General features: G+C 42.7%; 5 protein-coding genes across 8 annotated transcripts in view; 4 read left to right on the forward strand and 1 right to left on the reverse strand.

Annotated features, from left to right (window-relative positions):
• Nucleotides 1-1522: 1522 nt before the first annotated feature.
• LOC129821656 (zona pellucida-like domain-containing protein 1) lies at nucleotides 1523-5690 on the forward strand. Its single transcript, XM_055879256.1, has 10 exons — nucleotides 1523-1622; nucleotides 2012-2265; nucleotides 2720-2910; nucleotides 3126-3198; nucleotides 3466-3563; nucleotides 3786-3869; nucleotides 4003-4174; nucleotides 4434-4533; nucleotides 4716-4742; nucleotides 4864-5690. The coding sequence occupies exons 1-10, from the start codon at nucleotides 1523-1525 to the stop codon at nucleotides 5022-5024; spliced, it is 1260 nt and encodes a 419-aa protein (XP_055735231.1). The 3' UTR covers nucleotides 5025-5690.
• Nucleotides 5691-5761: 71 nt separating this feature from the next.
• zgc:162608 (uncharacterized protein LOC100037332 homolog) lies at nucleotides 5762-7495 on the reverse strand. Its single transcript, XM_055879425.1, has 3 exons — nucleotides 7287-7495; nucleotides 7031-7130; nucleotides 5762-6823 (listed from the first exon to the last, which is right to left on the reverse strand). Exons 1-3 carry the CDS (start codon nucleotides 7333-7335, stop codon nucleotides 6010-6012), a joined length of 963 nt encoding a protein of 320 aa, XP_055735400.1. The 5' UTR covers nucleotides 7336-7495; the 3' UTR covers nucleotides 5762-6009.
• Nucleotides 7496-15342: 7847 nt separating this feature from the next.
• Nucleotides 15343-79225, forward strand: si:dkey-103g5.4 (uncharacterized). Of its 3 annotated transcripts, none has more exons than XM_055879426.1 (33): nucleotides 15343-16157; nucleotides 16353-16576; nucleotides 17174-17335; nucleotides 17646-17825; nucleotides 18591-18711; nucleotides 18823-18912; nucleotides 19266-19443; nucleotides 19728-19890; nucleotides 20094-20282; nucleotides 21618-21792; nucleotides 26914-27056; nucleotides 28154-28264; nucleotides 28547-28752; nucleotides 31973-32130; nucleotides 32652-32879; nucleotides 33110-33445; nucleotides 58870-59268; nucleotides 59981-60151; nucleotides 60275-60432; nucleotides 60645-60785; nucleotides 61069-61216; nucleotides 61469-61620; nucleotides 61903-62028; nucleotides 63724-63913; nucleotides 64011-64085; nucleotides 64311-64472; nucleotides 64580-64639; nucleotides 65075-65191; nucleotides 67634-67785; nucleotides 67975-68061; nucleotides 68284-68430; nucleotides 77653-77814; nucleotides 78064-79225. In XM_055879426.1, exons 1-33 carry the CDS (start codon nucleotides 16010-16012, stop codon nucleotides 78208-78210), a joined length of 5406 nt encoding a protein of 1801 aa, XP_055735401.1. In that variant the 5' UTR covers nucleotides 15343-16009; the 3' UTR covers nucleotides 78211-79225. The 3 variants fall into 3 exon arrangements, with proteins under 3 accessions (XP_055735401.1, XP_055735403.1, XP_055735402.1); XM_055879427.1 differs by having other exon boundaries at nucleotides 15345-16157; nucleotides 78067-79225; XM_055879428.1 differs by lacking the exon at nucleotides 68284-68430 and having other exon boundaries at nucleotides 15344-16157.
• Nucleotides 79226-103617: 24392 nt separating this feature from the next.
• Nucleotides 103618-141178, forward strand: ttc12 (tetratricopeptide repeat domain 12). 2 transcript variants are annotated; one of them, XM_055879429.1, is made up of 21 exons: nucleotides 103618-103820; nucleotides 106091-106260; nucleotides 106523-106553; nucleotides 112796-112873; nucleotides 112993-113114; nucleotides 113217-113276; nucleotides 113720-113791; nucleotides 114183-114243; nucleotides 115435-115623; nucleotides 117129-117198; nucleotides 117661-117749; nucleotides 118508-118676; nucleotides 119096-119188; nucleotides 122059-122122; nucleotides 122328-122462; nucleotides 122720-122812; nucleotides 123156-123224; nucleotides 129754-129855; nucleotides 130057-130156; nucleotides 130400-130628; nucleotides 140692-141178. In XM_055879429.1, exons 1-21 carry the CDS (start codon nucleotides 103766-103768, stop codon nucleotides 140759-140761), a joined length of 2121 nt encoding a protein of 706 aa, XP_055735404.1. In that variant the 5' UTR covers nucleotides 103618-103765; the 3' UTR covers nucleotides 140762-141178. The 2 variants fall into 2 exon arrangements, with proteins under 2 accessions (XP_055735404.1, XP_055735405.1); XM_055879430.1 differs by lacking the exons at nucleotides 103618-103820; nucleotides 106523-106553 and having other exon boundaries at nucleotides 106098-106260.
• Nucleotides 141179-142641: 1463 nt separating this feature from the next.
• LOC129821788 (uncharacterized) overlaps nucleotides 142642-144179 on the forward strand; it is an 8290-nt gene continuing 6752 nt past the window's right edge. The window contains exons 1-2 of the mRNA XM_055879431.1: nucleotides 142642-142977; nucleotides 143501-144179. The exon at nucleotides 143501-144179 is cut by the window's right edge and continues 3126 nt beyond it. Coding sequence (XP_055735406.1) covers nucleotides 142932-142977; nucleotides 143501-144179 — 725 coding nt within the window. The 5' untranslated portion in view covers nucleotides 142642-142931. The remainder of the gene's footprint in view (nucleotides 142978-143500) is intronic.

Raw genomic sequence — 144179 nt, forward strand, 5'->3', positions numbered from 1 at the left:
GAACAGCTCAAATAAGCAAAGAGAAACGACAGTCCATCATTACTTTGAGACATGAAGGTCAGTCAATCCGGACAACTTCAAGAACTTCGCAAAAAAACATCAAGAGCTATGATGAAACTGGTTCTCATGAGGACCGCCACAGGAAAGCAAGACCCAGAGTTACCTCTGCTACAGAGGATAAGTTCATTAGAGTGACCAGCCTCAGAAATTGCAGCCCAAATAAATTATTCACCGAGTTCAAGTAACAGAAACAACATCAACTGTTCAGAGGAGACTGTGTGAATCAGGCCTTCATGATCGAATTGCTCCAAAGAAACCACTACTAAAGGACACCAGTAAGAAGAGATTTGCTTGGGCCAATAAATACGAGCAATGGACATTAGACTAGTGCAAATCTGTCCTTTCGTCTGATGAGTCCACAATCACCCAACCTCAACCCAATTGAGATGGTTTGGGATGAGTTGGACAGCATATGTGGGAACACCTACATATTGAAAAGCATTCAAGGTGAAGCTGGTTGAGAGAATGCCAAGAGTGTGCAAAGCTGTCATCAAGGCAAAGGGTGGCTACTTTGAAAAATCTAAAATCTATTTGGATTTGTTTCATACTTTTTTGGTTACTACATGATTCCATATGTGTTATTTAATAGTTTTGTTGTCTTCACTATTATTATACAGTGTAGAAAATAGTTAAAATAAAGAAAAAGCCTTGAATGAGTAGGTGTGCCCAAACTTTTGACTGGTACTGCATGTTAAAAAGTGACATATAGTTATAACTAATTGTTTCCACAATTAGCAAATCACCGAAGAATATTGCATTCAAGTGGGTTCATTTATAATGTAAAAAAAATCCTGATGCTGAATGGATTGAATCTAATATGATATTTAAAACAGATATGAATACAGTGTACAATATGTCCCTGAAAAGCAACAACGCTCAATCGTTCATAAGATATCCCCTATTTGTTTCCAAGAAATATGAAATATCCTGTGCGAGTTAACCTTTGAGAATTATGTCAAACCCCACTGACACAGTCCTCTTAGTGGTTGTTTGATGGCTTTCCCTTTTTTTAAACCTTGGTGTGTGTGTGTGTGTGTGTTTGTTGATGGGATGGATGTGTGTTTCACTCCCATGTGATATTAGATGTCAGGGAGGTCTAACACCTGCAGTATATGAGACACATCCCACCACCACCTGCTCACACAAACACCTCCTCAGGAACCTCACAGGTAGGATGGGATGACTTGAGACTCAGCTCTCCTGCTTTAGTTTTGAAAGGTCAAACCAAACTTATTTAGAATAGGGAATCCTTTTTTGGGGAAGTTTATAATTTTAGAAATGTAACAGATTTTCTTTAGTGGTACATTTGACATGTTTATTTATTATATGGGACAGCAAATCTCACAACCATCTCTGCATTATCATCGGCTTTGCACTCTGGTCATGGATGCCGACTGTGGTTCTTTCTGTTCTGTGAATGTCCTCTGAGTGTCTCTCTCATCCTCTCTCCACAGTAGTTAAGATGCTCTCCCTGTGCTGTGTCTCTGCTGTGATGGCTATTTTCCTCCAGCCTGCCTTCTCCATTACCTACAACTGTTCTGCTCTGTACAAGAGGGTCCCAGGTAAGTCCTGAGGGTTGAACCTTGTGGTTATTCAGGGGTGGAATTGTGAAAATGTGTGAAAATGTGTGGGAACATTTTGACCTGAACAATAATTGAGACATGGTGATCAGACAGTGGTGAGCTCACTGATTGATTCCCCCCAGTAACTTGCCTGGCTGGACTGAGGAGACCATGGATTGCGCAGTCAAGTGGAACAGAGTAATTAGGCATTTTAATGTCATAGATTTAGCCGGTGGTAACTGGTGGAATAGACACCGGCTGGAATGCACTTTTAACCAATCAGCATTCGGGATTAGACCCACCCATTGAATAAACAGTGGTAAGATCACTGAGTGATTCCCCCAGCAGCTACTGTAGTCTAGTAATTATTCTGTATATGTTTTAACCTCTACTCCCTCTCTTCTGTGGCCCCTCAGACAACAACGACTTGACGGTGGACTGCGGGGCCACTATGATCAACCTGAAGGTGAACCTGTGTACGGCTCAGTGGGCAGGCTTCGACCCCGCCGGTCTGGCTCTGAATGGAGAGCACAACAAGAGCCAGTGCCAGGGCTTGGTTGACACCAGCGTGGATCCGCCTGTCATCCGCTACCAGCTGCCTGTCAATCACAGCCAGGCGAACCCCTGTCGACAGTCAATGCAGGTGAGAGGGTTACTTGACATTCACTGGGACAGAGTGCCTTAGGTAAGGTGTACATTTTAGGAAATCTGCATATTACAGTTTATGCAGAATGAGAGAGTGCCTTAGTTACGGTGTAAATTATGACATCATTAGGATTTGGGCTTTTTTACTGTATGTAATGTGAACTGTGTTCAAGACTAGCTCTCTGCTGGTTATTTGGGAAATAGCTAATGGAAGTAGGAAAATTGTGCGTAGCCTACTGTGAACTGTTCAATTGTGTAAAATGATACTACCTTACCTCATTATAGAATCGTATGTAAAACAAACCTAATACTGATGGGTTGTGTTCGTGTACCAGCTAAATGTCTAATAACAACGTGTCGATCCTATACCAATCCAATCAATCATGACTAGATTAACCCTTTCCCTTTCAATCATCAATTCCTTAATCCACCATTGTGTCGATTGAGCCTAGATCTTGGACGAGGCCCCCGATGCCTTTGGTCCTTTCAACTTTTTCTCCAGCATCCAGTCGGTCATCATCACAGGCTACCTCAATACCCCCAAGTCCTCTGTGGGCATCATCAGTTACGCCACTGACCTCTACTATCACTTCTCCTGTCGCTACCCACTGGAGTATCTTCTGAACAACACACAGATTGTAGCGTGAGTCTCGGTCCTCCAACTGTTTATCAGTGAAAATGTACTTTATTGATCCCCAGAGGGTGACTTGGGTTATATAGCTAGCGAGGCACCTACATAGATGTAGATAGATAGGAAGGGGGGGTTCTTTGGTTTCAAATGAATTCTCGTATCTTAAATTAACTGACACTTTTTCCTTCTTCTCTAACGCCAGCTCTCACCCACTCTTTCTATCTTAGGTCGTCAGTCTCAGTGGCCACCAGTGACAACAATGGCACGTTCATCAACACCTTGAGTATGAGTGTTTTTAATGTGAGTGCAGGATTCAATTCCTTATAAAAAAAAAGCATCCTTGAATGGTCAGGGCTGTCTGAGAAGTATGTAATATCTCAAGTACACCATACCTGCCTACAGAATGTTATTATAATGTACCTATATCTTAGTGAAATATTATGAAGAGTGTTAATTCACTCTTACTCTTATTTTACTCTACTGTTAGTCTTTTGATTAGGATATTTACAGAATCTCCCCCGTGATCTTCCTCACAACTCCTTCTCTTCTCTACTGTTTATTGTGTAGGGCACTGATTATAGTTACCCATTGGTGGTTCCACCGACAGGACTTGAATTGCGTTCCAAGGTTTATGTGGAGGTGAAGGCCACCAACCTCACTGGGAAGTAAGTCAACCTTTTGTCTCTTAACGTATCTACTGGGTCAAATGTCAAGGAGTCCACACTCCTTTCATGTACAGTGTTTTGTATTGTAGTTTGCCATATCCATTATATTCATATTTATTTTGTATATTCTATATTTTCATTAGTGTGAAAATACTATTTTTCTAACAAATTGACATGACGACTCTCTCTCTCGCTCTCTCTCTCTCTCCCTCCCTAAAACAGTTTTAATCTTTTACTTGACCACTGCTTTGCAACCCCATCAGCATACAACATGTCAAACAATGAGCAGCACCACTTCTTCACAGGGTTTGATTAAAAAAACATCCTCTCATCAATTTCAAATATAGAGACATGTGAATGATAAATTACAGGCCAAAATATTGATCATAATAAGTATGTGCAAAATGACAAAGCGTATTCTTATAATCCTTTTTCACAGATGCACTGTTGATTCACGCTCGTCAGTCACACAGAATGGGATTTCCAAGAATTCCCGATTCTCCTTTGAGGCATTTCGCTTTGTGACACACAATAACCTGGAAAAGTCCAGTATCTTCCTGCACTGCATCCTTCGACTGTGTGAGCCCAGCAAGTGTCAGAAACTGGTTGATGTAAGCGAAGTTCACATACCTACACTGTTCTTACAATACTGTATCTTGTTCTCTACAATAAGCACCATCGATAAAACAGTGTTGACCTTGACCCATCACAGTAACCTTGTCAACAGATCAGATCTCTTGGTATAGTGGCTAACTTGTTGGGTTGACAGTCACTGGACCCGGTTTTCAAGTTCCGGTCGGCGCTATCCCATGAATTCTCTGCAATACCATAAATGGTTCATATAAGCACAAGAACGTGTCTTTGTTACAGGCTTGCAATAGCAGGAGAAAGAGATCACTGGAGCCTTTCGGATCCGAGTCAGCGGAATCAGCCACTGTTTCTGTGGGACCCCTCTATACTAGCAGAGATGGTGAGACCTGGAGTCATCCATGAATGATTTTGTTCAACATTATGTCTGAGATTCTGATATTCAGTAATAATGATCACAGGTAGCAAGTAATTCACTGGAGTTTATAGAAATGATTGCTATTAGTACCACTGCTACTCAAATTCCATTTCAATTAATAATATGTTTTCCCTCTTATCCTACAGAGGAAAGACCTGCTGCGTTGGCATATAGTGAGTTCAATGTTTTTGCTAAATTAAAGGGTCAAATAGTGAATATGTCTAGGTGGGAGGATAAATGTGTCATTTAAAGCACGCCCCAAACTATGCTCTACTTTTCTTCTGTGTGATCCAGGCAGCGGAGGGGTACAGTCAGGAGGTGACAGGGTTAACATCCCAGGGCTGGTGGTAGGGATCCTCTTTGGCACTGCAGCCATAGCCCTGGTTGTCCTAGGCAGCTGGTTTTTCCTCAAGAAGTTCTACTGGGCTGGCGGTCTGTCCCACTCCTTTGACTGAAAGGTGTCTTGGACTATGACCATCTACCAACCAACCTGTCCACCTCCGAGCTGCCCAATCTGCTTCGCCTAATAGGGTGTGTTTTAGATTTCTCATGTCATTAATTTTCTAGCCAAAAACTACTAGAAGACCTTGAGTGTGTCCTAAGAAAATAAGTGGACACCAGTGTCTAATTCTCTTTTTGTTTATAGATAAAGTTAATCAATATCAGTTACCGGTTGGTTACGAAGGAAAATGTGTAAACGTCTGAACCATCGCAATACTTCACCTTTTGTACTAATATATAAGAATTTCTGAAAGTATGTTAAACGCGTGAGCAATAGTGTAGTAGATGAGGCAACATAAATACTTTGAACTGAATTTTAATCATTATTCTGGAATGTGGGAACTGATATATTACCTATGGCATTTATCTGACTACTATCAATAGCGTTGCCTACGACTCCATAGATATATGCACGGAATCTTCCGCAATGCTATAATATGATATGGGTTTTGGTGATTTTGTCTTGATATATACTGTACTCAATACAGTTGACTTGTAACCTAAGTGGGCTGGGTTTAGCAACCCAGTTTTCGTGTCAATCACGCTCCAATTTCAGACCTGCTACTACTGCTCTGTACATTATTGGAAAAAATACTAAATAAAGTTTAACATGAATTCAATGTTGTGTAATGGTGTCTTTTTTTATGAGAATACAATACAAGTACTGCATATGAACTAGCCGTTTACACTGTAAACTTCACACAAGCTTTATTTACAGTTGACAATATAAAATGCCTTACAACAATCATCCACATGAAATAAACAACAGCAAAAACATAAATATACATATATACTTACTGTACTGTATATACAATGGTAGAGGAGTTGATATATATAAGCACAAGGAGCAGAAACAACAATATAGTTGAAATGCACCCTATAATGGGACACCATGTTCTTTCTCTCTCATTTTGCTATGAGGAAAGTTCTGTTCTGCTTTTACTGGACAGTGTGCAGAATGTCCTGGAGGAGAGCGCTTAGTTTCGCAGAGAAGTCCTCCTCCAATAAGCCCAGAGGTGGAGAGGGCGGCTCGCTGGGGCTCTGAGCCTGTGACTCCTGCCCCAGAAGGTGCTTCTCTATTCGGGCATGGAACAACTGGTCCTGTAAGGCGGCGCTCTGGCAAAACTGATCCATACTGGTGGACACCTCTGCCCTGAAGGGGTGTGGAGCCAGCAGGAGACGGACCAGCTTTGCTTTCAGCACCCCCACCCTGCCCTGGACCTCCAGACTCAACGCCTGCACCTCCTGTCCCAGCCGTACATTCACCTCCTGCCAGAAGTCCCCCTGGAAGGTACCATTGAGCTCCCTGATCACGCTGGATGTCTTGGTTTTGAAGTCCTGGATGATGGAGGTCATTTTGGCACTGCTGTCGTCCAAGGTCTGGCTGATCCACTGCACGGCCTCTAGGTATAGGGTGGGTCCGGCCGCCGCCTGGCTTTCCGCAGCCTCCAATCTCTGAAAGTAGAGCCTGAGGTGGCTACACAGCTCCTGGCTGTTGCTGTTCACGGCGCTCTGGAGCTGCTTGGTCAGGGGGGCCAGGCGACTTCTCACGCTGGCCAGGGTGGACTCGCTGGACTGGGGGTGGGCAGGGTACGGGGCGAGCCTCTCCCTCAACTTCGTGAGCTCCTGGCGAAGGCGGGCGCGCAGCCTCTCGGACTCCAGGGTAAGCTTGTGCCTGATCTCGCTCACCATGGGGTTGTGGCTGTCCTGGGTGTACAGGTTGCTGCTCTCCACGTGGCTCTTCCACATCCCACTGTTAACATACAGGATCAGTTAAAACATTGTTATAAAGGCTGTTATAATACTGTTATAGTACCATTACAAAGCTGTTATAAGCCTGTTATGGAACTGTTATAAGGCTTTATCGGACTGTTAGAAGGCTGTTAAAAAGGTAATCTGTATACATGCATTTCTGATTCATGATTCAATGATTTATGTTATATATTGCATGAGGACATACTTGACTTCCTTGTTGAGGTCTGTCTTCTCATGAGCCTGATTGGTCATTATGTCCTGTAGGGCCTGTGATGCTTCTCTGCTGGTACGGTGGAGTGGGTATGCTACAGTAGAAGATAGAAGTTAACACCATTGAGACATTGACTCATTTTAAATCCTATTATTCACTTTGATACATCATCGCATCTGCTCTGTATTATAAGCACTGTTCGATAGCAGATGCAATGACGTTTTTAACGGAAAGGAAAGAAAGTACAAACCTGTGGTTGTCAAAAACGACAAGGCGAAGATCACTACTTTGAGATGCATGTTTTTTGTGTTTTTTTTACACTGAGGAGAAATGGGGAAATTAATTAGGATTTTTAACAGGAATCTTCAGACTAAATAGACCAAAAAAACTGAAGTAGCGCAAGATCAATCAGTGAGAGAGTGGCCTGTCCTTACCCATGTACTAGGTTTGGCAGAATGACTCTTCATCAAGACCGTGCTTATAAAGGGATGGGTCATTTTTATCATTGGTTGTCCTTAACTCTGCCTGTGTCAACACACAACACGTGGAGGGTCATGTTGATAACGAATAGCACCCAACACAACGCGCAAAAACACTCACTGTCACAGGCTGCACTTGCGACATCGATTTAAAGAATTTCAAATGATGTCATCCTGTAATAAGGGTAAGATTGTAAAAGCGTTGGGGTCATGAAAGGAGTCATGTGGGGCGACTGGGTCAATATCAGGAAGAGTTTGCAGGTCAATACAGGAAATAAAGTTATCTCAATTCAACTACCACGGAGACAAATGATCAACAGAAAAACAACACTTTGAATTATATTTAAATGCCCTATTAAATTCATCCCCTTAGGTACACTACATGGTCAAAAGTACACTATATATACACACAAAAGTATGTGGACACCCCTTCAAATTAGTGGATTAGGCTATTTCAGCCACACCGTTGCTGACAGGTGTATAAAATCGAGCACACAGCCATGCAATCTCCATAGACACACATTGGCAGGAGAATGGCCTTACTGAAGAGCTCAGTGACATTCAACGTGGCCCCGTTGTAGGATGCTACCTTTCCAACGAGTCAGTTGGTCAAATTTCTGCCCTGCTAGAGCTGTCCTGGTCAACTCTAAGTGCTGTTATTGTGAAGTGGAAATGTCTAGGAGATCACTTCCTGTTCCAATGCATAGTGCCAGCTGTAAAGTTTGCGTAGGAGGACTAATGTTCTGGGGCTGTTTTTCATGGTTCGGGCTAGGCCCCTTAGTTTCAGTGAAGGGAAATCTTAACAGCATACAAATTACATTCTAGACGATGCTTCTGCTTCTTTGTGGCAAATCTTTGAAGAAGGCCCTTTCCTGTTTCAGCATGACAATGCCCCTGTGCACGAAGCGAGGTCCATACAGAATTGGTTTGTCGAGATCGGTGTGGAAGAACTTGACTGGCCTGCACAGAGCCCTGACCCCAACAAACACATTTGGGATGAATTGGAACGCTAACTGCGAGCCAGGCCTAATCGCCCAACATCAGTGCCCGAATCAACTCTATATTAATAGCTATGATTTTGGAATGAGATGTTTGACGAGCAGGTGTTCACATACTTTTAGTGTATGTCAACTTGCAGGTTTCTGAGATCCCAGGCCACCACACAGACAAGGCTATATGGTTTACATTAAAAAAAAAATGTATTTAAAAAGTTTCAGGGGGCTTCACACTATTCACACACACAGTCCCAAAATACTCTCTACGCTGCTGGAGGTCCTCAAGATGGCCTTCGCCATCACCGTCAGTCATCCAGCATTTGTCTGTCGGTCATTGGTTGCCAGTCATTCCTCTTTGTCCGTTGTCAACAAGTGCCTGTGGCACCAAGCCCATGGTACGTTCCATGCTGGCGACAGAGGAAGACATGCATGAGCCCTTCTGAACAAAAGTTTTTGACCACACTCACATGTTTAGGGGTCGACCATCCCTTATCTGCAGGATAGAGCGTTGTCGACTCAGGTCGCCGAGTCATTTCTCCTCCTGTCTTCAGCTCCCTCTGCGTACACTTTATACCATTCTTTAACAACCCATCTCCCTTTTTTCCCACAATTTTTACCCAACTCAAGCTCACCCTATTCTTCCCTCTCTCTCTTAGACCTCCTCTCCCTAAGTATACATCTCGTTACGATAATACTGCACTACTCCTGACAACCATTTTGATCTTGCTTTCTCTAGGGACTCCATTTCCACTTCATCTCCAAACTGGAGCTGCAAGCTCCCTTTTCAGTAGTGTGGTAGCTCGTTATTTCAATCATGCCCAGGTGTGGCAGACCTAGGCCAACTCAGTATCCAAGGAGACCAGCCAAGGGGGAGGAGTCTACTATAAATCAATCAGAAAATAAAAAAAGGAGGGAGAGGCACAGAAAACCATTGAAAATAATGTAACATAGAGTAAAGTACACAAATGATGCTAAAGGTCACTACAAGCTCTAAATAAATATAAAATATTCACAAAAAGAGCTGGTTTCCAATTGGGGGAAAAGCAAGGGAGGGCAACATGTGACAGGCACTTAACGGCTCTATCAGATATAGAATAACGAAGCCAACTAGGCTAAAGCTCAATGGTTGCTTCCCGCCAGTCCCTGTCATGAGGCTCAAATCAACAACTGGGTGAGCCTGGAAAAACTCTATACTGAAGTTCATTCAGTTCATTCTATAAACTATTATATAAGATTCTTGATTTTGGCTTGAATGCCCTCAGTCTGGGGTACACGAAGAGTACACAGACATGGAAAATAGACTTCTCTCAAAGACCTCACACTATCTGCTCCTCCTCTGAAAACAATGGTAGTATATATTATCAGGATCCGGCTGAACTTGGTTGAATGTTTCCATCTGACTAGAGTTCTCTAATCAGTTCTGGATTACTTAATGGAACACTCAGGATCATGGTGGGTGGAGGCAGTAGGCTACATTCACAGACTAGTCTTATTGTCTGTGAATGTAGCCTTATTGAGACATAATCATGCTGTTAAAACTCAAACCACATCCGCACAAGTACATAAAAAATGCCTTTTGAGGCTAAGGCCGGCTCTTCTTGTTCTTGACACCATGTCTTGTTTTGATGTCTCACGTCTGTGCTAATATGGCTAAAATTAGCTAGCTATGTAACCAACAACTGTAACAATGTATTTGAGAGACAACAAGTGCTTATTGGGCATAAGTATATATTTTTTCAATAAACATTTGCAGACTAAATATAGTTTACATGTTGTCAGTATCACTGAATAAAGGTGAAATAAAGGTGAAATAAACAAAAAAAATAAAAAAATCACAGGAGTTTGATGGCACCTTGGGGAGAATGGGCTCGTTGTAATGGGTGGAGCGGAATAGGTGGAATGGTATCAAATACATCAAACATGAGCTGTGTTCGAATACCTATACTAACATACTGTATACTACATACTTAATGAGTATATACTATATACTATTCGTTTATTTTAGTATACTGTAAACGAACGGTATCCTTTCAGTTGAGCGTATTAGAGCTTCGCCTGTCTACCGGAAGTTGATGCTATTGCTATGCAACCTCTTGCTAGCTTGTTAGCCTAACAAATTAGTAGCTAGACATTTTATGACTTTAGGTGTATTATTCAATTCAATCTGGAGTGCCAAAGTGTGCTCAGAGTGCGCTCTGGGCGTTTGTAAATTCAGAGCATTGTCAGATTGTCTGTTTGTAAATTCAGAGCGTTTCATTCTCAGAGTGTTCAGCGCGCACAACGACAGACAAGCACCCAAGCTAACTGGCTAACTTGCTAGCTACTTCCAGACACAAATGAGAGAACACCTCACTCTGGTGATTTTACTTGCCCTAGCAGAGCTGGTTAGGCTGTTTCATGTTGTCCAGAGCATTGGTGATTGTAACTGTGCTGCTGGCAACAATTGAATTACGCTTTGTTGCCGACGTTTACTGACACCGGCCATATTCTGCCAACATAACGTGTAAGTTAACTTATTTGAAAGTCATTACTTTATTACATTGCTCAACATTTTCTGAACATTTGTCATAATTAGTTAAAGCAATTAATTGGTATCCGCCCTCGTTGGATTTCAGGATGCATATTTTTTTGCCATTTTCTCAAATCTTTTTGCCATTCCCAAATCTTAAAACGTTGTGAAGCCCCGCCCCTTTCTTAAAGAATTGCATTATGGGCCCTGAAAGGACTGAAATAGTGTCCACTGCTTGTATACTTTTTATTTTGGCGAATGTAGTACGACATCCGGGAACTTTTGGCATACTAACTATATCCATACTGTGACCAGTAAGCATACTATATACTCAAACTATGTCACAACTACTACGGTTAGTGCGGTTAGTATGAGTATTCAAACACAGCTATGGATTCCACGTGTTTGATGCCATTCCATTTGCTCCGTTCCAGTCATTAATATGAGCCGTCCTCCTCCACAGCAGCCTCCACGGGTCAGTATTCCTTTGATTGTAAGCCAGGCCTGTCTGTTTTGCCTTAACGTTGTGCATATATTGGTTTTAATGGTTAACAACCCACTGATCTATATTACTCTCACCTCGTTTGAGCTCATCTCTTGCAATATCTCTATACGAGTCATACATATATTATATATGAATGAGTATAATCAGCCATAATGTCCATGATCTGCAGCCATCATGTCAACACAGACGGTTTAACCATTGACTGCAGCCAGGCTACATCCTTCACTCATCTCATCCTGCTTGTATGTGTGTAAAAGGTCACCACCAACTCTCTTAGGTAACTAGCTAGTTGTCATTGACAGGGCATTGTCATTGACAGGGCATAGTCCAGAGCTTCTGTGGTGAATTATGTAGGTTATTCCATGTAGCCAAAGTCCATTGTTCTTTAAAAAATAAAGTGGAAAAATATATTATGTGAAATGTCCTCGAGAGTGGATAACAGTGTATTGCAAGGTCTGAGCAAGGGGGGAAACGGCTAACTTCGTCTAATTCTACACATTTCGCCATGGGGCAAAGAGAAAATGCTCCTTTTTTAAAGCAAATGTCCTGCAATTCTACGGCAATATGCCAATATTGACATTTTGCAATGAGGCGGAGAGGATTTAGCATTTTTAAAGCTACTTTCCTGTAATTCAACTTTTTTTTGCCATCACTTCATATGCTATCTAGGGAGGGGGAACCACCAGCGGTGGATTAAGGCCACCTGCTTATGCTTGTGCAGAAGGTTGACTTCTGAACATACTGCAGGTTATTACATGAAGAAAATGAGAAGTAAAAACAGGTTTAGCCCCTGGTTCGACCGTGATCTGGCAGAGTTCCTCAAGAATTGCATTTGGCGAAAGGCTCGGCACACGTATACTCAGGCTGACTGGCTCTCGTTCAGGCAAATGAGAAATGAGTGCATCAGGCTATCCGGAAGGCCAAAGTTACTTACTTTAAGAAGTAGTTCTCTCTCTGTGGGTCTAATGCAACTAGCCCCGATGCTCCTCCCTCTTTTTCCCCTGCCCTGCTACAAAGTTTCTCCCTGCAGGCGGTCACTAAGTCCGAGGTGTTAAAGGAGCTCCTTAAACTTGACCCCCCAAACACATCTGCGTCAGATGGTTTAGACCCTACCTTCTTTAAGGTTGCTGCCTCAAGCCTATCTCTGACCTTTTTATCCAGTCTCTCCTCTCTGGGGAGGTTCCCTTTGCTTGGAAGACAGCCACAGTCCATCCTTTTATTTAAATGGGGAGATCAAGCTGATCCTAACTGTTATAGGCCTAATTCTATTTTGCCCTGTTTATCCAAAGTGTTGGAAAAACTTGTCAATAATCAACTGACTGGCTTTCTTGATGTCTATATTATTCTCTCTGGTATGCAATCTGGTTTCCGCTCGGGTTATGGATGTATCACCGCAACCTTGAAGGTTCTCAATGATGTCACCATTGCCCTTGATTCTAAGCAATGTTGTACTACTATTTTTATTGACTTGGCCAAAGCTTTTGATACAATAGACCATTCCATTCTAAGGAGTATTGGTGTCTGAGGGGTCTTTGGCCTGGTTTCTCAAAGAGTGCAGTGTATGAAGTCTGAACATCTGCTGTCTCAGCCACTGCTTGTCACCAAGGGTGTACCCCAAGGCTCGATCCTAGGTCCCACGCTCTTCTCAATTTACATCAACAACATAGCTCAGGCAGTAGGAAGCTCTCTCGTCTATTTATATGCAGATGATACAGTCTTATACTCAGCTGGCCCCTCCCGGGATTTTGTGTTAAATGCTATACAACAAAGCTTTCTTAGTGTCCAACAAGCTTTCTCTGCCATCAACCTTGTTCTGAACACCTCCAAAACAAAGGTAATGTGGTTTGGTAAGAAGAATGCCTCTCACTCCACAGGTGTGATTACTACCTCTGAGGGTTTAGAGCTTGAGGTAGTCACCTCATAGAAGAACTTGGGAGTATGGCTAGACGGTACACTGTCCTTCTCTCAGCACATATCAAAGCTGCAGGCTAAGGTTAAATCTAGACTTGGTTTCCTCTATCGTAATAGTTCCTCTTTCACCAAAGCTATCTAACTAACCCTGATTCAGATGACCATCCTACCCATGCTAGATTATGGTGATGTAATTTATAGATCGGCAGGTAAGGGTGCTTTCAAGTAGCTAGATGCTAGATCAGATTTTCCACCAATGCTCCTTATATAACGTTTCAGGTAAAGCCCAAGTGCAGACTGTGCTGAAGTAATAATGTTTATTACAGCAACAGGGAAACGACAGGCAGGGGTCGATAATCCAGAGTAGTTGGTCAAAGGTACAGGACGGCATGCTCAGGTCAGGCAGAGGTCGGTAATCCAGAGTAGGGGCAGGGTCAGGCAGAGTGGTCAGGCAGGCGGGCTCAGAGTCCGGACAGGGAAGGGTCAAAACCAGGAGGGCGAGAAAAGGAGAGACTGGGGGGGAAAAGCAGGAGCTGAGAGAACCGCTGGTTGACTTAACAAACAAGACGAACTGGCAACACACAAACAGAGAACACAGGTATAAATATACAGGGCACAATGGGGAAGATGGGCAACACCTGGAGGGGGGTGGAGACAATCACAAGGACAGGTGAAACAGATCAGGGCGTGACACCTTATAGGACACATCACTGCACTCTATAATCTTCTGTAAACTGGTCATCTCTGTATACCAGTTGCAAGACCGACTGGTTGTGCTTATTTATAAAACCCTCTTAGGCTTCACTCCCCCCTATCTGAGATATCTCCTGCAGCCCTCATCCTCCACATACAACACCCGTTCTGCCAGTCACATTTTGTTAAAGGTCCCCAAAGCACACACATTTATGGGTCGCTCCTCTTTTCAGTTTGCTGCAGCTAGCGACTGGAACAAGCTGCAACAAACACTCAAACTGGACAGTTTTACCTCAATCTATTCATTCAAAGACTCAATCATGGACACTCTAACTGACAGTTGTGGCTGCTTTGCGTGATGTATTGTTGTCTCTACCTTCTTGCCCTTTGTGCTGTTGTCTGTGCCCAATAATTGTTGTATCCTGTTTTGTGCTGCTACCATGTTGTGCTGCTGCCATGTTCTGTTGCTACCATGTTGTTGTCATGTTGTGTTGCTACCATGTTCTGTTGCTACCATGTTGTTGTCATGTTGTGTTGCTGCCATGCTATATTGTTGTCTTAGGTCTCTCTTTATTTTTATTTTTAATCCCAGCCCCCATCCCAGTCGGAGGCCTTTTGCCCTTTGGTAGGCCGTCATTGTAAGTAAGAATTTGTTCTTAACTGACTCGCCTAGTTAAATAAAGGTTAAATAAATGAAATAAATATTACACATCCCAGGCACACACTCACGTGTATTCACACTCAAGCATACACACACACACACACACACACACACACACACACACACACACACACACACACACACACACACACACACACACACACACACACACACGCATACACACACACACACACACTCACACGCATACACACACACACACACACACACACACACACACACACACACACACACGCATACACACACACACACACACACACACACACTCACACACACACACACACACACACACACACGCATACACACACACACACACACACACACACACACACACACACACACACACACACACACACACACACACACACACACACACACAAACAAACAGACACATGCACATTCCTAGTGTACACACACACACACATGCGCATGCACATTCCTAGTGTACACACACACACACACACACACACACACACACACACACACACACACACACACACACACACACACACACACACACACACACACACACACACACACACACACACGGAGCTTTGCCTTATACACTTTAGTTTTGTATTGTGGTTTCTAGGCAGTTGACCTATATTCAAACTGCTACTTTTTTTCATTGATATTTATTTGGTAGGTGGTATTGATTTAGTACATGTGTATGCGTATGTGTACCACTTGATAAAACCCAGGAAAGGCCCGTTATCATGAGGAAGCAAAGGGTGAAGATTTTACCTTGGATTTTGAACACAAGCTGGCAGCCTTTCAGTACACAGGACAAAGTTTGACTGGATAAGCAGCAAAACAAAGTATTCATTTCTCACGACCACTCTTTGACCTAGGCAAAACGGCAAACAGACACCATCTGAAAAACAATTTGCTAATTCTAAACATTCAAAAAAATAGTACATTCCTAGAATTCTGGGAGAATTGCAATGAACCGTAAAGCAAAGTTGTGATGATGTGACGAGAGCCAAATCACTATCAATTCAATATCAGTTTCGTGGTAGGATTGATATGAACAAAGCCTGTAATCTGACCTGGATGCATAGGGTTGCCATTTTCAACCCACAAGCCTCCCATGTTACTCTACCTCTCAGGCCCCATCAATTATTCAGTAGGTCAGGGAAAGTGCTGGTCTCCAGTCCCCCACTGAGTCTGGGACAGCAGTAGCAGGATCGTCCAGGACCGGGATGATGCTAAGGAAGTTAGGGCCAGGAGTCTGCAGGTGGCCAACCCTGCTGCTTTGGTGCCTGTATGTCTTCGTGGAGGAGCACACTGTCTATGGCCACAACAGAACTGTGGAAACCAGGGAGATGGAGAGGCCATTTTGTGAACAAGGTAGACACACTGTATGTCTCTGCATGCTTATATAGACCTGAGAATAATTATGATCCTATTGTGAGGCTATTGTGTTTTATCTGTGTGTGGCATGAGAGACAAAACCTGACTTTGCCACCTTGTGACAGCGCATGAAAACCCTTAGTGGTACACTACCACTACCATTTTGTGGTAAAACTCTATTTATTCAAACAGGATTCTATTGTCCAGTGGGAAGTCCCACACCAGTGCCGTGTCCGAAGGGTACGTTTGGGCCGACGGTTGGGGCTAGAACCATGGACAGCTGTCTCAGCTGCCCAACCAACCACTATTGTCCGCGACCTGCTCTGACCTCCGGCATACCCTGTGGAGCCTGGGCACAGCAGCCCCTACCTGGCCAGGACAGATGTGTGTGTCTTGGAGAAGGGCAAACCTTCCAGGTGTGTGTTTGTGTATGTGTGTGTGTGTGTTTACGTATGTTCGTGTGTGTGTGTGTGTGTGTGTGTGTGGGCGTGCGTGTGTGTGTGGGTGCAAAGCTCTTTATGTTTTGTATTGTGTATCAATGACTCTGTTCTGTCAGTCTTCCGTAGTATCAGGCACAGAGGTTGCATGCAAGAACAGTCAACACAATATACAGTATAGCCACTTGGTTCATGGGTTCAATCTGTAGCCCGCGGCTCAGAATGTTTCATATCAAGTTTCAACATAGCCGGAGTCTAATTTCCATCCGTGTCAGTCACCCAGTGACTGTTGAGCCTTCCACTCAGCAGCTTATGTTCAAAGGGGAAATGACTCTAGGTACTCTGAATGACTTCCAGGTATTGGGTGTTGATCTAAGCGTTTGAATGTCAAATCAAATCAAAATCCAATTGTATTTGTCACATGCTTCGTACACAAGTGCGTGGGGAGAGTCCAGTGTGTGTGCTTTGAGTCAGTCGAGTTTTGCAAAAGGTCTAATGTCCATTTGTTTGTGTGTGTGATGTGTGTGTGTTGGTATGTGTGTGTGTGTGTGGGTGTGTGTGCATGTGCCAATTTAGGCCAGTGATGGGCAGTGCCCCTGTGCCCTAGGGTACCGCCTCATGGGCCAAGGGGACACTTGTTTGCACAGTGTGTATGATATTTGTAGAGATGGAAGAGCAAGGACACAACATGGAACCTGTCTGGACAGGCAGCAGTGGGCACAGCACTGTACCCAGCAGGTTAGGAGAAGTTAACTCACCCATGCATGCACACACACACCCTGCACACACACACACACAAACTCTACATTCTGTGTCAATGGTTAATTGAACAACGTACTGTAGTTCATTGAACAAAGTACTGTATGCAGTTTATTCTATTATTCTATCATTGGCCCATATATAGCAACATCAATCCAGGGTTTATATACATAATTGAGTCCAACTTAATGTGTCACTTTTTTCCCTTGACTGGCTACCGCTCAGTCCCAGCCTTTTCCTTTAGTCTGTAGGTCAACAGATCCCAAGTGTTCCTCTCTTCCTCTCCCAGGTGTGTCTCTCTCCAGGGGACTACCAGGGCTTTGATGGAGCTCTGGGCCTGTGTCTGTGCAGGGAACCCCCAGAGAGAGCTGTGTGTGGGGGCTGGTGTAGGAGCAGGCCAAAGCTGGCAATGCATTTAGTGTGTGCTGCTGTAGACTTGCAGCTGGTATTTAGAAACTCTGAAGGCCAGGTAAGCCATGATGTCTTGAGCATGTGTAGGAAAGAGTTACATGGCAGACTCTTTATGCGCACATACTCACACACTCACACACACACACACACACACACACACACACACACACACACACACACACACACACACACACACACACACACACACACACACACACACACACACACACACACACACACACACACACACACACACTGTATGCGACCAATAAAAATGTGGATTTGATACATACACACACACACACACACACACACACACACACACACACACACACACACACACACACACACACTGTATGCGACCAATAAAAATGTGGATTTGATACACACACACACGTACGATTATTTGTCTCTCTGAATTTAAACCATCAAGAATGTCTGTCATTGAACAACCCCATGCCATGATTAGATAGTGAAAAAACACACTGATCTCTTTCATAATTTCTTTAAACAATAAAAGCTAATTTACCAACATTTCTGAACATGGATATATAGCATTTTGGGATGAAACTCTTCAATTACAAACACTTGATCCTGTCCCCTTAACTCCAACCAACATCCATAGGACCATTTCATTGAAAAAGTGATAGGTATACAGTACACTAGCTTGAGTTAAAACGTAGCTTGTACAATCACAGAAGATGCACTGAATAAACTTGGAAATCACATACTTGGATACCATATGCTTGGACATCATAGACAGCCACATAGAGTAACAACCTGACATAGTTATCAGTAAACGGCCCTGTGTTTTCTCTAACAGGTGAGTGTCTCCGGGAGTGTGCTGCTGGAGACCGTGTTCAAACGCTGGGACTCCCAGGGGACCTTGCAGTGTGACGGTCGCCACAATGTCTCCCTTCCTGTGTACACAGTGCAGACAAATGGTGAGCTCCTCGGATACAGCGTGGGCCCAGTTACAATAGGCCCTTAATACATGGTAGGACCAATAATAACAATGACTGTCTTTGTGTGTGTGTCTGCTTTTTTTTTTAAAGATGCAGGGTTCCTTGGTCTCCTCAATGACGTCCCAGCGGCGATTCAGAAGTTATTTCCAGAGAAAAGCGTGGGAACGCACATCTCTACAGGTTACCTATCATCAAAGAATGATTCAAAACCTACAGTGCTGTGAAAAAGTATTTTCCCTACTTTTGCGTATTTTTTATAATGAATGTTGTCAGATCTTCAACCAAAACCTAATATTAGATAAAGGGAACCTGAATGAACACATTCAGTATAAAAAACCTTTTCATAGCACTGTACATGTTATCCTAATTTTACTGTCCCAACACACTTACTGATCAAATATTCTCTCTGTGATTAATTCGTTAATCCCTCCATCCATCTATCCATTCCTCTGTTTGTTTCTTTGTTCTTTTGTTCATTTGTTCGTTCATTAATTCAACCATCCATCCATCCCTCCATGACTATTTTCAACCAGGTGACTCTGGTGTCAGAGAGGAAGGAGGGGCTGGGTCTGATTGGTCCAGCAGATCAACTATCTGGGGAGGAACCATGAACTCCAGCTCTGTGGGGATTCTGAACCCCACTGCATGTCTACACCTCGGGGACACACTGCTCTTCACTGTCACCAGACAACACTACCCTCAGTATGATGTGTAAGTCAATCAAACTGCTCCTGATAGTGGATTTTCTACACTTCGCTCTCAGAAATGTGTTTTTTATTTGCATAGGACTTGAAGATTTTTTTAAATAAAATGTCAAACCTCTTCATCTGAGACAGGGTGCTGTTGCAAATCCAACGCACTTCTGAAAGTGCAGTATGGAAAATACACCATCTGCAACAATTATTTTGGCTTTTGCGTGGGTATATTTCTATGAGCAGTATTTTCTTTATCCTTTTTTTACTACTGAGCTTCAAGCTTCCTGTCTTGTTGTCCAGAGAGAACCTGTACAATACCAACCGTGACTTTGACTGGGGTCCTCTGAGGCTGCTGGCTGAGGACCTGACACTGGCCAGGACTCCACCGACACTCTTCTCCTTGGTCTTCACTCAACCTGGGGTGTACGCCTTCAAACTCAGTGACCATCAATACAAACACATGGTATTACCCTGTTTGCTCGTACAGGGCCTTAGAGGTTCATACCTAATGAACAAAATGGGCGAAAGATGCACTCGTTGTATAGTAATGCCCTGCTCCTCTTCATTTTTTAAAGTGTGTTATGCAGTAACTTTAAACTGATAAAAGTGAAATCCATAAGCCTTCCCAATATCTAAAGCCAATATGCTCACGTGCTCCTCTTACAGTATGTGAGGGTAATGCCAGCAGGTGGACAGTGCTATGAGGCTGGACCGTTCTTCCCCACTGTCCCCCATCATCTGACAAGGATGGGCATCGCCAAGAGACGACACCTGCTTCTACGCCCTGACTGGTTGGTGACAGGAGGACTGCTGCTTGGTGCTGTGGTCATCCTCAGCCTGTGTGTGACGCTGCTGGTGAGAGCACTTCTTGGCGTTGACATGCACACACCTCACAGGCATGCCTTGATTGCAAGCGCACACACACGTCCATAAACATTATTGGCAAGTATAATGGGGACATTTCAGTTTAGAATATGCATATGTGCAACAGTTAAGAACGTAGTGGAGATTGGGGTCAGTCGAGCCAAAGGGTTAGTTGAGTCACCCCTTCTTTCTAGGAAACTATACATAAAATGAATCATGTGACCAAATATTTAGGAATAAAAAAAGAAAGAAAAGTGGTAAGCAAGTTAGGTTCAAAAAACAGATTTTCACAAAGTCAGATTAATGTATTGTGTTATAGCTTTCATGATGCTTGTATCTAAGCCCAAACTGATCATTTTAATACTGTTCTATACATCAGTTAGAGACTCTATAAGCTTATACAGTATATGCAGTCCTAAACCAAGCATGAAAGTGCATCTGTGTAGCTGTGTGGGCTAATATAGTCAAAATGGTTGCTGTGGGGCAGTGGTGGAAAGTACTTAAAGTAAAAATACGTAAAAAGTCGTTTTTGGGGGGTATCTGTACTTTTATTTTTTTGACAACTTTTACTTTTACTTCACTACATTCCTAATGAAAATAATGTACTTTTTACTCAATACATTTTCCCTGACACCCAAAAGTACTCAATACATTTTGACTGTTTAGTAGGACAGGAAAATGGCCAAATTCACACACTTATCAAGAGAACATCCTTAGTCATCCCTACTGCCTCTGATCTGATGAACTCACTAAACACAAATGCTTTGTTTGTAAATGATGTCTGCGTGTTGTAGTGTGCCCCTGGCTATCCATAAAATAAAATAAGAACAAGAAACTTGTGCTGTCTGGTTTGCTTAATATAAGCAATTTGAAGTATTCTTTTAATGGATGACTTTCACTTTAACTTGAATATTTTTCTATTAAGGTATCCTTTACTTTTACTCAGGTATGACATTTGAGAACCTTTTCCACCAGTGTATTTTTCCTTTCTGTATTGCACATAATTTTCAGTGTTCTATTTGTGACACTCAAGGTGCGGGTTGATGGTCACTAGACCTTGATACTGAATGTTATGGATTATTCTCATATCTGTTGATTGCAGCCAGAATGGAGGTACAAGGACACTGAGTATTCACTGTTCTATTGTATTGATGACATTCTGTAGCAGGTGACAAATTCACTTGCTTTTTTTGTCTCGACTTCCTACAAGCCTCTCGGGCTGCTGTTGACTACCTTTTCGATTCTAGTGGAGCAAAGGTCACGCACATTGTACACACAATTCTGTTTTTACACACAAGTCAGACAGATTTGTATTCCCATGTGTAGATCTTGTTTCGGGAGTATGGCTGGCCAGAGAAAATGGCCACCAGAGCCCAGTACCGTACACTCCAGCTCCAGTACCCCATGGAAGACTACTCCTCAAAGGGTTCCAGGGTGACGACATTAAAGAAGTACCACAGAAACCTCCAGGCCAGGATGACAGAGGCCTCTGTACAGCCCGGTACAGTATAATATATCCTCCTCATTCCCACTCACTCTTCACCCACCATAGCCCATGGGCAGGCAAGCTACCCAACCACCTTATTATACAACATTCCCAGGAACCGGACCATAGTATAACAGCTCACACCTGTACCCTTTACTACCTTACACAACCCTGTTTACACAATAGGGAGACTGACCCTTAGACACCCAAAAGCCACAACCAATCACACTGGTGTGGTGCTTGCAAAATACCACCATTCACGTGAATGCTCACGCAATATCAACAGCCACACATACTACAACTGAAACAATCTTGATCAAGTTGGACAATCAGCCCAAATACGCTTAGATTTGTTATATTTATATTTTGGCAATTAATTTTTTTTCAATTTACATTGCAACGAAATCACTGCAGTGGTGTAAGAACAAGACCAGTATACAGAAAAATATGCCCAGTAGCTGATTCAGCATAATATAGAATGGGAAACTTGTTTTATGTGAACCAATGATATCATAGACAGGACAATCAGTGCAAGACAGTACAATAGGGACACAATGTTACAGCAATATCAGTAGTGTGGGTAAAATCACTGGGGAAGACAAGCCAGAAAAAAGCCACATTACATGGTCCTATGTGTTGTGATAATCGCATTGTTTGTTGTATAACCTGTTCGTTTAATCAACCAATCAATCCAATTTATTTATAAAGCCCTTCTTACATCAGCTGATGTCACAAAGTGCTGTACAGAAACCCAGCCTAAATCCCCAAACAGCAAGCAATGCAGGTGTAGAAGCATGGTGGCTAGGAAAAACTCCCTAGAAAGGCCAGAACCTAGGAAGAAACCTAGAGAGGAACCAGGCTATGAGGGGTGGCCAGTCCTCTTCTGGCTGTGCCGGGTGGAGATTATAACAGAACATGGCCAAGATGTTCAAATGTTCATAGATGACGAGCAGGGTCAAATAATAATAATCACAGTGGTTGTAGAGGGTGCAATAGGTCAGCACCTCAGGAGTAAATGTCAGTTGGCTTTTCATAGCCGATCATTCAGAGTATTTCTACCGCTCCTGCTGTCTCTAGAGAGTTGAAAACAGCAGGTCTGGGACAGGTAGCACGTCCGGTGAACAGGTCAGAGTTCCATAGCCGCAGAACAGTTGAAACTGGAGCAGCAGCACAACCAGGTGGACTGGTGACCGCAAGGAGTCATCAGGCCAGGTAGTCCTCAGGCATGGTCCTAGGTCTCAGGTCCTCCTCCGAGAGAGAAAAAGAGAGAGAATTAGAGAGAGCATACTTAAATTCACACAGGACACCGGATAAGACAGGAGAAATACTCCAGATATAACAGACTGACCCTACCCCCCCGACACATAAACTATAGCAGCATAAATACTGGAAGCTGAGGCAGGAGGGGTCGGGAGACACTCTGGCCCCGTCCGATGATACCCCCGGACAGGGCCAAACAGGCAGGATATAACCCCACCCTTTGCCAAAGCACAGCCCCCACACCACTAGAGGGATATCCTCAACCACCAACTTACCATCCTGAGACAAGGCCTAGTATAGCCCACGAAGATCTCCCCCACGGCACAACCCAAGGGGGGCGCCAACCCAGACAGGAAGATCACGTCAGTGACTCAACCCACTCAAGTGACGCACCCCTCCTTACTGCCGGCATGGAAGAGCACCAGTAAGGCAGTGACTCAGCCCCTGTAATAGGGTTTGAGGCAGAGAATCCCAGTCGAGAGAGGGGAACCGGCCAGGTAGAGACAGCAAGGGCAGTTCATTGCTCCAGTGCCTTTCCGTTCACCTTCACACTCCTGGGCCAGACAAAACTCAATCATAGGACCTACTGAAGAGATGAGTCTTCAATAAAGACTTAAAGATTGAGACCAAGTCCACGTCTCTCACATGGATAGGCAGACCATTCCATAAAAATGGAGCTCTATAGGAGAAACCCTGCCTCCAGCTGTTTGCTTAGAAATTCTAGGGACAATAAGGAGGCCCGCGTCTTGTGACCTTAGCGTACATGTAGGTATGTACTGCAGGACTAAATCGGAAAGATAGGTAGGTAGTTCTTATGACTTGCTACCGTGATATATAGGCCTAAGGTCGAGACAATAAGAAGACACAGTGGCAGAATAAATTCAACCACAACTTTGCCTCATCACAAAACCAGAGAGCAACCTCTGTCCACAAAGCAAATTACATGTAACAAACAGTTACATTACCCACAGCATAGTCAGGCAAGTTAATGTTTCCGACATTTTCGGACTACTAAACAACTATTAATTTAGAACCACAGAGAGTTACCGCAAGTCGCAAAGAAAACAGGAGCTGCCTCCACTATTCCAGCACCATTTCAACTTCAATATTTCAACATCATCAAATCACCTACGCTTAGTCTAATACAGTGACAACTAGAAGATACGAGACCCCCTTGCGCACTCAACGTCTGTCGAGATATGTTGAGTTTCCTTGTAGCCTATTGCCCGAATGCAAAACAATGTTCTGTCTGTTTGCTAATTTTCATGGCCTAAAATAAATGTGCTCATATGGGCAGAATATTATCTATCGGCTATAGTAGAATATTATCTATAGGCTATAGTAGAACACATTTTTATCAGTTATGAAAATAGAACATTCCATGTGAAAACAATGTATCTGTAAAAGGCCGACATTTGGACGTTTCAATTAAAAAATACTGTCTCATGACTATAGAAACTGAAACATTGTGATTTTAGAGACAGAAAGTAACAATAGGCTATGATTAAAGAGTTAGGCTATACACTCTTAGAAAAAAGGGTTCCAAAATGGTTCTGACGCAGAACCCTTTTTGGTTCCAGGTAGAACTATTTTGGGTTCCATGTAGAACCCTCTGGAAACGGTTCTACATGGAACCCAAAAGGGTTCTACCTGGAACCAAAATGGGTTCTTCAAAGGGTTTTCCTATGGGGACATCCTGAAGAATCCTTTTTGGTTCTACAGATGGCACCTTTTTCATAAGAGTGTACTGGGCTCTCACCATCATCCTCATTATCATTATTCACATGTTTCAAATTGAATCAAGTCACAATTAACAGCTTTGGTATCGACATCAGTGAGCAGGCTTTCCGAGTGAGGAGAGACACATGGGTAAGCCTACCAAAGGAAAACGTCTGAAAACAAAAATGCTGAAATTCAAGCCACAGAAATACAATGTTTATGTAAAATGTCTATATATAAGTCTAATATGTCCATTTAATATAAGAAAACATAACCAAATCCATTTGGCTTATGTTGATTCATTTAGTCTCATTATGATATGGAAAATGTAGGCTATTTCAAAAATACAGAATACCAGATTTTGAGTTGACTCCACAGGCTATTATTCTATTAAGATCTACCCGAGGTTCAACTTGAAGGCAAGGTCATCTTAAAACTATTTTGATACTCACCTCAAGTCTTGATAATATGAATGAGAATGTAGTCCATTTTGTTTTGAAATCAGTATGTAAAGTGTTGGTCCCATGCTTCATGAGCTGAAAGAAAAGATCCCAGAAATGTTCCATATGCACAAAAAGCTTATTTCTCTCAAATTTGTGCACATCCCTGTTACTGAACATTTCTCAATTGCAAAGATAATCCATCCACCTGACAGGTGAGGCATATCAAGAAGCTGATTAAACAGCATGATCATTACACAGGTGCATCTTGTGCTGGGGACAATAAAAGTCAATTTAAAATGTGCAGTTTTGTCACACAACAGTGCCACAGATGTCTCAGGTTTTGAGGGAGGGTGCAATTGACATGCTGACTGCAGGAATGTCCACCAGAGCTGTTGCCAGAGAATTGAATGTTCATTTCTCTACCATAAGCCGCCTTCAACATAATTCATAATTGTAGAGAATTTGGTAGCACATCCAACCGGCCTCAAAACCGCAGACCATGTGTAACCACGCCAGCCCAGGACTTCCACATCTGGCTTCTTTCCCTGCTGGATTGTCTGAGAAGGGGTGGGGGGGGGGAGTATTTCTGTCTGCAATAAAGCCCTTTTGTGGGGAAAAACTCATTCCAATTGGCTGGGTCTGGCTTCCCAGTGGGTGAGCCTGGTTCCCAAGTGGGTGGGCCTATGCTCTCACAGGTCCACCCATTGGCTGCGCCCCAGCCCAGTCATGTGAAATCCATAGATTAGGGCCTAATTCATTTATTTCAATTGACAGATTTTCTTCTATGAACTGTAACTCAGTAAAAAAAATGTAATTCTTGCATTTATATTTTTGTTCAGTATATACAACATTCTGCCCATATGAACTAATGTATATAGGTCTAGGCTACAATGTGCCCATATAAAGGAATGTATATATAATATTTGTAGCATAAGTGATTTAATGAAAAGCAGCAAACATATTCATTTCATAAAAGACTCATGAACACAATCTTGCCATAGTCTACAGCTGGCTTCACACTCACAGCTTCCCCAGCGCTTCACAACTTCCCGGGTAAACTCGACATATATTGTAGCCTCACGGGAATGAATGAGGAGTGGAGGAAGACGTTCAGTTCAGCTGCAGTGTTCCAGGTAAAATATGACGCACTGTACGCGCTGTAGCGGTGCTTCAGGTGAGCTTCATTCATCCTCTTGCGAATTTGAATGAAAAGTATGATACACTAAAGCCTGGCCTCCTTTGACACTCATGAACACATGCCTCTGAATACAGATATCAGTTAGTCACTGTGGGCCAAAACCTAACTGGAGATCTGTGCACGTAACTACGACTTTCATGTATATCATTCATGGACATCAGTTTGAGACTAAATTTGAGTTAAGAGCATGGATCTCAAGTTAGGATTCGGCTTATTAGTAGTAATAAGCTAATAAAACAAAATACCTATTCAGGATAACCTCCCTTGTTGAATATTTATCTTTGTAGCCCTATATGCCATCCCATTGGGCACACACTGGTTGAATCAACACTGTTTCCACATTAAACCAACGTGGAATAGACGTTGACTTGACGTCTGTTCCCAGTGGGATTTAGCAAATGCTTTTATCCAAAGCAACTTACATATGGGTGGCGCCAGCGGGAATCGAATCCACAGCCCTTGGTTTGCAAGTGCATACTTCATGCTATACGTTCTGTGTTCTATTTAATTCTGTAGTAGCCCTGGGCTTGGAGGCAGATGAGTTCTGGGACTATGAGCATCAGGTGGACCTGGAGGCCTTCAGCACAAACACCTTCTACAGCATCCTACTAAAACACAGTGTGTCTGTCACCGCTAGACTGAGCCAGCTCAGAGGAGAGGTATAACCTTGCAGAAATGGAATAACAATAGTATTATAATGTAACTCTATAGGATTAGATTTTTTTTAATAGATTCAGCAACATGATCTCACAAACTCACAGCTATTTGACATTATATACTGTATGTACATGTATTTCTATAGGTAAGCCAAACCTCTCACTCTCACCTTCCCAAGCCTCAAATATCCCGAACGTAAAGTCCAAGTAAATCGAGACAATGTCATATTGTATAGTCTTCTCATATTGTATGACATATTGGAATGCTTGTGTTTTTTGGGTTACACCTGTTTTTTTTTTACCATATTCAGGGCCGGTCCTAGCCTTTTTGGGGCCCTAAGCACCTCATGTGCAAAACATTTTAGTGGCCCCACTTTTAAAAACAGAGAGAAGAAAATGACGTTTTAAAAGAAGTTTGCTGCAATTCTACAGATTTGATCATGGGTTGGAGAGAAGATTTAGCAATTTTATAAAAGATTTTAGGCAATTCTACTCATTTTGTTATGGGGCAGAGAGAAAAATCTGCAGTTTTATCGCTCATTTACATCAATTCTACACATTTTGCCATAGAGTGGAGATAACATTTTTGTAGTTTGAAAGAATTTTCTGCAATTCTACACATTTTCCCATGAGTTATGCCATGTTCTTTATTCCTCGGAGAGTGGGGTTACAGCCGAGGTGTGCCATTATCAACGGCAACCCTGGAGCAATTAGGGCTAAGTGCCCCTCCCAAGTGCACATTTTGAAACACGGATGTATGCTTATGCACAAACAAATTGCACCTTGGTGTATCCTGCTTTTATAACTCATCAGTAAGTTGAACATTTATTTTTGGGGTCTGGGGCCCCTTAGTGCCACGGTGCCCTAAGTGGTCACTTATCTTGCTTATGCCTGGGGCCGGCCCTGACCGTATTGGTCTTTCCTGTTTGTGGTTAGAGTATCGGAGAGTGGTTAGGATTATTACACTGCTCCGGGGAGCTGGGCCGATAACGATGTACAGTAATATGAGCAGCGTGGACCCTGCACGTCTTTGTGAACCCTGTTTCGGAGACAGAAACTTGCTATGCTCTACAGTGTTTGTTTGTGTGTGTGTCTTGCAGGTGAAGGACCTGTATCAGGGGGTAATGGGCAAGCTGAAGGGGCTCCAGCTGCAGCCGGGTTGGTCTGCAGTTGGGAAGACCAGGGAGGGCTATGAGAGGCTGCGGAGGCAGGTGTGCGTTGCCCTGACCTGAATCAAATACATGATACTTGCGCTGTACAAATACCAACGGAGCTAATGAAATAGTCCCAGAAGTGCAAACCTCAAGCTAAATCAAGTGCACCTTGTATTTGACCCAGGTCTCATTGTTTCACATGCATTGCATTCTATACTAACATTGTGGTAAGTAAAGTACTGCAATACCAGATGCTATCCCCCTGTTGCCATAAGAGGGCATTGTCATGTGCCACTGTGATCCACTGTTGCCTCCGTCTCTCCCACTAAACACCACCAGGTGGAGCAGGAGGTGATCCGACGCAGGTCCCTGGCCCAGCAGCTCAGACATCTCTTGGACAGTCAGCTCGGGGTCTTGAGGACGGAGCTGATGGCCCAGCAGACGGTGCACAGGACCTTCGGGGCCCATCTCAGGGAGTGTGTGAGGCTACTGGGCCAAGCAGTGGACAACACTGACCACCCTCTCTGGGATGAACACCCACAACAGTAATGTCTGAATATGTGTCCCTTGTCTCTTCCTGTCATGCTTGTGTGTTCTGGAAAGAGCTTTGAACTACAGCTGTTTTTAATTGGCCAGGGATTTTTTTATGAGAATGTTAGTTTTTCTCAATCCTGTACAAGCATGTCTTGGACCAATGTTATCATTTTACAAAACACAGAACTCGGTGGCCTTTTGCAAAACTCAAAACATAAATACATTCAACAAAACTATATTATACTGTCAACATTTCTAAATGAATAAATTCATCAAAAGACCATGACTGCCTGCAAAAAGATTAACGCAACCATGCTTATCTCTCGAGTCCAAGCAGACAAAAGAAAAAGTGAGTCTGTCTCTTTAAAAATTCCAGTAGATTAACACATTTTCTTTGTAGTCACTAAATCATATTGGTCAAAATTGGAAGAACAACTATCCAAAGGTGCATAATTATGGGTAATTACTCTCCTTTTATGCATATTTCAAACAATTTTATACACATAAAAATAACAAGCACATTGTGTGCAGGATTCATTCATTGGTATCATCACTATCCAAATCCATGTATTCAATACATAGCCTGGTGAGTGCATAGTTTTGTAGATTTTCCATTGGCGCACAGAAACACAATCCACAATAGAAATAAGGAAAGGTTAATGCATTGCAGGAATACAACTTCTATGAATGTACAGGCCTCAATCCACACCAAAGCAAAGCTGTAAAATGGAAGGTCACAATGTTGGAGATGATGACTTAGAAGTAACCCAACTTCATTCTATACATGTCTGAAATATTGTAAAACAAAAATACATGTGTCCCTATTGTCTAGATATTTCCCTATGTGTTAATATTCGGTCAACAAAACACTTAGATGACATTTGTATTTAAAGTTCAGCAAAAGTTGGTCTAAGATATGCAAGTCGGGTCCAAAGGCAAGAAAAAAAAACGTTCTGTAAATGTATTTTAAGAATTTGATCATTGCTGTTCTGTTATTGATACGTTTCAATACAGATGCAAAAATTGCTTGTACATGATAAAAAAAACTAACTCGCCTCTCATTGGTCTGTTAAGATCAGGGGTGTCAAGCTTGACTCCTGGAGGGCAGCACAACAAATCAAAATGTATTGTCACGTGTCAAATATAACTGATGTAGACTTTACAGTGAAATGCTTGCTTACGAACCTTCCCAATGATGCAGAGTTTAAAAATAATATTACAAAATTAAAGAGTAACCAACAAAAATTAAATACACAAGAATGGAGCGACAGTACCAGTCAAAAGTTTGGACACACCTACTCATTCAAGGGTTTTTCTTCATTTTTTAAACTATTTTCTACATTGTATAATAATAGTGAAGACATCAAAACTATGAAATAACACAGAGAATCATGTAGTAACCAAAAAAGTGTCAAACAAATCTGGAGTGGAGTGATGGAGTGCTGCATGTGATGGAGTGCTGACCTGGCCTCCACAATCACCCGACTTCAACCCAATTGAAATGTTTGGGATGAGTTGGACCACAGAGTGAAGGAAAAGCAACCAACAAGTGCTCCTCATATGTGGGAACTCCTTCAAGACTGTTGGAAAAGCATTCCAAGTGAAGATGGTTGAGAGAATGCCAAGAGTGTGCAAAGCTGTCATCAAGGCAAGGGGTGGATACTTTGTTGAATCTCTAAAATATATTTGATTTGTTCAACACTTTTTTGGTTACTACATGATTCCATATGTGTTATTTCCTAGTTTTGATGTCTTCACTATTATTCTACAATGTTGAAAATAGTAAAAATATAAAGAAAAACCCTTGAATGAGTAGGTGTGTCCAAACTTTTGACTGGTGCTGTATATACACGGAGTACCAGATCAATGAGCAGCAGTATGAGGTATTTGAGGTAGATATGTACATGAAGGCAGGGTAAAGTGACTAGGCATCCGAATGGATAATACTTGTAAAATAAAGAACAGAGTAGCAACAGCAAATGATTATTGTGAAAGTGTGTGAGTATGCGTGTGTGTGCTGTGTCGGTATGCATATGTGTTATGTGTGTGTATGTAGTGTTTGTGAATGTGTCAGGGTTTTGTGTGGGAGTGACAGTGTCGTGTATGTGAGTGAGTTTGTATGTGTATATCATGTCTAGTGAGTAGGGTCAGTCCAGATAGTTTGTGTACCATTAATTGACGATTTAGTAGTCTTATGGCTTGTTTGCCGGATGGTAGCAGAGTGAACAGTGTAAGGCTGGGTGGCATTTTTTCGGGCCTTCCTCTGAAACTGCCTAATATAGAGGTCCTGGATGGCAGGGAGCTCAGCCCCAGTGATGTACTGGGCTGTCCGCATCACCCTTTGTAGCGCTTTGCTGTCAAGGGTGGTGAAATTGCCATACCAAGCGGTGATGCAACCAGTCAAGATGCTCTCGATGGTGCAGCTGTAGACATTTAAGGATCTGAGGGCCCATGACAAATCTTCTCAGCCTTCTGGGGGGGAAGAGGAGCTGCCGTGTCCTCGTCACGACTGTGTGGGTGTGTGTGGTCCATGTTAAGTCCTTAATGACGTGGACGCCAAGGAACTTGAAGCTCTTGATTTGCTCAACAACAACCCTGTCGATGTGGATACGCACGCCCTCCCCTCTTTCTCCCATAGTCCACAATCAGGTCCTTGGTCTTACTGACGTCGAGGGAGAGGTTGTTGTCCTGCCACCACACTGCTAAGTCTCTGACCTCCTCCCTGTAGGCTGACTCATCGCCGTCGGTGATCAGGCCTACCACCACTGTGTCATCAGCAAACTCGATGATGGTGTTTGAGTCATGCGAAGCCATGCAGTCGTGGGAGAACAGGGAGTACAGGAGGGGACTAAGCACACACCCGACGAGCCCTAGTGTGAGGGTCAGCATGGAGGAAAAGTTGTTGCCTACCCTTACCACCAGGAGCCGGCCTGCCAGGAAGAACAGGATCCAGTTGCAGAGGGAGGGGTTCAGTCCCAGGGTCCATGAGTTTGTTTAGCCTTGCCTTTAACAGCAGTTATATTATGATCAATTAACAACAATGGAGAAATGAGAACCATCAGGAATACAGCAGCCCTTGAGAACAGGAGCTATACAGCCATGTTAGATAGACCTTGCTATGCTTTGTGATGAGAGCTTTCTGGTACACAGTTAGAACCTTGAGTTTTCCCAATGCCTGACAATGTGACCTGATCAGAAAAAAAACTCTGGGCCCTATGATCTTTAACACAGTGTTGTTCAGAGGGTGGCGTCACTGGCATCTGAGATGGCAGAGCAGGTGTCGGGGGAGTGCCAGCGGCAGGGGGCATGGGCGACCCTGGGAGAGGGCACAGGGGCGAAGCTTCTGTGTCCCGACACTGGCTCAGTCCTTAGCAAGGAGGACATCATAGGTGAGACCTCTTACCATACTGCACCAGGCATAGAAAACCGAAGGCGTGATCATTAAATAACGGTTACAGTATCTTACAGTACAGGCACACAACTGCAACAAACAGTCATTCTAGAATCTCTTATCTGTCCCTAGACAGATAATAGGTTATACTCTAGGCTCTATTATCTGTCCCTGCTAAATTTGAGAAGTTCAGAGAAATACATATTTTATATGAAGGAAGATAAATAAATAGTAGTTACACACAGGAGTCACCCTGATTTGTGTTGCGTTCACTCCAAAGCTGTAGCGAGTGAAATGACACCACCTTGTGGTAGAAAGATGTTATGTATTTGTCAATGGGACAAAAGGGACAATATATAATGTAAATCAGCCTATGTTCCAGTCAGATTAATTTTGCTTCATAGACACATTGGCTGTGGTAAGAGACTTAAGTCAGATTTACTGAAATATTGTTATAATGTTTGACATATTGCTTCCTATGAGGTGGATCAAATCCTTCTCGAACTTCATTTCTTCCAGCCCCTGACGGGTCGGTGCGTGCCTGTGGAGCGGTCCAAACAGACTCTATCACAGGTCTCATACTACCGAAACCCCACACCCACATGCTCCTGGCCAGCGGGCACAGTATGCCAGTGCCCCCTGACTTCTTCCTCCACCCTCAGACTGGCAGACTGCTGCCCGTAGCTGGCAACGTGGGCTATGACCCAGCCAGCTCTACCCTAGTCTTCACAACAGACTCATGTACAGGTGAGTCAAGAGCGCTGTGTGGTAACCACAACTAGAGATCGATAGTACATGCATTACGACTTCGTAATGCACTTTAACTTTGTAAGTTTACGTACAATAAGTTCACATACAAACAATTCACACTCTTTCACTTTTTAAAGGAATAGTAATAATTTAGATTTCACTCAAATCCAAATGTATGATTTAGATAAGGTTGTAGATACTTAAAATGTCCTGCTCCTTGTTATCAGGGGATATAAGAAAGTGGGAGTTTCCCCTCCTGCCGTTCGTGCCATACCCCCTCTCCCGCCATTCAGCCCAGCCCGTGACCACCCAACTGAGGGGCCTCCGCCCTGGACAAAGACTGCTGCTAGGGAGACCCATGTGTGACCCTGACACAGGCGTCCTGGTGCCCATTTTAGCTGTGACCATCCACCCTCAGACTGGTCTGGTGTACCCCCTGGGAGGTGTGCATGTGTGCCCCCTCACCCGACTGCCCCAGCCCATCCAGGTGGGCTCTCCCATGTTGGACCCCATGACAGGAAATGTGGTGCTGACTGCCGGAGTCAGTCTAGATCCAATAACAGGTCAGTACTGCCTGGGTGAACAAATAACCCACATAAATACTGTAGTATAACTATATTTATATAGTATTCACTGTAGTGTTTTACAGGCTTTACTAAAAGTGTTTTTGCGGTCACCTTATAGGCCTACTGTCATTAGCGTATAGCCTGTCATTAACGTATGGATTGGTTGCGCATTGGTGTCTAGTTTTCTAGTGAAATTGTTGACTGGAGCAAATCGAGTCTGAGTCAATACCAAGAGACCAGAAGGGGGACAAGAGGTCGGAGATAGTCAAGACCGCGACCAGAAAAGTCCAATTCAAGACCATGATTGTAATTTTGTCAAATCACCACCATAATAAGAGTTCAACATGTCCAGTATGGATTTATAAAATAATGATTATAATAATATACAAATAATTATAACTTATATTGTTATTCTCAATGATTTTCAGATTTAATCTTTTTTTATTTTTTTTTAAATCAGGATTTTTCTTTGCTGGTCTAGCTAGCTATAAATCTAGCTAGCTAAGTCAGCCATTGGCTAGGCCATCAGAAGCTAGATAAAGGCATCTACCATTCAGCTTTACAAAAACTTATGGAAACTTCTGCCTTCTTGAAGGCCAACAAGTCACTGAGCAACAGCGAGCAGTAGTTTTCCTATGGTCCAGCTAGCTAGCTTTTGTTCCCGGCCAGTTTACAGAGGCTGCAGCAGGTGTTATCAAAGTGGATGTTGTTGCTAATTTGTTAGCTTCTCCTTTTTCAAGAATAACTTTCAAAAAGAAGTTAATTTTCAAATTATCATCATCTGATGAGTGGGACTGTGTTTTTTATTGCAGCGCGCTTGCTGTTGTTAGCCATCTCTTTGAAAATAACTTGTGTATGAAACATCGTTGCATTTAACGTGGAACTGACAGCATTTTAGCAACATGAAAATGTATTAAAATCTGTTCATATACACCCCCAGGAAGAATATGATACTGAAAAAAATTATAATAATCTGACAAGCGACCAATTTGGTCATTTTCACGTTTTCATAAATTCTTAGAATGTTTGGGAATTACGTATACTAAGGCATTTGTGAAAATGTTACAACAATCAATATAGAGTGAGAAAGCGGCCGTGGTTTTGGACAATTAATAGACACTGCAGTTGATAGCGATTTACATTTGTGGAAAGTGATTTACGTTTGTGGATTGGTGATTTACATTTGTGGATTGGTGATTTACATTTGCGAATACATTTGGTATGATGTTGATCCCATACACCTCACTCTAACCATTTTACTCACCGGAGCAGAGCTGGTTAGGCTGTTTACATTTTATCTACAGCGTTCTTGACTATTGTCACGCCCTGGCCTTATTATTCTTTGTTTTCTTTATTATTTTAGTTAGGTCAGGGTGTGACATGGGTAATGTTTATGTTTTGTTGGATTTGGGTGTTTATTTGGTAAAGGGGTTATGGGGTGTAATATATGGTTTTGTGTTGAGTGTAGAAGTCTAGCGTTGTCTATGTTGGTGAGTGATCTAGAAGAGTCTATGGTTACCTGAATGAGTTCCCAATTAGAGACAGCTGATTTCGGTTGTCTCTGATTGGGAGCCTTATTTAGGGTAGCCATAGGCTCTCATTAATTGTGGGTAATTGTCTATGTCAGAACGTTTGTAGCCTGTCTGTCTATGCACAACGTTTGTAGCTTCACGGTCGTTTTGTTGTTTTGTATAGTTTTGTTAAAGTGTTTCGTGTCGTGTTCATCTTCGTCTTTTAAATAAAAAAAGAGAAGATGTATTCATATCCAGCTGCGCCTTGGTCCTCATTCTCTCCAGTACACGATCGTGACAGAATTACCCACCATAGGACCAAGCGGCATGGAAGGCGGCAACAGGACATACCTACACAGGATCTCTGGAGTTGGGAGGAGGAATTGGAAGAAGATCCATGGGCACAACCTGGAGAATATCGCCTCCCTCGTGAAGAGCTGGAGGCAGCGAAAGCCGAGAGGAGGCGATATGAGGAGGCAGCACGGAGACAAGGCTGGAGACCCGTGAGTACACCCCAAAAATTTCTTGGGGGGGGCCTTAAAGGGAGGGTGGCGAAGTCAGGTAGGAAACCTGCGCCTACTCCCTGTACTTACCGTGGAGAGCGGGAGTACGGGCAGACACCGTGTTACGCAGTAGAGCGCACGGTGTCTCCTGTACGCGTGCATAGCCCGGTTCGGTACATTGCAGCTCCACGTATCGGCCGGGCTAGACTGAGCGTTGAGCCATATGTCATGAAGCCGGCCCAACGCATCTGGTCACCAGTGCGTCTCCTCGGGCCGGCGTACATGGCACCAGCCTTACGCATGGTGTCCCCGGTTTGCCTACATAGGCCGGTGCGGGTTATTCCACCTCCCCGCACTGGTCAGGCGACGGGGAGCATAGAACCAGGTAAGGTTGGGCAGGCTCGGCGTTCAAGGGAGCCAGTACGCCTGCACGGTCCGGTATTTCCGGCGCCACCTCCCCGCCCCAATCCAGTACCACCAGTGCCTCCTCCACGCACTAGCTATATGGTGCGTGTCTCCAGCCCTTTACCACCAGTGTCTAAACCACGCACCAAGCTTCCTGTGTGTCCCCAGAGTCCTGTGCGTCCTGTTGCTGCTCCCCGCACTAGCCCTGAGATGCGTGTCCCCAGTCCGGTACCACCAGTTCCGGCCCCACGCACTAGGCCTAATGTGCGTCCCCAGGGTCCAGTATGCCCTGTTCCTGCTCCCCGCACTAGCCCTGAGATGCGTGTCCCCAGCCCGGTGCCACCAGTCCCGGCACCACGCACCAGGCCTACAGTGCGCCTCAGCCGGCAGGAGTCTGCCGTCTGCACAGCAATGACTGAACTGCCCGTCTCCCCAGCGCCATCTGAGCCATCCGTCTCCCCAGCGCCATCTGAGCCATCCGTCTCCCCAGCGCCATCTGAGCCATCCGTCTGCAATGAGCCTGCAAAGCCGCCCGTCTGCCATGAGCCTGCAAAGCCGCCCGTCTGCCATGAGCCCACTGAGCCGTCCGCCAGACAGGAGCCGCTAGAGCCGCCAGCCAGACAGGAGCCGCTAGAGCCGTCCGTCAGACAGGATCTGCCAGAGCCGCCAACCAGACAGGATCTGCCAGAGCCGCCAACCAGACAGGATCTGCCAGAGCCGCCAACCAGACAGGATCTGCCAGAGCCGCCAACCAGACAGGATCTGCCAGATCAGTCAGCCAGCCATGAGCAGCCAGATCCGTCAGCTAGCCATGAGCAGCCAGATCCGTCAGCTAGCCATGAGCAGCCAGATCCGTCAGCTAGCCATGAGCAGCCAGATCCGTCAGCTAGCCATGAGCAGTCAGATCCGTCAGCTAGCCATGAGCAGCCAGATCCGTCAGCTAGCCATGAGCAGCCAGATCCGTCAGCCAGCCATGAGCAGCCAGATCCGTCAGCCAGCCATGAGCAGCCAGATCCGTCAGCTAGCCATGAGCAGCCAGATCCGTCAGCTAGCCATGAGCAGCCAGATCCGTCAGCTAGCCATGAGCAGCCAGATCCGTCAGCTAGCCATGAGCAGCCAGATCCGTCAGCTAGCCATGAGCAGCCAGATCCGTCAGCTAGCCATGAGCAGCCAGATCCGTCAGCTAGCCATGAGCAGCCAGATCCGTCAGCTAGCCATGAGCAGCCAGATCCGTCAGCCAGCCATGAGCAGCCAGATCCGTCAGCCAGCCATGAGCAGCCAGATCCGTCAGCCAGCCATGAGCAGCCAGATCTGTCAGCCAGCCATGGGCTGTCCCTCAGTCCGGAGCTGCAGTCCCTCAGTCCGGAGCTGCAGTCCCTCAGTCCGGAGCTGCCATTCCTCAGTCCGGAGCTGCCCCCTACCCTGGAGCTGCCCCTTACCCTGGTGCTGCCCCTGACCCTGGTACTGCCCCTGACCCTGGTACTGCCCCTGACCCTGGTACTGTCCCTGACCCTAGTACTGCCCCTGACCCTGGTACTGCCTCTTACCCTGGTACTGCCCCTTAGTCCGGAACTGCCCCTGAATGCAATGGGGTTAATGTGGAGGGGGGTCGTTTGGAGGAAGCCTAGGAGGTGGTTAGGTACTGTGGTGACGTGGGGACTACGACCAGAGCCGGAGCCGCCACCGTGGAGGGGAGCCCACCCAGACCCTCCCCTAGACTGTGTATGGTGCGCCCGGAGTTCGCGCCTCAAGGGGGGGGTTATGTCACGCCCTGGCCTTATTATTCTTTGTTTTCTTTATTATTTTAGTTAGGTCAGGGTGTGACATGGGTAATGTTTATGTTTTGTTGGATTTGGGTGTTTATTTGGTAAAGGGGTTATGGGGTGTAATATATGGTTTTGTGTTGAGTGTAGAAGTCTAGCGTTGTCTATGTTGGTGAGTGATCTAGAAGAGTCTATGGTTACCTGAATGAGTTCCCAATTAGAGACAGCTGATTTCGGTTGTCTCTGATTGGGAGCCTTATTTAGGGTAGCCATAGGCTCTCATTAATTGTGGGTAATTGTCTATGTCAGAACGTTTGTAGCCTGTCTGTCTATGCACAACGTTTGTAGCTTCACGGTCGTTTTGTTGTTTTGTATAGTTTTGTTAAAGTGTTTCGTGTCGTGTTCATCTTCGTCTTTTAAATAAAAAAAGAGAAGATGTATTCATATCCAGCTGCGCCTTGGTCCTCATTCTCTCCAGTACACGATCGTGACAACTATCTCTAACTTTTCTTGCCTAATGTTTACTGACACTGGTCATATTCAGCAGTTGTTGCACATTTGTAAATTCATCAGTTGTTCTGCGCTCTGGCACAGTCAGACGAGAGTGCTCTGAAATCGGAGTAGATAGCCAGAGTGAATTAGCAGATGTTAATGCAAGTGTAGCAAAATGCTTGTGCTTCTAGTTCCGATCATGCAGTAATATCTAACAAGTAATCTAACAATTTCACAACAACTACCTTTTACACACAAGTGTAAAGGAATGAATAAGAATATGTATATATAAATATATGGATGAGCGATGGCCGAACGGCATAGGCAAGATGCAGTAGATGGTATAGAGTACAGTATAAACATATGGGATAAGTAATGTAGCGTATATTAAACATTATGTAAAGTGGCATTGTTTAAAGTGACTAGCAATACATTTATTACATCCAATTTTTAAATATTAAAGTGGCTAGAGATTTGAGTCAGTATGTTGGCAGCAGCCACTCAATGTTAGTGATGGCTGTTTAACAGTCTGATGGCCTTGAGATAGAAGCTGTTTTTCAGTCTCTCGGTCCCAGCTTTGATGTACCTGTACTGACCTCGCCTTCTGGATGATAGCGGGGTGAACAGGCAGTGGCTCGGGTGGTTGTTGTCCTTGATGATCTTTTTGGCCTTCCTGTGACATCAGGTGGTGTAGGTGTCTTGGAGGGCAGGTAGTTTGCCACGGTGATGCGTTGTGCAGACCTCACTACCCTCTGGAGAGCCTTGCGGTTGTGGGCGGAGCAGTTGCCGTACCAGGCGGTGATACAGCCCGACAGGATGCCCTCGATTGTGCATCTGTAAAAGTTTGTGAGTGTTTTTGGTGACAAGCCAAATTTCTTCAGCCTCCTGAGGTTGAAGAGGCACTGTTGCACCTTCTTCACAACGCTGTCTGTGTGGGTGGACCAATTCAGTTTGTCCGTGATGTGTACGCCGAGGAACTTAAAACTTTCCACCTTCTCCACTACTGTCCCGTCGATGTGGATGGGGGGGTGCTCCATCTATGTTTCCTGAAGTCCACGATCATCTCCTTTGTTTTGTTGACGTTGAATGTGAGGTTTTTTCCTGACACCACACTCCGAGGGTCCTCACCTCCTCCCTGTAGTCCGTCTCGTCGTTGTTGGTAATCAAGCCTACCACTGTAGTGTCGTCTGCAAACTTGATGATTGAGTTGGAGGCGTGCATGGCCACGCAGTCATGGGGGAACAGGGAGTACAGGAGAGGGCTGAGAATGCACCCTTGTGGGGCCTCAGTGTTGAGGATCAGCGTGGTGGAGATGTTGTTTCCTACCCTCACCACATGGTGGCGTCCCATCAGAAAGTCCAGGACCCACATGGCGGGGTCGAGACCCAGGGTCTGACGAGTTTGACGAGTTTGGAGGTTACTATGGTGTTAAATGCTAAGCTGTAGTCGATGAACAGCATTCATACATAGGTATTCCTCTTGTCCAGATGAGTTAGGGCAGTGTGCAGTGTGATTGCGTCGTCTGTGGACACATTGGGGCGGTAAGCAAATTGGAGTGGGTCTAGGGTGTCAGGTAGGGTGGAGGTGATATGATCCTTGACTAGTCTCTCAAAGCACTTCATGATGACGGAAGTGAGTGCTACAGGGCGATAGTCGTTTAGCTCAGTTACCTTACAGCAGACTGGGATAGGGATTGATTGAATATGTCCGTAAACACCAGCCAGCCAGCTGGTCTGCGCATGCTCTGAGGACGCGGCTAGGGATGCCATCTGGGCCGGCAGCCTTGCGAGGGTTAACACGCTTAAATGTTTTACTCACGTTGGCTGCGGTGAAGGAGAGCCGCAGGTTTTGGTAGCGGGCCGTGTCGGTGGCACTGTATTGTCCTCAAAGCGAGAAAATAAGTTGTTTTGTTTGCCTGGGACATCGGGGTCCGCGACGGGGCTGGTTTTCTTTTTGTAGTCCGTGATTTACTGTAGACCCTGCCACATACCTCTCATGTCTGAGCCGTTGAATTGCGACTCTACTTTGTCTCTATACTGACGCTTAGCTTGTTTGATTGCCTTGCGGAGGGAATAGCTACACTGTTTGTATCCGGTCATGTTTCCGGTTGCCTTGCCCTAATTTAAAAGCAGTGGTTCGTGCTTTCAGTTTTGCGCTTATGCTGCCATCAATCTATGGTTTCTGGTTGGGGAAGGTTTTAATAGTCACCGTGGGTACAACATCACCGATGCACTTGCTAATAAACTCGCTCACCCAATCAGCGTATACGTCAATGTTGTTGTTCGACGCTATCCAGAACATATCCCAGTCCACGTGATCGAAGCAATCTTGAAGCGTGGAATCAGATTGGTCAGACCAGCATTGAACAGACCTGAGCACGGGCATTTCCTGTTTTAGTTTCTGTCTATATGCTGGGAGAAATGGAGCAACAAAATGGAGTCGTGGTCAGATTTCCCGAAAGGAGGGCGAGTGAGGGCTTTGTATGCATCGCGGAAGTTAGAGTAACAATGATCCAGAATTTTTCCAGCCCGGGTCGCACATTCGGTATGCTGATTAAATTTAGGGAGCCTTGTTTTCAGATTAGCCTTGTTAAAATCCCCAGCTACACTAAATGCAGCCTCAGGATATGTGGATAATTCTCTTGGTAGATAATGCGGTCGGCATTTGATTGTAAGAAATTCTAGGTCAGGTGAACAAAATGACTTGAGTTCTTGTATGCTGTTATGATCACACCTTGACTAGTTAATCATAAGGCATACACCCCCACCCTTCTTACCAGAGAAATGTTTGTTTCTGTCGGCGCGATGCGTGAAGAAACCAGGTGGCTGTACCAACTCTGATAGCGTATCCTGAGTGAGCCATGTTTCCGTGAAACAGAGAATGTTACAATCTCTGATGTCTCTTTGGAAGGAAACCCTTGCTCGTATTTCGTCTACCTTGTTGTCAAGAGACTTGACATTGGCGAGTAATATACTTGGCAGTGGTGAGCGATGTGCCCGTCTACGGAGCCTGACCAGAAGACCGCTTCGTCTGCCCCTTCTGCGGCGCCGTTGTTTTGGGTTGCCTGCTGGGATCCGATCCATTGTCCTGGGTGGTGGACCAAACAGAGGATCCACTTCGGGAAAGTCGTATTCCTGGTCATAATGTTGGTAAGTTGACGTTGCTCTTATATCCAATAGTTCCTCCTGGCTGTATGTAATAAGACTTAAGATTTCCTGGGGTAACAGTGCAAGAAATAATTGAGGGAAAAGTACACTGTGCATTCAGCACCACGGACAGAACTCTTGTTAACGGGTATGCACAAAAACACAAGAAAGATAGAGCTCAATATTACATTTAAACTACTCAATCAGTGTGAGGAGTGAAGTCTCTGATGGGCATTGACTAGAGCAGTGAAGTCAAGTATAGTTTCTGTCGCTATGCGACGGATTCCTGAGAGGTGAGAGTCAGTAAGAGATAAGAGAAGAGATTAAGAGTAAGAGATCTGAGTCTTGACTTGTTATATTTCATCACTGAAAATGTCTGTTCACATACATAGGTTGACCCAAACAGTACAAACATCTTCTGAACATGACTCCTGATCTTTGGAAAGTTTTGTTCAACAAAAGATGCATACAACCTCGTCAGTGTCAATTAAATAGTTCTCTAATCACTGCTTCAGACTGAAGATCGATAAGCTCAAGTTGCAGGTTAGTGGGAGCGTTATCCACATTGAAGTTGAAAGGAAACCAACAGCATGTCATTTTCCAACACTTTGAAATCCTCAAAACGATGAGAAAACTCACCGTTCAAAGCATGCAGCAGCGATGTATACTTCTCCCGCTGGTCAACTGATAGGGAACAGACTAGTAGTGTCGGAAGGTGGGTGAGATTGTTGTCTTCTACTTGGCGGGTCAGGAGCGGTAATTTTCCCTTGAAGGCTTTGACAAGGCTGTACATCTGATGTGCAAAAAGGCCCTTCCCTTGTAGTTTTGAATTCCGTTCATTCACGAGGTCCATGATGTCCATGGCAAAATCAGCCAACCTTTCTTTATCTTGCAGTTTAGGGAAATCCACATATTTTCCTTTCGTTTGCAGAAACTCAGCAATCTCCGACTTCAGGTCCCACACTCTTTTAAGCACCTTCCCCAAACTCAGCCATCTCACGTTTGTGTTGCAGGGGAGATCTGTATGTCCTGACTGTCTCTTCCAACAGGGAGACAAACTGCCTGTGGTTTAAACATTTTGCCCTTGTGAAGTTTACCACTTTAGTGACTGTATCCACAACATGGCTCATTTTCAGAACACATTTACAGAGCACCTCCTGATGAATAATGCAATGCAGGAAAATCATTTTCTGATCTGGATTCAGCTCAGCTACTTGATCGTGTATTTTGATCTTTTCAAAAGGCCAACGTTTTTTTCCTGTCAAGTTTGGGCACCCACTCAGTCCCAGCTTTGCCACACACTTATTAACCTCCTCCAATAAATATCTCCCTGTGGTTATGCTCTTCATTAACTGCACTGAAGTAAACTCCTCTGTAATTCCAAAGACTGGGATTTTGCCTCGTAAGAATATCAACAACTGTGCCGTGTCACGTGCATCACTGCTCTCATCCAGGGCCAAGGAGAAATAGGTGAAATCCTTTACCCTGTCTTTCAACTGTCGTTCCATATTCTCTGCGATGTCCTCAACACGCCGGGTCACTGTTCGTCTTGACAGCGAAACATTTTCAAACAGCTCTTTCTTGTTGGGGTAAAGTATTGCTGCAAAGTCAATTAAACATTCTTTAATGAATTCACCCTCAGATTAATGTTTTGCTATGTTTAGCAATTTTGTGGGAGAGTACATAGCTAGCTCTCACAATTCCGTTGTTTGCTGAATGCAGTTTTGTGAAAAGTCCTTGCTGCTTTTGCAACTGAGAAAGCAACTCTTTCGATGCACCTGCCCTCTGCTCAGAAGACATATTTCTCTGAATGCTTCATCTGGAAGTGTCGGGACAAGTAGTAGTCTTTCAAGACAACGATGGTCTCTTTGCACACTAAGCACACAGCTTCCCTGATACCTCAATAAATAAATATTTCGATGTCCACTTTTACTTGAACACCCTACATTCATTGTCTACTTTCCGTTTCTTTGAAAAACAATTTTTTGTGCAATTTCTAGATAGCTACTATTTGTAACTGTGATGTGTGTCAGCCTGTCCGTCACTGTCTGTCCTCGTGCAGTTGTTATTTACACGTGCCTTCAAAATAAATGTCCCATAAGAGGTGGGAGTTAAATCATTACACAAAGGCGAGTATTCATTGGGCTTTAAATTTGTTGAAATATGTCCAAATATGCAAAACAATTCTAATGAAGCTAGCTAACTTATGGCTAACATGACATTAGCTACTTTTGGTATCGTCAGCTCAATTAACTTGCTATCTGTTGTTGGTGTAACAGTATAACTTTAGACCGTCCCCTCACCCCGACACGGGCGCGAACCAGGGACCCTCTGCACACATCAACAACGGTCGCCCACGAAGCATCATTACCCATCGCTCCACAGAGGCCGCGGCCCTTGCAGAGCAAGGGGAAACCCTACTTCAAGTCTCAGAGCAAGTGACGTAACCGATTGAAACGCTATTAGTGCGTACCCGCTAACTAGCTAGCCATTTCACATCCGTTACATTGGGTTGGTTGAGAAAACAAAGCTGGATAGCGGAGTTATCATTGTTTTTCTAACTTAAAGAAGATGGACATACAGAATTTATTCTTGAGAGAAAGGGCGAGAGATGCAGCTCAGCAAACACAGAGACGGTTGTTGTATTTGCAGGAGTAAGTGAATAGATTGTAACACAATTATTTACTTGTAGCATTTCATATATGGGTTTGCTGACAACGTCACGAAAACGATTCTCGTGCTTCCGTGGGGCAGAAGTCAGACTGTTGTGATTCTATAAGGCCAGATTGCTAGCAAGAATGACAAGACACTGCCATGTGGGGGATTGTAAGTGGCTCATTTCAGCATGTTTCATCTTGTTATTGATACAGAGTCTTGTTATATGGTGTTTTAACTGATTTCATGTAAATGCAAATACGGCAAAAATTCGCTAGCTAGCTACTAGTAAACAACTGTAATGATGTATGAAACAGCAATTGGTCATTGTGCATATTTATTTGCTTTCAATAAACAATGGAGACAAAATATAGTTTACATGTTAACAATCTAAGCCAAACTCGTCTGTTTGTTCCATGGCTGCACGTGTATCAATTTTGTTGTTAAAGTGACAGAGAACACAGGTATTGTGGTTAGTGATAGGTTAAGACAGTTGAATGTTAATCAGGCTTTAGATTGAATGAATTACTAATATCAATATGGAGCATTAGTGATCCCATATTTAACCTAGCTAAATTCAGGTAAATATGATTTGCCTGTTGTCCATATTGCTTCTGTGTTTTTCTGTTCAGAATAATCCATATTGTTACGGCACTGATACTATTCTGTCTCTGTAATAATAGGAGATCCATCTTCAGAAATCAAGGAAGAGAGAGAACAGAGAGAGGGGAGGCCCACAGAAGAGAAACGTATAATATTCCTCTCAAGCCAGAGGAAGTAGTACTTGCTAAACATTACCTCTCAAAAAAAAGAAAGACGCCACTTCTGACATGTCCTGTGTGTATAAACTGTTAGATCCTGATGCTCTATACAGTGCCTTCAGAAAGTATTTAAACCCCTAGTATGACAATGGCGCCAGAGGAGATGGCTGACGTTTTTCGGTCTCCTAACCAATTGTGTTATTGTGTATGTTTTCACGGGTTATTTTTTACTTATTTTTTACCTCATATTTCTGCCACCGTCTCTTATGACTGAAAAGAGCTTCTAGATATCAGGACAGCAATTACTCACCTCGTACTGGAAGATTTTTTCTTTAACGAGTCGGACGCAAAGGATTTACTTCAGACACCAGACAAGGCCCTCATCCCATCATTCGCAGGAGAAAGACAGAGATATTGGGAATGTAGGTCGGGGTGCCTTGGAAGGATCCGATGGCGAGTGGGTAATCTGCCTTTACCATTAGTCCTATTCGCCAACGTATATAAAATAGATGAATTACGATCACGTATATCCTACCTACGCCTGAGGTAGAGTATCTCATGAAAAGCTGTAGACCACACTATTTACCAAGAGCGTTTTCATCTATATTCTTCGTAGCTGTCTATTTACCACCAAAAACCGATGCTGGCACTAAGACCACACTCAATGAGCTGTATAAGGCCATAAGCAAACAGGAAATCGCTCATCCTCATCCGTTTTACCTAATATCTATTAAATGAGCAACCAGAGGTAAAAAACTCTAGACCACCTTTACTCCACACACAGAGATGCGTACAAAGCTCTCCCTCGCCCTCCATTTGGCAGATCTGACCATAATTCTATCCTTCTGATTCCTGCTTACAAGCAAATAGTGAAGCAGGAAGCACCAATGACTAGGTCAATAAAGAAGTGGTCAGATGACGCAGATGCTAAGCTACAGGACTGTTTTGCTAGCACAGACTGGAATATGTTCCGGGATTCTTCCGATGGCATTCAGGAGTACACCACATCAGTCACTGGCTTCATCAATAAGTGTATCAATGACGTCATCCCCACAGTGACTGTACGTACATACCCCAACCAGAAGCCATGGATTACAGGCAACATCCGCACTGAGCTAAAGGGTAGAGTTGCCGCTTTCAAGGAGTGGGACTAACCCGGAAGATTATAAGAAATCCCACGATGCCCTCCGACGAACCATCAAACAGGCAAAGCATCAATACAGGACTAAGATTTAATCGTACTACACCGACTCAGATGCTTGTCGGATGTGGCAGGGCTTGCAAACTATTACAGATACAAAGGGAAGCACAGCCACGAGCTGCCCAGTGACACATTTACATTTAAGTCATTTAGCAGACGCTCTTATCCAGAGCGACTTACAAATTGGAAAGTTCATACATATTCATCCTGGTCCCCCCGTGGGAATTGAACCCACAACCCTGGCGTTGCAAGCGCCATGCTCTACCAACTGAGCCACACGGGACCACAAGCCTACCAGACAATCTAAATTACTTCTATGCTCGCTTCAAGGCAAGCAACACTGAAACATGCATGAGAGCATCAGCTGTTCCGGACGACTGTGTGATCACGCTCTCCATAGCCAATGTGAGTATTCACAAGGCCGCAGGGCCAGACGCATTACCAGGATGTGTACTGCGAGCATGTGCTGACCAACTGGCAACTGTCTTCACTGACATTTTCAACCTCTCCCTGTCTGAGTCTGTAATACCAACATATTTCAAGCAGACCACCATAGGCCCTGTGCCCAAGAACACTAAAGTAACCTGCCTAAATGACTACCGACCCGTAGCACTCACGTCTGTAGCCATGAAGCGCTTTGAAAGGCTGATCATGGCTCACATCAACACCATTATCCCAGAAACCCACTCCAATTTGCATACCGGCCTAACAGAACCACAGAGGATGCAATCCACACTGCTCTTTCACACCTGGACAAAAGAAACACCTATGTGAGAATGCTATTCATTGACTACAGCTCAGCGTTCAACACCATAGTGTCCTCAAAGCTCATCACTAAGCTAAGGATCCTGGGACTAAACACCTGACCGCCCCCAGGTGGTAAGGGTAGGTAACAACACATCCGCCACGCTGATCCTCAACAGGGGGGTCCCTCAGGGGTGCGTGCTCAGTCCCCTCCTGTACTCCCTGTTCACTCATGACTGCATGGCATAACTCTAACACCATCATTAAGTTTGCTGATAACACAACAGTGGTAGGCCTGATCACCAACAACGATGAGACAGCCTATAGGCAGGAGGTCAGAGACCTGGCAGTGTGGTGCCAGGACAACAACCTCTACCTCAACGTGATCAAGACAAAGGAGATGATTGTGGACTATAGGAAAAGGAGGACCGAGCACGCCCCCATTCTCATCAATGAAGTGGAGTGGAGCAGTGGAGCAGGTTGAGAGGTTCAAGTTCCATGGTGTCCACATCACCAACAAACTATTACGGTCCTAACACACCAAGACAGTCGTGATGAGCTCACGACAAAACCTATTCCCCCTCAGGAGACTGAAAATACTTGGCATGGGTCCTCAGATCCTCAAAAGGTTTTACAGCTGCACCATCAAGAGCATCCTGACGGTTTGCATCACTGCCTGGTATGGCAACTGCTCGGCCTCCGACCGCAAGGCTACATAGGGTAATGCGTACGTCCCAGTACATCACTGGGGCCAAGCTTCCTGCCATCCAGGACCTCTATACCAGGCGGTGTCAGAGGAAGGCCTAAACATTGTTAAAGACTCCAGTCACCCCAGTGATAGACTATTCTCTCTGCTACTGCACAGCAAGTGGTACCGGAGTGCCAAGTCTAGGTCCAAAAGGCTTCTTAACAGCTTCTACCCCTAAGCCATAAGACACATGAACAGCTAATCAAATGGCTACACAGACTGTTTGCATTGTCCCCCACCCCCTCTTTTACGCTGCTGCTACTCTCTGTTTATTATCTATGCATAGTCACTTTAACTCTACCTACATGTACATATTACCTCAATTACCATGACTAACCTGTGCACACGCACATTGACTCTGTACCGGTACTGTATATAGCTTCACTACTGTTATTTTACTGCTGCTATTTAATTATTTGTTATTTATTTTGTTTATTTAAAAAAATATATATATATGTATATATATAATATTTTTCTATAATTTTTTATTTTTTTAAATCCCTTTTTTTCTCTCCAATTTTGTGGTATCCAATTGGTAGTTACAGTCTTGACCCATCGCTGAAACTCCCGTACGGACTCGGGAGAGGCGAAGATCGAGAGCCAAACATTTTTGAAATATCTAATTTACATAAGTATTCATACCCCTGAGCTTCATACCCCTGATGCTCTCGATGGTGCAGCTGTAAAACCTTTTGAGGATCTGAGGACCCATGCCAAGTATTTTCAGACTTTGACGTCACGTCAATGAAATCATATCACCATGTGGGACTGTGGGTCAATTAACCTTGTCGGAGTGGGCGCCCTGATTCTAATTTGTGCGCTAGGCAGGCTACTGCCTGGGAAGGTCTCCCAATCAGAAGTACGAGATGGGGAAGGGGGCGGGGGTAGGTTGACCTCAGGTCTCCCCACTGGAAGCCTGAGGTATGGGGAGCGGGGAATCTATCAAATAGCGCACCTCTAACTTTGTACAGTACTAATGGAATTAGTAAAATCAGTCACACTACTAAATGCTACCAAATAAACCACAATTCCTTCATAATACTGTGAATATATAGTTTCACAGACATATTGTTGCATTTTTTTCTGGTTTGTGCAAAATAGTTCAGAATAATCGTGTTGGGGGATGGGTAATGTATTGATGCTCGAGTTTGTCTTTTTTACTTGTTTTTTTATATTTATGAGTTTTATTTTTATATACATTTTTATATTTATATAGTTTTAAATGTTATGATTATTTATTTGTGTTGTTCCAAATGTCTGAATAAAAATTACAGTTAGTGCAGAATGTTTTCTTTTTTGTTGGTGGGGGGGGGGGGGGGGGCACTGAAGAGGGGGTTCGCCAAGGGAGCCATACAAGCTAGAACCGCCACTGCCCCTGAGTCAATACTTTGTAGAAGCACCTTTGACAGCGATTACAGCTGTGAGTCTTTCTGGGTAAGTCTCTAAGAGATTTCCAAACCTGTATTGTGCAAAATTTGCACATTATTATTTTCAATATTCTTCAAGTTCTGTCAAATTGGTTGTTAGTCATTGCTAGACAACCATTTTTAGGTCTTGCCATATATTTTTAAGCAGATTTAGGTCAATCATGTAGCTCAGCCACTCAGGAACATTCACTGTCTTCTCGGTAAGCAACACCAGTGTAGATTTGGCCTTCTGTTTTAGGTTATTGTCCTGCTGAAAGGTGAATTCATCTCGCAGTGTCTGGTGGAAAGCAGAGGGAAGCAGGTTTTCCTCTAGGATTTTGCGTGTGCTTAGCTCCCTTCTGTTCATTTTTTATCCTGAAAAACTCCCCGGTCCTTAACGATTACATTCATACACATAACATGATGCAGCCACCACTATGCTTGAAAATATGGAGAGTGGTACTCAGTAATGTGTTGTATTGGATTTTCCCCAAACATAACACTTTTTATTCAGGACAAAAAGTGGATGGCTTTGCCACATTTTTTGCAGGATGTTTGTTTTGGAATAATTGTGTTCTATACAGGCCTCCTTCTTTTCACTGTCAATTAGGTTAGTATTGTGGAGTAACTATAATGTTGTTGATCCGACCTCAGTTTTCTCCTCTCACAGCCATTAAACTGTTTTAAAGTCACCCTCATGGTGAAATCCCTGAGCGGTTTCCTTCCTCTCCGGCAAGTGATTTAGGAAGGGTGCCTGTATCTTTGTAATGACTGGGTGTATTGATACACCATCCAAAGTGTACTTAATACATTCAACATGCTCAACGGGATATTCAATGTCTTTTTTCATTTTTACCCATCTACTAATAGGTGCCCTTTGTGCAGTGGTGTAAAGTACTTAAGTAGTACTTTAAAGTATTTTTACTTAAGTCGCTTTTTGGGGTGTCTGTACTTTACTTTACTATTGCTATTTTTTGACAACTTTTACTTTAACTTCACTACATTCCTAAAGAAAATATTGTACTTTTTACTCCATACATTTTCCCTGACAACCCAAAGTACTCGTTACATTTTGAAAGGGAAAGGATTTGAATGATTAGCAGGACAGGGAAATGGTGAAATTGACACACTTATCAAGAGAACACGTGGTCATCCCTACTGCCTATAGTCTAGCGGACTCACTACACACAAATGCATCTTTTGTAAATAATGTCTGAGTGTTGGAGTGTGCCCCTGGCTATCTGTACATTTTAAAAACAAGAAAATGGTGCTCTCTGCTTTGCTTAATATATGGAATTTGAAATGATTTATACTTTTACTTCTACTTTTGATACTTAAGCATATTTTAGCATTTGCATTTACTTTTGACACTTAAGTATATTTAAAATCAAATACTTTTAGACTTTTACTCAAGTACTATTTTCCTGGGTGACTTTCACTTTTACTTGAGTAACTTTCTATTAAGGTATCTATACTTTTAGTCAAGTATGACAATTGGATACTTTTTCCCACCACTGCCTTTGTGAGACGTTAGGTCCGAAACTTAAGTCGAGGGGCGGAAAACTGTGCCAATATATCCTCCAAACATCAGCTTCGAGGCCATTATTACTTTTATACAGCAGGTTACCAAAATATTCAAATAATGATTTACATATTTTCATCAACGTTATGTTGATTAATTTATTCATACTATTTCATCCTTCCACAAGATATACTCCTGACACAAATCTATTGCTACCCGAGCCGGCTGGTCGTTCGGTTGCCAGAGACACGACCCAGTCGTTCAGTCTTCTTGTTCTGTATCTATGGATGTGACCCAGTCGTTTGTACTAAATGTTCCATTGCAATACTGGCTTTCAACGTTCTTATCCCTTGCTTGCTAGCTAGCCAACTACGGCTAATTTAGTCACGTAAAACAGTGCAGCCAGAATAACAGCAAAGTTGCTGCATTTGTGTTTGTTTAAACTGTTTTCTAGTGATATTTGTATGGGTACATCCATAACAATAAGCTAATGATGCGCGATTTCGCCTGGCGTAGAAAATGTGCTCTCTCATTAAGACAATTTTTCAGAGGAACTAGCCAACAAGACAGCTAACACAGTCACTTCAAACTGAAGTTGGAAAGACTGCAAACTACCTGCACTTCGTTTCATTTGACCTGTTTTCTATTGATAGTTATTTGTATACAATTATCCATAAAAATTATGCTGATTCATGATTTCGACAGGCTGAGAAAAGGTGTCTGCTTGTCTGTTTCATCCCAACTCCTGACACGTTCATTACTATGCGACATCTGGAGATCGAATTTGAATATTGAAACAATGTTGCAAATGTCGGAGACAAACATCCAAATCTCCCTGTTAACTAAATGTTAGTCTAAAAGAAATGTGAGATAATGACTAGAGGCTTTTTATAGTGGATATCAAGTTTATAAAGTGCCTGGTTGGGCTGATGAGACAGTGGATTGAGCAGTCAAATGGAAAAGAGTAAATAGGCATTTTAACATCAAATTTAGCCGGTGGAATAGACACCATGTCAGGTTTTGGCCAGGACTGTTCTGGTTTTTGTCACTAGATGTCCCCTTTGCACCTTTTTTGAACCTTTTGTTTTTTCCTTGCTCTTTTATTGTTTGCACTTGTGTTTCGTTCCCTTGTTAGTATTTAAACCCTGTGTGTTCCTCAGTTCTTTGCTCAGTGTTTGTATGCTAGCACCCAGCCCCAGCCCAAGCCTTTTTGTGTGAAACATATAGTTCTCTTATTGGATGTTCCAGAGGTACTCTGGTTTAGTTCTTGTGTATTTTTTGAGTAGTCTTTTGAGGTGTGTTTTTTCCTGCTGTTTTTACCACTTTGTGGAGTTTCTTTGTATTTTGGAGGATATCCATTTTGTGCCTCTTGGCTTTATTTTGGACGTGGTGGATTTATATTCTTTGCCTGAATATCTTGTCCTTTTATTAAATCATTATCTCTAGTACTGCTGAGTCTGCCTCATCTTCTGGGTTCTGCCAACTGTTAGTGACTGTTTCTCTCACCGGGTCCTGACAGAAACACTGAGCCATTATAATGAACCCAGAGGCAGCCAGTACCCAGGACTTTTTTCCCATGCTGTCCCACCACGAGGGGACTGTCCAACGTCACAAAGCTGCTCTGGTTCAGCAAGAGGCCTTACTGGCTGGACATTCTCAACTTCTGTCAGAGATGATGACTTCCATAAAGCAGATTTCTGATCAACTTTCCCCTGCAACCGCTTCTGCTCCAGTTCATCAGATTCAAGTGCCCGTGGCAGTTAACCTCCTGGCTGAACCTCGTCTGCCGCCTCCCCAACGGTTCTTAGGTGATCCGAGTGTTTGTAAGGGTTTTTTCACCCAATGTTCTCTCTCCTTCGAGCTGCAACTCTCGTCGTTTTCCACCGACCGGTCCAAGATAGCATATATCATCACCCTGCTGTCGGAAAAAGCCCTAGCCTGGGCTACTGCTGTGTGGGATGCCCAAAGTCCCTGCTGTGCCAGCTACTCTACCTTTGCTGAAGAATTCAAGCGAGTGTTTCAAGATCCCACCAGCGGTCCTGACTCAGCCAAACAGCTCCTAACTCTCCGCCAAGGTCGGTGCAGCGTGACGGACTATGCCATCCGGTTCCGCACGGTGGCAGCAGCGAGTGGCTGGAACGACGAGGCGCTCACAGTGTGCTTTTTGAAGGGTCTTTCCGACACCATCCAAGATGAATTGGCCACTCGGGAACCACCGGACAACCTCGAGTCCCTGATCAAGTTGGCTTCACGCATATACCAGCGTCTGAGAGAGAGAGCTCAACCGTAGATCTCTCACCCTAGCTCCTATCGGTCCCAGCTCCGAGTCTCCACCTTTATCCTCGCTGACTCCACCGGAACCCATGCAGGTTGGACGCATCTCCCAGGCTGAGAGAGACCGCCGGATGAGGGAGCGATGCTGTCTATATTGCGGCAAACCGGGTCATTTCCTCTCCACGTGTCCCGGGCTCCAGGGAAAACGCACTCTCCCGTGCAGGCCTGGGAGGACTGTAACGGGAAACATAACCTCTTCCCATCCATCCAACTCCCGCCTGCTCATTCCAGTTACCCTTTCCTGGGACAACCACGAGCTTCCCCTTCAAGCCTTGGTAGACTCTGGAGCCGCAGGTAACTTCATGGATGGTGTCTGGGCGAAGGAGAATGGCGTTCCCTCTGAACCTCTAAGTGACCCCATAAGGGTTACTACGTTGGATGGAAGCCCTTTGGGATCTGGACTTGTCACCCGTGTCACTACCCCCTTGCGACTTTCAGTTTCCCAACACCAGGAAGTGATGAACTTTCATCTGACCTCGTGTTCCGAGTTCCCTCTCGTCCTTGGATACCCCTGGCTTCACAGCCATAACCCTCACATCGACTGGTCTGTGGGCACTATCAAGCAGTGGGGTCCTACGTGCCAAGCCACTTGTATCTTCCCAAGTTCCCCGAGTTCCCCTCCCGAGTCTCTAGAATCCATCGACCTGTCCCGAGTTCCCGAGTGTTACCATGACCTCAAACCGGTATTTAGCAAACAGAGGGCCACCAAACTACCACCCCATAGACCTTACGATTGCCCCATCGACCTGTTTCCGGGCACCTGCCCCCCCAGGGGTCGGATCTTTTCCCTATCTCCTCCCAAACGAGCTGCTATGGATACCTACATCAAGGACGCTCTGGCAGCAGGCCTCATGCGTCCATCCACCTCGCCGGCAGGAGCAGGTTTTTTCTTTGTGGCCAAAAAAGACGGTGGATTACGTCCTTGCATCGACTACCGGGGACTTAATGCCATAACCGTCCGTAACCGCTACCCGCTACCCCTTATGGCCACAGCCTTTGAGCTGCTCCAGGAAGCAGTGGTCTTCACTAAGCTTGACCTACGGAACGCATACCATCTTGTGCGGATCAAACCCGGTGACGAGTGGAAGACCGCTTTCAACATGCCTACTGGTCACTACGAATACTTGGTGATGCCCTTCGGCCTGACCAACGCCCCGGCTGTGTTCCAAGCGCTCATAAACGATGTGCTTAGGGATATGCTTAACATTTTCGTGTTTGTTTACTTGGATGACATCCTCATCTTTTCGAGCTCCCTTCAAGAACACACTAAGCATGTCAGACAAGTGCTCAAACGCCTCCTAGACAGCCATTTGTACGTTAAGCCGGAAAAGTGTGAATTCCATTCCTCTCGAGTACAATTCCTGGGATTTGTAGTGGAACCCGGGCGGATCCAGATGGACCCCAAGAAGGTAGGGGCGGTAGCGGATTGGCCCACCCCCAAGTCCGTTAAGGAAGTTCAGCGTTTCCTGGGCTTCACCAACTTTTACCGCAAGTTCATCAAGAACTTCAGCTCGGTGGCAGCCCCTCTCTCAGCTGTAACCAAGGGTGGCAACACAAGGTTTCTGTGGGGAAGAGAAGCTGAGACGGCCTTCCAAGGACTCAAGCAGCGCATCCTCTCTGCTCCCATCCTGACACTACCGACGGCGGATGAACCTTTTGTGGTGGAGGTAGACGCATCAGAGGTTGGTGTTGGAGCTGTCCTGTCTCAGAGGGGTGAAGACAAGAGGCTTCATCCTTGCGCCTTCTTCTCTCACCGGCTTACCCCGGCCGAGAGGAATTACGATGTGGGGGATCGTGAACTCCTAGCGGTTAAGATGGCATTGAAGGAATGGAGACACTGGCTCGAGGGGGCTTCTCAACCATTTCAAGTGCTTACGGACCACAAAAATCTGGAGTATATCCAGCAGGCGAAGCGGTTGAACTCCAGACAAGCTCGATGGTCTCTTTTCTTCAGCCGATTCCAGTTTATCCTCACCTATAGACCCGGGTCGAAGAATCTCAAACCGGACGCCTTGTCACGAATCTACTCTCCTGCCATTCGAGAAGATACTGACATGACTGTCCTTCCTGCCGCTAAGATCGTGGCTCCGATCTCGTGGCAAGTGGAGGATACCGTGAAACAAGCTCAAGCCATCGAACCGGGTCCTGGAGGAGGTCCTGCCAATCGGTTGTTTGTTCCCAAGGCAGCAAGGTCCCAAGTCCTTCTGTGGGGGCACTCCTCTCGCCTCACCTGTCACCCGAGGCGTAGGTCGCACCTTGGAGTTCATCCAGCGTAAGTTCTGGTGGCCCACAATAAAAGAAGACGTTGCCACTTTCGTCAAGGCCTGTTCCGTGTGCTGCCAGGGCAAATCTTCTCACCTCCGCCCTCAAGGACTCCTTCACCCTTTATCTATTCCCCACCGACCCTGGTCCCATATCTCGTTGGACTTTATTACTGGCCTTCCTCCGTCCCATGGTAATACTACTATCCTAGTCATCATCGACAGGTTTTCTAAGGCGGCCAGGTTTGTTCCCTTGACCAAATTACCTTCTGCCAAGGAAACGGCTGAGTTGGTGATTAACCATGTGTTCCGAGTCTTTGGCATTCCGCAAGATATGGTTTCCGACAGAGGTCCACAGTTCGCCTCTAGGTTTTGGAAGGCCTTCTGCCAACTCATAGGGGCTACGGCCAGTCTTTCTTCAGGGTACCATCCGGAGTCCAACGGCCAAACTGAGAGGATGAATCAAGAGCTGGAAACCACCCTCAGATATATGGTCTCCAACAACCCATCCACATGGTCATCCTTCATTGTTTGGGCCGAGTACGCGCACAACACCTTGTGCTCCTCATCCACTGGTATGTCCCCGCACGAGTGTCAGTTTGGCTATGCTCCGCTATTGTTCCCGGACCAGGAGGCAGAAGTCAGAGTGCCTTCAGCCTTGAGGTTCATCAGACGCTGTCGGCTTACGTGGAAGAAGGCCTGTCTTAATCTTCTGCGTGCCTCACAGCAGTACCAGCGACAAGCCAACAGACGTCGCCGTCCCGGTCCTACCCTGTACCCCGGCCAGAGAGTATGGCTCTCAACAAAAGACTTACCGCTACGGGTGGAGTCTCGCAAGCTGTCCCAGAGATTCATCGGTCCCTTTAAGATTGCCAGGAGAGTCAATCCCGTTACTTTTCGCCTGCACTTACCCATATCCCTTAAGATCAATCCAACATTTCACATTTCTTTATTAAAACCTGTTGTTTTTTCTCCCCTTATCCCGGCAGGCAGACCTCCCCCTCCGCCCCGTGTCATCGGAGGCCAGTCGGCTTATACCGTCCACCGGATACTGGATTCCCGCTGGGTGCAGCGGTCCTGGCAGTATCTGGTGGACTGGGAAGGCTACGGTCCCGAGGAGCGCTCCTGGGTTCCTGCCAAGGACATACTGGACCCTGACCTCATTCGTCAGTTCAGGGCCCTCCACCCTGAGAAGGCTGGTAGGAACGTCAGGAGCCGTTCCTAGGAGGGGGATTCTGTCAGGTTTTGGCCAGGACTGTTCTGGTTTTTGTCACTAGATGTCCCCTTTGCACCTTTTTTGAACCTTTTGTTTTTTCCTTGCTCTTTTATTGTTTGCACCTGTGTGTCGTTCCCTTGTTAGTATTTAAACCCTGTGTGTTCCTCAGTTGTTTGCTTGGTGTTTGTATGTTAGCACCCAGCCCCAGCCCAAGCCTTTTTGTGTGAAACATATAGTTCTCTTATTGGATGTTCCAGAGGTTCTCTGGTTTAGTTCTTGTGTATTTTTTGAGTAGTCTTTTGAGGTTTGTTTTTTCCTGCTGTTTTTACCACTTTGTGGAGTTTCTTTGTATTTTGGAGGATATCCATTTTGTGCCTCTTGGCTTTATTTTGGACGTGGTGGATTTATATTCTTTGCCTGAAGATCTTGTCCTTTTATTAAATCATTATCTCTAGTACTGCTGAGTCTGCCTCATCTTCTGGGTTCTGCCAACTATTAGTGACTGTTTCTCACCGGGTCCTGACACACTGCCTGGAAGTTTTAGCCAATCAGCATTCAGGATTAGACCAACCCGTTGTATAAAATCAAGCACACAGCCATGCAATCTCCATAGACAAACATTGGCAGTAGAATGGCCATACTGAAGAGATCAGTGACTTTAAACGTGTCACTGTCATAGGATGCCACCTTTCCAGTTGAGTCAAATTTCTGCCCTGCTTGGGCTGCCCCGGTCAACTATAAGTGCTGTTATTGTGACGTGGAAACGTCTAGAAGCAAAAACGGCACAGCCGCAAAGTGGTAGGCCACACAAGGTCACAGAACACGAATGCAGAGTGTAAAACTCATCTGTCCTCGATTGCAACACTCACTACCAGGTTCCAAACTGCCTCTGGAAGCAACATCAGCACAAGAACTGTTCGTCGGGAGCTTCATGAAATGGGTTTCCATGGCCGAGCAGCTTCACACAAGCCTATGATCACCATGAGCAATACCAAGTGTCGGATGGAGTGGTGTAAATCTTGCCGCTATTGGACTCTGGAGCAGTTGAAAAGCGTTCTCTGGAGTATGGAATCCCGCTTCACCATCTGGCAGTCTGACATATGGGTTTGGGTTTGGCAGATGCCCCAATGCATAGTGCCCACGATTTGGGAATAAGATGTTCGACGAGCACGTGTCCACATACTGGTCATGTGTATGTTCCCATCACCGAAGGCAATCATACAGGCCTCGCTGACCATTCCAGTTAGCAGCTGCAGCTGTGAGAGCTCTTTCAGTTTATTAAGATGTCTACATACCTGCTTAGGAGCCCAATGACCCAAGATAGAATGCATCATGATAATTGACGTAGATATACATACAAACACGCTTGGAAAATCTGACAAATAGAGAATGTAGCTTGATGCTACCCTCAACAGGAAAGTCATTTTCAGCTGACAAATAGGCAATATATTATTTTTTGTTCAATTAAATAGGTAGACATATTGTCCTGTAGCCAATTGACCTTGGAATCTGATTTATTACTACAAATATTATAAAATCGTGATTTTCAAGTGTTTGGTGCATGGGTTTGTACATATTATCTGCAAAGGTTTTCTGTGTCCCCCCCACTCTACAGTTATAATACAAGCCTACTGCTAATGTGAGTTTACTCAGTTGCAACCTAATCCAAACGATGGCATAACCCTTTAGGCCAAGAGTATGGGGCGCTTCATTTCGGTCGCGCAGAGACCCCCACTCAGAGTCAGGTCTTCCGGTCTGAGCCCCAGATGTTCTGAATGTCAAGTGAAGTCCCTGTTGCTGTCCTTTCAGAATCACGAACCTGTCACACACTGAGAGCCTATAGGTTCTCCACTGCGCAAACTTGTCTATAATAGATTTAAAGGCTGTTAAGATACCGTATTAATGTTTCAAGAAAGGAGTGTATATATTTGGCCTGGTGAAGCGGTTTTATGTGCTGACTGAATGGAAGCTGATGATTATGAGATTTTTTTACTCCGCTGGTCTCGGGAAGAAATTAATTAAGAGTCCTCACTGTCCGAGTCCTCACTGTCCGAGACCGAGTCAAGACCAAGTACAAATGTTCCAAACACCAAGAAACTCAATATGTGGTCCTGAGACCTGACTCGAGACCGGTCTGGAGTACTACAACACCAGTAAGCACTACATGATCAAGGGATACTACAGTGTGTAGTATAGTATTCTCCAGTATACAACAAAATTCTATAGTAAACACGCCTCAATAATCGAGGGGATATTACAGTGTGTAGTATAGTATTCTCCAGTATACTACACAATTCTAAAGTAAGTATTACACATGGCCAAGGGATAGTACAGTGTGTAGTATAGTATTCTACAGAATACTACAGAATACTACATAATTCTATAGACTTCTATAGTAAGCATTATAGTATTCTATAGTAATCTTTAGTATATTTTTATGTGGGTACGACCCAACTTCCATGCACGTTTGATGCAGTCCCAGTACGGGCACCATACTGGTGTTTTGAAATACTAACCAATGTTATACCAATTATTGTGGGTTTTAAGATCTAGCTGAAGCAAAGTTAAAAGTAGCTCTGCAAAAAGGACCATAGCCGATCTACTGGTGACTTAACCATAATTAGGACCAGGAGTTTTCCCTGACCACTTGACCTGAACCAGGAAAAACTGTAACTAGGACACTAAGTTTCTCTTGGTCAAATGGTAAGGACAAACTCCTGGCCCTACACATAATGTCATGTCCCTCTCTCTAGGAGCGGTGCTTCCAGTAGGCGGCCTCCTCCTGGGTGAGTCCTTCATCGAGCCCCTGAGCAGCATGGTGGTCCGGGTGGGCGGTGGTAGCATCCGGGCTGGGAAGCTGGTGCCTCATGCCGGGGGGTTCCAGGCTCTACTGAACAGCCAGACTCTGGTTGCCCGTATCCGCCTGGTGGAGCTTCTGCGTGGGCTCAGAGAGGACTGGGGCTCTGGGGAGATGGGTTTGCGGGGTCTGCAGGCCCGGAGGAAGGAGACTGAGCTGGGACGGATCCAGGCTGCAGCCAAGGAGTTGGAGCAGGCCTGGGGGAAAGGGCTACACTGTCACCTGCAGCTGCTGAGCCGGCTGGAGACCCTGCTGGACTGGGCCTGGGGCGTTGCCCAAGATGGTGGCGTCCAAGGTAGGTTGTGTTCACATCCGCTTGTGTACTTTGACAGTTATTTTTTTGTCCAGGATTCAATCAGATCAGCCTTAACCCGCGGTAACCAACAAATGCATAGCTTATCATTGCTTTAGTTTAGGTGTGTCGGAGGTGTAAATGCATTGAAACGATCAAATCCACAAGGCGGCATCCAGCATTATAGCTGTTGTGGACATTGCCATCGCATTAGTAGAAATCCCATGCAGTTTGAACTCTGGGATTTGTGATGTAGTCTACACCTCGTTTAGGCTGATATAAATCCTTATCATTTTGTTTAATGATTTTCAATTTAAGTGTCATTATTTTCTGTACAGCCTACACTTTCTTGTTCTGAACTTCTCACGCGGGTGGGATATAAGGAGTCGGGATGGTTATGGTTTTGCGACAATGACCGCGAAGGTTAGCCGCTGACGGATTTGTCCGCTCCAACACAGTCTTAACAAGAGCAATAATAAGCTATGCGTTTGTCGGCTACGGCGGGTTCACGATGATCTGATTGAATCCTTACTCCCAATTCAGATGTTTAGAAAGAGAGAGAATGGAAGGCCAAGTTTAGGCCGGGGTACACAGTGGTCCGTTTTGTCCGTCAAAAAGTTCCACTGTCTTCCTGGCCGCCACTTATTCCCACTGCTTTCGGGGTAAAAAGGGTTAAGAGTTATGGTAACCTGACATCTGTATCCTACTACATTAGGAGAAATCCATCTCCCTGGTGCTGATCTGTCCCTGCCGGCACTGCCTGGGTTGGAGTATCCTGATCCACAGGGCTCTGGCCTAACGGTCCCCATCCTGGGGGCTCAAATGGACCCTGTGTCAGGACTCACTGTCCCCCTGGCTGGAACCATGGAGGACCCAGATGGCAAAGGTGATTGGATGATGGATGGACTGACTGATTGCCCGATACAGAAGTACATTTCATATATTTGATTGCCATACATTTATGGTGTATCATATCAGTATTTCTGTGCTACTGTATGTTATTCGACAGGACTAGTTGCGATTCGTTTCGGGGCCCTGACAGTGGACCCTGTAACAGGAGTGCTGGCTCCTGTTGTGGGGGTTCGCCTGGATGTGCCCAGACAGACTGTTGTGCCTGTAACTGCTTCATACTGCCTGGCTCTGGGAGATAATACTGACAGTGTGCTGGTAAGAAAGATAAATTACACTGGTTGCTTTTCTTTTCAACACGTTCAACTTGGCCATTGTCAATATAGGTTAAGCACGCAAGGTGGCTCCATCATGTTGCGTTTGAGTGCTTGTCAGTCCCTTGTTCGAACAACTAACATAATCAACACATAGTGATTGAGTTCCGTAGGATAAATCCCACGTATCTCTTTTTGACCTGTTGCGCTTGCCAGGTGGAGGCCCTGCGGAACGAGTGGTGTCTGAGGAACGGGTACTGGAAAGAGGAGAAACAGAAAGAGGAGGAGCTGCTAGGGGATCTGGATGCGGCTCTGCAGCACTGTGTCCTGGTGGCCACTCAGGAGGACTCTGAGCAGGTAAGCTGAACTAGGCTGGGCAGGAAGATGGATGGGGCTGCTCAGTCCTCAGCAAACAGGAAAGGATTTGTCTCATGCTGAATTGTTTGAATGCATATATGTCATTTTGATTTATGTTCATCTCCCTAGTGGCATTAGTGTATAATGGAGATCCTTATCCATCTGTGTGTGTGTGTGTGTGTGTGTGTGTGTGTGTGTGTGTGTGTGTGTGTGTGTGTGTGTGTGTGTGTGTGTGTGTGTGTGTGTGTGTGTGTGTGTGTGTGTGTGTGTGTGTGCACTGTAGGCCCACTGGGTGGACACCGAGAGGCAGCTGAGGGAGGCTGCAGCGGAGCTTCATGAGGCTGGCCAGTCAGAAGCCCAGAGGAGAGCCTCCCGGCTCTCAGACCTGTCTCTGCTCCTGCCTCCTCACGTTCTGCTCATCCTCACTCAAGGTATTGCAAGTCCTGCATGACTTCAGTTAATCGTTAGAGAGTGGATTTGGATAGGCTTATCCATAGCTCAAAGCTATATTGTAATATACTTTTGATTGCATATTAGGCTACCTTGTGTGTGTAGATTTGATGGATTTTAACTTTATTTCGAATAAGGAATTCAGAGGAGGAGAGTAACAGTGGAAAAAGTGGTGGCTGGGATGTGGCTTATACTGTGTTACCACAACTCAGCACGTGTCTTACTGTGTTTAGGTGATGATAAGGAGTGGGAGCAGCAGTGCTGCTGGCAGACAGAGCTGGTGGCTGGGCTGGACAGGGTGAACGTGTGCGTGGAGAAACTGCAGCAGGACCAGGAAAGATGGACAATACAGAGAGGAGAGCAGACGCCATCAGTCCATGTCATGGTCAGATCTAGCATAGTTCAATCCGATTACGCAAACATATAGATCAAGTAAACACAAGGGTCCGGTTTCCCGGGCAAAGATTAAGCTTAGTCCTAGACTAAAAAGCTTGCTCACTAGAAAAACAAAATCCTTTTACGGTGAAGATGAATTGTATAATTGATTAAGGGGAGATGGATCGTAATCTGCAGATGAATGCATGTCAATGTACAAGAAATGAATGTGTCACAATGACTCACAAATATGGAAATGTGTTGCTTTGAGTCTCTCTTGTATCTCTCCCAGGATGGGAAACTGAGACAGAGAGAAATATGGGAGCAGCTTAACTCCAGGCAGGCAGAACTAGACGCTGCTCTTGTAGCGCTGCGCTGTGTCCGAGAACTCTGCCAGCTCCGTGCAGATACAGCGCAGGTAAGCACAGGCAGAAAGCAATACAATCACGGTCAGTTGTGATACAGCCTGGATTCGAACCAGTAGTGATGCAGTTCCTTAGACCGCTGCGCCACTCGGGAGCCCAATTGGGAAAGTGACAAATGTTTTGTTGTTTTGGTCTGTACTCCAGAACTTTGGATTGGATACAATGACTATGAGGTTAAAGTGCAGACTGTCAGCTTGATTTTCATCCATATCGGGTAAACCGTTAAGAAATTACAGTACCTCCCCCCACCCCCCATTTTAGGGGTATTGGGTATTAAAGTAGTAAAAGTTAAGTATTTGGTCCCATATTCACAGCATGCAATGACGACATCAAGCTTGTGACTACAAATTGTTTGGATGCATTTGCTGTTTGTTTTGGTTGTGTTTCAGATGATTTTGTGCCCAATAGAAATGAATGGTAAATAATGTGTTATGTCAATTTGGAGTCACTTTTCTTGTAAATAAGAATAGAATATGTTTCTAAACACATCTACATTAATATGGATGCTACCATGATTACGGATAATGATGAGTGAGAAGTTAGAAGCACAAATATCATCCCCCCCAAAAAATGTTATCCCCCCTTTTATTGTAATAAATAGGTTAGAATGTCTTGGGGGCATGATATTTGTACATCTAACTTTTTCACTCATCATTATTCACGATTCATTCAGGATAATCTGTGATCATGGTAGCATCCGCATTAATGTAGAAGTGTTTAGAAACAAATTATATTCTCATTAACAATAAAAGTGACTCCAAAATGCCACAATAATGCATTATTTACCATTCATTTCTATTGGGTACAAAAGCAATTGAAACACAACCAAAACAAACAGCAAATCCATCCAAACAATTTGAAGAGTCACAACCTTGATGTAGACATTGCGTGCTATGCATATTGGACCAAATACTTATACTTTTTACTGCTTTAAACCTTACAGTACAAGTAAAACATTTGGACACACCTACTCATTCAAGGGTTTTTCTTAATTTTTTACTATTTCCTACATTGTAGAATAATAGTGAAGACATCAAAACTATGAAATAACACATATGGAATCATGTAGTAACCAAAAGTGTTAAACAAATCAAAATATACTTTAGATTTTTCAAAGTAGCTAACCTTTGCCTTGATGACAGCTTTGCACACTCTTGGCATTCTCTCAACCAGCTTCACCTGGAATGCTTTTCCAACAGTCTTGAAGGAGTTCCCACATGCTGAGCACTTGTTGGCTGCTTTTCCTTCACTCTGCGGCCCGACTCATCCCAAACCATGTCAATTGGGTTGAGGTCGGGTGATTGTGTAGGCCAGCTCATCTGATGCAGCACTCCATCACTCTCCTTCATGGTCAAATAATAAATAAATACATCACAGACAGACAGAAAAACCCTTAAATGAGTAGGTTTTCTAAAACTTTTGACCAGTAGTGTATACTGTAAGTGAATTTCTAGCAATATCTTTGGTCCCCTAAAATGGGGGGACTATGTACAAAATGTGCTGTAATTTCTATACGGTTCACCTGACATGGATGAACTTTAACTTTGACGTAATAGCCATTGTATAATTTCACAACCAATTGTTCAGGTTCCCAATACTTTTGGAGCTCACTGTATATTTGTTATTGAATGAACTATCCCTTTAATATAGTCGACTAGTTTTGCCATTGAGCGTATCTTTCTATCCAGTCTGTGCTATCAGGTTCCTTCTGGTACAAGGAGTTTGGGCTGGCCAGGCTGATGGTCCCCAGTAACCCTCTGACGGTGGTGTCGTTGACCCAGCAGAAAGCTGTGCCTCTCCTGGAGCGACTCATTCAGCTACTGGAGGAGAACAAACAGACAAGTCTCTCCCCGAGCACCTACCACCAGCGCATCTCTGGTACCTCAGCAAGCCTTATGTCGCATTTTTCCGTCTTGTTTTTTTCCTGATCAGGATGTTGTTTTCATAGCTTTTTTTGTCAAATGTGTGTTTGTAGGTGTGTCAACAAAACAGACGTTTGGATTGGAGACATGTTCTCGCGCATGGACAGAGTCCGTGCCTGTGGTTAAAGGTAGGCGCAATAAACAGTGGTCCTAGTGGTTCAGATGGCTTGGTTGGTTGGAGCATGGTACTGGCAACACTAGTGCTGTGGGTTGTCACAGATAGACTTAGACTCTGCTAAAGGATCACACTGTTCTATGTGATAGAGCCATTCTACTGCGGTTGCTCGTTGTTCATAACACTGCCTTATCTAGTACAAAGGGATCTATTTTTGATGAGTTACTGTTGTTAACAGTGAGAGATGTCTATGAAGGAATCTCCACCCAGTCTCTGAGAGAACCAATGAAAGGTCAGCCTCAGGACCAGGATTCTAAGGGCCCCAGTGTCCCCCAGCCCAGTCCTACTCACTCACAGATAGCTCACAGAAAAACTGCAATCTCTGACATACACTCACAAGGTAAGATTCATTGATTCATGATTTAATAAATGAATTACCTTTACTTCCTCATAGGCTCTGCTTATCATATTTATGAAGAGTCCTAATGATGTCCCATTCCTTCACAGAGGGCCAGCCTATGAAAGAATCTGTTCAGCAGTCACATGTCTGTGTCCCCACACTGTCAGGTAAAGAACAACATTGAAGTGTACTGTTTATTACAAAAGAAAGATTTAACATGACTATTCTTTTGTTTTGACTATAACTGTGTGCAGAGAAATTGTCATCTCACCTCGTTTCAATTCTACTCAAGAGCCTTGACTATGTCTCCACCTTGTGGGCAACACATTGACTACATATAGTGTTTGGACGAATTACAGAAGTTCTCAAACAAGATCACAAGGATGACTTGTTGTGAAAGTAGCCCTGAGATAAGTTATGAGTGTCTCATAATGGCATGTAAATGTTTGTGTGTGACCTGCTATATGTGTATATAACATTTTGCCAAAAAAAGGAAACTGCTTTTAAATTGTACTTAGCTTTGTTTTTATGTAGACCCAGGGATGTTGTTTAATTTAGTACTGTGTGTACAGTATACGTCTGTGATGATGTTTCCCATACAGAGGGGGAGTGGGATAAACTGCTGGAGCTCTCCCCACTCTTCCAGCTTCTAAAGGGTGTGGAGAGGAAGCTGAGGGGCCCAGCGCGAGATGCAGGGCTTCTGAGGGGGGAGCTCGACGGTGGGTTACACAATAACCTGTAGAGTAAAACGCAGATTACAAACGTCCTGTGATGTGTTTGGGCCAAGAATTGTAGAGATTCAAGAGGACCCTCACACACACGATTGCTACACCACCTACCACAATATATAATAACCGAACAATACACAATAACAAACTAAACAATGTTTTGTTTTATATGTACTTCTCTTGTTGCAAACCTTTAGTCAGCAAATAGTTTGTACCAAAAGCAATAACCAAACCCCCCAAAGAGGAAGTAAAGGGTGACACTGGCATGGAGAAAGATCTGTCTAAGAACATACTGTACCACCTCTTTGAACAAAAGGCTTTGTGAGGGACACTTTCAGCCAGTCCTTGTTCAACACAAATGTAATTTGACACGGTAGTAGTTAATATTTGAGACCAACTCTGGCGTTCAATAAGGAATCAATAAGAAGACTATTTCAGAAACGGTGAAAGTCTAAACAGAGAAACGGGACAGGAAGGAAGACAGTTGGGAAGCTTCATCATGGGATTGATGGCGGGATGGGCGAGATGCTTTATTAGTCAAGTTGAGGTGAGATTAGATATCATTTCTGTGTGGAGCACTTTGAAACAAACTGTCATGGTATGCACTATACAAATAACGTAATTCTTAGATAAGGATTACCATCCACAGTGTTGGGAAGTAGTGAACTACATGTATTTGTGGTCCCGTGTGGCTCAGTTGGTAGAGCATGGCGCTTGCAACGCCAGGGTTGTGGGTTCAATTCCCACGGGGGGACCAGGGTTCAATACCCACGGGGGGACCAGGATGAATATGTATGAACTTTCCAATTTGTAAGTCGCTCTGGATAAGAGCGTCTGCTAAATGACTTAAATGCAATGTAAATGTATTTCAACTAGTAATTTAACTACATTTTGCAGTAACTTGGTGGTATTTGAACTAATTTCAACTTAGTTAATTACTTTTTTTTCTCCATGTAGCGGTGTAGCTAACTACTGGAACTATGTAATAATTTTCTTTTTTTTTCACCATCAGGCCTGCTAATTCTCACTTGAATCATTGTTTTTGTAATTAGTAGGCTAAATTACACATTACAGTGTGTTACCATATGACCCCAAAGTGACCTCTTCTTGGAATTTGTAGTCAGATGATTTACATAAGATCATTTTTCACTAAGTACTGTAGTTTAGATGAAGTGAACTACTTTTTCAAAAGTAACTTTAGTTAAGTAAAGTATACTTTTGTTAAGGGTAGCTTTAGGGTAGCTTAACTTCTTCCAGTGTGAAGTAATTGGTAGCTTGGTAAACTATATTTTCAGAGTAGCTTCCCCAACACTGACCATCCATCATAATCAAATCACCCCACCATCACGGGGAAAAAGCAGCTAAGGTGTCTGACATAGCAACATAGGTGTCTGACATAGCAACATAGGTGTCTGACATAGCAACATAGGTGTCTGACATAGCAACATAGGTGTCTGACATAGCAACATAGGTGTCTGACATAGCAACATAGGTGTCCGACATAGCAACATAGGTGTCCGACATAGCAACATAGGTGTCCGACATAGTAACATAGGTGTCCGACATAGCAACATAGGTGTCTGGCATAGCAACATAGGTGTCTGATATAGCAACATAGGTGTCTGACATAGCAACATAGGTGTCTGACATAGCAACATAGGTGTCTGACATAGCAACATAGGTGTCTGACATAGCAACATAGGTGTCTGGCATAGCAACATAGGTGTCTGGCATAGCAACATAGGTGTCTGACATAGCAACATAGGTGTCTGACATGGCAACATAGGTGTCTGACATGGCAACATAGGTGTCTGACATGGCAACATAACACCACAGCTGCTTCTTATCCTTCGAGGTTTCGCAACACCGGGAGTCATTATTCCTCTCCCTTTGGCGGTCGTTGTTGACATTTACATTTGAGTCATTTAGCAGACTCTCTTATCCAGAGCGACTTACAGTTGGTACATTCATCTTAAGGTAGCTAGCTGCGACAAGGTGAGAAAACCATAGAAAATCCATCGAATCCATAATAATGTGATTTGTTTCAGTCGGACTAAGAAATTAGTTACAAAATTACACAACAAAAATGCAAACAAAAGGCCAAACCCGACCACTTGTTCAGGGAAAATCTCAACCAGCTGTGGTTGTGAAGGAACTAGAAAAAGATCTGAATCAAAGTGAAAACAAGCAAAAGACAAAATAGCCATTGCCAAAAAGACAATCCCCTGTTAACAACTGCTTTGGTGCTTTGATAATTATTACCACATGTCCCACCCACAACACAACTTTACTTGACCTAAAATGTATGCTTTCAATTGTGATAATACACAGCCTTTTGAGAGTTCCTAGACTACTTGTGCTACGTGAAGTGTGAATTGATAACCCAGCAAGCAGAAATGGGCAACTGGATTTATGGATTCTTCTGTATTTCAGGCAGAGCGAGCTCTTTTATTGACTACCTGGATGCACAGTGGGAGTGTGAAGGAGAGCTGCTCCTTCTTGACCCACATCATCTTAATCCCAGAGAGTTCCTGGTCTACCACCATGGACTATTCCTACTGCAAACACTACGTACTCTCGAACTGGTTAGTCACTCACTTTCTCTCCCACAAACTGAGAAAGGTTAGTGAAGGGTCATAGTTCAAAGCATTGTTTAACTCATTTTTCCTATCAAAAGGAGATTCGTTAATCGTTACTGTCTGTCTAAATGTATTTTTCTTTGTCAGTGTGAATGTTCTTAGCACCAATTGTTAACAATACTATTACTCCCATAGACTCCAGCAGTGTCACTCCAGATAGCAACTAGGCTTCCATCCAATAACTACAAATACAACGCCTTCCGAAATTCCTTCTTTTATCAGGTGATGTCCCAATTTCCAATTTTCGAGACTGAGAGAGAGAGACTGAGAGAGAGAGAGACTGAGAGAGAGACTGAGAGACTTTCTATTTTGGAATAAAAATATGCATTGGGGAACAGTGTGCATGTTGAACAGCTCTGAATCGTGCAGTTTAGCATCAGACGTTTGTGATGTTAACATCTGTGCCACATCTGTTTGCTACTAACTGATGTCGTGTGTTGGTAGGAGGCTGAGGAGACATTGTTTGTGCGTCGCCAGAGACTGCAGTCAGTGGGAGGATTCTCTCTGCTCCTCTTGCACTGTCTGTCACATGTCGCTGTTGGGGACATGAGTGTCGACTCCAGTCCTACCTTCCAACGGGCTTTCTTCAAGGTGCTGCCAAACTCTGTCTGCGTCCCAGAAAGCAACCTATTTCCAACATAGTGCACTACTTATGAGCCCTGGTTACATTGGATTACAGTTACATTCTTAAAAAAACAACTGAGTATATTTTGCATGACTTCTGATGTCAAGATGTGTGCTGCAGGTGTTTGCCTCAAACATACGGAAATGGCAGATAGTTGAAAGCTGTGCCGAGCCACACTGCTCAGACGTGACCTTTCAGTGTGAATGGAAGCTGTTCCTGTCTCTTTTAATCTTATCTATTTTGAAGTCTCAAAAAACTGCTTAGTTGCTTTCCACAGAATTGTTTTCTCTCCTAAAAAAGTCCGCCCACCGCGTACTGAGAACTGAATCCTCACAGAATTTATGTGAATCTTTGTGTCAAAAGGATCTCTAGTTTCAGTGGAAACACTACAACTTTATTGTCCATTAGTATGTGTATGTGTATGTATGTATGTGTTTCAGCCACATCTGTTACTGACAGGTGTATCAAATTGAGCACACAGCCATGCAATCTCCATAGACAAACATTGGCCATACTGAAGAGCTCAGTGACTTTCAAATTTCCGCCCTGCTTGGGCTGCCCCGGTCAACTATAAGTGCTGTTATTGTGACGTGGAAACGTCTAGTAGCAACAACGGCACAGCCGCAAAGTGGTAGGCCACACAAGCTCACAGAACACGAATGCAGAGTGTAAAAATCATCTGTCCTCGATTACAACACTCACTACCAAGTTCCAAACTGCCTCTGAAAGCAACATCAGCACAAGAACTGTTCGTCGGGAGCTTCATGAAATGGGTTTCCATGGCCGAGCAGCTTCACACAAGCCTATGATCACCATGAACAATACCAAGTGTCGGATTGAGTGGTGTAAATATCGCCTCTATTGGACTCTGGAGCAGTTGAAAAGCGTTCTCTGGAGTATGGAATCACACTTCACCATCTGGCAGTCTGACAGATGAACCTGGGTTTGGCGGATGCCCCAATGCATAGCGCCAACTGTAAAGTTTGGTGGAGGAGGAATAATGGTCTGGAGCTGTTTTTCATGGTTTGGGCTAGGTCCCTTAGTTCCAGTGTAGGGAAATCTTAATGCTACAGCATACAATGACATTCTAGACGATTCTGTGCTTCCCAACTTTGTGGCAACAGTTTCGGGAAGGCCCTTTGCTGTTTCAGCATGACAATTCCCCCGTGCACAATCGAGGTCCATACAGAAATGGTTTGTCGAGATCGATGTGGAAGAACTTGACTGGCCTGCACAGAGCCTTGACCTCAACCCCACCTGTAGGATGAATTGGCAAGCCGAATGTAAGCCAGGCCTTATCGTCCAACATCAGTGCCCGACCTCACTAATGCTCTGGCTGAATGGAAGCAAATCCCCGCAGCAATGTTTCAACATGTACGGGAAAGCCTTCCCAAACACAAACGTATTTGTGTTTGTTTGGGATTGCCATTGTGAACTACACACGTTGTATGTTTTATTCAGCGTTGGGGGCGCCGTGAGAGTTAAGCTACTCTTCAAAGAGGTAGGGTTTCAGACATCTTCGAAAAATGGGCTGGGACTCCGCTGCCCTGACTTTAGGGGGAAGCTTGTTTCACCATTGGGGTGCCAGGACACAGAAAATTGGCATACACAAATTGGCCTGAAACTAATCCAAGGCCACAATGACAATCACAATTACTGAGCAATCAGACCGTTCAAACAGCAATGATTAACTAGGCTACTAGGGAAAAGACAGCACTTAATCTCAATGGCCCTAACAACACCAACTGCTACTTATTGAATCCAAAAATATACTTGCTGCTCTTGTAAGAGTTCATCACCTTTCAAACTATAGATGACGCACTAAGACTGGGGCCAAGTAAGGCCCCTTAAATAGTCGGGGAAGACAGGCAAGGCCACTCTCTCTTAAAGCAATTACACAAATGGTCCACAACGAACAAACTTAGTTCTCTGTCTGTTGTAAAAGTAGGCTATTGCAAACATAAGCACAACATAAAGAGGTGGTCTAGCAATTTTATGTAAAAAAATTTTCAGGAGGGGAGTTACAGTACATGCAGGTATTTACATGCAGCTACAGTATGTAGCCTGCACAGCATATCAAACAAGCAAGACACGATGCAATGTTATGTTTTCTTCCTCATCGCAAACATTGGTTAAACAGGAGGCTATATCGCACCACAATCATCACACAAAACGCGAATTGTTTTGCCCCAATGCAATGTGTAGACTGCGTCTTGCTTGTGCCTACGGCATTACCCGTAGGCACAAGTCGCCGCCTTCATATATATTTTTGGAATGTTCATTCAAATCGCAGCTGTTCAGAAATGCGAGATAGGTTACATCATCATATTGATCAAATTGGTTGAGGATTCAGAAGAGGGTGAGTAAAGAGAGACATTTGAATGTGTGTGTAAAATAACATATGCGCAGAACGTGATTTGGATCCTTAGATTTTAGAAAGAAGTTTCCAGGCTGGGCGGATTCTAGTGTTAATGCTGTGGGACATGATGTGTGCCAACTAAGGTTTTTTTGGCATAGAAGTTGTACAGCCACCTAAGAGAGGAGGTGATCGAGAGAAATTGCTGTTGCAGAGAGGCATATTATATCAGTGCACTACAAACAGAGCCCTAGAAGCCTGAATGAAACATTTCTGTTAGGTTACTTCCTGTGAGCAACTGGTGTGCATTTTTTTTTTTGTAAAAAAAAAACAAGTGAGACAATATATTAAACAGTATATAAATAATTTGTGTAAATAAGGATTGTGAAAAAGAAAGAAGCAGTGCTACATTGTGACGTCATCTACGTTGCCTTCAGAAAGTATTCATACCCCTTCACTTATTCCACATTTTATTGTGTTACAGCCTGAATTCAAAATGGATTCAATAAAAAAAAATCTCGCCCATCAACAGACCCCATTATGATGAAGTGAAAACGTGTTTAAACATTTTTGAAAATGTATTGAAAATGAAACACAGAAATATCTAATTGACATACAGTGGGGAGAAGTATTTGATACACTGCTGATTTTGCAGGTTTTCCTACTTACAAAGCATGTAGAGGTCTGTCATTTTTATCATAGGTACACTTCAACTGTGAGAGACGGAATCTAAAACAAAAATCCAGAAAATCACATTGTATGATTTTTAAGTTATTTTTGTCCGGTATTGGAAACAGTTTATTCCGTCTTAAATTTGATCGATTATTTACATTTTAGAGTACCTGAGGTTGGATTAGAAGCATTATTTGAAATGTTTGGACCAAGTTTACAGGTAACTTATTAGATAATTTGTAGTCATGTTGGGCGAGTTGGAACCGGTGTATTTCTGAATCAAACGCGCCAAATAAATGGACATTTTGGGGATATAAAGAAGGAATTTATCGAACAAAACAACCATTCATTGTGTCACTGAGACATTTGGGATTGCAAAAAGATGAAGATCTTCAAAGGTAAGGCATTTATTATATCGCTATTTCTGACTTTTTCATGTTGCACCTGCCTGGTTGAAAAATGTTTTTCATGGTTTTGTATGCGGGGCGCTGTCCTCAGATAATCGCATGGTGTGCTTTCGCCGTAAAGCCTTTTTTAAATCTGACACAGCGGCTGGATTAACAAGAAGTTAAGCTTAATTTTGATGTATTACACTTGTATTTATATGAATGTTAAATATTTATATTTCTGTAGTTTGAATTTGGCGCTCTGCAATTTCACCGGATGTTGTCAAATCTATCCCGCTAACGGGATTTGAGCGTTGAGGGATCCCTATGAGGTTTTAAGCAAATTGTTACTCCTGAATTTATTTAGGCTTGTGTCTTTACTATTATTAATGTGATGATGATTATTTTATCAAATCAATTAACTATGTGTAATTATTACAATGATTAAATTAATCCTGAAACAATGAACTCATTAGCAATCTTGGGGCATCACGGAAAAAGTTTTTTAACGAGTTACCGTTTTCCGAATTAACTCTTGAAGATATAAAGATCTCTTACATTTCAGTCCTCAAACAGTCATTCATGAATTGTTACCTTCTATAAGTCTCATTCTGAATGTCGCAAAACTCTTGGATATCTGCGCGAACAGTAGCATAAATGATGAATCAGCGATATACAAATTGGCTTAATTATTTATTTACTAACTAACAAAATAATCACACAGAATTACATAAACACACCAATAGGATAGCTTACACATTGATTACTACACAATGCAATGAAAAGTCCCTAGTGGACTAACCCGATATGATGGCTTGGTAGACAATGGAAAGGGGTGTGGACAGATAAAGAGCGGAAAAGACAGAGTGGGAGAGACAGAGAGTGGGCTTATTGTACATACATGTGAAAATACGCCCAGCGTAAATATGGATATTTAGTACCCTAGCAACTGCTCATTCGGATTTTGAAATGCAACACATATTTACACTTGTATGTCTTTGTTGTCTTTCTGTTGAAATCGGTGGTCTGTCTGGGGAGTAATTCGACAGAAGTCTCAAAGTCGTTCGTATATTGTTCAGCGGGCTCTGTTTGTCAGAATAGAGTGGTGAGAGCAAATTGTTCTTTGTCTCTCGTTTTCGTTCGAGTTTACTAGACTTTTACATGCACAGCTGCAGACTATGAATGTGTCGTTTTGTCGTTTTCTTTAACCATTTCAACGTGTACAGCTGGCGCTGCACGTAACTGGTATGTAATTTAAATTGCCAACCATTTCAACATGTAGCCACAGCTCCATACTTTCTGGTCTAATGTGAATTTGGTCACGAGGGGGGGTTATGCTTTCTGGAAAAAGGGGCGTTCCATGACGCTGACATAATGTCTGTGCTCACATGGGTGTGGTCACTGACTGACTGGTTAAGACTTCAAATGAAAAACAATTCTCTCATTTAGAAGGCTAACATCACATTACATCTCACAAATAGTTTCATATTTAATCATATAAGTTCCTGAACATTTAGATGTAAACCTGACAACTGGGAAATATACACATTCAGAGATACAGTTACATTGTTATACCATCCTTAATGAGATCCCAAAACAACAACTGATCTGACATAATTGTTCTTTAAGTAACCACGGACTCTTCCAACTGTTTGGATTACAGAAATATTGTTTCATTATCCATAATTAACCTGGATGTCACAGTACTACAAAATCTCTCTCTGTTGTAACAAAGCGATTTTAAACTTTCCTTTTCATTGGGTGGCAGAGAGCGAGTTCCTGCTGCTATTTACGACCGTCATAAAACGGCCAACTTCACCCCCTCTGCGGGAGAGAGAGGGTGCTGAAGAGCAGACCCACTGTAACCTGATCCTTCAGATCTTCACAGGAGAGTCATGACACTTGCCATAACAAAGGGGTTGAATACTTAATGACTCAAGACATTTCAGCTTTACATTTTTCTTTTTAATTTGTAAACATTTCAAGAAACATAATTCATCTTTGACATTATGGAGTGTAGGCTAGTGACCCAAAATCTCGAATGAATCAATTTTAAATTCAGGCTGTAACACAACAAAATGTGGAAAAAGTCAAGGGGTGTGAATACTTTCGGAAGGCTGTGGGTAAATGCCTATTATTCTCCAAACGCTGATGAAGGCTGTTGCCAAAACATGTCCGTTTGCCCTGACCTCTGCTGCTTAAAAACACATTTAAACTTGAAGAATGTTTCAGTGATTGTGGGTTTTCCCTTTCCGCAGTATATGCCTTTTGATCCTGGCACTCAAATACTTTTTGTTACTATAAACTCTTGAGTTAAGCACGCCAGTGGAGGCTCTAAAGTTATCCTTTTTAGATAAAACATACAAAATATATTCACGTCACTAAATAATTGATTAAAACACACTGTTTTGCAATGAAGGTCTACAGTAGCCTCAACAGCACTGTAGGGTAGCACAATGGTGTAGCTGGATACAATTACTTTCCGTCCTCCTCTGGGTGGGTACATTGACTTCAATACAAAACCTTAGAGGCTTGTGGTTCTCACTCCCTTCCATAGACTCACACAGTAATTATGACAACTTCCGGAGGACATCCTCCAACCTATCAGAGCTCTTGCAACATGAACTGACATGTTGTCCACCAAATCAAAGGATCAGAGAATGAATCTAGTACTGAAAGCATAAGCTACAGCTAGCTAGCACTGCAGTGCATAAAATGTGGTGAGTAGCTGACTCAAAGAGAGAGAAAGACAATAGTTGAACAGTTTAATTAATTAAAGAAGCAAGAGAGAGAGAGAGAGATTTTTTTTCACTTTCACTTACTTGGCTAGCGAATACAGCTAACTAGTTTAGCCAACTCAAACACCTGGCTCAAACAGAGAGGGATGCTATGTTAGCTAGCTGGTTATGGCTATTCAACAGTGGAACTCAGCCAAGGTAAGCTTTTGGTTTTATTTGTTATTTGTTATTTTATTTGGATCCCCATTAGCTTTTGCAAAAGCAGCAGCTACTTTTCCTGGGATCCACACAAAACATGAAACATAATACAGAATGACATAATACAGAACATCAATAGATAAGAACAGCTCAAAGACAGAACTACATATGTTTAAAAAAAAAAAAGGCACACTGTTGTGGAAATTCAGTACTGCGAGAGACTTGGTCAATTCTTATTTAATCTTATTTAATATTGATTAATTATTGCAATAATGAGGCTGGTCGACCCCCCCCCCCCCCCCCCACCCTTGAGTGTTGGACCGAGTAACCTAACCTTTACACAAATGCAGAGTACTATATATACAGTGGCTTGTGAGAGTATTCACCCCCCTTGGCATTTTTCCTATTTTGTTGCCTTACAACCTGGAATTAAAATAGATTTTTGGGCGGTGTGTATCATTTGATTTGCACAACATGCCTACCACTTTGAAGATGCAAAATATTTTTTATTGTGAAACAAACAAGAAATAAGACAAAAAAAATGAAAACTTGAGCATGCATAACTAATTCACCCCCCCCCCCAAAAAAAATAAAGTCAATACTTTGTAGAGCAACCTTTTGCAGCAATTACAGCTGCAAGTCTCTTGGTGTATGTCTCTATAAGCTTGGCACATCTAGCCACTGGGATTTTTCCCATTCTTCAAGGCAAAACCGCTCCAGCTCCTTCAAGTTGGATGGGTTCCGCTGGTGTACAGGCATCTTTAAGTCGTACCACAGATTCTCAATTGGATTGAGGTCTGGACATTGACTAGGCCATTCCAAGACATTTAAATGTTTCCCCTTAAACCACTCGAGTGCTGCTTTAGCAGTATGCTCAGGGTCATTGTCCTGCTGGAAGGTGAACCTCCGTCCCTGTCTCAAATCTCTGAAAGACTGAAACAGGTTTCCCCCAAGAATTTCCCTGTATTTAGCGTCATCTATCATTCCTTCAATTCTGACCAGTTACCCAGTCCCTGCCGATGAAAAACATACCCACAGCATGATCCTGCCACCAGCATGCTTCACTGTGGGGATTGTGTTCTCGGGCTGATGAGAGGTGTTGGGTTTGCGCCAGATATAGCATTTTCCTTGATGGCCAAAAAGCTAAATTTTAGTCTCATCTAACCAGAGTACCTTCTTCCATATGTTTGGGGAGTCTCCCACATGCCATATTCTTTCCATTTTTAATAACGGATTTAATGGTTCTCCGTGTGATGTTCAAAGTTTCTGATAATTTTTTATAACCCAACCGCGATCTGTACATATCCACAACTTTGTCCCTGACCTGTTTGGAGAGCTGTTTGATTTTGAGATAATGAAGGATTGTTCTACTCCAAAGCTATCTCTAGTAAAACACATTCTTGTCTATGTAATGCAGTCTTTAACTGATATGTCAGCTCAAGCCATCTCCAGTGACCGACCATATGCCCTGATTAGCTGCAGGGATCTAGAGTGGAGCCCATAAAAACACAGAATTAAACAGAACAGATATGTCCTTTGTTAAGTATTAATTGCTAACTATTAATATAAACAAACCAGGTAAATAAGTATTTTTTCTATCACAACACATAGCCTACATATCAATGCATACACACAAACTATCTAGGTCAAATAGGGGAGAGGCGTTGTGCTGCGAGGTGTTGCTTTATCTGTTTTTTGAAACCAGGTATGCTGTTTATTTGAGCAATATAAGATGATTATTAATTTATTGCCACCTTGGCCCACCGGTGTAACTGCTAAACTGCTGACTGTACACTGTACTGCATGATTGTAACAGGTTTACTAATGCATTAGTTCTAGTAGCTAGCTATGTTGACAATGATGTTAATATGGTGACAACGATGTGGGATGTGTGTAGCGGTTAGCGATTATGATAGGAAGGTTTGGCTTCGAAAGTTTTTTTTCGCTTAGTCACAGAAAGCTGATGTGTTGTGCACTGAAGTTCACAAGCGAAGGGGAAAAGGTGAAAGGAGGGGAGCATGTAGATGCGAGAAGGAATACAAACAGCATGATCCCTTTATTGTTGTATGTGGCTGCTATGAAAGTGAACTGTGTTTGCATGTGATTAAAGGTGTATTCATTCCACCGATTCTGTTGAAAAACGTTTCTTAAATGGAAGCAAACGGAAAAAGAACAGGGATAGAAAAATACCTACATTTGTCCAATAGAAACTCTTGTTTGCAACTGTTGGACTAATAATAGATAGATCCCCTACTGTAGGTGGAGGCAAGAGTGTGCAATGCGGTATTGAATGTGTCAATGTCTGTCACCTTGATTACTCAAATTTATCTCGATCTCGTTGTAAACTTTAATTTATAGGCTAGGTTGTAAGCAACCTCATGATGGGTATAGGGAACATTTGAGTATCATGTAGTAGCCTAAACTTATTGATGTTACATTGAACTGGGTGAATGGAATATGAATGACAGTCATCCAATATGCTGTAATAGAAATAAGGCCATGCTCATAAAAAAAAATTATCGTCCTCCCTCATCTTAAACGACACCGACCGCCACAGGAGCACGCCAATTCCGCATTCTATTATAACAAGGCTTATGATATGTTATGATCATTATAAGGTTAATATAAGACATCATAGACACTCAAGACAATTAGATTTATCATAGTTTCATAATGCTCTATGTCTGCATCTATAAGGTCCTACAGTATGAATATGTTTACAAGGATATCTAAGTCTTCATGAGAAGGTTACGTTATAATACTTTTTTAAAGACTAATTTGTGCGTATAAGAAGTTATAAAGCATTATATGTAATATGCTACTGTTTTTCTTTCTTAGATGCTGCAAGCGTGTCTGGGTGAGCTATTCGAGGCCCGGCTAGGGAGTTCCTCAATGGGTATGGAATGTACTGCTCCACAGAGCTCCATGCCATGGGACTCCCACCCCACCTCCCTGCTGGAGGGGCTTCAGAGGCCCAGTCGGGGGCTCCTTTCACAGGAAGTATGTTCTTCCTCTCCGGGGAATCGACATTAGCACAATGTCTTGCTGGCATTTTACCTCGACGATTATGATAGCTAGAAACAATAAATAAACCATCTATTTGGGTCTTTCCATATAAAGTGATACCGAGTTTTATTTCTAAAGTATTCCACACGTGATGGAAAACAACTGTCTAGCGCGTGTCAGCCTCAGTCAGTGAATCTTTGGCAATTATCATGTTCCATTCCTGTTTCCTGTCTTTTTCTTGAGCAGGAGGTGGAGGGACTCCTGCAGAAGCACAGGGAGGATTTGGTGTTCCTCCATGTTGAAAGGTTGTTGAGAAAGAAGAGCTTGGGGCTCCAAACCATGGAAGTGCGTTACAAAGCCCAGGAGGAAAATACTGATCAAGCTCAGTGATTCTCAACCAGGGGGGCTTATGACATGATTTAGGGGTCCCTTGATTTTGGGAAAGCATTTTAGTAAGCGTCGGAACGGAAAATGTTGAGAGCCCCTCACATAGTGCTGAGTACAATTCATGATGAATGATCTGCTTGGAAAAAACACAGTTGTGTATGGACTGGCAACTGATGAAAGACCAAAACGTTCTCCTTGGAAGTGTGACGGGGAGCTTCTTCATGCACACACCAATCCTTTTACAGTCTGTATACAACCTGACCGTGACGTCACAAAAGACATGAGACACATCACTGCAACCAGGTTTGCCCACTGGGACTAGAATGCTGGGAGGGTGGTGCAGGAGGTGTCCCTCAACCCTCAATGTGTGTTGAGATAAAAAAAAATGTAGGATCATCAGTTGCTGTTGTCAGTTACAGGCACAATCTGTGATATTTCCTGCTGTTCAATGGTCATATCAATGAGTACCAATTGGTTCTTGAGGAATATAACTTATAAATAAATGCCTTATGAACTTTCTGTAACTGCATTATTCTATCTATAATCCAAAATATAGGTTGCAATGCTCTATGTTTGATCTTTTTTTTGTCATCTTAGTTTTTGTTAACAATTATTGTAGAATTTAAAGAAATGTGTATGTTTAAAACTATCACATCAATCTTTTTGATAACCCTTGTATCCATAGCTGAGTGTATGAATTTGACAGTGGTTGCGTTTCTTCAGTTCCACCTCCCTGCTTAAATGGCGGCGGCTGCTGTTGGGCTGACACATTGTGGTGTTAAAATCTAGATTGTAGAAGAGGTTTTGAGTTTTAGGAAATTGGTATACACTGTATTGACACGGGACACTGTAGGAGGACAGATATGTCTTAAAGCCTTTTCAAAAATCTAAGACTGATTTATAAACTTTTTGCAATGATCAGTCTGTACTTTTGATGTAAACCGTTATGCCTGTATTGCTTGTATCAACATTTCTATGTCTCAAATGTGCTTGGAAATAAACAAACAAAGACCATGAATTATGGCGGATTCATGTGTTTATTATTACATTTGACAGTCAGGAAACTTCGTGTATTTTCTCAAACCAGCAACTGCAACATCCACAGTCAAGTTCTACCTACTTGTCTCTGAGTATGGAGCGCAAGAGCTGGTCAGTTAATGGCTTTCAGGGCGTTTGTTTACACTGGGACTCGGTTAGAGCACAGCTTGTCCTCATCAGGGTAGGTCTGGACTGGTGTGTTGTATGAAGTCGTAAAAAGGAATGCAAATGGAAAAAGATGGTGCAAAAACATATCCTCCTTTTTCACTCCCGACTAGTGAGTTTCAGTGCAACAATAATGATGAGCAACACAATCCCAACAACAAATCCAACGATGTTGAGGATCTTGGCCATCCTGGAGGCCTCTGCGGCTGCTGTTGCCTCTCCAACTGCGTTTGCATTATCCGCCTTCAAACAGACAATGGGGGATAATCAATGCATTATCCTAGTTTCACTTAGATAACCATAGAATCCACCTTAAAAAAGCACACAAGCTATTCAATAGTTAATCAGCAGATGTGTTTGTAAATACCTTTATAATTGTTGAATAATTGATTGAGTCTGAATTTTGGATATCTTACCCTGCATGAGCAAACTATTGCCGCAATTCCAATTGGGAGACAGCAGCATAAAGTGTTGAAAATGGACCATCCCAGGTAGGATGGCACAGTGGTGCGGGCTTGGGTTCCTTCCATTGTCTCTGTTTTTATGTAGTTGGACGTACTATAGTGAACCAAGTTGGAGCTGGTCAGTGCCTGTCCCAAAAAAGTGATGGGGGTTGGGGAGTAACAGACCTTTATTGAGGGGGTGTGGACTGTGGGATGTGGACTAAGAAAGAGGTGTGTCATTTTGGGGAATGTGAAAAACAAAGGGCAAAGTAATGATGCTAATTTCCTTTGCAGTAGGGAAGGACCAAGGGACTAGTGCGGAGATATGATTGGGAGGAGAGACTAGCAGGAAGTGGCAGTCTCCAGTTATAAGATCCTAGCTAGTGAAAGTGGTTTCCAAGTAACATTTGAGATACTTTTTACACTAGGCATAACACTTATTTTTTATGATTGGTACTATAATAAAATAGCAATCAATCCATAAAGAAAGGTTATTATTAAAAACATTAATTTAATTTCTGGTGTTGGTTTGATAACAATGTTTGAGGTCTTCTTACAAACTGCTTATAATCATTACTAAAAAATAAAGAAATTCATTTGATAACACTTCCTGTGAATATTCTCTTCATAATGCATAATACATCCTGAGTCGTCCATTCAAAATATTTCTCATCACAGGATTTCCAATAAAAATGACTTGATCTGAAATCAACCCTCTATAACAGGAGGTGTTAACCACCAATAGGAGCAACACTACATGACCAAAGGTATGTGGACACCTGCTCATCGAACACCACATTCTAAAATTATGGGCATTAATATGGAGTTGGTCCCCCCCTTTGCTGCTATAACAGCCTCCGCTCTTCTGGGAAGGCTTTCCACTAGATGTTGTAACAATGCTGCAGGGACTTGCTTCCATTCAGCCACAAGAGCATTAGTGAGGTTTGGCACTGATATTGGGCGATTATGCCTGGCTCGCAGTCGGTGTTCCAATTCATCCCAAAGGTGTTCGATGGGGTTGAGGTCAGGGCTCTGTGCAGGCCAGTCAAGTTCTTCCACACCGATCTAGACAAACCATTTCTGTATGGACCTCGCTTTGTGCACGGGGATATTGTCATTGTGAAACAGAAAAGGGCCTTCCCTAAACTGCTGCCACAAAGTTAAAAGCACAGAATCGTCTAGAATGTAATTATATGTTGTAGCGTTAAGATTTCCCTTCACTGGAACTAAGGGGCCTAGCCCAAACCATGAAAAACAGCCCCAGACAATTATTCCTCTTCCACCAAACTTTACAGTTGGCTCTATGCATTCAGGCAGGTAGCGTTCTCCTGGCATCCGCCAAAACCAGAATCGGCCATGGAAACCCATTTCACGAAGCTCCCGACGTACAGTTCTTGTGCTGATATTGCTTCCAGAGGCAGTTTGGAACTCGGTAGTGAGTGTTGCAACCGTGGACAGAAGATTTTACACGTTACACGCTTTAGCACTCTGCGGCCGCATTCTGTGAGCTTGTGTGGCCTACCACTTCGCGGCTGAGCCATTGTTGCTCCTAGACGTTTCCACTTCATAATAAAAGCACTTACATTTGACCGGGGCAGCTCTAGCAGGGCAGAACTTTGACGAAATGACTTGTTGGAAAGGTAGCATCTTATGACGGTGCCACGTTGAAAGTCACTGAGCTCTTCGTTAAGACTATTCTACTGCCAATGTTTGTCTATGGAGATTGCATGGCTTTGTGCTTGATTTTATATACCTGTCAGTAACTGGTGTGGCTGAAATAGCCAAATCCAGTCATTTGGAGGGGTGTCCACATACTTCTGTATATATAGTGTGTAAATTGTGCAGTATTTAGCAATCATAATAAGTGTATGGTAGCAGCAGCTGTGATGTGTGTATAACATGAATGGATATGTGTGTTTGTGGATGTGTGTGGATGTCTGAGTGGATATGTGCGTGAGTGCATGTGGGTCTTTCTATAAATAATGTGGCCAATGTGTGACATTGGGATCAACATTTCAAAATGGTTTGAAACAACAGCAAAAAAAAAAAAAATTCATGCAGTTCCACATGTGTACTTAGAGGAATATATGCAAATTGGCCCATAACTCCACCTATACAACAACATAGTCCTAGGACTATATTCAAGTCAGCCTATTCCAGTAATTGAATTTCTATTTTTTGATATATATTTTCTATCTGTTTTATTTTTCTCCTTTTTCTCCACAATTTCTTGGTATCCAATTGGTAGTTGCAGTTGTGTCTCGTCGCTGCAACTCCCGTACGGACTCGGGAGAGGCGAAGGTCAGGACAAGGACATCCCTGCCGGCCAAACCCTGCCCTAACCCGGACGACACTGGGCCAATTGTGTTCTGCCCCAAGGGTCTCCCAGTTGTGGACGGCTGCGACAGAGCCTGGACTCGAACCCAGAATCTCTAGTGGCATAGCTAGACCACTGCGCCACTCGGGAGTCCCCAGGACTTGAATTTCTGACCTCCAAATTTAAGTTCAAGTAGTCCAGCCTCTTTGGGATTTGTGGGACGCTAGCGTCCCACCTCGACAACAGCCAGTGAAATTGCAGGGCGCCAAATTCAAACAACAGAAATCTCATAATTAAAATTCCTCAAACATACAAGTATTATACACCATTTTAAAGATAAACGTCTTGTTAATCCAACCACAGTGTCCGATTTCAAAAAGGCTTTACGGCGAAAGCACACCATGCGATTATGTTAGGACAGCGCCTAGCCACAAAAAACATACAGACATTTTCCAGCCAAGGAGAGGGCTACCAAACGTCAGAAATAGCGATTAAATTGATCACTAACCTTTGATGATCTTCATCTGGTGGCACTCCCGGGTTTCCATGTTATCAAATCAAATTTTATTTGTCACATACACATGGTTAGCAGATGTTAATGCGAGTGTAGCGAAATGCTTGTGCTTCTAGTTCCCGACAATGCAGTAATAACCAATGAGTAATCTAACCTATCAATTCCACATTTACTAGCTTATACACACAAGTGTAAAGGGATAAAGAATGTGTACATAAAGATATATGAATGAGTGATGGTACAGAACGGCATAGGCAAGATGCAGTAGATGTATCGAGTACAGTATATACATATGAGATGAGTAATGTAGGGTATGTAAACATAAAAGTGGCATAGTTTAAAGTGGCTAGTGATACATGTATTACATAAAGATGGCAAGATGCAGTAGATGATATAGAGTACAGTATATACATGTACATTATATTAACTTCTCACGAGTCACAAACCCGGATCCGGGATCCCCCCATCAGAAAAGCTGACTAGCATAGCCTGGCCTAACGCGACAGGGATATCATATAATATAATTTTCATGAAATCACAAGTCCAAGACACCAAATAAAAGATAAACATCTTGTGAATCCAGCCATCATTTCCGATTTTTAAAATGTTTTACAGCGAAACACAATATGTATTTCTATTAGCTAACCACGATAGCAAAAGACTCAACCGCATATTTTCACAATTTTTTTACCGCATAGGTAGCTATCACAAATTCGACCAAATAAAGATATAATTAGTCACTAACCAAGAAACAACTTCATCAGATGACAGTCTTATAACATATTTATTGTATAGCATATGTTTTGTTCGAAAAATTTGCATATTTCAGGTATAAATCATAGTTTTACATTGCAGCCACCATCACAAATCTCACCAAAGCAGCTAGAATAACTACAGAGACCAACGTGAAATACCTAAATACTTATCATAAAACATTTATGAAAAATACATGGTGTACAGCAAATGAAAGACAAACATCTTGTGAATCCAGCCAATATTTCCGATTTTTTAAGTGTTTTACAGCGAAAACACAATATAGCATTATATTAGCTTACTACAATAGCCAACCACACAACCACACAACCGCATTCATTCAACGCAAAGGTAGCGATAGCGAAAAAACCTTCACAATCTTCATCAGATGACAGTCCTATAACATCATATTACACAATACATATTTGGTTTGTTCAAAAATGTGCATATTTAGAGCTGAAATCTGTGGTTATACATTGTGAAAACGTAGCAACTTTTTCCCAGAATGTCCGGATATATTTCTGACACTCACCTAATCTGACCAAATAACTTATCATAAACTTGACTAAAAAATACATGTTGGACAGCAAATGAAAGATACACTAGTTCTTAATGCAACCACTGTGTTAGATTTAAAAAAATAACTTTAGTACGACATACAGCTTACGTTATAGCGAGACAGCGCCCAAAATCAGGGCGGAAAATATTACTAAACATTTAACAGAAATACGAAATAACATCATAAATGGTTCCTACTTTTGATGAGCTTCCATCAGAATGTTGTACAAGGAGTCCTTTGTCCAGAATAATCGTTGTTTGGTTGCAGAATGTCGTCTTCTCCTGTCGAATTAGCAACCAAAGCTAGCCATGTGGCACAAACGTGCCCAACTTCATATAACGCAAAGAAAAGAAAATGCCGAAAAATGCAATAAACTGATATAACTCGGTTTAAAATAACTACTTTATGATGTTTTTAACACATATATATCAAATAAAATCAGAGCCGGAGATATCTATCGTCTATACCGAAAGCTTTTCAGAACGCAATCTGGGGTCCCTTCTCGCACCTCCCAAGACAATGAAAAATCTGGTCACGTCATTCCAAAAGGTCTTGTTCGGCCTCAGATCAAGCTAGACACCCCATTCCACCTCTCACTGCCTCGTGACATCTAGTGGAAGGCATATACAGTGCATGTAGATCCATAGATTTCAGGCAAATTAATAGGATGGCCCTGGAACAGAACCTCGATTTCAGATTTTTCACTTCCTAACAGGAAGTTTGCTGCAAAATGAGTTCAGTTTTACTCACTGATATAATTCAAACGGTTTTAGAAACTAGAGAGTGTTTTCTATCCAATAGTAATAATAATATGCATATTGTACGAGCAAGAATTGAGTACGAGGCAGTTTAATTTGGGAATGATTTTTTTGACAAAAGGTTAACTGGCATTGTTTAAAGTGGCTAGTGATACATTTTTTTTAATCAATTTCCATCAATTTCCATTATTAAAGTGGGCTGGAGTTGAGTCAGTATGTTGGCAGCAGCCACTCAATGTTAGTGGTGGCTGTTTAACAGTCTGATGGCCTTGAGATAGAAGCTGTTTTTCAGTCTCTCGGTCCCTGCTTTGATGCACCTGTACTGACCTCGCCTTCTGGATGATAGCGGGGTGAACAGGCAGTGGCTCGGGTGGTTGTTGTCCTTGATGATCTTAATGGCCTTCCTGTGACATCGGGTGGTGTAGGTGTCCTGGAGGGCAGGTAGTTTGCCCCCGGTGATGTGTTGTGCAGACCTCACTACCCTCTGGAGAGCTTTACGGTTGTGGGCGGAGCAGTTGCCGTACCAGGCGGTGATACAGCCTGACAGGATGCTCTTGATTGTGCATCTGTAGAAGTTTGTGAGTGCTTTTGGTGACAAGCCAAATTTCTTCAGCCTCCTGACTTTGAAGTGGCGTTGCTGTGCCTTCTTCACAACGCTGTCTGTGTGGCTGGACCAATTCAGTTTGTCCGTGATATGTACGCCGAGGAACTTAAAACTTACTACCCTCTCCACTACTGTCCCGTCGATGTGGATAGGGGGGTGCTCCCTCTGTTGTTTCCTGAAGTCCACAATCATCTCCTTTGTTTTGTTGATGTTGAGTGTGAGGTTATTTTCCTGACGCCACATTCCGAGGGCCCTCACCTCCTTCCTGTAGGCCGTCTCGTCGTTGTTTGTAATCAAGCCTACCACTGTAGTGTCGTCCGCAAACTTGATGATTGAGTTGGAGGCGTGCATGGCCACGCTGTCGTGGGTGAACAGGGAGTACAGGAGAGGGCTCAGAACGCACCCTTGTGGGGCCCCAGTGTTGAGGATCAGCGGGGTGGAGATGTTGTTACCTACCCTCACCACCTGGGGGCGGCCCATCAGGAAGTCCAGTACCCAGTTGCACAGGGCGGGGTCGAGACCCAGGGTCTCGAGCTTGATGACGAGTTTGGAGGGTACTATGGTGTTAAATGCTGAGCTGTAGTCGATGAACAGCATTCTCACATAGGTATTCCTCTTGTCCAGATGGGTTAGGGCAGTGTGCAGTGTGGTTGCGATTGCGATTGCGTCATCTGTGGACCTATTGGGGCGGTAAGCAAATTGGAGTGGGTCTAGGGTGTCAGGTAGGGTGGAGGTGGTATGGTCCTTGACTAGTCTCTCAAATCACTTCATAATGAAGGAAGTGAGTGCTACGGGGCGGTAGTCGTTTAGCTCAGTTACCTTAGCTTTCTTGGGAACAGGAACAATGGTGGCCCTCTTGAAGCATGTGGAAAACAGCAGACTGTGATAAAGATTAATTGAATATGTCCGTAAACACACCAGCCAGCTGGTCTGCGCATGCTCTGAGGACGCGGCTGGGGATGCCGTCTGGGCCTGCAGCCTTGCGAGGGTTAACACGTTTAAATGTTTTATTCACGTCGGCTGCAGTGAAGGAGAGTCCGCAGGTTTTGGTAGCTGGCTGTGTCAGTGGCACTGTATTGTCCTCAAAGCGAGCAAAGAAGTTATTTAGTCTGTCTTGGAGCAAGACATCCTGGTCCGCGACGGGGCTGGTTTTCTTTTTGTAGTCCGTGATGGACTGTAGACCCTGCCACATACCTCTTGTGTCTGAGCCGTTGAATTGCAACTCTACTTTGTCTCTATACTGATGCTTAGCTTGTTTGATTGCCTTGCGGAGGGAATAGCTACACTGTTTGTATTCGGTCATGTTTCCGGTCACCTTGCCCTGGTTAAAAGCAGTGGTTCGTGCTTTCAGTTTCACACAAATGCTGCCACCAATCCACGGTTTCTGGTTTGGGAAAGTTTTAATAGTTGCTTTGGGTACGACATCGCCGATACACTTCCTAATGAACTCGCTCACTGAATCAGCGTATTCGCCAATGTTGTTGTTGGACGCAATGCGGAACATATCCCAATCCACGTGATCGAAGCAGTCTTGAAGCGTGGAATCAGATTGGTCGGACCAGCGTTGAACAGACCTGAGCGCAGGAGCTTCTTGTTTTAGTTTCTGTCTGTAGGCTGGAAGCAACAAAATGGAGTCGTGGTCAGCTTTTCCGAAAGGAGGGCGGGGGAGGGCCTTATATGCATCGCGGAAGTTAGAATAACAATGATCCAGTGTTTTACCAGCCCTGGTTGCGCAATCGATATGCTGATAGAATTTAGGGAGTCTTGTTTTCAGATTAGCTTTGTTAAAATCCCCAGCTACAATGAATGCAGCCTCAGGATATGTGGTTTCCAGTTTACATAGAGTCAAATAAAGTTTGTTCAGGGCCATCGATGTGTCTGCTTGGGGGGGAATATATACGGCTGTGATTATAATCGAAGAGAATTCCCTTGGTAGATAATGCGGTCGACATTTGATTGTGAGGAATTCTAAGTCAGGTGAACAGAAGGATTTGAGTTCCTTTATGTTGTTATGATCACACCACGTCTCGTTAATCATAAGGCATATCCCCCCGCCCCTCTTCTTACCAGAAAGATGCTTGTTTCTTTCATCGCGATGCCCTAAGAAACCAGCTGGCTGCACCGACTCCGATAGCGTCTCTCGAGTGAGCCATGTTTCCGTGAAGCAAAGAACGTTACAGTCTCTGATGTCTCTCTGGAAGGCAACCCTTGCTCGGACTTCGTCAACCTTGTTGTCAAGAGACTGGACATTGGCGAGTAGTATGCTAGGGAGTGGTGCGCGATGTGCCCGTCACCGGAGCCTGACCAGAAGACCGCTTCGTCTGCCCCTTCTGCGGCGCCGTTGTTTTGGGTCGCCTGCTGGGATCCGATCCATTGTCCTGGGTGGAAAGCAAACACAGGATCCGCTTCGGGAAAGTCATATTCCTGGTCGTAATGTTGGTAAGTTGACGTTGCTCTTATATCCAATAGTTCTTCCCGACTGTATGTAATAAAACCTAAGATTACCTGGGGTAACAATGTAAGAAATTACACGTAAAAAAACGAAATACTGCATAGTTTCCTAGGAACGTGAAGCGAGGCAGCGATCTGTCGGCACCGGAAGTTACACAATAAATGTTCATTTTGTTCAATAAAGTCCCTTTTTATGTCCAAAAACCTCAGTTTAACCTTTCACGAGCCTCTACCCCGGGTCCGGGAGCACCCCCCCCCCCCCCCACACTGATTAGCATCGCTAGCATAGCGTCACAATTAAATAGTAGCATCTAAATATCATTAAATCACAAGTCCAAGACACCTAATGAAAGATACAGATCCTGTGAATAAAGCCACCATTTCAGATTTTTAAAATGTTTTACAGGGAAGGCACAATATGTAAATCTATTAGCTAAACACGTTAGCAAAAATCACCTTTTTTCTTTGTCCACCATTTTCTCTCAACACCAGTAGCTATCACCAATTCGGCTAAACTAAGATATTGATAGCCACTAACCAAGACAAAACCTCATCAGATGACAGTCTGATAACATATTTATGGTATAGGATAGGTTTTGTTAGAAAAATGTGCATATTTCAGGTAGAAATCATAGTTTACAATTGCAACCACCGTCACAACTAGACTAGAATAAATACATAGAGCAACGTGTATTACCTAATTACTAATCATCAAACATTTCGTAAAAATACACAGCATACACTAATCGAAAGACACAGATCCTGTGAATACAGACAATATTTCAGATTTTCTAAGTGTCTTACAGCGAAAACACAATAAATCATTATATTAGCATACCACATGTGCAAACATTACCAGAGCATTGATTCTAGCCAAAGAGAGCGATAATGTAAACATCGGCAAAATATATAAATTTTTTCACTAACCTTCTCAGAATTCTTCAGATGACACTCCTGTAACATCATATTACAACATACATATAGAGTTTGTTCGAAAATGTGCATATTTAGCCACCAAAATCATGGTTAGACAATGACAAAAGTTGCCCAGCTGGTCAGACAATGTCGTGCGCCATATTAGACAGTGATCTAGTCGTATACATAAATACTCATAAACGTGACTAAAAAATATAGGGTGGACAGCGATTGATAGACAATTCAATTCTTAATACAATCGCTGATTTACATTTTTTAAATTATCCTTACTTTTCAATACAGTTTGCGCCAAGCGAAGCTACGTCTAACAAAATGGCGTCATAAGCGATTAACATTTTTCGACAGAAACACGATTTATCATCATAAATTGTTCTTACTATGAGCTGTTCTCCCATCAGAATCTTGGACAATGAATCCTTTCTTGGGTCTAATCTTCTTTTGGTCGAAAGATGTCCACTTGTCCGTCGAAATGCCCACTAACGTACGACCGGGACCCCGAAAGGTGCCCGGAGCTTCAAAGTCTATTACAAAGCAATGCCTCAAAATCGCACTAAACGGATATAAATTGCTATAAAACGGTTTAAATTAACTACATTATGATGTTTCTAACACCTATAACAAGTAAAAAGATGACCGACGCTATATTACTGGCTAAACCAATGCTTGGAAAAAGGCCAGTCAGATATCCTTCTTGCGTTGAGCGCAGTGTCCAAAGGAAGGCTACTTCCGGTATTTTGTCGTTTATAGAGCCAATGATTGCGCAATCGACTCCATTCAAATTGTCACCACTTACTGACATCTAGAGGAAGGCATGGGCAGTGTTTGTATCTCATAGGATTTACAGAGACTTTTACAACTGATCTGGAACCAGAGGTCAAGATGTCTAAATCTCAATCACTGGGAGGAAAAGTGCTGGAGAATGAGTTCTGTTTCACTCAGAGACATAATTCAAACGGCTATAGAAACTAGAGAGTGTTTTCTATCCAATAATAACAATAATATGCATATTGTACGAGCAAGAATTGAGTACTAGGCAGTTTAATCTGTAGAGACAATTATGCTAATTTGAAACAGCACCCCCTATAGTTGCAAGAAGTTAAATTGACGAGTTATGTTCAGTAATGCATTGTCTCAAATAACGTCGGTGAAATTGCAGAGAGCCAAATCAAATTACAGAAATACTCCTCATGTTCGTGCGTTCTTCGTGTTATATGTAAGTTCTCATAGTTCAGGTCTGTCTACGTTCATTTTATTATTTTGTAATCATTTCAAGTGTTCTTCGTGTTTCGTCTTTTCTTTAATAAACATAATTATGGATTCAACATATGCTGCGCTTTGGTCCAGTCCAATCCAATCCAATCTTCGGACGAAGAGGAGGAGAACAACCGTTACAGGCGTATTCATTGAACTGACACCATGTCAGATTTTCCATCAAGGGCACACTGGCATTTAGGGTTTGCATGCAACCAAGACAATCTGTGTTTCAAACATACTGTAAGTCATCCTCTTTTACCATTTGCTACCATTGTTCCCCATCTACTGTGGCTATAGTGCCATACAGACCCATTAGCAGTTATCAATTTGTCACAGCGTGGAGTCACTTTTTATAAACTGTCCTAATATGAGTAATTGATTGTAGTCTACCTTTTCGTACCAATAACTGCTGCCTTGCTTTGCTTTGGTGGCTATGCTGATTTAGAGTCCTGGATGACATCCAACTTGCTTTTAAAGACATTCTATACGTGTCAATGGCTGGAACCTGTCAGATGATCTTGTCTGTATTTGACATGCATCAAGTTCCAATTATATGTTAAGTCATAATTGTCTAAGGCGTATGCATAAGGCGTACGATAGTGCGGTGTAGGTTTTCTAACTTCCTAACACTGTAGGCTACAGAAGAATGATTCATTCACACTGTTTCCTTTGTCTTGTTTACTCAAAGGTCACGTTCCATGGTCTCTATGGCTCTGTGTCTCTGTCTCTTTATCTTTTTGGGGGGTTCCGCTAGGGGGGGAAACACAGTGACCTTCAGTTAATGGGTTCATGTTTTCCAATTTCCTTTTCAGACATTGTACTTGAAATGAAGGTAAGTGAAAGTGTCTGCAGCACGTCCATTCTTGTACAGCTGCTGTTTCAGATCAACTGAGATGTCATTCGGCAATCAAGGAAACCACACAAGCAGGAACGCACGCATGCACACACACGTGCGCGCACGCCGGCAAACACAAACGTACCATGCACGCCGCATGCACACACGTGCACACACATAAGGAAACCACACAAAAGGAAACCACACAAATCTGATAAGGATCACTAATGCTCTGCCACAAAGGATTTTACATTTTTTATTTAACCTTTATTTAACTAGGCAAGTCAGTTAAGAACAAATTCTTATTTACAGTGACGGCATACCCTGGCCCAACCCGGACGGAAGGCGGTATGAAAGAACCAGAAGGGAGTCAAATGAGATCAGAAGAGTTTGTAAATACACTGAAAACATATATAAACGCAACATGCAACAATTTTTAAGATTTGACTGTTACAGTTCATATAAGGAAATCAGTCAATTGAAATACATTCATTAGGCCCTAATCTATGGATTTCACATGACTGGGAATACAGATATGCATCTGTTGGTCACAGACAGCTACCTTGAAAAAAATGTAGGGGCGTGATTCAGAAAAACAGTCAGTATCTGGTGTGACCACAATTTGCCTCATGCAGGGCGCCACATCTCCTTTGCATAGAGATGATCAGGTGGTTGATTGTGGCCTGTGGAATGTTGTCCCACTCCTCTTCAATGGCTGTGCGAAGTTTCTGGATATCGGCAGGAACTGGAACACTCTGTCGTACACATCGATCCAGAGCATCCCAAGCATCCTCAGTGGGTGACATGTCTGGTGAGCAGACAGGCCATGGAAGAACTGGGACATTTTCAGATTCCAGGAATTGTGTACAGATCCTTTCAACATGGGGACGTACATTACAAATTCGAAACCAAGATGGCGTAGCAGTCGGACGTGTGTTTGTCTTGTCCCGTGCAAATAGTTGTTTTTCTTGTTTTTTTCCGTATATATTTTGTATATATTTTATTTTTTATATTTATATTTTATTTTTTATATTTATATTATATTTTAGATTTATTTTATATTTGTTATATATATATATATATATATATATATATTTGATCTCCCTTTCCATCTACGGACTGAATATACTTTCCTGCAGCCCGCCTCACCCAATGTGGTAATTCTGAAATGTCCATCCCCAACTACAACATCTTCTGACAAGACAGAACTGCCAAAGGGGGCGGAGTTGCAATCTACTGCAGAGATGATCAGGCCTACCACTGTTGTGTCGTCAGCCAACTTAATGATGGTTTTGGAGTTGTGCTTGGCCACACAGTCGAGGGTGAACAGGGAGTACAGGAGGGGACTAAGCATGCATCCCTGAGGGGTCCCCGGGTTGAGGGTCAGCATGGCGGATGTGTACTCTCACCACCTGGGGGCAGACCATCAGGAAGTCCAGGATCCAGTTGAAGAGGGAGGTGTTCAGTCCCAGGTTACTGAGCACAGTGATGAGCTTAGTGGGCACTATGTTGTGTTGAATGCTGAGCTTTAGTCAATGAACAGCATTCTCACATATGTGTTCCTCTTGTCCAGGTGGGAGAGGGCAGTGTGAAGTGCAATAGAGATCCAGGGTGTCTGGGCTGATTGTGTTGATGTGAGCCATGACCAGCCTTTCAAAGCATTTCATGGCTACAGATGTGAGTGCTATGGGGAATTTTCCATCAAGATAGAACTGCTATAGGAACAGAGTTGTAATCTACTGTAGAGAGAGCCTGCAGAGTTCTGTCATACTATCCAGGTCTGTGCCCACACATTTCGAGCTTCTACTTTAAAAAATCCGCCTTTCCAGAAATAAGTCTCTCACCGTTGCCGCTTGTTATAGACCCCCCTCAGCCCCCAGCTATGTCCTGGACACCATATGGGAATTGAATGCCCCTCATCTATCTTCAGAGTTTGTACTGTTAGGTGACCTAAACTGGGATATGCTTAACACCCCGGCAGTCCTACAAACTAAGCTAGATGCCCTCAATCTCACACAAATTATCAAGGAACCTACCAGTTACAACCCTACATTCGTAACCATGGGCACCCTCATAGATATCATCCTGACCAACTTGCCCTCTAAATACACCTCTGCTGTCTTCAACCAGGATCTCAGCAATCACTGCCTCATTGTCTGTGTCCGTAATGGGTCCGCGGTCAAACAACCAACCCTCATCACTGTCAATCACTCCCTAAAAAACTTCAGCTAGCAGGCCTTTCTAATCAACCTGGCCCGGGTATCCTGGAAGGATATTGACCTCATCCTGTCAGTAGAGGATGCCTGGTTACTCTTTAAAAGTGCTTTCCTCACCATCTTAAATAAGCATGCCCCATTCAAAAAATGTAGAACTAAGAACAGATATAGTCCGTGGTTCACCCCAGACTTGACTGCCCTTAACCAGCACAAAAACATCCTGTGGCATACTGCATTAGCATCGAATAGCCCCTGCGATATGCAACTTTTCAGGCAAGTCAGGAACCAATATACACAGTCAGTTAAGAAAGCTAAGGCTAGCTTTTTTCAAACAGAAAATTGCATCCTGTAGCATTAATTCCAAAAAGTTCTGGGACACTGTAAAGTCCATGGAGAATAAGAGCACCTCCTCCCAGCTACCCACTGCACTGAGGCTAGGAAACACAGTCACCACCGATATATCTACGATAACTGATCATTTCAAAAAGCATTTTCCTACAACTGGCCATGCTTTCCAACTGGCTACCCCTACCCCGTCCAACAGCTCTGCACCCCCCGCAGGAACTTGCCCAAGTCCCCCCCACTTCTCATTCACTCAAATCCAGACAGCTGATGTTCTGAAAGAGCTGCAAAATCTGGATCCCTACAAATCAGCCGGGCTAGACAATCTGGACCCTCTCTTTCTAAAATGATCCACCTGAAATTGTTGCAACCTCTATTACTAGCCTGTTCAACATCTCTTTCGCATCGTCTGAGATTCCTAAAGATTGGAAAGCTGCCACGGTCATCCCCCTCTTCAAAGGGGGAGACAATCTAAACCCAAACTGTTATAGACCTATATCCATCCTGCCCTGCCTTTCTAAGGTCTTCAAAAGCCAAGTTAACAAACAGATCACCGACCATTTCGAATCCCACCATACCTTCTCCACTATGCAATCTGGTTTCCAAGCTGGTCATGGGTGCACCTCAGCCACGCACAAAGGTCCCAAACGATATCATAACCGCCATCGATAAAAGACAGTACTGTCTATCACAGTGCCATCCGTTTGTCACCAAAGCCCCATATACTCCCCACCACTGCGACCTGTAGTCTCTTGTTGGCTGGCCCTCGCTACATATTCATCGCCAAACCCACTGGTTCCAGGTCATCTATAAGTCTTTGCTAGGTAAAGCCCCGCCTTATCTCAGCTCAATGGTCACCATAGCAACACCCACATGTAGCACGTGCTCCAGCAGGTATATTTCACTGGTCATCCCCAAAGCGAACACCTCTTTGGTCGCCTTTCCTTCCAGTTCTCTGCTGCCAATGACTGGAACGAATTGCAAAAATCACTGAAGCTGGAGTCTTATATCTCCCTCTTTAACTTTAAGCATCAGCTGTCAGAGCAGCTCACATATCACTGTACTTGTACACAGCTCATCTGTAAATAGCACACCCAACTACCTCATCCCCATACATATATGTATCTTTTGCACTCCAGTGTCTCTACTTGCACATCATCATCTGCACATCTATCACCCCAGTGTTAATGCTAAATTGTAATTATTTTGCCTCTATGACCTATTTTTTTTGCCTTATCTCCCTAATCTTACTATATTCGCACACACTGTACATAGATTTTTCTCTTGTGTTATTGACTGTACGTTTGTTTATCCCATGTGTAACTCTGTGTTGTTGTTTTTGTCTCACTGCTTTGCTTTATCTTAGCCAGGTTGCAGTTGAAAATGAGAACTTGTTTTCATGCTGGAACATGAGGTGGATGAATGGCACGACAAAGGGCCTCAGGATCTCGTCACGGTATCTCTGTGCATTCAAATTGCCATCGATAAAATGCAATTGTGTTTGTTGTTCATAGCTTATGCCTACCCAGACTATAACCCCACCACCACCATGGGGCACCCTGTTTACAATGTTGACATCAGCAAACCGCTTGCCCACATTTCGCCATACAAGCTGTCTGCCATCTGTTCGGTACAGTTGAAACCGGGATTAAATTGTTAAGAGCACACATCTCCAGCGTGCCAGTGGCCATCAAAGGTGAGCATTTGCCACTGAAGTCGGTTACGATGCCGAACTGCAGTCATGTCAAGACCCTGGTGAGGATGACGAGCACGCAGATGAGCATCCCTGAGAGTTTGTGAACAAATTCTTTGGTTGTGCAAACCCACAGTTTCATCAGCTGTCCAGGTGGCTCATCTGAGAAGATCCCGCAGGTGAAAAAAGCTGAATGTGGAGGTCCTGGCCTGGCATGGTTACACGTGGTCTGCGGTTGTGAGGCCAGTTGGATGTACTGTCACATTCTTTAAAACAACGTTGGAGGCGGCTTATGGTAGAGAAATTAACATTCAATACTCTGCCAACAGCTTTGGTGTACATTCCTCCAGTCAGCATGCCAACTGCATGCTCCCTCAAAACTTGAGACATCTGTGGCATTGTGTTGTGTGACAAAACTAACTACATTTTAGAGTAGCCTTTTAGTGTCCCCAATTCAAGGTGCACCTGTATAATGATCATGCTGTTTAATCAGCTTCTGGATTTGTCACACCTGTCAGGTGGATGGATTATCTTGGCAAAGGAGAAATGCTCACTAACAGGGATATAAACAAATTTGTGCAAAACATTGAGAGAAATAGGCTTTTTGTCCATATGGAGAAAAATAATAGATATTTTATTTCAGATCATTAAAAATGGGACAAACATTTTACATGTTGCGTTTATATTTTCGTTCAGTATATAATAATGTACTCTTTTTAAAATTTTGGCTCTCATTAGACCTGGATTCAAATAGTATCCAAACGTTTTGAACGTTTGTTTGAGCCTGACTGAAGTGCCATAAGGGTGGGGTTTGCAGTTTTGTGACTACTCCGCTGGTCCCATTACAACAGGTAAGCTCAATAAAGCGCAGCTAAAGTGTTCGAAAGAAAACAAATACCAGTTGAACCCAGGCCTGGCTCTCATCAGACGGAATAACTAATGAAGGCTGTTGTAGGTTACAGTTCCTCTAACAAACAAAAAGTGTTCCATGGTGTTCAGTGTTCCTTGGTGAGTATATTCAGTACTGGAGTTGCGTGCTGATGAGGACTATGAACAACCCAAACATGCATCCTTTTGGGCTTGTCTGGTTTTCATTAACATTCCAACTGTAATAGAGGAACGCTTTCAGGCTGTTTCAAGTCACTCTTCTAACGCCAACCTAGCAAGAGATGCAGGAAGAAGACAAAATATGTATTGTTTTTGTGAGATATTAATCTATTCATTTTAAATAAATTATCCCCAGCGTGGATTAACAATTTAGGAAAGATGAAATTACACTATCAAACAAAAAAGTTCAGTGGTTCCCAACCAGGGGTACAGGACCCCTGAGGGTACTTGTCACGCCCTGACCTTAGAGATCCTTTTTATGTCTCTATTTTGGTTTGGTCAGGGCGTGAGTTGGGGTGGGCATTCTATGTTTTGTGTTTCTATGATTCTCTATTTCTATGTTTTGGCCGGGTATGGTTCTCAATCAGGGACAGCTGTCTATCGTTGTCTCTGATTGAGAACCATACTTAGGTAGCTCTTTTTTCCACTTGTGTTTGTGGGAAGTTGACTTTGTTTAGGGCACATAGCCTTTGAGCTTCACGGTTTGGTTTTGTAGTGTTTATTGATTTGTTCGGCATCAATTTGGATTAAATAAAGAAAATGTACGCTGACCACGCTGCACCTTGGTCCTCTCCTTTTAACGGCCGTGACAGTACTTTTATTCCCCAGGTCGTTGCTGTAAATGAGAACGTGTTCTCAATCAACTTACCTGGTAAAATGACGGATAAATAAAATTAAAATAAACTTGGCCTACCCACAGGGTGCACTGCAAAAGACTCATGAGCTCATAGGGTTACTGGTAAAGTGCAAATGAGGGAGTACTTCAGCTGTACTCCGAGCAGAGCCAATTTCAGTTGGTGGTACAGTAACCGAAAAAGCTTGGGAACTACTGGTCTAATTAAAACCAAAACGTGGGTTATATAAACGAGCAGATGTTTTTTTTTGTGTGTGCAGCAATGACTCTGATTCACAATACAGTGCATTGTTAGATGATTGCCAACATGGTTTGGGCCAATCAGTAAATGTCACCCTCTAGTGTTTGCTGAAGACACTGCTGAGGTACAGCGGCTTTCTGAAGAGACTACAATGGTGCAGACAAGTACATTTATTATGGAGTAATAATGAGAACAGAAAATAATGAATGTTTTACCATATTGTAGCCTGAGTACTAATGATGCGGGGGTCAGCTGTTTGTTCTCCCGTACCCACACACAATTGCTAATAAGCCGAAGTTAAAATCTCAGGCCCACGCCCGACCCTAAGCTGCAAATATAGAAGATGTGCTGTACAGTTCCCTTTTTTCTCTCTTGAACATTTATAGAAGAATGACATTGTTCTTCAACATTGATTAATTTATTTGGCGCGAGCACAGTTAGGCCCTAAAGCTTAGGCTTACTCACTAATGCCAGATAAAAAATAATCAAATAAAAACCTCAATGTAGCCTATAAATATGAATTGCACAAGAAATAAACATGATTTATGGGTCTTTTAATAATGCATTGTTTTCACTTAATTCAACCCGTCCTCCACCCATCCAACCACACAATGTTTCATGACCTTAAACCCGCCCGCCCCGCGAGGCAGGGATGACAATTGGGTCTTGACAAAAGAAAATACAGTAACATGATAAGAACACACTCTGTGAGTATGGAGCACAAGCGCTGGTCTGTTAATTGCTTGCAGGGCATTTGTTTACACTGGGGCTCGGTTAGGGGCACAGCTGGTCCTCATCAAGGCCGGTCTGGGCTGATGTGTTGTATGAAGTTGTAAAAGGAAAACATTTGCAGCCCTAGGAATGCAATGGGCAAAAGATGGTACAAAAACATATCCTCCTTTTTCATGCTGCGGTGAGTTTAGGCAATAATAATGATGCCCAACACAAGTACAACGATGGCTATCCTGGACGGCTCTGTCTCACACCCTGACCATAGAGAGCTGTTTATTCTCTATGTTGGTTGTGGCATGACAGTGACTAGGGTGGGTTATCTAGGTGATTAATGATCTATGTTGGCCTGGTATGGTTCCCAATCAGAGGCAGCTGTTTATCGTTGTCTCTGATTGGGGATCATATTTAGGCAGCCATTTCCCCATTGTGCTTTGTGGGATCTTGACTATGTATAGTTGCCTGTGAGCACTATAGTAGCTTCACATTTCGTTTTGCGATTTATTGTTTTCTTTGAGTTTCACTACCTAATAAAGAGGATGGAACCATACCATGCTGCATCTTGGTCCACTCATTATAACGGTCGTGACACTCTGCTTCCACTGTTGCCTCTCCAACTCCGTTTGCATTATCTGCCTTCAAACATACAATGGGAGATAATCATTACGTTATCCCACTTTCACTTAGATAACCATAGAATACACTTTAAAAAATCACACAAGCAATTCAGTAGTTAATCAGCACATGCTTGAATTGTGGATCTCCTACCCTGCATGAGCAAACTTTTGCAGCAGTTCTGAGTAAGACGAAGGGTCGAGGTGTGTAAATATTTGTTAACAGCAGGTGCGATCTCTAATGTTAAGGAAGTGTCACATTTTTTGTAAGAATACCCCATGATAAGCTGCAGACCATACTATTTACAAGAGAGTTTCAACTTTATTTTTCGAAGCTGTCTATTTACCATCACAAACCAATGCTGGCACTAAGACCACACTCAATGAGCTGTATAAGTAAGCATTTCACAGTAAGGTCTATTGTATTCGGCGCATGTGACAAATAGAAATTCGATTTTATTTGATAGGGCCATAAGTAAACAAGAAAATGCACATTCAGAGGTGGCGCTTCTAGTGGCCGGTGATTTTTATGCAGGGAAACTGAAATCTGTTTTTAACTCATTTTTACCAGCCTGTCATCTGTGCAACTAGAAGCCACACAACTCTAGATCACCTTTAACCCACACACAGAAACTCATACAAAGCTCTCCCTCGCCCTCCCTTTGGCAAATCTGACCATCCTCAAGATTCCTGCTTACATGCAAAAACTCAAACAAGTGACGCATTCAATACGGATGTGGTCAGATGAAGCAATGCTAAGCTACAGGATTGTTTTGCGAGTACAGTCTGGAATATGTTCAGGGATTCATCCGATAACACTGAAAAGTTTACCACATCAGTCACTGGCTTCATTAATAAGTGCTTCCTCGACTCGTCCCCACAGTGACGGTACGTACATATCCCAACCAGAAGCCATGGATTACGGACAATAGCCACACTGAGCTAAAGGCCAGAGCTTTCAAGGAGCGGAAATCCCGCTCTGACCACCGACGAGCTCTCAACCAGGCAAAGCGTCAAAACAGGACTAAGATTGACACTCGTCAGATGTGGCAGGGCTTGCAAACTATCATGGATTACAAAGGGAAATCCAGCTGCGATCTGCCCAGTGATGCAAGACTATCAGAAGAGTTAAATGCCTTCAAAGCAAGCAACACTAAACCATGCATGAGAGTACCAGTTGTTCCGGACAACTGTGTGATCTCGTTCTCCGTAGCTGACGTGTGTAAGACGTTTAAACGGGTTAACATTAACAAGGCCGCATGGCCAGACGGATTACCAGGACGCTTACTCAGAGCATGTGTCTTCACTGACATTTTCAATTTCTCCCTGATCCAGTCTGTAATACTATAGTCCCTTTTGCCCAAGAACGCCAAGGTAACCTGTCTAAATGACTATTGCCCCATAGCACTCACATCTATAGCCATGAAATGCATTGAAATTGAAAGGCTGGTCATGGCTCACATCAACACAAACAGCCTAGACACCCTGGATCTCTATTGCACTCCACACTGCCCTCTCCCACCTGGACAAGAGGAACACCTATGTGGGAATGCTGTTCATTGACTACAGCTCAGCATTCAACACAACATAGTGCTCACTAAGCTCATCACTATGCTCAGTACCCTGAGACTGAACAACTCTGCAACTGGATCCTGGACTTCCTGACGCCACCAGGTGGTGAGAGTAGGCAACAACATATCCGCCATGTTGACCCTCAAACCGGGGGCCCCTCAGGGGTGTGTGCATAGTCCCCTCCGTACTCCCTGTTCACCCATGACTGTGTGGGCAAGCACGACTCCAACACCATCATTAAGTTGGCTGACAACTGGTAGGCCTGATCACAGACAATGATGAGACAGCCTATAGTGAGGAGGTCAGAGATCTGGCCGTGTGATACCAGGACAACAACCTCTCCCTCAACGTGAGCAAGACAAAGGAGCTGATCGTGGACAACAGGGTATTATGGGCCATATCTCATCGATGGGCTGTAGAGGAGCGGGTCGAGAGTCTCAAGTTCCTTGGTGTCCACATCACCAACAAACGCTCATGGTCCAAACACACCAAGACAGTTATGAAGAGGGCACGACAGCATCTTTTCCCCCTTAGGAGACTGATTTAGCATGGGTTCCCAGATCCTAAAGAAGTTCTACAGTTGCACCATCGGAAGCTTCCTGACAGGTTGCATCATTGCCTGGTATGGCAACTGCTCGACATCTGACCATAAGACCATCCGACCAGTACATCACTGGGGCCAAGCTTCCTGCCATTCAGGACCTATATACTAGGCGGTGTCAGAGGAAGGCCTTAAAAATGGTCAAAGACTCAGTCATAGACTGTACTCTCTACTACCGCACGGCAACTGGTACCGTTGCATCAAGTCTGAAACCAACATGACCCTAAAACAGCTTCTATCCCCAAGCCATAAGACTGCTAAATAGTTAACCAAATAGCTACCCTGACTATCTGCATTGACCCTTTTTGCACTAACTCATTTGACTCCTTACAGTCGCTGATACTGTTTATCTATCCTGTTGCCTAGTCAATTTACCCCTACCTATATGAACATATCTACTACCTCAATTACCTAGTACCTCTGCACATCGACTCGGTACCGGTACCCCGTGTATATAGCCAAGTTATCGTTAATCATTGTGTATTTATTCCTCCTGTTGTTAATTTTCTATTTTTCTCTCAGCATTTTTGGGAAGTAAGCATTTCACTGTTAGTCTACACCTGTTGTTTACGAAGCATGTGACACATCAAACTTAATTGATTTGATTTGAAAAGGGAGACAGCAACATAAGGTGTTAAAAATTGACCATCCTAGGTAGGATGGCACATTAGTGCAGACTTGGGTTCCCTCCATTGTTTCTGTTTTTCTGTAATTGGACATACTAAAGTGAACCAAGTTGGAGCTGGTCAATGTATGTCCCAAATAAGCAGTGGCGATTTTAGCATGGAAATCTTGGTGGGGCAAACTCCCACCATTCATTGCACTATAATGGTGACAAATAGTGCCCACAAACTGTTAGGGCCTACATAAAGCTGTCCCAACAGCAGAGCTTTTTTTTCAGCACCATGAAGTGAATCCTTACCACCGCTACACCTGGCTATCAGCGGAGGCTTGTCTGGCTGCAAAACAGTTAATTCAGCCTCATTTACTGCCCTTTTAAAAACATGGCTGATATGGCTGACTTGTTTAAACAAATGTGGTTTCTACTGACAATTGAGATGTACAAACTATGGCATAATGGGATGATGAGCGTATAAGAAGCAATCCATAATTTTGATTAAGACATTAATGAGCGAGCTAGGACGGACGTAGTCAATATAACTATTTGTTCAGCATTTTTTAAATGTACAGCGACATAATTCAGAACATGGGACCTTCTTACAGTATTCTCCCAGTACACCAAGTCAGACCTGTAGGATAAGTAAAGGGGGCATATAAGCAGACAATTCTCTGGATTTATGGTGCTTCAAGAGAACTGCGAACTCTGAAAAAAAGGTTGAATCATGATGTCAGTGGAATTTCGAGTTTGATGGATGTATTTTCCCAGTCGGAGCTAGTTTTTTTCTGACTTCCCAGTTGCTTTGAACTCACTGAAGTCTGAGATTTCAGAGTTTCCAGTTGTTTTGAACCTTGCAGAAGTCATGCTGGATTGACAGCATGGCCAATGTATTCAACCTGTTATGGCTCATGGAGTTGAATGTTTATCCTTCTTAGCTTGGAAAAGAGACCGTTAAACCCAGACTTTGACCACACACCCACTCCACTGAATAGTCGGCTAGTGATTGCTTTACAACGCTTGCAGTTAGCCACTGATTCCTTCCAAATCTCTCATTGTTGAATTTGTGATTCCAACTTGTTGTGTAATGTTTATGTCTAATGGCCGAAAAGCACCGATAGGTTTTATCTATAATTTCTCTTCATAATTTCTCTTCATATGACAAGAATTAATAAGTATTTGCCAGTAGATTGTCGACTTGATTCATGATGATGACTGCTAACTTGCTAGCTAAGAGTTTGAAAGTATGATGCTGACATGATCAGTCCAAACAAAGCTACGGTAGATATAACGTGATTTGACGTCATTTTATCTGTGGCCAATGACCTTGAGCCTTCTTGGATGTGTATTTCTAATGTAACTCTATAGCAGCACCCAAGGGGCTTGAATTTTCGAGCTCTACCCATAGATTTTGCGGTGACGTAGTGTCCCCATGAGTAACAGAACACTGAGCCAATCACGGCGCAACTAGAGAATATTACCAACCCCTATACTCCATATTTTCCGCTGGCTGCCCCACAACCACAGAAAGCACTGAGCAAGGCTGAAACACCTACATTTTGGAGCTAACTTACTCAAAAAAGCAAAAAAGAGACCATGTTTGTATGCGGCTTAATTAACTCAATTATTATTATTATTATTCTTACATTTGTTGCAAACTGATATGTGACACGTATTAATGCCAAAATAACATGCAAAAATGAATGACGGGTCGCCACTGCAAATAAGTGGTGGTGATTGGGGTTCAACAGGCCTTTATTCAGTGGTTGTTTTAATTTGCTGCTACTTTGGTTGCAACTCAGATTCAAAAGAATCCTTCCCAGCAGAATCAGGTTTAATTACTCACCTGGGGGGTACTATTCAGTAAATTGTTAATCTGTCTTTCCAAAATATTGATTACTTTGCTGTGATGCATAATCCAGTTCCAGTAGTCATTATTCATTTAAAATTATAGAATGACCTAGTACCTTGGTGCATTTATGCTACATGATAAAAATGCATGCTTACAATAGTACAATTCAGGGTACAATAGGTGGACATCACTCCATTTGAAGAAGTTTTAGTAAACTGTGCACATTTTCAATACCCCTGAAAATCTCATGGCGGCACTCTTGGTCTTTTTGTGTTCAGATACTGCTGTAAGCGGTCCATTATGAACCGAAGAGTTGACTGAAATAAAGGTGAGCTTGTGCTCTTCGGCGGGGTGGCAGTGGCAAGCACTCACTGCTATATGACTGGAGCTGTTGTCACAGGCCTAATATACTGTATCAAGCCTTTTTACATTTGTTTGTAGAAAGTGTAGTTAAGGTGCTGCACGGGATATTGAACGCTTCGAAACCACACGCCCCTACTTAGAGCACGTGACCTTTAGAAATCCAATCCCCACTTGGAAGAAAAATAGTTTTCCGTTACCATAGTTACAAGTACATTACACGCTCAAATCAAGAAGAAGAGTAAAGTTTGCCACAGCTATTGTAGCTACAGTAACGAGCTAAACAAATCAAATACATTGTTTCCTTGGTATTGCATAATCTCTGTTTAGCAGATTACTAGTAAACAAATCAACATGACAAAAGAGTTCGAGGATTTTGAGAGTTTCTTGAAGAATGTTGATGAAATAAGTAAGTACTGTACCAGCACCACCACCAGTTATTAATCCACAGTAACGTTAGCTAGCTGACGTTAGGTAAGTGTGCGTTCGAGTTTGAAGCTAGCTAGAGTACTAGCTACTAGCAACTAACGTTAGCTGAGTGTGAAATTTGTTAGGGACAGATACAGTCAAGTCAGTTTAGCTGACTGTTCTGGTGAAAGACATAAGACCAATGTAGTTGGCTAACGTTAGCTCTAACTTTAGAATACTGTATCTACCGTTAGCTAGCTAGCATCTAGGCTTTCGGGGCAGCCAGTAGCCTAATTTCTGGAAAGCAGTGGCGGCCAGTGCCGTTTATGATGCGGGAGGACGATTTTCTTTTCTATTACAGCATGTTGGATGACTGTCATTCACATTCCATGCACCCAGTTCAATGAAACATAGATTTAGGCTACTACATGATACTAGAATTTTCCCTATACCTATAATGAGGTTGCTACAACCTAGTTTATGAATGAACGTTTACAATGTAGGTGCACACAGGTAGAGATAAACATTTTAGATGATAGACAGTGACACATGCAATACCCCCTTGCACACTCGTGTCTGCATCTAGCTTATCTAGGGTGTATTGGTCAAATTCAGGTATTTTTATGCCTGTTTCGTTTTCTTCTATTTAAGAAACGTTTTTCAACAGAATCCGTGGAATGAATACACCCCTGATCATGCATAAACACAGTTCACTTTCATAGCAGTCACGTTGTAGTCATTCTAGCCTCTATGCATCACTACTCTGGACGGTTCTGACTTAGAATATGTGGACAACTACAAATACCTAGGTGTCTGGTTAGACTGTAAACTCTCCTTCCAGACTCACATTAAGCATCTCCAATCCAAAATTAAATCTAGAATCAGCTTCCTATTTCGCAACAAAGTATCCTTCCGCGCTTCAGCAGGTATATTTCACTGGTCATCCCCAAAGCCAACTCCTCGTTTGGCCGCCTTTCCTTCCAGTTCTCTGCTGCCAATGACTGGAACGAATTGCAAATATCACTGAAGATAGAGTCTTATATCTCCCTCACTAACTTTAGGCATCAGCTGTCAGAGCAGCTTACCGATCATTGCACTTGTACACAGCCCATCTGTAAATAGCCCACCCAACTACCTCATCCCCATATTGTTATTTATTTTTTGCTCCTTTGCACCCCAGTATCTCTACTTGCCCATTCATCTTCTGCACATCTATCACTCCAGTATTAATACTAAATTGTAATTATTTAGCCACTATGGCCTATTTATTGCCCTACCTCCCTAATCTTACTACATTTGCACACACTGTATATAGATTTTTCTATTGTGTTATTGACTGTACGTTTGTTTATTCCATGTGTAACTCTGTGTTGTTTGTGTCGCACTGCTTTGCTTTATCTTGGCCAGGTCGCTGTTGTAAATGAGAACATGTTCTCAACTGGCCTACCTGGTTAAATATATATATATTTTTTAAATAAAATCAGACGGTGTCGGAGAAAGGCGTGAAAAATGACCAAAGACTCCAGCCACCCAAGCCATATACTGTTCACTCTGCTACTGTCCGGCAAACGGTACCTCAGCTTCGACTCTCGGACCAACAGGCTCTGCGACAGCTTCTACCCCATATCCATAAGACTGCTATATAGTTAATTAAATGGTTATCCGTTCAATTTGCACTGACCCTATCTTGCAGTGACTCTATGTAAACTCACAAGACTATACAGTACATACACGTTACATACTCACACACTGACACTCACACAACAGCCCCACACATTCACATACATTACATACATGCACACACATACAGTACATGTAGATAACACACGTATAACGGCAACACAAATACACACATGCATACCGACACACACACACACACACACACACACTTTTACAGTCATTACATGCTGTTGCTACTCTGTTCTTTATTTTTACTCTCATTATTATCTATCTTGATGCCTAGTCACTTTACCCTGCCTTCATGTAAATGCATACCTCAATTACCTCGTACCCCTGCACATTGATCTGGTACCGGTACTCTCTCTATATATATACTCTAGCTTCATTCTTGTGTATTTTATTCCTCTTGTGTTATTTATTATTATTTCCTTTTTAATATTATTTTTTAACTCTGCATCATTGGGAAGGGCTCGTAAGCAAGCCTTTCACGGTAAAGACTACACCCATTTTATTCGGGGGCGTGTGACAACTAAAATTGTATTTGATTTAATCTCTTTAGTTTACTCTGTAATCTGTGATGTTCTTATACAGGTGACCTGGTCAAGGATCTGAACTCCTCTGATGTAACGTCTCAGCAGAGAGCTGTGGAAAAGGCTGATTGCTACATAAGTACCTTGAAGGAGAAGGAGGAACCATGCAAAACACTCCTCAACAGGACAGTGATAAACACCAATCGCTCACAACAGGCACCTGCACCGACGGTAACAGCTCAATACTCACTCTCGCTCTGCACAAAGCAAGCACATAATGACTTTTCAGATTGTATACCAATCTACTTGAGGTCTTTCCTGTGGTCTGTAATAGGTTGGTTACGTGTGCATTGTATAACAGCAGGTACATTTTAGCATCCTTTCGTTTGGCTAATTAGATGTTTTTGGTCTTAGAAGTTACGGTTGAGTAATTTGATGTGACGCTGCAGAAACGTGTGTTTTTGAATATTTTTCTTCTATTCTTTTATTTCAGGGTTCACAAAATGATCCCAGTTCAAGTGCAGGTGTGTAGAGCTAAAATGGGTCTCTCTTTTGCTGTATGATGAGATTATAAGGTTTGGAACAACTATATAAGCAATCATTTAGGAACCACTCCTTCATTTGAGCATGGTACTCAAGATGTGTAGCAGATTGCGATCTGTGAAACTCACCTGAAGTGTCTCCGCTTGCGTTGACAAATAGCTAGATTTTTGGTAGCGCTACTGGGTAAGATGCTTCAGTAGGGCAGTGGTCCGTGTTTACGAGGCAGAGATCATGGGTTCAAGCCTCGGTATGAGCCGAGGAAGTGGTACTCGCTAATAAGTAAGCAGCGTGATGTCCTTCACATTTGCATAAATCAAACACGAAAAGTGTTTGCATAAATCAAACACGAAAAGTTTGGGTAGCGTCTGGCTCTGTATTACAGTGCATGTATCTCAAGTTAGGATTCGTCCCTTTAAAGGGGCCATCTGCGATTTGTAAACAATGTTATTGTCAACAAACACTGTATAGCCTCAAAGCACAGTTAAAACTATCATTTTGATCTCATGGATGGTCAGTCAGTCCTTGAATCCATAGCTCTGTCTATGAATTTGAGAGTGTTTACATTTCTCCAGCCACGTCCCTCAGCTGTTTACCAAAACGCTGGCGGGATGGCCACTTTATTGTTCTTTGAACTGCAGATTGCCCCTTCAAGTGCTTACATGGTACTACATCATACTGCCCAGAGCACTGGGTCTATTTAATCTGCAACTCCACCTTTAATTGCGCTATCCCTAAACATTTGTTTAAAATAAATAAATAAATCCCTAAACATCAATCGGCTTTACTCAGAATAAATACGATTCAAACCTAGTAAATTGCACCACACAGTAAATTCCAATTCAATAGCATATGGATGCCAATACCCTTGACTGGATTACCAAGATCAGCCTGTCAAGGTTCGGTCACAGTGTTTTATTAAATTGTATTTTCTTTTTTGTTAGGAGTTAGATTAGCTTTAATATTGCAGATAGATTGGGGGTTCTATCATTGTAATTGTTTGGAAATGATGCAATCTCCCCTAACCCATACACCCCTCCCCTAATTGGAGTAAACTAATGGACGACAATGCATAGGCTTCTACTTCCAGCTTAATCATACTATATACATTTTACGGACACTGTATATTTTACAATAGTTATCATTTTTTATTTGTTTTTATTTGTTTTTAGTCCCACCCTTCAGCTACTCTCAACCCCTCCCATCTATCCCTGTGAAACATCCGTTTTTTTCTAATTACCATATATTTTTCAACCCTGCTGTAATTTTACTAAGAGTAGTATTATATTTGTGCTATTTGCAGAGTTGGCTCCAGGTAAAGTTGCAAATCTTCAGCTATTCCTGAACCTATGACCAAAAGCAAACTACGTATGGGCAGTACCAAAACAATTGATTTAATGATTCTGTCTCTTCGCAGCAAAATGTACAGAGCTGGGATGGTTGTATTCCCCATATGCATAACATACTATTGATTGCAAGAATTTTATATCATAATTTGAATCAGTTCACAAACCATGTGCCATGGAATCAGTAGATCAAAAATCTCTTCCCAACTATTTTGCAAACTGTATGGCGCAGCTGTTAATTTTTGGGTCCTTAAATTAAACTGGAATACTTTTATATTTAGCACAATTTTCTTTAACCAAATTTGGTCTTTAATGTAGGGTTGACTGACAGGTTCCTTATCTTCTCCCCCTTCCACTTGCCTCTTCCATTTTCACGGTAATGCTGCAATCAGTTGGTTGTATTTTTGGATAGAGCAGACATGTCTATATATTTTGTTAGCTGCATGTGTGACATAACTCCACCAGTCCAATTTATGATATCATTAACAAAGATGATAGATTAAAAAAAAAAAAGTTTTATCAGTTACAATATATGAGTTGGACCATAATATTTGTTGTAATATTTGTTTGGTCTTTTCTGGTAGATGAAGCTGAAATTGCAACCAGCTTTCTATGGCTTATTTTAAAAAAAATAGCTGGAGATATTCTGTAGATGATTTCATTTTCAAATAAACGAAAGTGAGAGGTTGTAATCTGAATAAAGGAAAAAGGGAATTTTTTAAAACCGGGGTTAGCCATTCTTACTAATCTGCTGGAAAACCAGTTCGGATTTAAATACTACTTTTGTATGTCTGAAGCCTTTAGTGTAGAGGTTAAATTCTTGAATATTTAATCATATCAGCCCTCCAAATTCCTATTCATTATATATATACAGTGGGGAGAACAAGTATTTGATACACTGCCGATTTTGCAGGTTTTCCTACTTACAAAGCATGTAGAGGTCTGTAATTTGTATCATAGGTACACTTCAACTGTGAGAGACGGAATCTAAAACAAAAATCCAGAAAATCACATTGTATGATTTTTAAGTAATTCATTTGCATTTTATTGTATGACATAAGTATTTGATACATCAGAAAAGCAGAACTTAATATTTGGTACAGAAACCTTTGTTTGCAATTACAGAGATCATACGTTTCCTGTAGTTCTTGACCAGGTTTGCACACACTGCAGCAGGGATTTTGGCCCACTCCTCCATACAGACCTTCTCCAGATCCTTCAGGTTTCGGGGCTGTCGCTGGGCAATACAGACTTTCAGCTCCCTCCAAAGATTTTCTATTGGGTTCAGGTCTGGAGACTGGCTAGGCCACTCCAGGACCTTGAGATGCTTCTTACGGAGCCACTCCTTAGTTGCCCTGGCTGTGTGTTTCGGGTCGTTGTCATGCTGTCCCAGCCACGACCCATCTTCAATGCTCTTACTGAGGGAAGGAGGTTGTTGGCCAAGTTCTCGCGATACATTGCCCCATCCATCCTCCCCCCAATACGGTGCAGTCGTCCTGTCCCCTTTGCAGAAAAGCATCCCCAAAGAATGATGTTTCCACCTCCATGCTTCACGGTTGGGATGGTGTTCTTGGGGTTGTACTCATCCTTCTTCTTCCTCCAAACACGGCGAGTGGAGTTTAGACCAAAAAGCTCTATTTTTGCCTCATCAGACCACATGACCTTCTCCCATTCCTCCTCTGGATCATCCAGATGGTCATGGGCAAACTTCAGACGGGCCTGGACATGTGCTGGCTTGAGCAGGGGGACCTTGCGTGCGCTGCAGGATTTTCATCCATGACGGTGTAGTGTGTTACTAATGGTTTTCTTTGAGACTGTGGTCCCAGCTCTCTTCAGGTCATTGACCAGGTCCTGCCGTGTAGTTCTGGGCTGATCCCTCACCTTCCTCATGATCATTGATGCCCCACGAGGTGAGATCTTGCATGGAGCCCCAGACCGAGGGTGATTGACCGTCATCTTGAACTTCTTCCATTTTCTAATAATTGCGCCAACAGTTGTTGCCTTCTCACCAAGCTGCTTGCCTATTGTCCTGTAGCCCATCCCAGCCTTGTGCAGGTCTACAATTTTATCCCTGATGTCCTTACACAGCTCTCTAGTCTTGGCCATTGTGGAGAGGTTGGAGTCTGTTTGATTGAGTGTGTGGACAGGTGTCTTTTATACAGGTAACGGGTTCAAACAGGTGCAGTTAATACAGGTAATGAGTGGAGAATAGGAGGGCTTCTTAAAGAAAAACGAACAGGTCTGTGAGAGCCGGAATTCTTACTGGTTGGTAGGTGATCAAATACTTATGTCATGCAATAAAATGCTAATTAATTACTTAAAAATCATACAATGTGATTTTCTGGATTTTTGTTTTAGATTCCATCTCTCACAGTTGAAGTGTGCTAATGATAAAAATTACAGACCTCTACATGCTTTGTAAGTAGGAAAACCTGCAAAATTGGCAGTGTATCAAATACTTGTTCTCCCCACTGTATAGGCGGGTTTAAATTTTGTCTGGCTTGCCATTCCAAATAAAGAGGAATATCTTTTGCTCGTATAATTATAAAAACAAGTCATTCGGTGTAGGCAGGGCCATATGTAAGTAGGTAAATATGTAAGTGGTCCCGTGTGGCTCAGTTGGTAGAGCATGGCGCTTGCAACGCCAGGGTTGTGGGTTCAATTCCCACAGGGGGACCAGGGTTCAATTCCCACGGGGGGACCAGGGTAAATATGTATGAACTTTCCAATTTGTAAGTCGCTCTGGATAAGAGCGTCTGCTAAATGACTTAAATGTAAATGTAAATGTAAACTGGGATATGACTAAATCATTATACAGGGTGATTTGTCCACAAATACACAGGTATTTACCTTTCCATAGTAGCAAGATGTTATCTATTTTTGCTACCTTTCTATAAAAATGTATTGTAGTGAGATCGTTTCTTTCTTTCGGGATATGAATACAGAGTATGTCCACTTCACCGTCAGACCATTTTATTGGTAAAATACAGGGAAATGTAAAAGTTGCATTTTTTTGTGATCCACTTATCATAGTTTGGTTGTAATCCAGAGAGGTTAGAGAAATTATCTAGATCCTCTATGAGGCTGTGCAGGGATACAAATTGCGGATTTAAAAGAAAACATGAGTCGTCAGCGTACAAGGACACCTTTGTTTTTAAGCCCTGGATTTCTAGCCCATTGATATTGTTGGATCCAATTTTCATAACTAACATTTCGATGGCCATAATAAATACTAATGCCAATAGTGGACAATCTTGTTTCACTTCTCTTGAAAGTTTAATACTGGGCTCCTGAGTGGCGCAGAGGTCTAAGACACTGCATCTCAGTGAAAGAGGTGTCACTACTGTCCCTGGTTCGCATCCAGGCTGTATCACATCCAGTCGTGATTGGGAGTCCCATAGGGCGGTGCACAATTGGCCCAGCGTCGCCCGGGTTTGCCGGGGTAGGCCGTCATTGTAAATAATAGGTTGTTCTTTATTGACTTGCCTAGTTAAATAAAATAAATCAATAAAAATGCTTTCTGAGAAGTAGCCATTATTTACTATTTTACACCTGGGGATACTATACATAACTTTAACTCATTGTATAAGAGATGCCCCAAAATGAAAATAGTCCATTTATATATAAGTTCTAGTCTACTTTATCAAAGGCCTTTTCAAAATCAGCTATGAATACCAGGTCCGGTTTCTCAGATTTTGCATAGTTTTCTAATGTTTCCAGTACTTGTCTTATATTATCTTCAATGTATCGTCCATGTAAAAAACCTTTCTGATTAGGATGAATAATATCCGACAATACCTTTTCAATTCTATGCTCTATGCATTTTGCTAGAATTTTGGCATCACAACACTGTAAGGGGCCTCCAGTTTTTTTTAGGTGGACTGGATCTTTATATTTACCACCTGGGTCTTGTTTCAGTAATAGTGTAATCTGAGTATCTGATAGTCTATCATTTTTATAGGAGTGGTTAAAACAGGTTAATAACAGACCTCTGAGTACATCAAAAAAGGTTTGATATACCTCAACTGGTATGACATCCAACCCTGGAGTTTTTACAGACTTAACGGCCTTAATTGCATCAAGAAGTTCCTCCTCTGTAATTTGGCTTTCACATGAGTCTTTCTGTACAGCTATTAATTTGACACTATTAATAGAAAAAGATCCTTACAATTAACTTCAGTTAGTGGAGATGGAGGAGACTGAAACAAAAACTTATGCAGGAAGTACTTTGGTTCCTCTTTCTAAATATTGTTTGGTGAATCATGGAAGACTCCGTCATTTGTAACAAGTTTCTGTAAATTATTTTTGATAGCATTTCTATTTTGAGGATTAAAAAATAGTTGTTTCCCCAAATCCCTTTATTTCGCTTTATTTTTCATAATATATTACACTTGATCTTTCTTGAATAAGTTCCTGTAGTTCTTTTTGTTAGTCCTCAAATGTATTCTGTGCCTGTGCTTATGTTTCCAAATCATTTATCTTTTTCGTAATCCAGTTAGTGCTCTCTAAATCCCCCCCTGTGAAAAGTATGTACTGTAGTCCCCAATTCAATTGTAATTCATTTCAATTGGTTCTGCTTCTTACATGGTCCTCTTCTGTGCCTAGTGTAAAATGGAATATCAGTACACGTACTGTACTCAGGTACAAAGAGTGGAATAGAGTCAATCCCAAAGGATTCCCATCGTATTTAACATCATTTAGTGCCAAGTTTAGTGCAACTCCAAGAATGAACTACTATGTGACCAGCTGACCACTAATGACCCACAAATGTTCTTCTCATTAATGCATTATCTAATTTCACCGTTTAGAAATGTAGAGTTTACATTCCATATAAAACATTTGTTTGAGAATATTGTTTTATTTTCTCCTTAATTCTGTAGATCATTTCATGAAAATGATGGAAAGCGATGCAGAGGACAGACATAAAAGGAGACAGATGAGACAGGAAAAGGCAAATGGTGTGTACGAAGTCATTTCTCTAGCATGGATTAGCTCTTGCAATTTCCTAATTAGGGTCTCTCTTAATTCAGCTGTTTTTAACCTGACACTGTATTTGTTTATGTCCTTATTCCCTCAGCCCTTAAAGAAAAGGGGAACGAAGCATACGCCCAGGGAGAATACGAGACGGCTGTGAAGCTTTATAGCGACGGTTTAGACGAGCGACGAGACATGCAGCCGCTGTATACCAACAGAGCACAAGTACTCTCTACTTCATTTCAGCTTCGCTTCACTTTAGTTAACTTAAAAACAGTATGTTGAATACTATCGGTCCACTTTCCCCCCCCACTTTTTCCTCTGCAGTCCTATATCAAACTGGAGAAATATAAGGAGGCCATAAGTGACTGTGAGTGGGCTCTAAAGGTAAGGCTGACTAGGAACTTTGGGTCAATCACTAGGTCCCCCTCATTCTTCATAATGCCATTCCAGGCAGTGCACTTGTGATCCTGTAGTGTCCTGGGAGCACAGAACATACCGTGCAGTGTAGAGTACAGTACAGTGCTCAGTGACAGCAATGAACTGTAAGTGGTGTGGAGAGGGGAGGAAAGTGGGTTGGAGTACTGTAGATACCCCTTAGAATCTGTAATAAAATCAGTACAAAAAAAATCATTTCGGGACAATCTATTTAGAAAAACATACAAACTAACTAGACAATGGGTTTGGCCTAATTCAAGGGAGTACCATATTTGAAGCTTGAGTAAATATGGTTTTGGTCCAGTTTTGTGTTAAGGATGTCCATATTGCAGATGATGTGTTTCAGTTGACGTGTCGCGTATGATTCTCTTGCTCCTATTATTTCGTTACAGTGTAATGACAAGTGTGTTAAAGCGTATCTTCACATGGGGAAAGCACACCTGGCACTCGGGAATTATAACGAGGTGGGCATTCCATTTCATTTGAACCGTATCTAGCTGCGTTGCAGAGAAAACAGCCTACCACTGTATTCAGTCATCCAGGATGCCTATCTGCTTCAAACCTTGTATTGATCTCCTAAAATGCAGATTTTGCAACTTTTTAAGCTTACCCTTCCTTCAGCAAATAGATTCCTGCGAGAGTTCTGCTTAATACAATATTTAAAATACAAAGTGACTGCATTTCTTTCTTTTAATGGTCTCAACATTTCTGCTTACGCTCTGTCTGTGTGTATTACTGAGACCAGAGTCCTATATATTGATCTATGGCTCTGGTTGAGATTAGTAGAGTGCATCAGCCTATCTCACGACCAAAGGTAGCTGTAGGAAACGTAATTGACATATCTCTCTTTTGCAGTCACGAATGTGCTATCAAAAGATACTGGAAATTGAGCCAGGATGGGAAAAGATGCTCAAAGGTAAGGCAATATAACACGCTGAAAAGTTTTGTTGCTAGTGAAGTCTATTACTCAGATTCGCTCATGGTCCCACTTAAACAAACTACAATTTATAAAGGGTTTATTCGAGCGTTCATAACATGTCAATAAACACTACATAGATGCCTCGCAAATAATTTATGAGCAAACTCAGCAAACGTCGTACTATGCAAGGGTTATATATGTAACCATAGGGTGAGGATCATCAACTAGATTCAGCTGCAGGTGTAATTATTTTTTTGCTCAGAAAACTTGGAGGGCCAAATCAAATCTCCACCAGTAGGGGAACCCAAGGACCTAGGCTAACCCACCATCACCAGCGTTATGATTCTTCCTGATTAATCAGAAATTACTGTTTTTTTTATGTACACTCTCTTCATATATATTATAGAAACCAACCTATCCCTTAGCCATAATTCACATTTTGTCCTGACTCCTGATCACATCCCACCATCTTGTCACCAAATCATCCCCTCTCGGCAGAGAGGTCTGTCAGGCATCCTCATTTATTTACGTATGATAACAGCCCTGTAACAAGGACAAGCCTACAATGACAACCCAAAGCTGGATGGCACTCATTGTTACCTTGCAAATAAAGCATTTTTTTTTCTTTGTGCCATCATTGCCGTTGTCAAAAAAGCTTATTTTGTGTCATTAAAACAGATGGTCCAATAGCGTTTTGTTCTGAGTCGCTGGCTCATTTCACTGTTTTGTGTCAATTTAGATTAGGATGGATTCCCAATGAATAATGACACTATCATTTTCACATGTTTTGAAGCTGTTGTTCGTTGTTGATGTGTGATTATGGAGATGTTATGAATCATCTGAAAAGACAGCAACAACGTTTCTGGAATACCCTCATTAACTTTCCCTAAATGTATTGAAAGTAAGATAATTACTGAATCCATTTATTTAATTGGTGATGCCTCTAATTCAGTAGGGTTAGGAAACATTCGTATGGCCTCCTTGCAAAGTTGTTTCCTTTCTAATCTGTGGCCCTACTACCTGTTTATAGCATATGATGCCATTTACAACATATGAATGCATATTATGAGAAACACGGTGGTCATACTGTTCTACACACCTTTGATCCACTGCAATGAGGTTACCTCATACTAGGCTCCTCAGACGCCATCTGTCTCCGAGCCCATGTTTTCTCCTCTCTTCCTCAAGAGTATCGGACCCAAGTGGATTTGGAGGAGGAAAGAGAATGCCAGGAAAGCAAAGCGTGGGAGGAGTTTGATAAGGGAGAAGAAAAGGCCACGACAGTGCTCCAACTGTTGAAAAAGCTGGACAGACCCGATCAGTTCCCGTTATACTACTGCGGAGGGCTCAAGCTTCTGTCACACGCCATTACAGACTGTGAGTACGCTGTTGGGAGTTTCCCCATCCCTCCAAATCTTGTGTGTGTGTGAATGTTATTTTTCGCTTCGCTTCCCCAACCCTCCTCATCCTATCCTGTGGGCCACAAAGATGTCAATGGATGCTCCTTCAGGTCAAGGGAGGACAGCGTTGACAGGTGGGTTTCTCTTATTCATGGTTCTAGTAGTCGACTCCGAGAAATGCAGTTCATCTACTGTCACTGAAGAAATGTGAAACTCCTAGGAGATCAAATCACTACACAGACCTAATGTTTGTTGTGGTGGTTATGGTCAATTTGTAATCCTCTGAAAATAAAATCCAGAAGGGAAGACCTGACCTGACCCCTCTGCGGTATTGATTTCTCTTCATGGTTCATTTTGTTTATCACAGTTCAGCAAACTCCCCAATATTGCCCAGCCGAGGCGCTAGGTAGGCAGAGGAAAGGACACACGGAAGTGCAATGATAAATATGTGTTTACAATCCAAGCATCCATTTGGGAGCTGTTCTATTACCAACACCTCAGGTTGTGTAGAATGCAGAGGTACAGTAGTGGATGACTTACGCAAAAAGTGCGTAGTGCTGTACAGTAGCTATGGTATACAAGCTTTTATGTTGAATAATTTGACATTTTAGTTGTCACAGATTTTTCCCATTTTACATAATTTAAAAGCCCAATGCAGCCGTTTTTATACCAATGTCAAATATTTTCTGGGTAACAATGAAGTACCTTACTGCAATAGTTTTCCATAAAAATAGCTTTTGAGCAAAACACTATTTCTCAAGCAAGAATTTGGCTAGGACTGTCTGGGAGTGGTGTGAGTGGGGCTGATTAGAAGGTCCTGTGTACATTGTATTTTCAACCAGCAGAAAATAACACTGATCACATTTTTCCCACACGTTACAGTGTTAGTTTCATCAGCTGTTGTACATTATGATAAAAAACACAGGAAAAAACGGAATTTTGAGTGCACTGGGCCTAAGATGCACACACGTTCGCACTATAATCAACTAAACCACCAGTGACAATAATCAATGATCAATTGTAGACTACTACCACATATTTCCAGTCTGTGTTTTCCCTTCCCTCATATGGATGAATACAACCAGTCAGATAATCTACTGCTTGTAAAACTGACTGTCTTACAATGTCATTCAATGAAAGGGCAAATGTAACATAATTCCCAGTTGAACATCTCTAAGAAGAGTGTAGAAACGGCCTGCCTGACATTACCGGCTCTCTCGCCACCAAATCACCTCAGGGGAGCTTTTTTCCCCGCTCTTCTAGATTTTCTCTGCACACACGCCCGGTCTCACCATCTTTATGAGGGAAATAGCGGAGGATCTTTGGCTCTGGATGAGTTTTATTTATTCCACTCTCTCCTGCCCTTGACCGCCAGGCATTGTGTTTCTGAAGCCTGGCCACGGGCGCACTGTGATGATGTATGTGGCTCACTGAGGTACGGAGAGGCCTCCCAGTCCTGACGTTATCTGCTCTTCCTAACAGGCACTGGCCAGACGCTGTTCCGATTAAACAATGGCTTCAGTATCATCCAAACCAATGACACCGTAAGAAGGTAAGGGGACTCGAGAGATGCCCCTGACTGGCTGACTGATAGGGAGTTAAGGACAGTCAGCCAACCATGGTCCCAAAAAGTTTTTCAAACCAAGGAGATGATGTCTTTTAAAAGTGACTCGCTCTCTGTTAGTTGCTAGTTAAATATTGCCAAAATAGAATGAGCTCCTTTAGAGATTTGGATGAACCTGTAATGTGCTGTGCCCCACGCAATGTACTACATGTATATATAGTAGGGGTTATGTAGGGTGAGACACTAATCACAACTCCCTCATGTGAAATTAGCGAGGGTATTATTAGCCTAAAGTCGTCCGCAATTGTTCTCGTGAAGCATTGTGGACTTGTGGTCATATTTCAGACCAGCACATATTGTCAGGAAAGTGGTTCAAGTTTTCAGCACAAAGTAATGAGAAAAATATGCCTGTACTCAATGAAGAACACAATTGGGTTTCCTTATTTTCAGTTGCCTGTTGCAGAAATCGACAGCTCCATGCGCAGAGGAGCTATGCGTGTCCGTGCTGAAATTGTGGAGGGTGGTTTGCGATGGAAATGGTTTGTAGACAGGCATCAGAGTGATATTTCCTCGTCTTTTTTTTGCACATAGATTTTTTTGTCAAGAAGAAATTGTGTGAAAAAAAATGCGTGAAATGCCAAACATCTTCAATTATCCCATTGTTTTCTCATTATTCTGCCTGTCATGCATTTTTGCCAACTCCTTATTAAGTACCCACTTGTTCTGTAGTTACACAAGCAATGTGTGCTTAAGTGGCAATCTGGGATTGGTACATCCATTTTTTATGAATGATATAGCCATTGATTCTTGAAGAATATAATTTAGACATGCCTCATGTCTTGCAGAAACCACAAAATATAAGCTTGTTTTACTCCATTATTTGTCAACATTGTAGTTGTAAACACACACTTTGTGACTGCTTCATTGTTGTTTGAATCCTGGACTTCCCCTTTTTACCACATCAAAATTCATGAACATGTGTTACCAAGAGAAAATAATTGCTCCTTCTTCTCCCAAACGGTGACAAATCAATTATACAGCTATCCAAAACCTGTTGTGCCAATGTCAAAATAGGGGAAATGCATTTGATGTAAAAAATCGGCCAATTAAAGAGGCAAGTGCAATTATATTGTTGCTATTGCATTTAAAGTAGGCCTACAATCATCCCCTGACAAATAGCATTCAAATCGATTCAAAGTGCATGCAATGTATTATTAAATTCAATCTTTGCCACAACTGTCACTGGGACTGTTCATGTTGCTGAAGGTATTTTTTCTCCTGGGCTGCTTGCTTTCAGATGAAAACCAAAAGATGCTGATGAGACGCCTAGCCTCCAAAGAGTACATTGTTGACTTATTAGCATCAGGAATGGCGGCGGTGCGGAAAGAATGCCTGGCGTTTCTGTCTTTGTACTCCCAAACTCCACATGGAAGATGCTTGGCCATTGAGAACCTGAATTTGCACATGTAAGAGATCAGATCCCTGTTGGTAATTGCGTGTTTTGGCTGACAAGAACCACACAATATTATCAAATCAAACCTACCTGCCTTCTCCTCTTTCAGCTGTTTCAGACAGCAGATAGAGCCGTCCACTCAGAGTAGGATCGCAAAATATGTTGTGTTTCTATTAACAGTAAACATTTCATTTGGGATTTTACCCCTTGTGTACTGTGGGAATTGAAAACATGTGGATATTCTATTGCTATATTTAGTCTCACATCAGACCTGCATTTGCACTTGCTGGTGCCTGTTATTCAAAATATTATGTCATCCATCTTATTTAGACAGTAAAACAATGATATAGTAGTTGGATAATTGTCTTGGCTTAAATAAGTGTTAATGATGTGTGAAAATGAAATATTAGACTTTCTCACACAACTCTGCAGGTTGGTGGGAAACTTGATGGTGTGCATATCCACACAGAGCCAGCTGGAAACCACAGCGCTAACTATTTTGGAGAACTTTGCCACAGAAAACAAGTATGTACACTGTAGCTAATGCAACAAATAGCTTTTCGTAACAAAATGGTGGATGCTATTACTTGAAGCAGGGAAAAACTCAGTCACTGAAGTAATTCTTTAAGTTTTAATGTATTTTCTGAGCAGCAGATGTCAGAACAAATGCACACGTTTCGGCGTCAGCCTTCGTCAGCGTTTGAAGAACAATGCTATCACAATGATATCACTTCGCAGGAAAAAATAAATACATATTTTGACCATGACCCACCAGGCTAGTCTATTGTATTGCCATATATCATCGGCGTAAATATTAAAGAGAAGTTTTAACTCACTTGGCTGGACGGTTAGGAGGCTCCACGAAAATGCAAAGTGAACAGCAGGGTTGACATCCCAATCCATCACCATGCTCTATCCCACCGTTAATCTCAGTTGAAAGTCGAATTCCAGCTCCATTCCTAAACTCACACTGTTACTTATGAAAATAGAGTCTGCGTCGCTGCAATGTGCATCCCAAGTGGCACCCTTTTCCTAATGTAGTGCACTCATTTTGCTATGGGCTCTGGTCAAAAGAAGTGCACTAAAAAGGGAATATGGTGTAATTTGGGACTAAGGTACAAGAAGGAGAGTCAGAGCCACAGGAATAAAGCCAGAGAGTGTGTAGTGGTTGAAATGGGAAGATCACAGTCTATTTGGTTGGACTTGAATGGTGCTGGAAGGGATTACATTACTAATGTGAGTCTGGAGCCTTTGTCAAGGACTCGCTTTTTGTTAACGTTTGCAAAAACAAGGCTATCACCTACTCTACGGTGGTGTTTGTGTGAGACGTCTCACTGGGCACACACTGGTTGAATCAACGTTGTTTCCACGTCATTTAAACGAAATGACATTGAACCAATGTGGAATAGACGTTGAATTGACGTCTGTGCCAGGGTTTCCGTCAGGAAGAGCGTCCGTCGGACAACGTGACTGGAAAGATTTTAATTTACGGACATTTGAGCAATTTACCGGACATCTATATGCATTCAAATCCGAGAGTAGAAAGAGAGAGATAATGAAACCTCCGACCTGGTGCAGCCAGCGCCATCAATTAATGAGGGATATTGGCCAAATTAGCAATTAGGTCATGCTACGTGACCTTAAAAACAGCCTAAAAAAAATTAGATGTGTAGCATATGCTAAACTTTATAGCTCCTGGCTTTATTGGTTTTTACTTTCCTAAAACAATGATTGTCCACTTCCCGGTTCAGTTTTTGGCAATTTGAGCACTATGTGCATCAGAGCATTGCATGCATTTGCGTCCGCTGTATGATATTAATATTAGAAAAAATGACATAAAGAAAGAGAAGCCCCAGAGAGATAGAGATATGCCGGAAGCATGCTATGACACCGACATGCATTTGTCAGATGGCTACTGTGTCTGCAAGACAGATATAGGCATACAGAAGGAAGCTTATTCCTATATTTCTGATCCAATTTTTTTTTTTAAAGATAAGTATTATATTGTTTAACTCAGGTAGGCCTAAAACATTCCTCACCTCAAGTTCAACTGTCGGATTCAGTTGGAGCGCTGGTGCACACTGCCTTCATATCATAAGCGGGCAGTAGTTAAGCTTAATAATAGCCACACCAAACCTTCACAAAAGTTTCTAAACTTTATTAGGGTAATATCAAAAGTAAGTCAAGCCATTATTTATAGGGAAAATACGAGCATGCTATTATAATATGGCAAACACAACATTACAGTTGCAATTTAATTTGGCCAAAGAAAATGGCTCAACAGAATGAAACAAAAGACTTGGTTTAAAAAGACGAACTGGTTTAAAACATCACAAAAGTTTTGAACACGCTATATTGCAGCAATTAACCTCTAATGATGTTTATTTTACAACGGGCCTTCTTATAACTAACTTATCTTAAACTAAAGATGGAGCACACAATTGAAAAGACAATTCTAACTTAATTTAGCCAACGAAAATGTCTCAGCAGAATTAAACAAAACACGTTTAGCGTATGTAAAGAACTGGTTTAGATTAATAGACCTACAATAATAATAATGATATACAATAATAATCATAGGCTAATGATAAAGCATATGATTATAAATACAAAAATACATATTTAAGTTATTTAAGTTCCAAAATTGCATTCTCTCTGAATAGCGATTTGCACAGTGGCTTGCATTTGGCCTTGCCAACGCTCTTCTCATCTTTGTCCACTACAATAGTAAAACTTGTCCACACAAAGGACATTCCGCTTGTAGTTTTTTCACTGTAGGCATACTCTTTATCCTCTAACTTTCGTTTTACTTCAATGAAAAAAGCCTCCATCTTCTCAATCAACAATAGCCTAGGCCAAAGCTCCTCTCTCACTCTCTCTGTCCTCAGCAGCACACACACATGCGCGCAGAGTGAGAGAATGGTGGAGTGTGAAATTGGGGTGTAGCCTATGATAGCCTCTCCAGGACAATTTGTTTGGCTTCAATTCTACTATTTAATTTATCATCTTTTATTTTTTTGGGGGGGGCCAAAAGCCGTCCATTACTTGTTAACGGTGGGGTGTGTGTGTTGACTTATTAAGTATGTGTGTGCTTGTGTGTGTTTCTAAAATATTTCGATAATGTCGTCACATACTGTGGTTTGGTACCGCACGTCATGACTCATGAATAATAAAATAATATCGATTGTGTTTGTAACCTCCTGAGATTCATTGTCCGTGTCCCATACTGTAGGTAGTGTGCAGCCAATTATTTTTATTGTTCCTTGTCATGTGGGAGCCTATTGTATAGAGTATGCTATATCACATACAGCACAGGCAAGTGATTTGTAGCATATCTACTGTATATTCTTGAACATTTCATGTTCATCATGGTTTTCTCCCTGTTCATGTTACAGATTTTGCTTGCAGTTAAGGGACACGTTTACAACATTGATTGGGCTCCCTTTCGCAAGTCTGCTGGTAAGATATTTGTGTTGGAAGTTAGCTACATCTCATCAAATACTTCATTTGCTCCTGATACTGTAGTTGTTGTAGCCTGGTCCTAGATCTGTCATGCCAAACACGACTACAATCATATGAGTTGTCAATACAGGAAAAACTCATCTGCGACCAGACATTGTCAAAATATTTTTGGGGATAATCTGTTCATGTGCTCCGCTTGCAGAGGAACATCACCACATTCAACCGGCATAGTTTTCCATCGCTCATATCAACAATAGGCAATATGATTGGAGATGATGCCATCCATAACGAGGTTGCCAACTGCCAGGAGTGTTGGCAGGCTTTTCTAATCGCCATGGTGAATATTGCTCCATATTGTATTTATGACGAGCTTATTTTAAAGTAGCATACAACTTTGTTATTTTCCTAAACTGAACGGAGATGTTTAATTTTCTATTTTAATGATGGCACACTTGCTTTTTCTCTTTCCAGTAAAAAAAAAGGTTTTGAAATGTCATAGACTGAAACTAAGCCAGAATAGATAACAATGTACAATGGTCATTTCTCAAACCAAATCCAGTGTGTGTTGTGTTGCACTGTGGTTCTCTATTACAGAAGTGGTGTACTCACTGTGAATACAGAGAGATCCTTTATCCCCTCCTGGGACTGATGATCAACCTCTCTGGTAATTCCTCCACAGCCATCCAGGTACGACAGAGGCTGTTAGGCTGGGCGTATCCCAAATGGCACCATATTCCCTATATAGTGCACTACTTTTGACCAGGGCCCATGGCACACTAGGGTGCCATTTGGAGTTGGACAGTGATTGACTAGTCCTTGGCCCACCTATCAGGGTAACACATCAATTTGATGGGAAGAGGGAGGGAAGGAGGTGAATGGAAAAACAAGAACAAAGCGAGCACTGAGAGCTTTTGTTTCAGCCCCTTTGGTATAATAATAATAAGCACCCCTATGAAAAAGTGATATGTACAGTGAACATTTGATTAACCTTTCTCTCTCTCTCGCTTTCTCTCTCTCCTTTATCTTGCAGGAGCATGCTGTTCCCATCAGTGGCGTATGCCTGGACTTGCTGAGTGATCCCGACGGGGGCATCATCACAGTGAGTGGTTGCACCACAGGGCCCCGACGCAGCTCTGCTGATGAGACCAACACCACTGCATCTCTCACGGACACTTCTCTACGGCCCCTCTGGCCTATCATGCTCTAGCTATCCATATCGCAAGCATTTGTCATATGCAAACAAAGATGGAAGAGATGGGTATTTGGAGAGAAACAAGGCGAAATCATACTTGTTTTATGTATAGCAACTCGTTTTAGATATAAACACAACTCCTGCTTCGTCAGCATGTATTCCGAGGCATTGAAAAGATAAGATTAGAACACGTATAAGAAAACATAGCAGTCTCAAGGGGCTAAAAACTATTCAGAACGTATCTCGAACATACAGTGCATTCGGAAAGTATTCAGACCCGTTGACTTCTTCCACAGTTTGTTACATTACAGCCTTATTCTAAAATTGATTATTAACTGGGTGGGTCGAGCCCTGAATGCTTATTGGCTGACAGCCATGGTATATCAGACCGTATACCACGGGTATGACAAAACACGTATTCTACTGCTCTAATTACGTCGGTAACCAGTTTATAATAGCAATATGGCACCTCGGGGGTTTGTGATATATGGCCAATATTTATAATTTCTTTATTTAACCTTTATTTACCGAGGCAAGTCATTTAAGAACAAATTCAGCCTACCACAGACAACGCTGGGCTAATTGTGAAGATGTGATGCAGCCTGGATTCAAACCAGAGACTGCAGTGACGCCTCTTGCACTGAGATGGAGTGCCTTAGGCCTCTGCGCCACTCGAGAGCCCAAATATACCACGGCTAAGGAATGTGTCCAGGCACACACCCTCGGGCCTTATTGCTTAATTAAATCACATTTTTTCCTTATCAAAACACACAATACCCCAAAATAGCAAAGCGAAAACAGGTGTTTAGAAATGTTTGCAAATGTATAAAAAATGTAAAACAGAAATACTTATTTATATAGGTTTTCATACCCTTTGCTATGAGACACGAAATTAAGTTGAGGTGCATCCTGTTTCCATTGATCATCCTTGAGATGTTTCTACAACTTGATTGCAGTCCACCTGTGGTAAATTCAATTGATTGGACATGATTTGGAAAGGCACACACACACCTATCTATATAAAGTCCCACAGTTGACAGTGCATGTCAGAGCAAAAACCAAGCCATGAGTTCGAAGGAATTGTGCGTAGAGCTCCGAGACATAATTGTGTCGTGGCACAGATGTGGGGAATGGTACCAAAACATTTCTGCAGCATTGAAAGTCCCGAAGAACACAGTGGCCTCCATCATTCTTAAATGGAAGAAGGTTGGAACCACCAAGACTCTTCCTTGAGATGGCCGCCCGGCCAAACTGAGCAATCGGGGGAGAAGGGTCTTAGTCAAGGCCAAGAACCCGATGGTCACTCTGAAAGAGCTCCAGAGTTCCTCTGTGAAGATGGGAGAACCTTCCAGAAGGACAACCATCTCTGCAGCACTCCACCAATCAGGCCTTTATGGTAGAGTGGCCAGACAGAAGCCTCTCCTCAGTAAAATGCACATGACAGCCTGCTTGGAGTTTGTCAAAAGGCACCTAAAGGACTCTCAGACCATGAGAAAGAAGATTCTCTGGTCTGATGAAACCAAGATTGAACTCTTTGGCCTGAATGCTAATTTGCTCGGTCTGGAGGAAACCTGGCACCATCCCTACGGTGAAGCATGGTTGTGGCAATCTTCAATATAGAAATGCTACCAATTTTATTTTATTGAAACTTGTTACACATGATGGAGCCATGCATGATTCACCAAAATATATTTTGAAAGAGGAAGTAAAGTACTTTAAGAATATGTTTTCATTTCAGTCTCCTCCATCTCCACTAACTGAAAATAATTGTATGGATTTTTTCCCTAATAATAATGTAAAATTACCATCTGTACAGAAAGACTCATGTGAAGGCCAAATTACAGAGGAGGAACTTCTTGATGTAATTAAAGCCTTTAAGGCTGGGACAACTCCAGGGCTGGATGGCATACCAGTGGAAGTATACAAACCTTTTTTGATGTACTCAGAGGACCGTTATTAGCATGTTTTAACCACTCCTATATAAATGGTAGATTATCAGACACGCAACAAGAAGATCTGATATCATTATTACTGAAACAGGACCCAAGTGATATATATAAAGATCCAGTCCATTTAAATAATTGGAGACCTCTTACACTTCAGTGTTGTGATGCAAAATCCTAGCAGAATGCTTGGCGCATAGAATTTAAAAAGTATTGTCAGATATTATTCATCCTAATCAGACAGTTTTTTTTACATGGACGATACATTGGAGATAATATAAGACAAGTACTGGAAACAATAGAATACTATGAAATATCGGGGACACCAGGCCTGGTTTTCATAGCTGATTTTGAAAAGTCTTTTGATAAAGTACGACTGGAGATTATATGTAAATGCCTAGAATATTAGAATTTTGGGGAATCTCTTATAAAATGGGTTAAAGTTATGTATAGTAACCCCAGGTGTAAAATAGTAAATAATGGCTACATCTCAGAAAGTTTTTTAAACTATCTAGAGGATTAAAACAAGGTTGTCCACTATCGGCATATCTATTTATTATTGCCATCGAAATGTTAGCTGTTAAAATTAGATCACACAATAATATTAAGGGATTAGAAATCCGTGGCTTAAAAACTAAGGTGTCATTGTACGCTGATAATTCACAATTAGAATCTCTCCACGGCCTCATAGAGGATCTAGATACTTTTTCTATCCTCTCTGTATTAAAACCAAATTATGATAAATTACGTATTGGATCACTAAAAAATGAAAATTGTACATTACCGTGTAGTTTACCAATTAAATGGTCTGACGGAGATGTTGACATACTCGGTATACAAATCCCAAAAGAAAGAAATGATCTCACTCCAATACATTTTTATAGAAAGTTACCAAAAATAGATAAGATGTTCCAACATGGAAAGGAAAATACCTGTCTATTTGTGGAAAAATCGCCCTGATTAACTCTTTAGTCATATCACAGTTTACCTATTTGCTTATGGTTTTGCCTACACCTAGTGACCTGCTTTTTAAATTATATGAACACTGGTTCTCTAGTAAATTAGTAGGAACGTCTCATCCTATGTTCAAGAATGGCCTTTTTTCCCTTTATTCAGATTACACCTGCTCACTTTCGGTTGTTTGAAAAGGAAATAATCTCCAAAATATCGTTATTTTTTAAACAAGCCTTAGAAAGTTGGTTGCAATTTCAGTTTAATCCACCTGAAAAGACAGAACAAACAATACAACAAATATTGTGGTTAAACTCAAATATACTAATTGATAAAAAAAAACGTATTTTTCGAAGAAATGTTTTAAAAAAGTATAATTTTAGTGAATGATATCATAAATAGGACTGGTGAAGTTATGTAACACATGCAGCTAACACAGACATATGGAAATGTCTGCTCTACCCAAAATTACAACCAACTAATTGCAGCATTAGCACAAAAATGGAAGAGGCAAGTAGAAGGGGGGAAAAGTAAGGAACTTGTATGTCGGCCCTGCATTAAAGAAAAGTGTGATAAATAAAAACATACCAATTTCATTTAAGGACCAAAAAACTGACAGCTGTGCCATATAAATTGCAAAATAGTTGGGAAGAGATTTTCGATGTACCCATTCCATGGCTCATGGTTTATGAATTGATACGCAAAACAACGCCGGATTCAAAACGGATTCAAAATTACTATACAAAATTCTTGCAACCAATAGAATGTTATACATATGGGGGATACAATCTTCCCAGCTCTGCAGATTTTCCTGTGAGGAGGCAGAGTCATTAGATCATTTATTTTGGTATTGTCCATATGTAGCTCGTTTTTGGTCACAGGTCCAGGAATGGCTGAAGAATTGCAACATTTGCCTAGAACTAACGCTGCAGACAGCAATACTGGGTGATTTGAAAGGCCATAGTAAATCAATCAATAATATAATTATTTTAGCAAAAATGTTTATTTTTAATTTACAATCTGTAGAAGCTATGAGAATAGAAAGGTTCAGTACTTTTGTAAAGCATCACAGCACAGATGAAAAATATATGGCAAATAGAAATCCAAAATGGATGATGTTGAGAGATAGATGGGAGGGGTTGAATGGAGCTTAAGGGTGGGACTAATATCAAGATAACCAATGTAAAACATACGGGGTCTGTAAAATGTATATAGGTTCAGAAATGTTGTGAAATAGCACAGTTACAAATAGAAATCAAACTGGATGGACATCAGAAATAGAAGGACTAAAAACAAACAAAATATAACTATTGTAAAATAGATTGTGTCTGTAAAATGTGTATAAGATGTATAAACTGAAGGTAGAAGCCTAAGTGTTACTGTTTATTAGTTTACTCCAATTGGGGGAAGGGTGGTAGGGTTTGCGGGGAATAATACTGTTGATTTACTTAAAACAAAAACAAAAAATAACTAATTTGGAACTTAGGACGCCACGGAAGAAGTTGTTTAACGAGTTGCCATCTCCCAAATTAAACTCTAGATGATCTAAGTTACTTATTAATCATTACCTCATATCAGTCTCATTCTGAACAGTTTTAACCTTCTTGGATCTGCAAGAACCCCAACCTTGAGCATTATTTACTAGCTAACTAATTAATAACACAGAATACACATACACACTTACATGAGACAAAGGTCCCTAGTGGACTGACAAGATATGGCGGCTTATTACACAGAGATTTGGAGAATGGGGTGGGGAAAATAGAGATAGAGAAAAAGGGGACATTTATCGTGGATACATTCTAGGACTGTCCTCACATGAATCATATACCTTGCACACAAACCGCCGCCCGTTTGGAAAACAAATTATAATGAATGTATTTACGTGTTGAATGCCGTTCGTTCATCGTTTATCTCGGTCGGAACCAATCCCTCTCTGAAAGTTGTTTCAGTGAGCCTTTCCTTTGGACCACTTGTACATGCTCTGATTGTCCACCAGAGGTCACAATGTCCTTCTTCTTAGTTGCCCGGTCTCCAATGGGCTGTTTCCTAAGAACAGCTACTTAGCCTTACCAGTGATTGTCTGAGAGGGGAGTTTTCTTCTCCTCTTCCTCGGGTAGATAGTTAAAGTTCCAAAACAACTTTACACGCACAGCTGCAGACCGACGGTGTTCTGGTCTGGTAAGTTCATTTTCTTCACCTCGTGTTGAGAGTTTCAGAGTTTATAACCATTTTAATGTGTGGACCACGGTCTCACATATTTCTGGTCTGATATGTTAATTCTTAGCCAGTCCTTTTAAGCACTCTGGTCAAAAAGGGCGGTTCCATCACACTGACATGCTTTTCTGACATCACTCGGGGCGTGGCTACTTAATGTGCAAAGGACATTAAAAAAAATGTGTCTCATTAGAAAACCAAAATCACATTCCTATCTTAACAAAAATAGTTGTTTTCACATCAGATTGGATGAAAACTTGATGGCTAAAGAGGTTACTTTCCTAAGTTACAGTATTTGGTTCACACAGTTTTTAATAACATCACAAAATGACAAATAATATGACATTAATTTTCTATATCTACCCACTGACCATTTCCCACATTCGGGTGTTATAAATTTTGTTCCAAAGTTCGCTTTTTGGACGTTAGAGTTTTGGGATGGCAAAAGTCTTCTGGAGACAAAGGTATTCCTGTGGTTGATACAAAGAAGCCAAGAGAGTTCTTTGCTGCATACAATTTACAACCGGGCATGAGGTGTCACAAAACCCCCACATCAATCCCTCCTCCCCTCTGCGGGTGAGAAGGGTCTGGTAGAAGTTGATCCATTGAAAACCTGATCTTTGCTCACAGGAGTGTCATGACAGCACACAGCCAAGACAATGCAGGAGTGGCTTCAGGACATGTCTCTGAATGTCCTTGAGTGGCCCAGCCAGAGCCAGACTTGAATCTGATCGAACATCTCTGGAGAGACCTGAAAATAGCTCTCCAGCAACGCTCCCCATCCAACTTGACAGAGCTTGAGAGGATCTGCAGAGAAGAATGGGAGGAACTCCCCAAATACAGTTGTGCCAAGCTTGTAGCATCATACCCAAGAAGACTCAAGGAAGTAATGGCTGCCAAAGGTGCTTCAACAAAGTACTGAGTAAAGAGTCTGAATACTTACGTAAGTGTGATTGTTTTTTGCAAAAATGTCTAAAACCTGTTTTTGCTTTGTCATTATTGGGTATTGTGTGTGTATATTGATGAGAGAATTATTACGATTTAACCCATTTTAGAATAAGGCTGTAACGTAGCAAAATGTGGAAAAAGTCAAGGGGTCTTAATACTTTCCAAATGCACTGTACATTCCCAAGACGATCTCTCTCGCTCTCTCTCTGTGTGTGTGTGCGTGTGACATTCAGTGTGACATTAAGGATCTCTCTCTCTCTGGGTCAGTAAATGTGACAGAATATCAGCAGCAGGTGTTGATGACTGCTCTGTTTCTTTCCCCACTCACTTTGTTTCTTTTCCCACTGACTGCATATTGTTCTTTCTCTTGGCCTCAGAGAGCCACAGGTTTGCTGAGTAAAGTGCTCCCACAGTCCACCGCTGCTACTGAAGACGCCGTGCAGAGAGGAGTCGTGGGGACAATGCGGAGGCTACTGAAAGTAATGCCAAGCATCATTTATTGCCTTTTTTATGATATTTCTTTTAGGTGATCACTGCCTGCCCGATTCAAGAGGCCTTTTCCCCTTCTTTCCCTTCCACAGCTTCTTGATAAAATTATAAATATGTGTTATATGGACTGATATAAAGTATTCTATATACTGTATATGGTGTGAAAGAAATCGTTTTATCTTGCCATGCAGGGATCAGGGAAGACCACCACTAAATATTTGATCAAGACCCTCACAGTGTGCACGGCAATCAGTCAAACGGCTCAGGAGGAGTGGGTGAAATGTGATAAAAGTAAGATGCATGTATGATGCATTGGTGTTGGTTTTTGAACTAGTGTGTTATGTGAAAGATGCTAAATAACAAAAACAGATATTGTATTATAAGATGTGTGCTCACACGTGCGTGTGTGCGTTGGTTTGTGTGTATGAGCGCGTCCGTTTTTATTTTGTTTGTATGTGCCTGTGTGTGTGTGTGCTTTAGTCTGTGAGTGTACGTGATTACATTGGGCAACTTTTATTCTGTCCTACTCATCAGGACTTCACACCCTGAGGAGGCTCCTGGGCCCCAGCAGGGAGGAGGCAGTGGCAGGGAACGCTGCCCTGTGCCTGGGCCACTGCCTGGGGGTGCGGGGGGCAGCCAGCAGCCTCCTGGGCACCGACTCTGTCCTGCTCCTGCTCCGCCATGCTGCGGGCGACGCCAAGAGAAGTGCTGTGCAGCAAAATTCTGCCATCGCTCTGGGGAAGCTGTGTAAAGCAGAGCCCAGGTAATTGCTGTGTTAATTAATCACAGGTGCACGTATGCTTACACACACACGCACCCATACACACACACATGCAGGCACATGCACCCACACACACTCCTCAACATCTCAGCTCTTACACTGGCATAACGCAGTTATTTATATTTGAGAACCTTATCTTCCATACATTCCTAAAAATATATATATGTTTTACTCCATACATTTTGGAGACACCCAAAAGTACTCGTTACATTTTGAATGCTTAGCAGGACAGGAACATGGTCCAATTCACGCACTTATGAAGAGAACATCACTGGTCATCCCTACTGCCTCTGACCTGGCGGACTTACTAAACACAAATGCTTTGTTTGTAAATTATGTCTGCATGTTGTGCTGTGCCCCTGGCTATCAGTACATTTTTAAAATGTGCCATCTGGTTTGCTTAATATAAGCCATTTGAAATGATTTATACTTTTACTTTTGATACTTAAATATATTTAAAACCAAATACTTTTAGACTTTTACTCAAGTAGTATTTTACTGGGTGAGTTTGACTTTTACAGTGGGGCAAAAAAGTATTTAGTCAGCCACCAATTGTGCAAGTTCTCCCACTTAAAAATATGAGAGAGGCCTGTAATTTTCATCATAGGTACACTTCAACTATGACAGACAAAATGAGGGAAAAAAATCCAGAAAATCACATTGTAGGATTTTTTATGAATTTATTAGCAAATTATGGTGGAAAATAAGTATTTGGTCACCTACAAACAAGCAAGATTTCTGGCTCTCACAGACCTGTAACTTCTTCTTTAAGAGGCTCCTCTGTCCTCCACTCGTTACCTGTATTAATGGCACCTGTTTGAACTTGTTATCAGTATAAAAGACACCTGTCACCTGTCAGTATCCGGAATATACAGTACTAGTCAAAAGGTTGGACACACCTACTCATTCAAGGGTTTTTCTTTATTTTCAACTATTTTCAACATTGTAGAATAATTGTGAAGACATCACAACTATGAAATAACACATATGGAATCATGTAGTAACCAAAAAAGTGTTAAACAAATCAAAATATATTTTATATTTGAAATTCTTCAAAGTAGCCACCCTTTGCCTTCATGACAGCTTTGCACACTCCTGGCATTCTCTCAAACAGCTTCACCTGGAATGATTTTCCAAAAGTCTTGAAGGAGTTCCTACATATGCTGAGCACTTGTTGGCTGCTTTTCCTTCACTCTGCGGTCCAACTCATCCCAAACCATCTCAATTGGGCTGAGGTCGGGTGATTGTGGAAGCCAGGTCATCTGATGCAGCACTCCATCACTCTCATTATTGGTCAAATAGCCCTTACACAGCCTGGAGGTGTGTTGGGTCATTGTCCTGTTGAAAAACAAATTATAGTACCACTAAGCGCAAACCAGATGGGATTGAGTATCGCTGCAGAATGCTGTGGTAGCCATGCTAGTGTGTGCCTTGAATTCTAAATAAATCACTGACAATGTCACCAGCAATGCACCCCCACACCATCACACCTCTTTCTCCATGCTTCACGGTGGGAAATACACATGCATAGATCATCCGTTCACATGCATAGATCATCCGTTCACCTACTCTACATCTCACACAGTGGTTGGAACTAAAAATCTGTAATTTGGACTCATCAGACCAAAGGACAGATTTCCACCTGTCTATTGTCCATTGCTCGTGTTTCTTGGCCCAAGCAAGTCTCTTATTGGTGTCCTTTAGTAGTGGTTTCTTTGCAGCAATTCGACAATGAAGGCCTGATTCACGCAGTCTCCTCTGCAATTTCTGAGCCTGGTAACTCTAATGAACTTATCCTCTGCAGCAGAGGTAACTCTGGGTCTTCCTTTCCTGTGGTGGTCCTCATGTGAGCCAGTTTCATCATAGCGCTTGTTGGTTCTTTACATTTTCTGCATTGACTGACCTTCATGTCTTAAAGCAATGATGGACTGTCGCTTCTCTTTGCTTATTTGAGCTGTTCTTGCCATAATATGGACTTGGTATTTTACCAAATAGGGCTATCTTCTGTATACCACCCCTACCTTGTCACAACACAACTGATTGGCTGAAACGTATTAAGAAGGAAAGAAATTCCACAAATGTAATTTTAACAAGGCACACCTATCAATAGTAATGCATTCCAGGTGACTACCTCATGAAGCTGGTTGAGAGAATGCCAAAGTGTGCAAAGCTGTCATCAAGGCAAAGGGTGACTACTTTGAAGAATCAAAAATATTTTTGTTGAACACTTTTTTGGTTACTACATAATTCCATATGTGTTATTTTGTTTGATGTCTTCACTATTATTTCCACAATGTAGAAAATAGTAAAAAGTAAAGAAAAACCCTTGAATGAGGAGGTGTGCTTCCAAACTTTTGACTGGTACTGTATGTATAATGTTTTTTTATAGACGGTACGGACAGTATATTCATAGAGAACGTGTTTACAGCAGTTCTTATATAGGTGTTCCCAATGTTTTGGACACTTAGACTCAGTATACATATGAAGTGGGTCAAACAGTATATAAATATTAAAGTGATCAGTGTTCAATGACTCTATGTACATAGGGCAGCAGTCTCTAAGAATCAGGGCAGGGTACTGGGTGGAGGCTGGTTAGGGGTGACTGTTTAACAGTCTGGTGGCCTGGAGATAGAAGCTGTTGTCTTTAGTTCCCAGATTTGATGCACCTGTACTGTCTCTGCCTTCTAGATGGTAGTGGGGTGGACAGGCCATAGCTCGGGTGACTGAGGTCTTTGATGAGCTTCTTGGCCTACCTTTTCCCCCGGTGCTGTTGATGTCCTGGAGGGTAGGCTGTGTGCACCCAGTGATGTGTTGGGCTGACCGCAGCACCCTCTGGAGAGCACTGCAGATGTGGGCGGTATAGCTGCCCTACCAGGTGGTGATACAGCCCAGAATGTTCTTGATGGTGCATCTGTAGAAGTCTTAGGGGCCAAGCTGTATTTCTTCAGCCTCCTGAGGTTGAAGAGGCGCTATTGTGCCTTCTTCACCATGCTGTCGGTGTGGAGGGACCATTTCAGGTCCTCAGTGATGTGCACGCCACGGAACTTGAATCTTTTGACCCTCTCGACTGGGGGGAATGCTCTCTCTGGTTATTTCCCTGGCACCACTCCGCCAGGGCTTTCACCTTCTCGCTGTAGGCTGTCTAGTCGTTGTTGGTAATCAGTCCTATCACTGTTGTGGCGTCAGCAAACTCGATGATTGAGTTGTCGATGTGAGTGGCCAATCAGTCATGGGTCAGGAAGTCTAGGACCCAGTTGCACAGGGCGAGGTTCAGACCCAGGGCCCTGAGCTTAGTGATGCGCTTTGGAGGGCACTATGGTTTTGAATACTCAGCTGTAGTCAATGAACAGCATTCTTACATAGGTATTTATTTTGTCCAGGTGGGATAGGGCAGTGTGCAGTGCAATGGCGATTGCGTCATCCATGGGTCTGTTGGGGCGGTATGCAAATTGTAGTGGGTCTAGGGTGTCGGGTAAAGTGGAGGTGATATGATCCTTAACTAGCTTCTCAAAACACTTCATGATGACAGAATTGAGTGCTACGATAGTCATTTCGTTCAGTTACTTTTGCTTTCTTGGGTACAGGAACAATGGTGGACATCTTGAAGCAAGTGGGGACAACAGACTGGGATATGAAGAGATTGAATATGTCCGTAAACACTCCAGCCAGCTGGTCTGCACATGGTCTGAGGACGCGGTTTGGGATGCCGCCTGGGCCGGCAGCCTTGCGAGGGTTAACGCCTAAACGACTTACTCACGTCGGCCATGGAGAATGAGAGCACACAGTTCTCGCGAGAAGCAGTTTGATGTTGTTTTCCTCAAAGCAGGCAAAGAAGGTGTTTAGCGTGTCTGGCTGATTTTCCCTTTATAATCCATGATTGTCTGGAGTCCCTGCCACATATGTCTCGTATCTGAGACTTTGAACTGCGACTCCACTTTGTACATGGAATGTCGTTTTGCCTCTTTGCCTTACGGAGGTCATAGCTGGTCTGTTTGTACACGTCCACGTTCCCAGTCGCCTTGCTATGGTTAAATGCGGTGGTTTGCGCTTTCAGTTTTGCTCAAATGTTGCCATCTATCCACGTTTTTTTGGTTTGGATACGTTCTAATCGAACAAAGTCACTGAGTCCGTGCATACGTCGATACTATTTCCGGAACATTTCCCAGTCCGCGTAATCAAAACAATCTCGAAGAAAATATTCCCGATTGGTCAGACCAACGTTGAACAATCCTTACCACAGGTGCATCCTGCTTAAGTTTTTGCCTATGGTTGGAGAAGAGCAGAATGGAGGTGTAATATGATTTGCCAAAGGGAGGGCAGAGGAGGGCCTTGTAGTCATCCCGGAAGGGAGAGTAGCAATGATCCAGAGTCCTCGATGCGCGTGTAGCACAATAGATGTGTTGATAGAATTTCTGTAGCATTTTCCTCAGATTTCCTTTATTTATCCATGGTGCTGAAATTGTGAAATGTCTATGCGGCTGCCTAACGAATTGACGATAGGCTTTCTGTGGTGCCATGGCACGTAGCCATAGCTTTACTCTAGCTAATGTATAAATGTTTATTGGGAGGCCAATTTGGTCGTCATTTTGTCATGTTAAGTCTAACATTTCACAAAGTTATACACACAAAGCTATGCTGCCATTTAGACAGCTGGCTGGCAGGAATAATGTAATTACTTGTAATTTAAAGTTGGAAATTCAAACATTGACGATTGTAAAATACATTTTCGATGCAACAGCATACCAATGAGCTACAGTACCAAAATACTTTTTTGAATATACAACTGTCCTGTATAGCCTATCTGACCCTGCATGACATGAGCCATCCCCACACTCTCTCCCAGCTTTGATAGAACGTTGTTGTGCGTAGAACCAGTCTATTAATCCCAAATTAGTCAGTCCACCCTCAAAAACACTTGCTTACCAGGGATTGTTTTATTATGCAGTATAGCCTACTATCTACAGCTAGGCTATATATTGTATGCGGCTCCTAATGAACTGCTTTTAATAAACCTTCATGAAAAATCACACATCAAATAGCCTAACAATGAGGGGAAAAAGTAGTCGACTTAAGGATAAATTCAGCCGCTATTTATTGTTGAACTCAACAGGTTTCAAGGTAAATGAAATGAACTCGAACTTCAGAGACGTCTCTGGTCTCCTGAAGTCCTCCTTCCTGCTTGTGCGCTTGTCTCTTTCTTTTTTTCTATCTTGAGGCCTGTAGTAGCTACAGAATACGACAGCATCGCCTTGCGGTTTTCATCACGGCCTGTAGGTCCAGGTTGCCGGCCCGACTGTTTTCTATACCGAGTATTGCCAACCAAGACCGTCGTGACTGAGACATTGTGCGTTACATGTCCATTTTGCGCCGCACACATTTGAAACTTAGTCTTGAATGATGCATGCTAAGACACACAATTCAAATGCAAGGTCACCAGCATGAACAAAATCGCAATCTGCTTCTTTTTTTTGTTCAAGCCCTCAAGAAGTTTTGTCAGCTAAAGATGATCATCTGTTTGCATCGGCCAATTTATTGGCTGTTCAGTATCCAGACGACTTGTCCCCAGAGCTTCCTACACAGTTACAGGAATCTCTTTCTGTCGCATGTTGAGGCCGGCAATTATGAGAGGCTCAATCAAAGGTGTTGCAGAACTGCTGTATTCGAAGCAGCGCTCTCTTCTGCCCAGTTTCCCTGATGTTGCTAAGGCAATCAAGCTGTTTTTAAATCATCCCCGTAACTGTCGCTTCTGCGGAGAAGCCTTCATTAGAAATGTACATAGAACACCATGCCATTACACACAAATATATAACCTTCATTTCGACATATAGGCTACTGGCCTAACTGTTACTCTCTAAGATACGATGCAAGGTGTTGACATACGTATGGGATCAAAGGGCTCCATGAAAGGGACTGATGCATGTAACTCCATTTCTCTTCGCAGCCAGTAACGGTAACAAGAGAGGGAACTTCATTCGGTGTCCTGACAACGCACCACGGCTGTTAGAATGGTGTTGCTTTGGGGATACCGCGCGCGTTTGTGTGTTTGTGTGTGCAGTACAGTGACGCCTGTTAAATATGTATTTACTCATAACGTGATGCGGCCATCACCATGCTTGAAGAGTAGTACCCCCCCCCACACACACACACACACACATCTGCATACACACACAGCCCACCCATCTCTACCTATGTATTTAACCATCCAAGTCTTCCTCCTGAAAAGACCCTATCTCTGGCACAACCTCTTCCAGGCCCTAATACTTATAATAATATGATTAGTATGTGCTAAAGAGCAAGGATTTTATTGTTACTAAAGCCAATTCTAAAGTATAGTTTCACCAGGTCATCTAATGAAGGTATTTTAACGGTGGCACGCACACAGCAACAGGGAGCCATTCTCAAAATAAAATGTTGGGTTTATTCTCAAAATATTGTCACTTTATTCTTGAGATATTGCCACTTTATTTTCAAAATATTGTCACTTTATTCACACTATTTTATTTAGACTTTATTCTCAGGATATTTCAGGTTTTTAAAGTACTCTCTGTGCCCCCCCCAAAAAATCCAAGTACTCTTTTTTAAAAATTCACTTTGCCCTAATACTCTTACGTACAGGTAGTGTGTCAACCTCTGGCTCATTCCTTATGCTGTTCTGTTCTCGTTTGCCTGCAAATACTGTGAGTGGAAATAAGCGAGTAAGTATCCCTTATTTGTAATAAATATAATTTATTTAGGATAACATTTTAAACAGAACTCTATCTTGTTTAAAACACAATTGAACAACATAACTTAATACTGAATGTACACACAATACCTCGTAATGTCAAACTGGAATTATGTTTTTAGACATTTTAACAAAATGCATTAAAAATGAAAAGCTGAAATGTGAATTGAGTTCAACCCCTTTCTTATTTCCTTTTATTTTTTTAAACCTTTATGTAACTAGGAAAGTCAGTCAAGAACAAATTCTTAATTACAATGACGACCTACCCGGGGAACAGTGGGTTAACTGCCTTGTTCAGGGGCAGAACGACAGATTTTTACCTTGTTCGCTCAGGGATTCGATCCAGCAACCTTTCGGTTACTGGCCATACGCTCTAACCTTATGGCAAGCCTAAATATGTTCAGGAGTAAAAATGTGCTTAACAAGTCACATAATAATGTGCATGGACTCACTCTGTATGCAATAAGAGTGTTTAACATGACTTTTTAATGACTATCTCATCTCTGTACACCACACATACAATTATATGTAAGGTTCCTCATTCGAGCAGGGAATTTCAAACACAGATTCAACCACAAAGACCAGGGAGGTTTTCCAATGCCTCACAAAGAAGGGCCTTATTGATAATAAAAAAAGCAGATATTGAATATCCCTTTGAGCATGGTGTGTCACGCCCTAATCTGTTTCACCTGTCCTTGTATTTTGTCTCCACCACCCTCCAGGTGTCACCCATCTTCCCCATTATCCCCTCTGTATTTAGACCTGTGTTTTCTGTCTGTTGCCAGTTCGTCTTGTTTGTTCAAGCCTACCAGCACTTTGTCTCAGCTCCTGTTTTTCCCTAGTCTCTCTTTTTCTCATCCTGGTTTTTGACCTTGGCCTGTCCTGACCCTGTACCCGCCCGCCTGACCACTGCCTGTCTCTGACCCTGAGCCTGCCTGCCGTCCTGTACCTTTGCGCCACCTCTGGATTACCAACCTCTGCCTGACCTGACCCTGAGCCTGCTTGCCGTCCTCTACCTTGGCCACTGGTCTGGATTATCGACCACTGCCTGCCTTAACCTGTCGTTTGCCTGCCCCTGTGGTTACATACACATTGTTACTTCACACAGTCTGCACTTGGGTCTTACCTTGATTCCTAATAGTACGAACTGGCCATGACTGACCCAGCAGACTTGGACCAGCTCCGCTACGCCATCTCCTCCCAAGGAGCCACCATTGTTACACACTAGGAGATGCTTCGTGGTCTGATGGAAGGGTTCCAGGACGTGGCCGAACGTCACGACCTAGCATTGTATGCTTTGTGGGAGCAATTCAGTGTGCTTTCTACTAGGCAGCCTACCACGATGGTAACCTCCCAGCGCCTCAGTAACCCGGCTGGTAGCAGCGCCGTCACCCCGGTTTCCCGGGAACCCCGCTTACCTCCCCCGGAGCGCTACGATGGAGATTACAGAACCTGCCGGGCCTTTCTCTCCCAGTGCTTCCTCGTTTATCGAGCTGCAGCCTTCTCCGTTCCCCTCGGACCGCTCGAAGATAGCGTACATTGTTATGGTGATGTCCAGGAGGGCACTTGCCTGGGCCACGGCGGTGTGGGAACAACAGTCTGCCGTCAGCCTCAGTCTGGAGGTATTCGTGGTGGAGGTGAGAAAGGTTTTTGAGACTCCGGTGTCCGGGAGAGAGGCTGCCCGGAAGTTACTCCAGCTTTGGCAGGGCTCCCTCAGTGTGGCAGACTATGCGGTGGAGTTCCGCACGCTGGAACCTGGAAGCGCTGTTCAACACATTCCTGCACGGATTATCGGCGGGGGTAATGGATGAGCTTGCAGCCCAGGAACTACCGACGGAGCTCGACTCACTCATCGCCTTAACCATCCGGATCGATGGATGGTTACGGGAACGTAGGAGGGAGAAGGGGTCTGATTGCGGTCCCAATCGCTCACTCAAGGATCCCACCTTGCATCTGATGAACTACGGAAGTCCCTGATAGGTTCCGAGCTTACCCGAGTTCCTCCAAGAGCCTCCGAAAACTGCTGAGTTGCCTCTTCCCGAGCCGATGCAGCTCGGTAGGGCTAGGCTGCCTCCAGCCGAACACGTACGCAGACTGAACACTCAGTTGTCTGTATTGTGGTTCTGTCGGTCATTATGTGTCTACCTGTCCCTTCAAGAGACCCAGCTCATTCGTTGGAGTGTGTACTCTGGTGGGTCTTAAAGATAATTGTTCTTCTCCCCTTACTCGCCCCACTTCTCCATGCCACCCTGCTGTGGGGTGACCAGTCCAAGTCTCTCCAGGTACTCATCAACTCGGGGTCCGATGTGAGTCTAATGGGCGTGGTTACATAAACATTGTTACTTCACACGGTCTGCACTTCAATACACCCAGTGACTACAAATATACAGGTGTCCTTCCTAACTCAGTTGCCAGAGAGGAAGGAAACCGCTCAGAAATTTCACCATGAGGCCAATGGTGACTTTAAAACAGTTACAGTTTAATGGCTGTGAGAGGAGAAAACTGAGGATGGATCAACAACATTGTAGTTACTCCACCTAACTAACCTAAATGACAGAGTGAAAAGAAGGAAGCCTGTACAGAATAAAAATATTCCAAAATATGCGTCCTGTTTGCAAAAAGGCACTTAAGTAATACTACAAAAAATGTGGCAAAGAAATTAACTTTTTGTCCTGATTACAAAAAGCAAATCAAAAACATCACTGAGTACTGCTCTTCATATTTTCAAGCATGGTGGTGGCTGCATCATGTTATGAGTATGCTTGTCATCGGTAAGGTCTAGGGAGTTTCATAGCATAAAAAGAAACAGAATACAGTTATAAGCACAGGCAACATCCTAGAGGAAAACATGGTTTAGTCTGCTTTCTTACAGACACTGCAAAAAAATTCCCAAAGAAGGACCTTTATGTCCTGAATAAAAAGCGTACAGTTTTGACTTCAATCGGCTTGAAAATCTATGGCAAGACTTGAAAATGGCTATCTAGCAATGATCAACAACCAACTTGACAGAGCATGGAGAATTTTGTGAATAGAATAATGTGCAAATATTGTACAATCCAGTTGTGCAAAGCTCTTAGGACCCAGGAAGACTCACCACTGTAATCACTGCCAAAGGTGATTCTAACATTTCTGTATTTCATTCTCAGTAAATTTGCTTAATTTTTTTTTTTAAACATGTGTTTCTCTTTGTCACTCTTTTGACTTCCCATGACAACATCCAATTCAGGGGAGAGAAAAGAATAGAATAGGTTCACCCTAAGGTCAACCTAGAGGGACATCATTTTGTTTTCTTACATGAATCTTGTCTGTTTTTGTTTCTAGGCATATGGCAAAACTCAGAGAACTTCACGGATTGGAGATACTCCACTCCTGTATGAAGCTGATCACATGAGTCTCTCCAACCCACCCCAAAAAAGGCTCCCAGTCTTTTTATATCCCTTTCTTGTGTGTGTGAAAAGAAAGTTCACATATGCCATTTGGAAATGACACCTTTCATTCAGCGTATCACGCTTAACATATCCCGAGGCGGATTTTTTTTTAAGTAGCTGTTTCTTAAGCCTTTTTTATTGTAGCACGGTTTTATATTCCATGTACCCCCCTGTGTTCTGTTGTGTATTATGACAGGTTGCCCAAGGACAATGTAGTTTTTAATTTTCTGTTATGAAACACTAACTAGTAAATGAAAAAGTTCCTCCCTCCCAGCTGGCGTAATAATCAATATGTAAAGTTTAACTTCAAACAGCGTTTAAGATGTTCGGATAGCTAAGTAGAGTGCACTCTATTAAAAAAGTCATTATTTTAAATTGGATTTAGTTGTTCTTTGCATTTTGTACACAAACAAGGTCATAAACATTAGCAAAGTGTTCAGTTACGTCAAGTTGGCTAGTTCACCCTCTGAATGGCACACATACTGTACACAATCCATATCTCAATTGTCTCAAGGCTTAAAAATCCTTCTTTAACATGTCTCCTCCCCTTCATCTACACTGATTGGAGTGGATTTAACAAGTGCCATCAATAAGGGATCATAGCTTTCACCTGGATTCACCAGGGTCAGTCTGTCTTGTACACTCAGTGTACGTCACTCAGCCATTTCCTAACATACAGTGGGGTTCAAAATTATTGGCACCCTTGATAAAGAGAAGCAAAAAATACTTTATCAAATAAATCATACAAATACTGAGCTATTTTGTATTTTCAATTTTTTTTAAATATTGAGAATATTATTTTATACTAATACAATTGCTCAGAGAAAGATTTTGTTTAACATGTAATATTTGTATTCTCAAAAAGATAGGGGAGAACATTGTCACTGCTAAGTTTAGTATTTAGTCATTTTTATTATAAATTGAGAATAGAATATGTTTCTTTACATTATTGTGGATGCTACCATGATAACGAATAATACTGAATGAATTGTGAGTACTGATGAGTGAGAAAGTTCCAGAAGCACAAAGATCATACACCCAAGTCATGCTAACCTCTCACCATTAACAGTAATAGGGAGGTTAGCATGTCATGGCCTTATTATTTTTATACCTCTGTAAGTTTATCACTCATCAATGCAACAATACATGATTTACCATTCATTTCTATTGGGCACAAAATAATCTGAAACACAACCAAAACAAACTGCAAATGCATCCAACAAGTTTGTAGTCACAAGCTTGATGTATTCATTGCGTGCTAGGAATACTGGACCGAGTACTAAACTTTTGACTACTTTGACAACAGGGGTGCCAATGATTTTGACCCTTATGCTTTTGAGAAAAAAAATATTACTTGTTCAACAAACTCTCTTTATCTGAGCAATTGTATTCGTGTAAAATAACATCATTTTCCTAAATGTTTTGCTCATCTTTATCAAGGGTGCCTATCTTTTTGGAGGTGACTGTATATTAATCATGTGTGGAAATGGCTGAAATGCTCACACTTGACATTGATTTTAAAGAGCATTAACATACTGGATGTGTTTGGGGAAAATGGATTAGGATGATAGCGTATATTCCTGTGGTTTAGGGCTGTTCATGTGATTATAAGCCCTGGCACTGGGTACACAGCTTGAGGATATATATTCTATCTATGGCATGGAGGACCCCCTGCTCTAAATGGATCATTACACTGCATGCTTGTTAACAGCTTTGCATCACTGCCAATCATGTAAAGATTACAACCATGAGTTTAATTAAAAGGGTAATGTGTGTGTGTGTGTGTGTGTGCTTGTGTGTGTGTCTGGTTGTGTGTGTGTGTCTCGCTCTCTCTTTAATAATGCCATCTTAGAAATGGAGCAACAGTAGGGAAAGTGATCCTAACATATCAGCCCCACGATGACTGAAGAGAGAGGAGACCTGGAGCTTGTTACTTGTTTACAGTACATGTCACCGAAATCTAATCCATGTATCAAAATGAAATGAGCCGAGGACAAAGCTCTCCGTATGTGATCACACTGGCTGTATATCTACAAAACTACAGCTCCCACCTGTGTTGGATTAATAGCAAGCAGGGTTTGCAAAGCAACACTTTTATTTGGAAGAATATTCACCTATTCTGGTATAAACAGGATGAGCAGTCATTTCTATTTAATGCTATTTGTTTTCATTCTCACAGGTATGTATTTGCTTTTTGTGTGCCTTTATATGATATATGTATGATTGATTGATTATATGTTGGTGGGCTCCTTGCTGCTTGCTGCTTGTGGTTTTCCCTGCAAGGCAATGATGTTAAGCAAAAGATATCGGTAATAGTTCATGGTAATGGCTAAAGAGGGATTTTCACTGCAGCCGTTGTTCTGAGGTTACTAATAGGTTAACAGTAGACTAGTGTCCTTATTGGCAGATGAATCATGATATTGTCTCTGTTAAGGCTTGAATAATTGCTAGTTATTTGCTCCAGTATACAACACATTAGGAATTTAGAGTGCATTCCAAATGAGTTTCTTATTAAAAACGTGACATAGTAATGAATATTGATCTGTTTGGGTCGACTTAATGAACCCAAGCTGGATATTTCGGCGTGCATGATTAAGCATTTCTGCATTATGTTGATTGATATGAACCATTTTCATTTCATGGAAATGATTTCCAAATCACGACAGCCAAAAGACGATTGACTCAGATTTATCTCCTTGTAGTGCAAGCTGAAAATGGAGACCTGCAAGGTTATCCCTATCCGTCACCGCCAGCAGCAGCAGAAGTTCCAGTCTCAATAGAGTCCGTGTCTAAAGAGCACAACAACAAAGGTCATGGCGGAGCAGTAACAATGCCCACAGAGAATAGCCACCTCCAGACTGTGGCTGTAAGTACATCCCCAGGGACAGATTTGTTCCATACGCCACATGAAAGGCACAATTTCACGAACGCCACAACTGCTGAAGATGCAATTGCTGCTTCGTCAACTGGAGGCTTTGTTTGGAAAGAAGACTCCGGTTTACCTATGCCAGCTGAGGCCACTGAAGCAAATCTCACATTGATCTCTAATTACAAAGCTGGATTTGAATCGGTGAAGAATGGCACCGTGATGCCTGTGGCTCATTTGTCCAAAGGCGTGGAGAAAGAAAAAGCCTCAGAATTGCTGCGTCACTTTCTACTTGTTAACAGGAATCAAAGAATCGCTGAGTCTATCACTCTTATGTCCACACGACGGAGGCTGGGAGTACCTATGGTGACTGCCACCCGTCCTCACATAATTGATAACTGGGCCAAGTCAAATGACAATGAGGAAAAACGAGGCCAAGACGCAGATGAAAATGGGATTTTGGAATTGGAAAGAAACAAGTATCCATTGAGGGAGTCAGAATCCATCTTGCGTGA

This window comes from Salvelinus fontinalis, chromosome 24, assembly GCF_029448725.1.
Source record: "Salvelinus fontinalis isolate EN_2023a chromosome 24, ASM2944872v1, whole genome shotgun sequence".
Lineage (NCBI taxonomy): Eukaryota > Metazoa > Chordata > Actinopteri > Salmoniformes > Salmonidae > Salvelinus > Salvelinus fontinalis.

Bases quoted from the DNA above. Each gene is read 5' to 3' on its own strand.
- LOC129821656 (XM_055879256.1), top strand. From the start codon at position 1,523: ATGCTCTCCCTGTGCTGTGTCTCTGCTGTGATGGCTATTTTCCTCCAG. The intron at 1,623-2,011 runs GTAAGTCCTGAG...TGTTTTAACCTC, and splicing joins TCTGTACAAGAGGGTCCCAG to TACTCCCTCTCTTCTGTGGC. The intron at 4,743-4,863 runs GTGAGTTCAATG...TGTGTGATCCAG, and splicing joins ACCTGCTGCGTTGGCATATA to GCAGCGGAGGGGTACAGTCA.
- zgc:162608 (XM_055879425.1), bottom strand. From the start codon at position 7,335: ATGCATCTCAAAGTAGTGATCTTCGCCTTGTCGTTTTTGACAACCACA. The intron at 7,131-7,286 runs GTTTGTACTTTC...CTTCTACTGTAG, and splicing joins GTCGTTTTTGACAACCACAG to CATACCCACTCCACCGTACC. The intron at 6,824-7,030 runs GTATGTCCTCAT...GTATGTTAACAG, and splicing joins GACCTCAACAAGGAAGTCAA to TGGGATGTGGAAGAGCCACG.
- si:dkey-103g5.4 (XM_055879426.1), top strand. From the start codon at position 16,010: ATGATGCTAAGGAAGTTAGGGCCAGGAGTCTGCAGGTGGCCAACCCTG. The intron at 21,793-26,913 runs GTACAGTATAAT...TTAATTCTGTAG, and splicing joins AGAGGCCTCTGTACAGCCCG to TAGCCCTGGGCTTGGAGGCA. The intron at 61,621-61,902 runs GTCAGATCTAGC...TATCTCTCCCAG, and splicing joins CGCCATCAGTCCATGTCATG to GATGGGAAACTGAGACAGAG.
- ttc12 (XM_055879429.1), top strand. From the start codon at position 103,766: ATGACAAAAGAGTTCGAGGATTTTGAGAGTTTCTTGAAGAATGTTGAT. The intron at 113,277-113,719 runs GTAAGGCTGACT...ATTTCGTTACAG, and splicing joins ACTGTGAGTGGGCTCTAAAG to TGTAATGACAAGTGTGTTAA. The intron at 129,856-130,056 runs GTAATGCCAAGC...CTTGCCATGCAG, and splicing joins CAATGCGGAGGCTACTGAAA to GGATCAGGGAAGACCACCAC.